This window comes from Aphis gossypii, chromosome 1 (assembly GCF_020184175.1).
Source record: "Aphis gossypii isolate Hap1 chromosome 1, ASM2018417v2, whole genome shotgun sequence".
Classification (NCBI taxonomy): domain Eukaryota; kingdom Metazoa; phylum Arthropoda; class Insecta; order Hemiptera; family Aphididae; genus Aphis; species Aphis gossypii.
This window is the reverse complement of record NC_065530.1, coordinates 1,976,722-2,120,900: the sequence shown is the minus strand read 5'-3', so window position 1 is coordinate 2,120,900 and position 144,179 is coordinate 1,976,722. Positions and strand designations below refer to the sequence as shown.

Genomic DNA, 144,179 nt, shown 5'->3' with positions numbered 1-144,179 from the left:
AATCTAAAAATTATAATACTAAAAAGTATACAAAAATATGAATTATGGTATCATAAATGACGCAAATACTATATCATACGGACACAAAACGCTTCATTTTAAATGACCATCAAGAGATTTCTAAATAGGGCTTGATTATCTAAATGAGGGCCAAATATTCGATTCGAGATGAAGCACTAGTTTATATTTAAACATTATTTTAGAATACGCTTCAAATAACGCTTTCTTGCTTTTTTTAAAATAATCATCAACTTGGTTCACAGAGTAACTTCAAATTACCTCGTACCTATACTGCTACTTACATAATATATATTTTTTTTTTTTGTTAGTTTTACTTAACGAAAATATTAATTCTTTATACAACTTTTAATAATAATACTTGTTTAATGTTTATGAAAAAAATTAAAAAATAATATAAGCAGAACAACATTATTTTTAATTTCGTCCTTTAAAACGCTTAATTTTTAATAAAACTTTCTAGATAGTAGAAGCATTAATAAATAGGAACATACGAATATGGTATTTTATTTCATATTATATGTTTCTTGCAGGCTCACGTGGTAAAATATCTTCAAATAACTTCATCAAAAGTTAATGATGAAGTACAGGCACGAATACAAGGGGGGGTTTGGGGGTTTAAACCACCCTCGAAAATTAATAGTTGTGTAGTTTATTTATATCATCATTCATCGATAAATATTAATTATTGTAAATTTTTTTATGACCCCCTCCCCCCCGGAAATTTATTTTTGTGTACGCACCTGATGAAGTAATATCGTATTCAATGAATGATAAAGACAATTCATTTAAACATTAGATATGTTTCATATACAAGATCTTAGTCGTGTTTTTATTATTTGAAGTACCAAAAAATATCTCTCACTAGAAAAATAAAATAAATACCTATATTATATACATATTCAAGTATATCTGAAGTATTTTTTCAATATTAAAAGTATTTGGCTTTTCAGTACAACCATTAAAGAAAGTAATTTAATACATGATTGCCAGAATTCTTAAAGTATATTGTTTATCCAGTAACTTTATATTATTCACCACTTGATCTCATATTATACTATAGCTAAACTAGATTTTACTTTAATGTGTTTCCATAAATTGTGTTTAATCGTTTGGATTTGCAAAATCTTTTGTGTGTATAAAATAATTTGGTAAGAAAAATCACGGCTTTAGAGTTATGTAAGGTGGTTCACTTGTCAGAATAAATATTAATTTCTGGTTCTATTTCTAAAATTATTATGAGTAATGATGTTTCTAGATCTCACTTATTAAAATTAAATTAAGTCGATTAACATTATAATTTAAATTTAAACTGCGATTGGCAGTATTTTTGGTATACCGGTAGTATTGATATTCCGTACAAACTTTTTTACATTTTTAAAAAACTCAGTATATTTTGTGGTCTTTTTTAAGCAATAATAAATAATTAATATAAACATAATTTTTGAAATTTCCTTAATATTAGAATCACTCCAAATTCACCGAAAATACTGAAAAAAAGATAATACTAATCCATTATTGATATCAGCAGTAAACAAATATCGTATATATTAGTATCACAATTTTGATTACCACTATCCTTAAGTCAAACAGTATGCATACCAAAAATCCATAATCTTAGAACACAATTTATACCCACTCGCTTTAATATTACAGAATTAAGTTTTATGAAAAATCATAAAAATTCTTCAACGAGTACCAAAAACATACTAACAAAGTGTGTAGAGTTAAAAGTATAGTAAATTATAAATAAAGGTATAAAATTAGTGTGTGTACTTAATATGGAAGAAAAAGTTGATACCTACAGTTATTAGTGTAGGTTGCACCAGACTTCGATAAATTGACGGTAGATAATATACGACACGTATGCCTTCTTACTGTTTACTGATATAGAATTTCTTCTCTAGACAGTTTTTCAATATTTAACAGTCAGTTACCGTTGTCACAGTTAAAACAACAGTTTTATCCAGCATAAACTTAAAAACATCGAAAAACACTGTATTATAAGCTTAAGAATATCGCTAGAAGAGATATGTGTTTTGTGTGGTTTTAAAATTTTGGTAAAAAAAAAAACTTTTAAAAATAAGCATAGTACCTATTTAAGTATTTTTAGTACCACTTTTAAAATAATCTGACCCCTACAGAATTCAAAATAACAATAATATATTTTAATATTACCACCGTATACGTTATTTTCAACTGTTGTTCCACCACCGCAATTTTCTCTCTCTTGTTTTCTCATTCACGAAGCGCTCGCAAATTATATTATATTCTACCGGATAAACTTCGAGTGCTGCTTTCGGGATGTGTAGAGGGTGATTACGGCTGTACTCACTTAGCTGGTTGGCTTCTTTTCCCGTTAATCATTGGCACCCGGGTGGATATTTTACCCCCTGTACACTCGTCATGTGTATAATATTATATACAGAATGATTCATCAAGTATTCTCATCACAATTTTAATGTTATGTAAACCTAACCATGTATTTATTCGGTTTTTGATTTTTTTTTTAATTTATAACCATATTTATAATAAAGTATTTAATATTTTGTATTAAGAAACGAATGCATTATTTGTTATAATATTACGTATAATTTAAAATAAACCTTTTTTTGTCCAAATAATAATATATATTATTATTATTATTATCATAGCTCTACTGAATAAAATATATTATTTTATTATCTTCACTGTGACTGAGTCATTCTAAAATATGTGGTGTAATGCAGTTTTGCCATTTTGTGATACTGGCGTATCATTAATATCAGGAGCTGATATTCTAAATTTGTAAAACGACGGGTAATCTGTTATTTAACTGGTATTGTCTATTATACTTATTATACTGATTGTCTCCATATAGATTTATATGGAAATAATATACCTAGTATAAACCTAGTGATAACGAAATTTTGAAGTTTTTGATAAATATGGAAATAAAAAAATACTATTTAATATAGAAGTAAAAATTACAAAAAAAAAAAATAAAAAAATGAAAAATGTAATGCATAATATATCATATTATTGAAAAAAAATATTGTAAAACTGTTGTATATTATTTTTAGAAAACGCACGTTAGGGATAACATTTATATTGAATTGTATTTGTTGTTAAGTAAACATAATAACAATGTTTATATAATCTATATAATATAATAATTTATAATTTCAGTGACGTTTATATTTCGAAACGAAAAACTAGTCCTACTAAAATAGATTTTTTCTTGCAATTTAAAACTTATTTATACCAATCATTTAATAATGGATGGTGATACCGGAGAACCAAGATTACTCGACGAGTTTTTCGAAGAGGTAAGGTTTTCCCTTAAGTTGGATGACATGACACCAGTGGATATGGACATTGATGAAGACGAACCCGAAAACGAAGATGAAGAAGTAGATGAAGACTTGTCGGTTGACGAATCAGTGGTAATTGCGTCTGGAGGAATGCTTGATCAGTTATTTGAACAGACACAATCGGAATTGGAGATGGATCGCTCGTGTACGTCTACTTCTTTAAGTGACGACGACGAAGACGAATGCAGATCCCTGCTTTCAGATATTCAGATCTATCCTGCTACTGAAATAGTAGCAGTAAGTACAAGGTATTTTAATGTGGATGAGACGTACCTGAACGTGGAAAATATAAGTACCATAACTGCAGTGATGGTAGACAACAATGAATCGATCGAAAATGTCGAATTATCACCGGAAATATCGTTCCTAGTAAAATCTGGGTTAACAGGATCGCTTACTTCCGATGAAGATCAAACATGTGTTCAATTTCAGAAAATGACGAGGTCATCGGACACAGAGGAGGAAACAACGGACGTGTTAACTGCAGGTAGCGACTCGATAAAGGCAGTTCCTAAGCCGATGCCAAAAAAACGAAAATCGTTGCTTTTGGCATTTAGAAGAATACTTCTAAATTTCGGAAGGAAGTATTGTTGCTGTAGCGGCGGTGATTGCCGCGAACGACGGGCTTCAAACATTCTGTCGGAATGAAACTTTTAAGAACGATCACCAACACCGTGAAAACTCGTCTTCAGACACGGTTCAATGGCATTTGCACGTACATTGACGATAATAAGATAAAGATGAGTATCTTGTTCACTTTTTGTATTGTTCATATGTCATAACTCGTAGAAATGGTATTCACTAAATATTGTACCAACATTTTGTCGGTGTGATTTTCGCTATCCGCGTGGAAACGGCCACGACGGTACACACATAATACTTACCTGGATCATATTATATATCTCATCAAAATCAATATTACTTATCACCATTGTCATCACGCGCCATTCGTTAATTCGTATTACAAAAAAGATGTTAAGGTAGTCAACTTTGAAAAATGAATATTATGTAGGTATTTATGTTGTTTTTTGTATCTGCAAAGATACTACTACTTTTTTGATTTATCGTTTATATAATAATTTTAACAAAAAAATTGCTTATTTGTTTTGAATTAAAATTGATCTGTTTAGTGTAAATTAAATTTTTAAATTGTTTTAAATTATAACAAAATATAAATGTTTTTGAAACTGTTTTGTTGTCAATGGCGTTTAAATATTATTTAAATATATGTTTAAATTTGTATAATTTTTTTTTTTTTTATTTTAAATGTAATAAATTATGATACGTACCATATGTTATTATTAGTCTGTTGAATTTTCCAAAATTATACAAAATATATTTTTATACATTTTTAAATAATTAATATATAGTTTACATTTCTGTGAGTCATCAAAAACATTTTCATAAATCACATTGGCTTTGTTGATGAAAATATACGAGGAGGTAAGCAAAAATTATAAAATGTCGGTCATGAAAATTAAACATAACAATTTTCTTAGTACTACTATTCTAATAAAGTCCGAAGTATAAATATTAGCTTAGCTATACTATTAAAGCAAACGTGGAAAATGAACGCATCATTAAATTCTTTAGGAAATATATTATTAGATTATTTTTTTATTTTTATAAATAATCATAATATTTCATGAAGTGGGTGCAATGATAAACGAGTACGCGCCAAAATATTACGGACAACTTAAGTTCATTTACTACACGCATTTCAATATTCAGTTTTATTAGTTTGTCAATCAGATAGTAAATTACCTAACCAACAATGAAAATATAATTTTTAAATGGAAAATTTACTATTATGTTCGTTTTACGTCTAAGCTAATTTAAGAACTTATTTCAAAATTTGCTAAATAATTTATTAATTTTTATGTATTTATATGCAAGTAGTAATTTAGTAATATTGTTGTTTTTTTTTTATTATTTAAGTATCTTTATTGAAATTCAAAAACAAATAGTTTTAACCTAAAACTTTATGTAATCTATGGATGATAATTAATTTTAAAAATGTTTGATGTTGAGAGAGTGACTACCTGAGTAGAATTTTAGTATTAAGTATTAAATCTTTTTTTTTTAATTTGTGTGAAATAATTATTAAGGACTATTCGTTAAAATGTTGATTTTGATATATTCATTAACATTTAAAAAAAAAAACTATGAGATTTATGTATATTAATCAGAATTTAAAAATAATAATAATAATACATAATAATTTTTACTGAAAAATAATAATTCGTATTTTCACAACATTTACGTATGTATTTGGAGATATAGGCATTAAGTATAATTGCAAATTAACGAATACATTTTAAAGGGATAAAAATAAATGGTCGTGATCATGTTCGATGAATCTTTTTTTATAATACTATTATGTAAATCACATTTTATAAGTACCTCTACGCCTTCGCGTTCGTTGTCTCACACGTCATTTTATTAAACATAATAATATTATAATATAACACTTATTTATAAATTATAATATCATTATCGTGAGTATTGGGAAACTTAATTAAGCAGAATAGTTGTATTTATATTTAATAGTATAATATAATGTTTTAATATTTAATGAGCACACGCAAGATATATTTCGCGTTTATTTTTATTACCTTATTGATATTGTAAAAAGTACATAATTATCATAAGTCGTTTAAGTTATAATTTAATTTTGAAACAGTGTTAATAACAACAATAATATTAATCTGTATGTATTTGTAAGAGAAGAATATAACATTTCGAGAATAATATTTGTATCCACTAATCCATGTTTGTATATCAACTGTGTTTTAGTTGACTGTCGTCCGTCACAGGTAATGTCAATATAGACGAGTGCGTATAATATCCCAGGACGTCATTGACATATTCGTCGCACAATATCAATGCATGAGAATCCTTCCATAACACCATAACAAATATAATAGCTATTTTGAGTCTCCGCATCCTAATATATACAAATTTATCAAAGTTTTAAAATTAATTCAGACTGAGACTGTAATTTTATTACAAAGTTCTAATAAGCCTAAACTACATGGACGATTACAAATTAGAAACAAAATAATTTTCATTGATACCCAAATAAAAAAAAAGTGAAAAAATATCAAATTTTGAGTATCTAGGTACAAATATAGGCTAAAATATACAAGTCTAAGCAATGTCATAAAAATTTTTTTACCATTATATGCATATTATATTATATTATTATTACCTTAAATTTATTTTATTGATTAATAATAGCAATAATATGTACTACTTTCTATTTTGTTAGACTTATTGATTTATTATTTTTATAGTTGTGTAATTTTTTTTTATTAATGTCGTATCCCAGACAGCAAATGTTTGTGTATAAAATATAAATACTTTTATAACATTCAATAATACTACTATCATACTTAGACTGATGTTTTTTATCTGTAATCTACATATATTTTTTAAAAGCAGTATAATTTTTTTTATTATTATTGTTTTTAACCAAGTCTGATATTTGTAATAATGAATAAACATTATCTATTTATGGAGAACTGTTTAGTGAAGTTTATAAACCATTACTTAAATTCTATATGGGAGGCAACTCATATATAATTATGAACTACCTAGTAGTCGGGGGCCACTAGTGTAAATTAACCTTTTTATTTACAATAAGGACGGGAGGCAATTCGTATATTTTGGGAGGCAACTAGTATGCGCCTGAAAAACTTATATCATTGAACATAATATAATGTTGTGAAATGTAGCCGTATTTCAGTCTATTTGTATTTAAATTTAAAATCTCATATCAAAATTAATATATATTATTGTTAATTGACAACAGTCGTTTTATATATAATGAATTATAAATATATAATGCAATTTAAAATCAAATTTATATTAATTCATGTAGTTAGGTTAGAAATTGCATGTCAAAAATCATAATACACAAAATTTAATAAAATTAAGTAAAAAGGTCTCAACAATTTATTGACGGTAAGAAATTTGCACAATCATATTCCTACTTCAAAAACCGAATGAAAGACGCTACTTTTATAAGAGTTAAGTAATTATAAAAACGTATAATAATTATGATAAACATATTTTATCAAATAATATGCGATATCCAACAATATTTATTTATTTTAATACAATTATACTGAGTTACGTAATATTTTGTATTATTGAGAATAAATTAAAATTAAATGTGACATTATTTACCATTTTTCATAAACTTCAATAAAGGCTCTATATTAGTTACATTTGATCTCAAATAATATTTTTCTACTTTTTATTTTCTTTCTTGTATCATTAGTTGAAATAGTAAAAACAATATGTCAATATATAAATCAAGTAGACTATACGTATAATGATAATTATTTTACTAGTCTGTTTTCATATTTTTAGTTCATTTATTAATTTATAGTTTTTATTTTAATTGTTTTATTAAAGCAACAACAGGAGTGATAATATATATGTTACATAAGTCTGAAATAGTGATATGATTGTCCTAGGAAGAATGTTAGATTTAATTGCATTAAGTTTGGTGTGAAGTGTTGATCGCGAGAAGTAACATTTGTTTAAAATGCGATTGTTGATAAAATGTTTTGAGTGTATGTAATGAAGTGATTTAAATGAGATTATAGTCTGTTTAGCATAAATTTCTACTAATTATTTTTTTGCAGGATGCTCATATCTCTTGATATCTAAATCATGATGACGATCTGTGCATTGGTTTTAAGGGAAAAATAATCTGGTTCTAAATTTTTGAGATATGATAGTAGTTTTTGATGCTTATTTATTTATGCTAAGGGAGTCACTGGCTATACCTAATGGAATTGTTTATTACGTTTTGTTATATAGCGTGTGAATGTATGGGTGACTGCAAGAGCTTTGGTAATGTAGATTTAACAAAAAGTAAAGAAGTTTAAGCACATACATTAGTTTGATTGTATTTTATATACCACTGTTTCTTTTACACCGGCTACCATTTTAGATTCATCGGTGAAAAGTATGGTGTAGTCTTGAATCTTAAAAGACTTCGAAACTTGATTATAATTCACTTTTATAAACATTATCAGCTTCGACGATAGCTATAGGTTATTATCAAATTAAATGGATATAAAAAGCCATAAGCGTAATTATTAAAAATAATTATGAAACATCGCAATCATAACGGGCAAACTATAAGATTTACGATTAGTACTGTACATAATGAATTAATAAGCGAGTAAACTAATTATTTTTTAATAATTATTAAAGAAGTTATAGTATCTGAAAAACAAAATTAATGATTTTTAATAATTATAAATATTTTTTTCAGAGTCAATGTGACAACATTTATTGTCGATGTTCTTAGACAACATGTTCAAATAAAATATAAATTATACAATTATTTTATTCTGCAATTAATAAATATTATATATTTGTACATTGTGTATTTTTGTATTATACATTTATTATGGCCTAATCTCAGATAGAATTTTCCAGGTGTAATCTGAAATTACCTTATTAAATATTTTATATATTGACCAGTGGAAACCCATTTAAAATATTAGAACAGTTTAGTATTTACAATCAAAAATAATAATGTATAGAAACAAACGTCATATATAAATTATATGGATACAGGATAAAATAATAAATAAAACAGATCAGAAATACGAGTATGATGTCACAAACGTATTAAATTGAAGTAGGTGAAGGTGTCTCAATAATAATTGGCCTGTCTCATATAACGAGTGATTTTTTAAATAATCAGTGGTGCATAACGGAACAGTGAATGGATCAATGTTACGGGTATATCGGTATATCGTGAAAGAACTCTGAAGCTAATGTGTTGAAGTAGTGAGGGGGAATTGATTTTACCACAGATGATATTCTGAAGAAAGGTTAGGTTACGGGCATTACGGCGATCGGCTAGTAAGTTCATGTTTTGGAGTAATGGGGTATAGTCATGAGAAAGATGGACAATACTTAAATTGTAACCTGTGAAGCTGAGAAACTTGCGCTAAACACGCTCAATTTGCTAGCTATGTATCAACAAGCAAGGGTTCCACACAACGGAACCATACTCAAGAATCGGTCTGACTAAAGCACAATTAGCTAACCAGCCTTTTGGGATCTAGAAAATTTAAGTTCCTTTGCTACTCTCTTTATGAAGCCTAATACTTAATTTGCTTCGCACGTAATATGGTCAATGTGGGCTCTAGAGCACAGTGAAGGAACAAAGATTAAGCCAAGATCAGTAACTTCATTATCAACGGCGGTAAGAATGATTCCATTAATTGAATAGGAAAAGACATAAGAAAAGTGAAGTCTGGTGAATGACATAGATTTACATTTGTATATATTAACAATTAACCCAATAACTTCAGTCCACTTAACAAATCTGTCTAAAGTCCTCTTGCAAGCTTAAACAAATCCCCACAACACCGATTTCGAGAAAAATTTTTATATCATCAGCAAAACACAGAAGTTTGCAATGGGGGGGATACTTGAGACACTATTAACGAATAACGAGAATATAGGATATCCCTGAAGGACACCAGACGTGGCCATAAATATGCAAGATGTTGATCCTAAAACCTTCACCCATTGAAGTCTACACAGTAGATAGGATCGAATCCACTTTAGCAGAGGGTAGCCGAACCCAAGGGCCTTTAGTACAGATACAGGTTCTTCATGGTTGACGGAGTCAAACGCTTTAGCAAAATCTGTATAAATTACGTCAAGTTGGGAACCACATTTGAGAGCATCATAAATATATTTACTAAAAGTAACGTTGTAAGTTTCAGTTGAACGCCCTGGTCAAAAACCGTGTTGCTCATCTATCAGGACTGGATTTAGAAAAGGCATAATACTATCCAACTTTAAAGACTCAAAACATTTTGATAAATGAGAAAGAATGAATATTGGTCGGTAATTCTTTATGTCTGATGCGATGTCAGATTTAAAAATAGAAGTGACGTAGCTGATTTTCCAAATTCCAGAAAAAACACCTTCATCAAGCGATCGCCGAAAAAGCAACCATATTGGAAAGGAGATGACATGCCTAAGGTGATAGAAATAATCTCCCGGAATATCGTCAGGGCCAACTGAAGACACTCCGCGTAGGGAGCATAACTTCATCATCAATGGAGAAGTAAATATTGTTAGGTAGATCAAAGAAAAGAATACTAAGGGACTCAGTGTCCTGGATACTGTGAGCAGATGTGTAAACAGAGCTGAAATGAGAAGCAAAAAAATCAACAGTTTCCCGTACATTAGTACTAGTGAGGTTATTAAGAGAAACGGTTTTAGGAATTGTACTTTGCTTTGTGGTTTTCACGGATAAAGTCCCAGAACTTATTAGGGCAGCAAACAAAAGAGGATTCTGTTCGTTCAATAAAAAGTCTAAAGCATTTCCTAGATTCACGTTTACATTTTGCCCGAAGAAGGGAGAAAGACTGGTAGTCATGTGGATCAAATGTGCACTTAAAAACTGCATGTGCTTTATTTTTAAGTCGAACAAGTTGTTGTTTTTTTTTTTTTTTTTACCTCTTTAGAGGCTCAACCAGAAAACCTTGAACCAGTAAAATTAACTTTTGGGACAAATTGGAGAATTGAAGAGTGAATAGCGTCCATGAAAATATTTGTAACGGAGTTAACATCATATTCGGAGAAAGTTAATTCCCAATCGTAGACAGACATAAATTGAATAATATTGGGATAGTTAGCTTTGTGATAATTATAAAAAGAATGTATATTATTAAAGAGCGGTTGATTGTTTTTTCCAGGGCATTTAATAAGTAGAGGGGGTGGTAGAGATCAGGTGGAATAAGAGGATCAGAGGATGCTTCAACATATATAAGGTCGGAATTGCAGAATATGAGGTCTAGAAGAGATCCATAGCTGTTTAATATACAATTTTTTTGGAAGAATCCAAAATAGGCGAAAGATTCAGGGGCACAAGGCCTACGAAGGATAGTATTAGATGCGTAAGAGACGCCACTATTGCCATTAGACCAGATAATATTTGGTAGGTTGAAGTGACCAGCAAAAATATAAGAATGATTAGGATAACGCTGGGGGAAAGAGTCAACTGAAGACATATATCGTTAATAAGAATCTTGTGGATAGTTTGGAAGGAAATAGACGCTACCGATTAGGTATTTAGAAGAATGTACAATTAATTCAACAAAAATATGTTCTACATTTATACATGAGACAGAAAGTAACGAAGAAGTTATACCTTTTTTGACACCAATCAAAACACTACCAGCTCTATTACAAACACTTGTACTTAAACATCTATCGAACCTAAATATATTATAATTAAAAAGACCAAGCTCATTGTCATGAATATTTTCATGAAACCAAGACTTGGTTAAAATAATAAAAGTATAATCTAAGTTATAAACATTACAGTTCAAGGTGAAAAGTTTGGTCCTTAACCCACGACCATTTTGATAGTATCCCGTTATTGGTTTATCACCCGCTGGGATGGAGGTTGATATGGATGATGATGCTGACGATAGTCGTTGTTTTTTGATTGGACAGAGGTAACCTTGGAGATACCATTGACGAATCGTATACATAGGTCCTTTTCACTATTTTTATTCCTACGGTCGAGTTCTCGGTGACAAGACCTAAGCAGCTGATGCTGTAAGGGGGTTTTGACCATACGAAACCTATTAGGGAAAGTGGCATCATCCCGTTTTAGGTTATTATAACTGCTAAGTATACCAGAAGTCTCTTTCTTACTACTGAAGATAATTTTCATTGAACGAGGGGTTGTCGGTCTTTGGTTTTCCTTGCCTGACATATTTCAAAAACGCTGGAAGTGGAGTACCTAAAAGTTTAAATAATTTTACAAATGATGATTTGTCGTCGGCACTACACTGACTGGTAGAAGTTGTCAAAGATTCAGGCAAACCGTAAACCAAGACGTTTAAACGACACTTATCCCGCTCAAATGTTTTCTGTTGAATTTGAGAAACAAGTTCTGGAGGAGAAGACAGTGGTTGAGTGGATTCAATTTTTGAAACTTTAAGCTTGAGGTTGTCAACCTCACTGCGTAATTTGGAGTTTTCTATCTTCAGTTCAGCAATATGCGATACCAAACGTTTAAGTTCACCTTTTATATCGTTGAACTGAGATGATGAATTAATAAATTAGGCCTTGCTAGATTTATGCGTGTAAAGCATTAAGCGTAGCCATAATATCGGCGTTAGTAGACGTATTAGTTCCCTGGTTAGGGCTCAAGTTTGCATTAGACGTAAGCTTAGTGGAATTTGAGCGAGTGACGGCGCGAGAAGATGAGGCACTTGTATTTACAGCTTTCATGGTAAAGGTCGTGCAACTCAACTAAGAAGCGTAAAAGCAGAAAAAGGAAAGCAAAAAAACGAGTTAAAGTGTAGGCAACTCAAATTACAGAAGAAGACAAGCACAGTCGACAGAATTCGTATAATCTTGAGTGCGTCTCAAATAAGGTATCACCCAAAAACTTCCAAAAAAAAGGGATTATATTTTGACGTAATCCGAATCGATCCCATATAATTTAGAGTTAACGAGGGTGGACCATGAAGAGGTGATCTGGCTTAAGCCTTAAAAATATTAGGCTATTAATTATAATTATGTATTTAATTATCTTGGCTTATAACCATTTTTTAAATGTTGGGTGAGCGTATTAATAATTTAATAATGTTTATAATTAAATATTTTTATTTTTATAAGGAATTATTATTTACTTTCATAATATCATAATTTTTCCATAATCGAAACTATTTTAGATACCTATATTTATATGACTATAAGTTTAAATTATTTTTTTGTATTTATTTTAATTTTTTAATATTTTTAAGAAGCTAATATTATTTACAAATAGTAAGTGCAATGTACATGCATAAGACGTGTAAGGTATAGTAGACATACAAACTAATTATATAAAGTAATATTATATAGGTGCCATTTTAGTGCACGTATTATCAGCGATAAAATTATGGACGCACTTGAGGTATACCTACTAAAATTACTAGCGATATTATGGTGGACATACTTGAACTATTAAAAGAGTACGATATAGATGACAAAACGCACTCGGGCGACGCCCATCTCAGAGTACACTTTAAAAATATATATTACATTTTTGGCCTAATATCCTGGTAATAAAATGTAAACAAATACTATATACAAAGGAGGTAGATAAAATGTGGCCCAATTACCAACCATCCATTATTTTTATGTTATTAAATACTACATATTATATATTGCATATATGCATTATTGACGCTATACACATGAGACTAAGAGATTTCGTTGTAGATTAAAAAGCGGCTGTGTATGTATGAGTTATTTCCCAGGTACCTATTTAAATACAATGATACCGTTGAATTGATTCCCTGGTCATTAAAAGGTATTCATGAGGCATGAGTTGATTCCCTCTAATTGTTGTTCTATTAGTATATTCGAAACTAAACAGTTGTTTTTACAGTGGGTGCCCAAATATTTATCTATTTATAGATTAGCTATTAGAAAGTTAGAAACATATATTAAATGCAACAAACAATAGGACTAGAAAATCCAAAAAAAACCGAGAAAAAAATTTTTTATGATGACTAAGTATACTGATAATCTCATTAACAGATGACAGTTTTTAAAAATAATGTGTTTTACATTTTTACCTAACTACTACATTTCTTTAATAAATAATAAATTATAGTTCTGTCTGGTGAAGAAATAAAAAAATATAATAAAAATATAAAAAATATAATATAATAAATAATTAATAAATAAAAATTGAATGGTTTTTTTTTTTAAAATATGGAAAAACAAAAAAACAGAACATTTTTGAGAGACTTATCGCCAACTTCTTCGTAGTATCTCTTGAGTTACGTTAATTGGATACATATTTTATAATAATATATTATTATATTATATATTTAGTACGTCAACAATAATCAACTATTACATATATCTTAATAGCATGGGAATCAACTCATCAACAACGTGAAAAGTAAAACGACTGCTTATAGATAAATTCGTAATGTTGGTAAACAAATAATCGTCAAAATATATGTCAAAAATATTTTAAATAAAAGCAAGCAAATATAATACTTTCTATTAAAATAATATTACATAGCCATAATTTCTTAATTTACCACTCTATTCTTTACAGCGTAAAGAAATGTCCAAATTTAAGTACGTTGTTTCAATTGATTACACAAACAATGATCATATTTCTATTAGAAATATAAGTTAGAAGAATCGTTACTATTGCTGAGCAATAAAATAACCATATGAAAACATAATATGAAGTGCTGTAAGTTTAAGAAAAGTTATATTAGATGGAAATCAAGTCCTCAGCTACCAGAACCATTGAAAATTCTTCTTATAAGCACTCTTGTCGATTTATAATTTTTTTTTTTCGATAATTAATGGAATTATAATAGTCCAAATTTTAATTTAGATCATTTATAGTACAATGAACGTTTTATGCCTACATTAAAAATTCGAGGTTAGCTCTATGGTGCATTAGTTCAATATTACCAAACACTAACAACAATACATCTTTTTTGCGTTTAAATCAAAAACATGTTCATACTTGAAAGTACCTAAATCATAAGATTAATCATTTTTATGCTTTCATAAGGATTTGTATTATATATTCAAATGAAGTAAAACGAAAAATGATAAATAGATATATTAATTTTAATCCAAATAGATTTGGGTTAACGCAGTTAGAAAAAACATTATAATTATTGAAATTAAACGCACGTGTGATATTATAGATAAAGCAAATTATGAATAATTTAAATATATTAGTAATATTATACATGACTTATACGAGTAGATTAATTTTAATCTACCCACCGAATTAAAAACAAGTGTCGTTTTCTCCTAAACCACTTTCGAGCTGCCGAGGCACTTTCCTCTCTTTTTCAACACAATGTAAAAATATCTCGTAGAAAATATAAGGATAATAACAATAATAATAATAATAATAAAACGTAGGTATATATATTGTTATGTACAATGTAAAATGATTAATGACCGGAACTTTCTTTTTTTCTCGACTGTGGCGTAGTAAAAAAGACCCTGCAGGATACGAAACAAATGGACATCGTCGTCGTCGCCACTCGGTTGTTGAATCGTCTGAATCATACGACGCCAGCCTTTTTATTATTTATTTACTTTTTTTTTTTTTAATACTGTTCGATCATATTTTATTCCATCCACCGCTGCGAACGTTTCGCACATGGCACGTCAGAAACGAACGGCTCAGAGAAAAAGAAAGAGATAGTGAGAGAGTACAAAAAAAAAAACTCTAAGTTTTGCTAAAATTGGTTTCAAATTTTCATAATACATATTTTTATATTCGATAATATAAAATATTCAATATTTAACCACTATACATTTAATACTTAATAAAAAAAAATTGTAATTGGTATGTACTTTTATATTTAATATATATGATATACATCATCAAAATCACTGAAGTTTTATTGTCATAATAATTATACTTCGGGTAAATAATATTTTAATGACTTATTTATAAATTATAAATTATAAAAAACAATTTTCAAATTACTCATTCATTCAAAAAGTATTAAAAATATTGTCATATTCAAAGTGAGTCGGCTAGCAACTTCAACGATATAAATATAATAGTTAACAATTATTATTATTTCCAAACATTTTATCGATATATTTATGAATTTATTACTTTACCTATATTATTTCTGGTTGATTGTTATACCTATAAGTCACGCAAACGATTTAAAATAGGAAAATGTATAAACATATTATAAGGTCGCGTTGACAGACACTGGGTAAACTATTTTAATATTAATATACACTGTATAATCATTACAACGAAAACCGGTAAATCTGACAAGTGACAGCATTTACATTAATAGCGTTTATAAGCATATTATATCGTTTTAATTATGTATTAATCCTTTTCAGAAATTACCCTTATCCATTATGTGAGTTTAACCATTATAAGTACCATATAGATACTTACACGGACAACCCATCAAGGTGCAAAAGAGCTGGATATTTGGGATGAGAGAGACTTTTGGCAACGGTAGAGCGGGTAAGAATATGAAGGGATGCTTTTGGTATTCGTCAAAAATCTTCGAAATAGGGATTAAGGATTGAAACGAGTGACCATATTGTATCCCTGAACCTTATGCAGATTAATAATATTTAAATATTACAATAAACACTATGGGGATTATGGTAGGGGCAATATGAGATGAAGCTCAATCAAAACGTTGATTATTTAAAAATTCACCAGAATGTACCTATCATAAATTTGTATGATTTTTAACAGAAAAAAGTCATATTTTTGTCAATAACAGGTTTTTTTTAATTTTATTTAATTAAGCAAAACAGTTTTTTTGAAAATGAAATGAATATAAATCATTTCAATTTTTTAAATTATAATTTTTAGATTCTGAACGGAGTGATGAATTTATTTCTTCTACAATGATGTGTGTTTTATGTCTGTGTACAGCATAACTAGTAGAAATAATGCTTCGATTTCAAACTTCGGTGGTGGTTTCCAATGACAAAGTGAATATCTTTGGTGCATTATAGAGGTAAGAGTTGAACATTTAATACAATGGAAAATCAAATAAATAAATAAATCAATGAATATGGAGTATATGAATATACATATCACCACCAATAAAATGGTCCTATATAGTTACGACATCGGTCAACAATATCTATAACGTGATTGATCATATTATATTTTAAATTTAAATTTAAAAAAAAAAACAAAACAAAACTTCAAACATTAGTAAAGCAAATATTATATCATAATATTAAACGCATGTGTTTGGTTTGTGCTGATCTAAATTATTGTGACCAAAATAGGTCCTGTTTTTAAAAGTTAATGCGCATATACGTGTGTTTGCCTCACCCAAACGACGCCACCGTATTTGAACTCCGGCAGTTGTACGTAATTTAACAAAATATTTTGACAATCGAATAATTATTACTATACAAAAACGGGCTTAGCGATTTCTCGAATACCATTCCTCGCATGCGAACTTGGAAAACGTTCGCTTTGGAGAGTTTCCAACGGTATGTATATTTTTTTGGTGAGGCGGTAAGGGCGAATGATAATTAGAAAGGTTTCGAATGGAGAGGAAAAATGAACAACAGTAAAAGGCGGTCCCGACGCGACGTTCCCGAAGCAGTCATTTTGTTATATAGGGTGTATCTTATGTTTTCTTGTCGTTATTCACGTGGTTTTAGATCATTATGTAAAATAAACTATTATTTCTTTATTATAATGGTCAATTTGTTATGCCAATTTTATTATTTATATACATGCAATAATACAAACCAAATATCAACTTTATTTTTGAATATTAATGGTTAGATATTCAATTTATTATACTTCATGACTTATTAAATACACTATATTTATTTTAGCACACATGCACATTAATTATCAACAGTTTTTAATAAAATGGTTAAAATTATAAATGCATTTTAATTTATTAACTTATTAATAACCATTATTAGTTTTATTATAATATCATCAATATTTTATGGTTGAATTTAAAATATGTTTTCTCTACAAATTTATTTATTTTAAAAATGACTAGGTTTTTTTTTTTACTTATTAACAATTATATTCAACTAATTAATAAAACTAGCCAGTTTTAAATCAAACTTTTAAGTAAATTTTAATAGTTTTCCCTTATTAAAATTTTAAAAATTGTTAATTATTATTTTTAATTCATATATATATCACACTACCACATTAATCATATACATCATATTAATTTTAATATTTTGTTTTACTAATAATATACGTCATGTTCATATTATACTCGTAATGCACCTTAACTACTATCCAAAAACCAAATCACTGTCAATTATAATATTGCACGTATATAATATATAATATATATATTTACTTTAAGTTTAAATAAATATAGGTTATTATAAAATATATTTTTAATTAAACTCTAATATTCAAGTTATTTCACGATGAATGTAGATTAATATAACCTAAAAATATTTTATTATATTTATCTACATTAAATATTGATAAATATTTAATTAATTGCGATAGTGTATGAATTATATCGTTCATTAACTCACGCCCATTTTAACGCTAGTGTTTATGGCTTGCAGACAATTAACTATTATTTACGTATATGATGAAAATTTTATTGCATCTAAAGTATGTATTTATGGATGCAAGTAACGGAATTATATGTATTATCTATCCTAGATATAGCATTGTGGTTTGGTCACTGTACTTAAGTTATCAAATTCAATATTTAGATAGGTAATGTTTGAAATCTTTTTCTTCGATTTATGATAATCAAATATAACTTAACTTATGGGTTACATTCTCATTATAAAACATTATTAAATTTAATGAATTAATTAGTTATGATCTCACTGCTTTTATTTTTTAAGCTTAAAATAAAAATAATTAACTATGTTTGACAATTATTTCAAAAGTATCTATTTATTTAAAAAATAAATGATATAACTTTTATACATATATTTCATTAAATTTTAGATTTAGGAAAGTTCATAAAAATAAATGAAAAAGTATTAAAATATAATTTTAAAAATAAAATTATAAATCTCGAATGAAGGATGTATTTTAATTTTATTTCTTTAATTAAAACTGTTGATGAACTGACTAAATTTTTAAAGGACGTAGTTTGTAAAGTATTGAACCAAAGTCGATGGTTTGCCAATCAACATTTTCAGGAAAAAAAACTCTAACAGAATTCATTATAAAAATTATTGTATGGTAATATGATAAACAATTACGTTGTTTTTTTTTTTAGTCTAACAGCGTGCTTTAACATTTTTAAACTATCATACATTTTCCATTAAAAATAATGAAACTCGTATTTTTTAATTTTTTTTTTAATTACATATTATTCAATTATTGATTGTGTAGTTGATATATTTACAATTCAACATGTTAATATTATTATTTAAAACCACTTGTTAAATCATATTAAATATCTTGTATAATAAAATTAAATATATTATGTGTTTCAATGAAAATTGCTGCTTTTTAATTAATTGAAAAAATGAGTATCATTTAATTATTATACCTGCCGTATCTACAACTGTGCATAAATCCTGTTATTCAGAATACTTATGTGATTATTTTTCACAAGCTTTTAAATAAATATTCAATCTATATATTGTAGTAATCCGTAATATTTTTAAACAGCAAATCGACGAAATAATCAGGAAATATTATAGTAAAATCTTCACAGATTTTGTGTAATAAGTTAGTACAGCAAAAATTCAATTAACTGTCACCAACGAAATTGGGGATGTATGCAACAAACGTACATAATAATATGTATAAACAGATTAAGAATTTGCATTTTCATTTTATTATTAATAACAATAAACAATCAAATAAGAATCACTAATAAATTCATAATCATCAGAGTTTCCCGTTCGGATAAAATTATTGTAATCCATAAAAAATAATTAGTCTATCCTAACGTTTATTTTTGCATAATAGGTAGTTTGTAATAAGCAACGCTTCCTACTTAAATATTTTAATACACATGTTTTCTTTTAATTTTCCAATTACCAGCAATAGTTATCTTATATTGCCAGTTGGATTTACACATTTACAATATTTATATATATTTTGTGTGTACCATACAATAACAGCATCAAATAAAATTTACAAAACATTTTTGCGAGTCGTAATAAATCTGAAAAACAAAATACAAAAACAAAAATCATTAAATACTATTATATTTTATATCGTATTATTTGTTCAAATAACGGGGACACAATATAAATATTCACTGAAACAAATAAGTCAACAATTTTACAAAAACTACAATAACAGAAACTTCCTGAATTAAACATGTTGGAATAACTTTATAGGTATTGAAAAAAATACTGTAAACATCTTACCAAGTATAATATAATATGCTGAAACCACTAATTGAACCTGGAAAAAAAAAAGAAAACTTAAGAGAATTAAAACGAAATACTATATTTTGGATAAATGAAAATAAATAAACTACCTATGAATCAGCTATTATGCTCGACAAACCAATGGATACTTAACGGGTAACAATGAACCGACAAACTGTCATATCGTTTGGAGTCGGATCAACTGTAATACATATTACAATAGTATAGTGACCGAATGCTTGACTTCCAAAGAAGATAGAAAAGAATGCAATATAATACCGATCCATAATTTATTTGAAACAATTGGCACCGATTCAACTTTTCATTATAATATTATCTCCTTGTTCATTTCACAAGGCTGATTGACTGCACCAACGAAGTAAAACGATTAAAACAGAAATCAAAACAAAACCATCGTATCAATGTCAATATTAAATATTTATATACGTATTACTATGATTTAACTAGGTATAATATATAATATCGTTATAAATACTAGTATTTAAAATCAATTATAGTATTTAAGCATACATATATAATTGAAAAACTAAAACTGCACTAGTCACCGTATTCCTAGAATTAGCTAGTGAACAAATAAAGTACGATATTTTTATAGTATTATGTAACTTAATCTATCACAGAAATGTAAGCAATAGAATTGTTCATATTTGGAAACGAACATGTATACTTATATAAATATAAACAACAAGAATGATGAGAAATTACTACATTTTTTTTTTTTTTTTTGTTTCCTATTTATTAAATTATATTATGTACAATAAAATAAAACGCAAAGATAATTATTTTTAATAAATAACACGCATTAGTATTTTTTTCATGTGAATAATTACAAACAAAATAAAAACATTGAATGATTTTTAAATTAGCTGTATGTCTTTTTAAAATGTCAGACATAACTTATCATCTCGGCTGATATTAATTTTTATGAGTACAAATCTCCACATCGTTGAAATAAAGTAGTACAATAAATGCATAAACATTATAAGGTAAAAATGTGAGCTACTGTCTCATAAAAAATTTCATTACATGTTATGATTATGATGGATTTATTAAAATCATTATTACCTACTCTTAATTTAGTTTTTTTTTTTTTTTTGTAAAAGTCAAAACTATTTCATATTTTAAGTGAAAAATAAATTTATTTGAATATAGCGATATTAAAAAATTATTAAGTTTATTGATAAACGGAATACCATATTATAGTGCTCCAAAATGACAATTTCCCATCGTGACATTAATAGTATTAAGCAATATTAAGGTTATAATACGTACATATAGTTAAGTTCGTAGGATTATAAGATTTTAAAGGATATCGTAAGTTCCTACACGACAGAAGACAGGTAGCTATGTTAGTTCCTACACAGTAAAAAAGGTAGACGTGTAAGTTCCTACAATACGTATATTATAAGTTATCAATCTAATATTAGTTATATAATATTATAATACTGTCATACATTTTAACTCTTTATTTTATATAATATATAATTTATAAGCTATCTATCTAATTTAATTTAATAATTTTAAAAATAATAATTTATAATTGTAAAAAAAATATAAGTAATTCATTCTATATAATATTTAATAATTTACCTAATAATATTATCAATTTAATAATTTCAATAATAATAATTCATAAATGTAAAAAATATATATAAATAATGCATTCTATATAATATTTAACTATGAATTATGAATTATTATTATACTACAGTTATTATTTTTAGGATTATTAAATTAAATTAGATAGATAGCTTACAAATTATATATTATATGGAATAAAGACTTAAAATGTATGAAAATATTATAATATGATATAACTGATATAAGATTTATAACTTAAAATATATTTAGATTTAAAGATTTGGGTAATTAATTTGTTCATTGTATATACTGTAAATAAGTACATCAAAATATTCCTAAAATCATTACCTATACAGTAAAAAATAAACACAGTGCATTTAAGTGTTATATGAAAATTTGTTAAAATCCAAACAGTAGAATACAAAATATTATATGAACCAAAAATTGCCCTGTTTAAAAATATATAATTTATTACGTTTCATATTGTTATTTTAATCGTAATATAATTTATATGCAAATAGGTACCTACTACCTACAAAATAACTATAATTTACTTACTTACTGAAAATAATAATATACAAAATACTAATATCATTAGAAATAAAGATTTTCACAACACTGAACAACAAAACAAATTGACGCATTGAGTAGCGTATAATTGTATAGTCACGTGATTAAATACGATTTGTATAATCATTTGTGTTATGTACTGTTTATATGTGTTTGATAACATAATGTATACATTTCAAGTTAAGTATCGATGTAAATATTATATTAAATATACATATAATATATTGATTTAAATTTGAAGTCCTAAACTACTCGACAGTTTACACACTTCAGGACTTGGTTGTTTATAACGTCTTGTCTACATACATTGTATTGATACATAGTTGAGTTTTTTTTTTTAACTTGAACTGTCCCTGGAGAATTCCAGTTTACTGCTGACTGCAGTCTATGGGTGTTTTTATCTACACTTACATATATATTGACTATAGGTATCCTTGTTATCGTATTTCCGGATTATCACAATAATTATTAGATTATATACTTTTGAAGTAGGTGTGAAAAACTTAACAATTCTTATTGTTTCTTCGATGTTGAATGTAAATTTAAAATTGCGAAATCTATAGGTAAATGTACAAATGAATTATTTTTTTGTATTATTTAACCAATATAATTAGTAGACATTTTACATTATGACATATAGTGCTTAAAAATATATTATTAAAAAAATAACAAATCTTAAAATTGTGTCTTTACAAATATATTGCGCGTAAATAAATACAATTCAATATTACATTAAAGTATTTTGAGACGAATGCGAGTAGGTGCTGAGATACATGTTACAAGAAGTAAACAGGGAAAGTCTTGCGGGGAATGCCGCAGGTGGTAGATGTTGTTGTTGATGGCAATAGTTCATGGAGGTGGGATAATAGTTTAAGAATGATATAGAAAAAACCGTATTGATGACAATGTAAAGATAATTCTTAATTCTAGAAGCATCCTGCTAAATAATGTGTTTACAACATTAATAGCAAAACTGTTTTTGAATTTGATTTCTCTAACACTTTGACAATCTATTAACAATTAAATATTATTAAGTATTTTTTTATTTTTATTGCATATGGCAATATTAAGTTTTAAATCAATTATGTTTAAAAAAGTTACAAATTAGTTTCAAACGTTAGAACGTTATTTGATCATTGAATGGTTAATAAAATTGCATAGAATTTATTATTATTGTTAATTGATTAGTTTTTTTATTTTTAGTTATTCTCAGCACTAGTGACCATCATTGGGAGTGATTCATGAATATATATATACATATATATAATTTTATATATGTATGGCTTATAATGTACACTATAAATGTTCTTTTGAGAAGCAAATTAAAAATATATAGACGATATTCAGAAAGTAGTTTAAAAAGAGAAGATTGAAAAAAAAATATTATATTTCGGAGTGATGAAGTATAAGTACATTATAAGCACATATTATAAGTACATTTTAAATAATCATTTTGTATAATAAATACTCTGGCTTAAAATATAAAATAAATAAATAAATAAATAAAACGTTTATAGTAAAAATACGTATTAACGGTGGTTGTTGATATGCCAACATTTTTAAAGGCGTAAATAAACACCATTTCTTGTCAAAAGATTAAGATACAAACTATTATTGAAAATATTAGTATGTACTATAGGTACTTTATATTTTCATGTACATTTTAAGAGATAAAGAGTTTTATATGAACATACCCATACGTGTGTAGATGTAACTCTATATCTTACCTAATTCAACAATAATTCTAAAGGTATCAAAGTTCTATAAAGCTGTATATTATTTTATTTTTATATGATACTAGACTATTTGTTTATGCAAATTTAAAAGGAAAAAAAATCAAGTTTTTGTTTTATGTTAATATATTCTTTGGGTTGATTTTGGTTGTGTTATATTTTTAACATAAAAATATATGTTATAAATTTTTTAATAATTCAGTGTAAAAAAAAGAAAAATATAACACCTAGTGGATTAGTTTAGGTCAACGATAGCTATTATTAAGTTTTTAATACATTCTTTTTCGATACAGATACACACAAATCGTTTTAAACGTAATAAACGAAAAATAATTGTATACAACATTTTATGTGTATAATAATTATGGGCGTGACATAGTTATTTGTACAATAATGTCCGATGGATATTTCAATCAAAAAACAAATATTATTTGATATAATTTAGTTGCAGAATGACAAGTATTATAAGCCATTATTTAAATAGCATAACAATTTGTATTTATTGACATGCATTAGGTACTGCTAATATTAATCAAAGAAGTAAAAATTGAGTTTTAACTTTTTTGGAGGTTAATTTTAGACTCATAATATAGCACTAATTACTTCGTTTAGATACAACAGTATTACTTTCTTATCGAATTTGTATAAGCTATTAAACTATTTTCAATTATTTAATTTGGAAATAATAACTTTGTAAAAAAAAATAAACTGATAAGTATTCTTAGGTTTAACTTTTATGTTCGTATAATATAACATTATTATGTATTATGTATGTAGTGTGTTTCATTAGATATTGATACTCTAGCCTCGCCTCCAATAATGTTTTTATTTCGAGTTCAGTTGAATCGGAATCAATAAATATTAATTAATATTTAATGGTTTACCGTAGATTAGAGATCTATCCATCTATCATGATGAATTTTCTAAGTTAGATGTTTGAAAATATTGACTGTAACTATCCCGCACTAAATAATATTATTCTATTACATCATATAATACAAAGTATAGTACATAATTTGTCGATAAAACAGTAAAAACGTAATGTTTTTTCTATTCTAATAAATGGCGGGAACGTGAAAAAAATCTGCATAATTATTATAGTTATAACGATCAAACATTTTTAACTTTGTTCGAAGATTAAATCATTATTCGGTTAATGATTATGGGCTTCAGTAAATTTTCTCTGTAGGCCGTGGTCGTTATTATACATTTCGTTTATAAAATAATATATACGGTTTTATCGACGGCGTGATTTATTTATCTAACCGATCCTCCGGGAATCTAAACTATAACGAGTAAATGTAATATAATATTGATTTATTCAAATTGAAATCCATAAAATATTGATTGTAACTTGTAGTGGTTCGATGTAAATACATTTTTAACTTTATAATATATGATAGACAAATTAATTTAATTCCATACATGATCTGGTATTGGTAATAAGGAACAAACATAGTTCTTTAAATTTTTTGAATTTTATTACAATTAATCATACGTAATGAAATGTTTCAATTTATTTGGAAAGTTGAGACTTTACCTGTTAAAATAATAAATATTATTCAATTTTAAAAGATTTTTTTTGAAAAGATGTGTAATTTATATGTGATCATTAATCAATAGTTGAATTTTTTTTTAAATTGTATTAGTATTTTATTGCTATAAGATAGGTAAAAAATATATAACTACTTTTGACTTGTTCAAATCGTTAATAATTATTATACTATAATACATAATATTATATTATATATATATATTCCAATAAGAAATATCAGGAATCAAGTTTTTTCTGTAAAGTGTGTTATCTTTAAAACTGTATAAATTCAAAAACTTGCAAAATAATATAAGTTGGTATACCATCATATTTTACATATCCGAAGTACTTAATATATTTTTAATTGTTTTAGATTAATGATTATAATTCTAATTTAATGCTTAAAGTTTTTTTATTTTTTTTTCGAATCGTAAACATATTATGACGTTGTTATTTTACATTTAAGATAAGTTTCAAACTTATTGTTGGTACTCATTGTACCTATTTATATCTTGATAAAAATTCAAAAATACATTAAAATTATATTTATCTCAAAAGTTTTTTGAATTTTAAGTTTTAATAGATATGCCGTTACGTAACTGCGGTCTATTTAAGTTGAATTTGAAATTAACTTAAATTTTATGGGTAATAAGTGAGAAAAAAATGTTATTTTATTTGATATTTTATTACAATTGATCATGAATTGTCACAATAATATGGTATAAGGAAAACAATAGGTGTTTATTTTATACCTACTATAGAATATTCTAATTATAATCATTTACAATTTAAATTTATGAGTATAATTTATTTAAAGAAATTCCTATATTAAAATTATTTTAATAACTATTATAATATAGTATAAACAATTTTCATTCTAGCACCAATATATTTCGTGACTACTTTATTATTATTGTTATTGTTGTTGTTGATTCGACGTGTTTGTTGTACTTATTAGAATTTAAAATTAACAACTGATATTAATTACGTTTTTACTCGTGAAAACTTTAACGAGTTGAGTATAATGCAAAACATTTCCTATATATTATAATATAAAACTTTGTCTATTTAAAATTAAAATAACAACAAAACTTCAAAAATTGTTGATAGAAAGTTATAAGAGCCAAAGTTTAATTACTGTTATTTTTTGTTATTATTTATAAATTATAACCAATTGATTTATGTGCGTAAAACTGAATTAAACGAGGATTAAATAAGGTCCTTGTAGAAAGTCTGAAAGCAAATCATATTAAATGCATATAAGTATATAATTTATACGTATACTTACAGAATTTTGAAATTTTGATTCGTTATCAATATTTAATTGAATAGAGTAATATTGGTTTGTTGAATTGTTTAGTGTTACGTACATAAGTAATATGATTTCAAAAAAAGTTCTGTACTTATATACAACGATAAAATTATGTCCGTTCATCATACTACCTGCCTATTATGATATTATAATATTACATAGCTATAATAGGTTATATATATATATATAATAGAGTAGATGTTTATATTCAAACGAGGCAAACTATTATATCAGCTATCGTGAGACCTTGCTTCCGCGAAGCACTGTGCTGCAGGGTATAGCGTGAGAAGTTTACTGTCGGACTTCATGATGGATACATCGTAATCGGTTAGGTTTCGTACACGTCCGCAGTAACCCTTTTCTCGGGTTTCAAATAATAATTTATTAGATAAACGCGACAAAAATACATAACAACTTAACGTGTCGCTGCGTTTTGAAATACTAATAACAACGTAATAATGTAATAGAATATTTCTTTAAACATATTTTTTTTTATAATAGAGTAATGTTTTTCAATTAAAAGACTTCGCGAAACAGTAAAGTTTATGAACTTATATTTTTGATATATTTTAATAAATAGCGCAGAGTAAAATTTTATTTTAAAATTTTAAGTTGTAAGTTTTAGAATCAAATTAATTTTGTAACTTTATCATAATAATTGTTTAATTGTTCAAAATTGTATAACAAGATTATTATCTTACAGTGACACTATTGGTGGTTAAGATGGTATAAATATATTTTAAGTTTTTACTAAGAATTTCCAATTTGAAAAGTTTTTAGAATATCAACAGCGTATGTAGTGTGGTCCATTCCGTATTCTATAGTTTACTACTTTACTTATGGTTGGAAATGGATCACACGTATCTCGTTTATAAATTTACACCATGCCTATTATTTATTTAAATGCATTACCTTCATCGTGGTGGAATTTGACAGAATGAAAAATACTAGCTTAATATAAAGAGAAATGTATTAAAGTGGAAATGGACCATTTTAAAAAATAAAATATCGTTTGAAAGAAGACGTTTTCAAAATTAATAATTAATGATTAATATTTGTTTCGTTCATCTATATAACTATTATATTTTAAACATTTTTGGTCTATACATGTCTTTAACTAGAAAAAATTATTCAATGGATTAATTTAAACACAACAGAAACATTTAAAATAAATTATAATTGTTTACATACAATTTTGTAAGACTTAAAGCATATTTTAGAAAATTAAAGTGCATTTGTAGCTGAAGTGTTTTGACTTACCTTTATCTAAATACAATATATTTCAAATTTGTCAAACTAATTTATTTGAAAAACAAAATATTTTTTTCTTATCAATATTTTTTTTTTTTTTTACTTTTTTCGCTACACAAAGTATGTTTCTTGTTTTTAGATTAGGTGAAGTTAAAAATGTATTTACACTATACAAATATACGTTTTAAAATACAATTTCACATTTTCTATACAATTTGTAATATTATATAAACATATTATTTGTTGTATAATCAACTGGAATATTATTTTTTTATATGCCGTTGAATTGGAAAAAAAGCTTATTAAGTTTGAATTAATTAACGTAAACCGTCAGTTGTAAAAAACCCATTATACAATAATTAAACTCGTCAACTTTTGACACGACCTCTCGAGCCGAGTACGATAATATCACGTTCATAATTATTAACGCGTTGAACACTTTACCAATATCCATAAGTACTCTCAATGATATAACAATTATTAGCATCAAGAAAATCGTTTTCTTTTTACTCTCAAAAAAAGCACTTTACAATATAACGATTGAGTATAAGTGCTAAAACCATCGAACACTTATTGCTGTTAAAGCACAGACAATGTCAAACGGTGTGCCAAAACGGCCTAAAATATATGTGACATTAGTTCATGTGATTTATAAATTAACTTTCGTTAACCTTGGTTCTTGTATTAACATAAAATGTGTAAATATATTATAAACCAACATAGCTACAAAAATCGATTTTATTTTTTACAGATTGCGTTTGTGTAAACTTCAATGATTTATCGTGTATAGTGTATACGTAATACGCGTTTGGGCAAATGACTTTAAAATATTACCTATGTTGCATAGGGTGACCTTTTTTTTTAATATGGCGTAATGCGTTTGACCAAATTGTTCTAACGTATTTTTCTCTCTAACGGACTATTATGTAGTATTTCAGTATATGCCATGGGTTTGAAAAATGTATTATTTTTCTGTTAAAAACAGCGAATAGGTAATTAAAGATAGTTAATAGGTACCTAAAGTGCATTTTGTTTATTTAGGAGTATCTATTTTTTTCTAAAGCAACATGTATTAAATTAATGTAATACGTCGATCATTAGTTATATTAATTTGTTCATTGATAAATAGATACATAACTATACAATTTAATTATTTTTCCTAGCCCATTGAACTTTTTATTTGACATTTATATGGTTTTTAATGCTAATGATAAAATTACGCCTTGTAATTAATATACCTACAAACTTTTTTTGTGAGTAAGCTACATTTTATTTATACATTTGTTGTTACTATCTGTCTATTAATTGATCACTATAATATATCACACGAGTGATTTGTTGTCCAAATTGTCTAATCAACCTAAATCGCACTGCATTGTATTTAATGAAAACATACAAAGTATATACAGAGTGATTCTTTTATCAAACAACACTCATTATTTCAGAAAGGTATAGATTTTTTTTCTATTTTTTTTTTTTTTTTTTTGAATTTCTAGATACACGTTTTTTTACAACTGTATAAAATTTAAATTTTTTCCACTCTTATATATAATAGTAAAAAAACTATCAACTTTTGATTTTCAAATGGCATCCTATGTTGATAATTGCATAAACTAATAAAGTCATTTTTTCATGAATTTTCAAATTAAAAATTTTAACTTTCATTGGTCCGGTGGTTACTCTTTACGTTCGCTACTCAAGTTGGTTGGTTTTAGAAGATTTTTAGGTACTACATCGGTACAAATTAGCAACATCAGATCTGAGATTTTTTTTTTTGTAAAATCCAGTAGCTATTGTCGTATACGCCGATTACTCGGACGTATACCAAAATAAAGTTAAACACAAAATAACGCTAAATACTTTATTTGAAGTTTGAACACGACGTCCGGTGGTGATCGAGTCACACGATCACCACCACTGACTACCTTTGCTGTCTTAGCCATCTCACTTATATATTACACTTACAATCGAATTACTATCGATTGTTCTACATTTTTCTATTACTACGTTAAATTTACAATTATAGATACTATGATTATTGTGTAATTGTTATTTTAACCCGATTAGTAAATTATTAAACAAATTTATTTACATTTCTTATTATTATATCTTGCTTACTATGCTAACTGTAATATAAAGTTTACTGGCACCGAATTGCACAATTGTTATTTTAACCTATTTCTGTGAATAATTAACTATTGCTTAACTTATTGAATTTTACTGTTTTACTTATTATCTATAGTTTTTCTTAACTTATTTCTTACGTACTAACATCTCTTATAAAATATTCATACATATAATACAACACTATAATAGTAATGAATTTAATATCGTCGACCTCGTGGTGTAGCGGAGAATTATGATAATATTTGTACCTATCTATTACTACCTGTCATATAGCTTATTATTAATTGTCATATAATTATATTTAATTGGACTAATATTATTACGTATCACTAATTATCTATTGATTATATAAAATAACATTTTCGGAATACGTAGTTAATAATTTTTGAAATTAAACATACAATGTAATACTATTACAAAATATCTTATAAGTATGTATACTAGCATATGAATTATAAATCAAAAACTAACAGTTATAATTACAATTGTTTATGAAATTCCTATTTGAATAATTTTTATGGATCTAAATTTAAAACTGTTAATTAGTTTTGACTTTGAATAAAACTAAAAAAAATATATTTAATATATAAAGTAGAAAAGAAATCCATGCTATTTATATTTTAAAATAAAAGTGACACGAATTATTCAAATTTCAAAAGACAAAAAATTTCGCAATTCATGTGCATTGGTGTCGTATTCATTTTTATAAACAAATACTTGCTAAAAGACATATTAATTGTTTCAATTCAGTGTATTCGAGAACTAAATCATTTGAAAATCATAAATTGTCTATCAAAAACCCGTTTATAATATTTGAATCAAATATTTACTTCAAATCTCTTCCGTATATAAAACATATATTATATCCTTGTAAAGTATAAACTTTATAAATTTTTTTCACACAACTCACAACGGCAATGAATTCCTTCGAGTCCCGGGTAATTTCAAAATCGCTATTGGTAACGAGATATTTTACCCCCTGGAAACCAATATATGATATAAAAATAGTATACACAAGATTTGTAATCGAAACGCCTACTTTTAAAATAGCCAATTTTTCAACAGAAATCATATTTTAAATATAAGCGACTTGGACGTGTCACTTTACAACCAAATTCAACATTTCGGTTTTCCACCATTGTTGTCTATCACTGATATATATTAATATTTTCCATCATAATAAGTAAATTATACATTTTAAATTTTGGTTACCCCTTAGAATAAAAATATAACAAGTTATTGTTAAATACCAATAATTTCAACTTTAGCTAAAATAGTTAAATATAATCGATTACTAATTAAAATATTAAATAATATAATACATTAAATTAATACTTATAAATTAAATTTAGCGTATTATTATTAAAAAACTCTAAAAACTTAAATTAAAAAAAAAAAAAAAATACCTGAATTCGAACACAAAATATTATATATTTTACCAAAGCCTGTGTTGATTGCCTTAAATAAATATTTAAGCTATATTCTCTGTTCTACGATAGCAAGAGGTTAGAAATAATATTTTGTGATTTTATGATCATACCAGTGTAAAGAAAATCTTCATCTTTGTTGCATGTTTCTCCCCGTTATAATATTGTTTTCAATTCACAATTCATTGGGGACTAAGACAGTATCAAAAAGTAATAGTTTTTGAATTAGAAAATATTCTGTAACTTACAATTAGTATCAAGAACTAACATGTTGAGAGCACATTAAAAAATTATTTCTTGAATCAGACTTATTTGTAATTCTGATATTGTAATAAATCAAAAATGGATAAAAGTTCAGTTCAATGAAGTATTAATTAAACTTATTTTTATTAACATTGAGTAAAAATTCGTGTATACTGTCGATTTTAAACTGTAGTCTATAATTAATAATATGTCATTAAATAAGAATAACAAAAAACATAGAATATGTTCCTACTAAAAAATATATAAGTACTCTTAAAATAAAATATCCAGTTGACTGTAATTGAATATTTTTATTATTACCAGTTTTATAATCACTTGGATATAATATTGCCCGTTGTGCTTCGCACTCGACTAAAATTGAATCCTTTTATTGTACAATATGATGCTGAGTCGTAACGTTTCCCACTGCATTGTCTGTCCACAATTTGTCATATGACCACAATCACCGTATTCAGAACACCAATTATTCTTCACGATGAGTACCCCGCGAGTACTTATGCACCCCACATCCTAAACTCCAAGAAATAATTTTCTCCGTGGCGTCTATTCTTTGTTTTATCTGATTATTTCTTTGTTCCTTTTTTTAAATGTTAAATTATTATTATATTCAGCTGTTCTGTAACTAATATTTTATTTCCTTGTTTTTATTTTATCATTTATGTATAGATATATATAGAGCTGACCCTGTGCACTTCGTTGCCGTTAAAAACGCCAATCCTATAATATGATTCACTAAGACATTTTCATTGACCATTTTGATTCTCAAAACACTTGTTCAAGCACAACTTTAAAATGCAAATTTTGTAAAAATTTTTCTTATTGCACACTAAATTTGTGGTACGATTTTACGAATGTACCGTGTAAATTGCAAGCATCAATCTATCATTGTTTAGACCCTACGTTTATCAGTCAGTGAGTTAGTCAAGTAATATTATAGTCATTCTGCTTGGCGTTGCCGGTGGGACTCTTATGATTATGCAAGCAGTATATTATCATATAGCAATCCACCCGTGGTGGATTGCAGATATTGTAAACGTAACCTAACCTAACGCAAGTTTATATTATCTAACTCTTAAGTTTCAAAGTTATATCAATTTTTTTTTCAGTACAGTGGATAAAATACAATAATGTGCTATCTCATGGTTTTCATATTGTTATGTTAATCTATTTCTGTGATTTTTAGATTTACTGTGGACATTAACTTATTTCACTAATTCTTATTTTTGTTATTTTGGTTTTGAGTTTTTGACAAAATATAACAACAGGTCTACAACTATTATATTTAATCATAACTTACTACTAACAAATAACAATCTTAATATAGTTTATTTTATTGCTGTACATTGACGTCATTACATTACGTATCATAACATTTACATAAGCATCTTCTTCTGCGACCAATAGGAGCGAATCATCAGTGAAAAATGTTACAAAAACGAAGAAAATAAATAATAATAATAATAGTCTATGTAACCGGCCATTATTTATAGTAATTGATAACTCTTTTGTTTATTAAATTAAAGAATCAATCAAATGCCATAAACCTTCTCCACAATGAGTTCTTCAGTTAAAAAAAAAAAAATCATAACCATCGGTTCAGTAGTTTCTGAGATCATAATAAGCTTCAAAGGTTTACATTGGTTTTCATTTTCAAATTTATATAATAAATGTATAATGTATATATATTTATATCTCCATAACAGGCTATTTTAACTATTACAATATCATACTTGTCACTCAAATAAAAGTAATTATTATTAAAATTAAATTGGATGAAAAATACGTGATAATCTATAAACTATATAATATCTTCTAGCGATGTATTTAGAATGAATTTCGAGTCCAAAAGCACAATTTTACATAATATACCTTTATTAAAGCTGATCAACCAATTGTCCGCATCAATCTATTAAATTTTAGTGTTTGAAGTTCATAATATTATATATTCAAATCAATCATCAAATTCAATGCTAAAGTATTAACTGAATATATTACTATTAAAAAACATTACAATTTTTGAATACGAGTATATCGTTTTATTTCAACCACCATCAAATAAATAATATTTTTTTTTTTTTTTTTTTGAACCCGAGTATAATTTAAATTATAAAATAGCCGCGATGCAGCACCCTTACCTGTCCAATAGTTATTTCTCCATCGAATGAAATATAAATAGTAGCCTATTTAAAAATATCTAGTGAAAACAACATCATTATCGATACGAATGAATGAATCTTCGTTTAGAGAATTTCAAAAACACTTCAATAATAAATAATAATAACAGTAAAAACACTAACATCTCTATTTTGGAATTAAAAAAAAATCCTTAGCGAAACGCGTAAAGCAATAATAATATTATATATGTAGTGATATCGGTGGCGGCATCGTTGGCGGCATGGCGGCAGACAAATTCTTTACGACGAGGCAATAACGATTGAAGCGATAAGAATTGTTTCCTTTATAATATAAAAGAGGCTATTTTAGAACGATCAGCTGTATCATAGTTCATGTATATATTTTCAAAAACAACTATACCGGTATTGTACTGTAGACAAAGTTTTTAAATACTTATTGGTGAGTTAAGGAAATAATTATAAAACTTTGTTGACAAATTTAAATTATGAGTAGATACGTAGTATAATGTGTGAAATATTAACAAATTCGTGTCTTTATAATTAAGTTGATAAAATGTGCACCGTGCATAGCTGGTATATCCATAACCTAATTTATATTCGAATTTGTCTCAATAAAAAACAATTTAATACTATGCTATTATTGCATATTGTTTTTGTGCTAATTTATTCAGATGATAGGGTTAAATTTAAGCCATGCAAGTGAATTAATTTATTTCATCAGCAGCATTAATTGCAAATAGTACTATATTCTCTGAAATTTTACCCAATATTATCATGATTTTATTCGTTGATTAAGTTTGTAACTAGAAAAATAAATATACAATATATATACATATACATTGTTAAGGTGAAGACCTTGCTTAAAATAATCACGATAAGCATACATGTTACATTTACTTATATATCTAATAAATGTAATACGATTTATTGAAATAATTATTTTATGTTAGTAACAATATATATTTATAATTTATATATTATTTTTTATTTAACTTAATTAGATAGTATTGTAAAAAGAACACAAACGATGAGATCATAAACAATAAGGCTACAAAAACATAATTAAACAATTTTTGAAAGAAACCAAAAACTATACAGGATTTCAAGTAGCAGTCAAAAATATATTATACTTATTATAATTAACAGTTAATTATTAAAAGTAAGTAGGTAATAAACTATAAATATTTTAATGAACTACCAGAAATTAGTTTGTTCAAAAGTTTTTAAAACTATAATACTAATCACCTCGCATAGGTACAATATTATAATCATGTATTATATTTTACTGTCATTCACACCAATAAACATAAATTAAGTAGAATAAAAACATTATAGTAAACTTTTTATAAATCCAGACCTGTGTGAGTTTGGTTTTCTTCTTTAGCTTAGATCTAAAATTTAAAACAAGTAATTCTGATAATACTAGTTATATTTTTGCCAGTAAAATTTTCTACTAGCACACATTTTAAAAAAATCTTCAAATAAAATGAATTATTGTTAGGATCTTCATCGACGTAAATATATCAGTCGTCTCGTTCACTAAAATTGAAAATGATTTTTCCCTGTTGATTTTATTTACTAAACGATCTTGTATTAGTTTTTCGATAACATTGATTAAATCATTTTATATGGTAGGACTTATATACGTAACTTTAATTGTGTGTTTTCAATACGATCCATCATCATTTTATCACTGCAATTCATTCGCATTCTCATAAGAGTTCTAAAAATACCATCATTGTGAATTGGTTCATCTTGTGTGAGTGGCCCAGTGTCAGATACTCAGATGTACCATGAAGGTCCAATTTTTTGATGGCCACATAATATAATAGTTTGAATAACCGGTATTCATTTTTTTTTTTTTTTTTGCAATTTGATTAGCACGTACAGAATCGATATCTAACTCTTGGTTGCAATAAATAAAGGGAAATATAATATTCTACGATAAAAACATTATTTTTATGATACTTTGTGTTGTTATGTGTGTTAAAATTTTATATTGCATTTTTCCATTTATTTAAAGGTTTAGTAACCAATAGTTCTGGTTTCTGATATTCACCTTTACCAATAAAATTATCATAAAATATAATATACCTAATATTTAAACACCGCTCTAGAACCTTGCATTTTAGTGTAACATAACCACGGAAATCTTTTAATCAAATATAATTGAAATTTTAAATTTTAATTCCCCGATATAGGAAACATAAACTTTTCATCAGGTACCCAAAAAATAGTAATCAACTTATATTTTAATTCATCACTAAACTTTTGATCTAAATAGCAGCCAATATCAGTAATATCATTTGATTTATTCGTAGATTCCATTGTAGTTTGTATATGTGTAATTATTGCGGCGGTCGATGTAGAACTTGTTCCAGTTTCGTTCTCAGTTGTTTTTATTTTGTTACAAAAAAAAAAAAGTACTTAATGGAATTTTTGAGCTTTCGAGTTGACATTTTATTGAAAAAATTGTAAAGAAATATTATAAGGTTACATAGTGCACATAAAACTACGATACTAATATGTTTAAAAATAATTGTACTGGTGTATTTATTTAATATTATGAACTTTTATCCGATCAGCATTATTATGCATTGGAATATATATATAAAATACATACTTTTCCAAGAACTTTGTTTATTTTGTATTATTTATTGATAAGTTTAATCTAAATTAATAAATCGGAATTTTTTTTTTATTAAATAATACATATATTATTGATACAAAATTTAATTTTATTTCAGTGGAAATAAGTTGCATTAGTATAATTAATAAAAATAACAGTTGTCTATATGATTAAACAGCTCGATTTGATGCAAATTCATATTGTTTGCTACTGACACTTAAATAATTATAAATATATTATACTAAAATGGAATAAAATATAGATATGTCTATAATATAATTATATTATAATTTAATATTTAAATAAACTAAACAATCAATTGTGTAAGTAAAAATATTTATTTTATAAATATAAAAAATCAATATTATAAATAATTTGATGTTTATCATAATTTTTATTCGTTTTTTCGGAAATTAATTTTTTTTTCTTTCAAACTGTAAATGCAGTAAGTTAAAAGTATTAACTTTTAAGTATAATGACCATAACTAGAATGAATGAACAAAATGCAAATTGTTATTTTTGGTTAGTTTTTAAGTTAATATAGAATAGAATAGAATATTAGTGTGTCGTATCAAGTTTAAATACTTCTACATTTCTAAAATTTGTTTATAAAAAAGTTAACAATTAGGCTAAGTTAAGTATTTATTTACTATTTTCTATGAGTAGGTTATGAGTTAGTCTAAATATTTTTTTAACCTAAAATGGTAAATTTAGCATTTTCTTTTTAATATGAAATTTTCATGCAACTTTAAAAGAATTTTATGTCATAGAGTAACAAATTAATAATTTATTTATTTTAAAAATAAATTATGTTTCAAAAAGTTTCACAATAATAATAATATAATAAACTTATACATCCGTAGTACTAAAAATATATTTTAATCTAGAGTAGTTAACATATGGTATGTTTTAATTTATCTAAGGGTTGTGAACATATGAAGTGTTAATATTTTTTATTAGTGTTATTACCTTACCCAAATCCTACGAAATTTTACACTATTTAAATTTGTTTATACTCTAGTCAAATTATTGAAAACTAGAGCTAGAATTTATATGCAACAGTTTGTTTGTTTTGCAACTTTTAGATTATCAACGAAGTGATGAATACATTGATTTTACAATGATGTGAGTGCAGCATAACTTGTCGAAATAATGCTTCAATTCAAAACTTCAGTTGTGGTTTTGGATGGCAAAGTGAAGATCCTTAGTGCATTATAGAGGTCAAAAGTTAAAAAGTTTTTCGTCATATTGTGACGTCAAATGTAGTTAAATATAAGAACATAATATAGAAGATCTTATAACAATTTTCAATATTAGTCTGATATATAGGTTATTTATCTGTCACTTTGAGAGCTGTCCCAATTTTTTTTTCTCGTCATTCACTTGAGTAATCAAAATAACTTACCTATTCTACAGTTTTTTTTTACTATACATTAATTGATTGATTGATTATTTATTTTTAATGAAAAGAAAACCTTAAATAGAAGGGATACCGTAAAACCATAAAACTAAAAAAAAGAAGAAATGTGCGAATAGACCGTTAACTACTTGAATCTCAATTGAAATAAAATTTTGTTTTTATTTCTGGTTTTTACTGTTGGGTTTGATAAATTACCTTGCAGCAGTAAATTGAACAAATGTTTAAACGTTACCTAATAAGTCGCAAACAGATTACTCAAATGAAATACTGTTAACATAACATTTTTTTTAAATATATTATAGATTTTCGCTATCCAAAATAGATTTTGCCATTTGAAAATAAAAACTTGACAGTGTTTTATCAAATAAAGGAGGTAATTAAAATTATCAAAATTACAACAAAGCGTAAAACAGTAAAACGTAGAAAGTTTAAAAATAGATTATTTTAAAATTTCTAATACTGAGATATTGACTGATTTATGATAAAAAAAAAAATCATTCTGTATTGTAATGATAAAATACATAAAAATAATAATAATAGTAAACTATCTTTAATAAACCAACCAATAACAATAAAACGATTTTTTTGTAGATATTTCGTTAACAACTGTGAAGCGTTTATGTACATAATATATAATATAATGTTTTCGAGGAAACATCTCAGATATGGATATAATATAATTTGTGTAAACTTTATGAAATTACTTATTTAATTACGGCAATTTTGATAGCTACACACCGCCACCGCTTCTGCGTTTTCATAAATGTTTATAATAATAATACCGCAGTGTATTTAATTAGGTAGGGCAACTCAATTTCTTCGAGAACCGTCATGCCGATATAAACATTTTAAATGTATCCGAACACTCTGTTGATAAAGTCTTCAACATAATAATTATAACTTAAATTTCAAAATATAATATAACTTTGTATGCGTATGTGTTGTGTGTCTAGCAACTGATATTTAATCTGCAGCCTTTGACCTGTATTTTTATTTATTTTTTATCGTCAATCGTACAAAAAATAAAACACTTACCGAGTGTTATAATATAATTTATCAACGAGTGTTCTGCAGAAATGAAACAAATCGCTAAAACTAAATGTAGGTATATATATTATACTTTTAAATATCATTATTATAAATTAAATACATACACGAGTGGCGTTCGATTTGAAAAAAAATATACTCTTTTATTTATAGCAGAAATGGCATTTATCTACAAAAATATAATCGTTTTGAATATTTTAAAATGGTCCGGTAATGTTCCGGTTACCACGTCAGACGCCGACAGAACATCCATTTATCATTATCGTTTTTATTATTATTCGTGGGTTTGGGAACAAATAAAGGTCCTTTCGCCAAAATTAATAAACATTTTTTTTTTTTTTTAGCAATTGACGATATCTATGTAAGAATTTTACTACTAAGTTGCTTATACAAAATAATTATACTTTTTAATTGTTTACTGGTATTATCATTATGTGTTAGAAACAACAAATTTTGAAAAATAGATATTATTTTCATGTTTACATTACATGTTCATATTTTGTCAAGTATTCGGTTGTATTTATTTAAAATATTTTATTGTACCAAACAAAGAATATCGTAACATATTAACGAATTAAAAAAAAAAAAAAACAATATTGTTCTCATACATATTTAAATTTACTCCGTGAACTGAATTTACATCTATATATATATATTATAAAATAACATATTATATATAGGTCTATTACACTCCGTAAATATGGTATATTTATTTAAACAAAAGTAGATTATGGATATTTCAGTAAACTGAATTTTGAATATAATGTTTTAGTTTAGTTGATTAAATAACATAAAATATTAAGATATTAAAATTATATTATTTAATGTAGGTATTTAAAATGTTATAGTGAAAATATAAAAATAATAAATATATATATATCCATAAATACAGATTATAAAAGTGATATATTTAGAAGATATATACAAATAAAAAAAAAAATTAAAAAAATCATATTATATAATATAAAACAGAATTTAACATGTATATTGTATAGTGTATATACATTTTATTCATAAAATTTATTAAAATTTAAAGGTCTCAAATTCTAAGGGATTCAATCTAAAAAAAATAGATACACAATATCATATTTTTTAGAGACTTAAATTTTTATTTAATATTTTCATCATAAAGAATATAATTACTTTTATTTTTAAATCACTAAATACGTATACAGTATTTAAATCATTATAATTGTTTGAAAATATTAATATTTATTTAATAAAGTTTACGTAGCATTTTAATACAATAATTTAACAATACTATAAAATAAACATGATAAAATGTGACAGTACAATTATTATTATGGTAAAAATTCATAAAATACATGAACAACATTTTTTCTCCATTTTATATTATAATATTGAACAATTTACATACCTACCATGGTAATGGTAATTATGTTGTATTCTCCATCTTCATGATGATGGATGATATTTGCATGAGATATTGATCACCTTAAAAGACCATCCTCCAAAAACATATTTTTACTGAAATTAGATAATACTGATAATAGGGTTTGTTGGACTGATCATTAAGCTTAGAATTTCAATAAAAGCAACTAGCATGAAAAGAACTTAAAAATCATAAGTATTGTACACTAAACCTTTAAGAAATTCACCGTTAAAATCTTTTTTCAATTTCTAAATGTGGATAGAATAAGTGCGTTAATAACTGGTTGATAATCATATGGCTTATAAATCGTACCTATAATTCGGAAATCCTATTAAGAAATCTATTTTTTACACGTTTAAGTTTGAATATAAGGTGTAACAAGACTATTTAACAAACTTCCATTAAAAATGTTACTACATTTATTAAATAGTCCTAGTTCTTGGTACACTTTGTAATCTGTATATTACAAACGACGGACTTGTATTCAAATACAATTGAATGAACTAGGGAAACTTTCCAATATGGCGGATCTAGAATTTTGTTTAATAAAACCTAAAATCTATAATGCTTTACCTACTACACAATTAATAGTGGACTTGAACGATAAAATATACTTTTTAAACCTTCTTAGATTGCTTGTTTTACCATTAATCGTGTGGATTGTCGTAGGCAATTAACGCCTGGGATTTAAACTGCATTGATGCCTGCAAATAGATCCAACCTGTCAGCTTTGATTTGGGTACGGTTGCATGTTGTCTCTATATAGTCTAACGTCTCCTGTAAATAATTAACAATAATATAATGCAACAAAATACACAATATAATATCATATAACCCGATAAAATTCTTATTTAATTAAATATATTTATTGATTCTAATTAGTATATGAAACAATTTTTTTGTAAATATTTATAATGTGATCAAAGCCGTTTCGTTTAAACTGATTAAAAAATAACAATAAATGAATAATTTAAATATACAAGCTTACAAAAAAATCTTAATGTAATAGACTTGGATATTAAAGAGCTGTATTAATAAGGTAAATAGCTAATTAAAAAAATGTGTTAACGGATAAAAATAATTAATAAATATTTATACACTGGTAATAGACGTTCAAAAGCGTTAATCAACTCACTAAAAATACGAAACACATTATTTTTGTAATTTTTAAAAAAATTATATAAATATATAATAGATACGTATTTGAATTGTAAATTCGATAAAATATTTTAAAACGTCTTAAGTATAATTTCTATAAGCTGTGCATCAATCGTGGGTAGTATCTAACTCGTAGACAGCTGAATAATTGATAAACCAATTATTAATGATATATTTTTTAGGACCTATACTTTAGTATAGGTACTGAAATCTATTATTTAAAACTCCATTGCCAAGATAAGCTACGTGCCACGTCATCTAGAGAATATATATATATTTTTTTTAGAGAGTTAGGCCGATTATTTTCGGTTATAAAAAACAATATTATTCTATATTTCTACTACGTTTTTTTTAAAAATAAGCAATGTTTTTTCTACGATCGAAGAAGTTGATTGATAGCGACAGAACCACTATATTATAAAGTTTTTGAACAAAGGCTTTCGTCTAAAATGTTTCTCTATTGAATATTATTAGTTCATTCATATTTACACTCTCACACTATTTAATAGACTGAGTAATAGCAACAATAATAAAATAATGTTCAACCAGTGTTTCAGAATAAAAAATGAATCGATTACGGTTGGAAACGATTATACAAACGAATGATAATACATAATGTTGCCTGTGCCTACTCATAAACTTATTATAGAATGCCAATATGTTCTCAGAAGTGAATATTTCCAAATGGCTTAGCAATTTGAGCGGAGTTATTATTAAAATATTGATTTAAAACGCATTATTTTCAAATTTTTGCATACATTATTATTAGATATTTGTTATGGTCAGATAAGTGCATCAGACACAAGAACACAAGATACGATCTAAACAAAATTTGCTTCTGGAAAATCGTCAGTAAATAGTAATGTACGAATGAACAACATAAATAATACTAAAACACAATGAATTATGATTAGATTTATTTTATAATTTGCAGTAAGAAAATTTTTAAATTTCAAGACTATGACACGATGTGCTTGATAGATCTGAATTCATTTGCAATATTAATATTATGATTACGAAAATAGTATCCGCAGTTGTTATATTATAATATTATACCTTAATAATTCACCCGCAACTAGTATGTATCAACTAGCAATATAATGCACTTTGCTCATAATAGTCAATTCTTCCGTTATCGTCATTATTGTTATTATTATTTAATAGCAATCGACATTGGTATATTAACTACTTTATTCAGTATTTTTTTTTAAAAAGTTTTTAACGATAATGTATACACCATTATAATACTACTATTACTATACTGTCTGCATTGTATTGTGTTAGCGTTGAAATTGAGACGCAATTTATACATTTTATCTCTCTACAACGGTTTATTATATCGATCGCTGTGTGTTTATATTTGCCGAGAATTCGTAACAATGTACGCGCGCGTGTTTATAAATATTTTCACTCGAGCTCAGCTAGATATAGCTGCAGCAGGGGTTTCTGTGGAATGACGTCTTTTGTCGAATATACTAAGTATAATATAATATTATAGATTATCACCGTCGTCATTATTATGATTATATAGGACGCGGCGCGTGAATTTTCACATTTCGAAAGATAATATTATTGTTATTTTCCTTCCAATAAGTCCTTGACACGTCCTCGATACATCCTTATTGACTAACGTGCAAGGCATAGATAGCTGGTTTAATATATCATCAATTACAACGACCTTGTATAGTTGTATAATATGTGAAAAGTTTTCGGTTTTACGAGGGATTTTACGTGAGATGTAAGATGACAATATATTATGTTTCGTCGTTTTACCGTCCGATCCTGAATATAATTGAGATATTATATAGGTAGTTATATACTCACACCATAAGTACATATTTTGTATCTCGATAGACGGTTTATCGTTTTGGCTCATTTTTTAAATAGAGGAGCTTCGGTAAAAAATATGTACTTTGGTAGTAAATGTAGCGTGTTACTTGATATTTTTGCTTTATAAAAAAAAATTCAATCATAAAATCATGGTTAAAAAAATGTATAAACGAAGTTGCTATGGTAACGTAATTGCATTTTGTATTGGTTGCTAGGTATAACGTTACGAAAAATCTGATTACGAAAAAAAAAGTTGTACTCAAATTTTGCAGATCTGTTTTATTTTGCTTTGGTAATGTAATGGTTATTAATCGGTTACCAAGGACAACCTATAGACGCTATAATTCAAAATTATAACAATTGCATCAATATAAAACAAAATCAATGATGATTATGAAAAAAAAATATGTCTTTAATAATATAATATACATATTATTACATATTATGTAATAAAATAGAAAAAAAATTAACGTTAACAATAATCTATTAATTACTAAAGGAGTTTTATTATAACTATTTCCGTATGCCAAGAAAATAAACGATCTGAAAACATCTCTAGCAAATACATTATAATAAAATGTCAAAATTACCATGTAATTACTTATATGTAATATAACTAATTTAGGTAGGTACATGGCAGAGTGATATATATATATATATATACCTACCTACCGTACATAGTTTACCACATTTTTTAATCGAATCTATTTTGCAGTTGAATTACTTTATTTTCTCAATAATAATAAATGGTCATAACACGATGAACATAGATCGCCTCTGCTGACTAACATACACAATATTATTTGGACAGACATAAACGATTGAAATTTTTAGATTATATTTCTATTTATTTTTTATTATTCAAAATTCGATTTCATTAGCATATAAGACCAATTCATGTTAGAGCATTATTTCACAGAGAAATATAGGCCCTAAAAAATTCTATAAATATGAACCTCAATACGATGAGTAGGTTGTAGATACTAGGTAGTGAGGTACAGTGTATTAATATATATATTTATGATGATGAATAGTTCAATATCAGCTATATTATAGAGTTGATTTCGGGTAAACCTCGCAAATATAATCTTTCTGACAGATTCTCTTCTTTTTCCCCGTCAATTCACTCATATATACTATGGCTGGAATGGCCAATATCTATGGCTAGAATAAAAAAAACCTCCTAGCACCTTAAAGCTTCTGACAAGAAATAAAATCTAGGAATTGGATGACTTTGACTGATCAATAAAAATGTTTAGGATTCATATTTTTATATCAAGTTAATCAGTAATATCAAACTGGAATCGTAATCCTACTACAGTTTCTTCAAATGAATTAAAGACCGGGCAACGGTAACCAGTTATAGTGCCTTTATTTAAAATGTGTTCACCATACTTCAGCAGTAATTAATTTTTACTTAATGATTTCAACAACAAAATAGAATAGTTCGTATTATATTTATTTAATAAAACATTAAGTTCTAAGTGATTATAAATATGCTTATAATATTATTGTGTTTGTCCAAATATTCGTTTTTATACTAATTGTTTTTTTATTAACAAAAATCCAGTGTTTGGCAGTAACGTAACGTATATGAAGACTTTATCACATATGCCTACCTCAATTTAATGTACTGAGTATAATTATTAAATATTCAACAAGTACTAATAATATAATATACTATTCTAAATAATAAATATGTAATATCCTGAATCGTTAAAATCTTGCATAGTTGGATATTAGATTATTATAACATAAATCATTTTTATCAATTACTCAAATGCATTTTATTTAATATTTCCATTTCACATAGGACTATTTTTTGATATCAAGATATTTACAGTTCGATACAAAATTGGTTGATTAACGTGGTTATATAATCCCATTATATTAAAGAATATTATATTTCTGTGTTTTAACGGTCCAATGATAGTTCAGTTAAGGTATGTTCGATAATGTAAGATATAAGTAATCAATATATTATTAAAAAATTAAAAATAATGAACTACCTATTAACAATCAACCAACTGCCAATAAACTTAAGATTTTCCTTAAAATCATTAAATTATTCCTTCCAAGTACATACTATTAATACAAATAAAGACATGATAGTCTCCATAAAAATAAGAAAGATTTTTAAATTAGTTCATATCATTAATTTGAATAATATTAAATAATATTTGAGATAATTGTATGTCTTAAGGACCCTGCATTTTATTGTTAGCCTATCAATAATAACAATATTAATGCTCATCAATTTTTTTCGGGTACTGAGGCAGGACACAAAAAAAAAATGGATCAGAAACCAATACAATATGATTAACCACGACAATTGTTTTAGGCGTTTTAGCTAGATTTAAATTAATTGCAGTTCAACTTTTTTCTTCTTCAAATACGTACTTTACATTAAATACAGCTTGATCAATATTTTTACTCGGTATACAATCAATAAATTGATTTAAAACAATTTAATTTAATATATTATGCTTGATTCTAACTAATCTATAGAAATCTAAATTTTATTAAATTTTTGAATATTTTTCCTATAATTAATATTTATAAATCAGTAAAAAATCATTGAAAGACAGAAAAGACATTTTTTATACATAAGAGTTATTATAACAGATTGAAAAGTATGCAAAGTATCAGGTAGATATTTCATTATGCGATAGATATACGTAAGTTAAAAATGTCTATTAAATGTAAAATTAAAAATAAAGAATTAGGTTTTGTTTTTTAAAAGTTGGATATAATTTTGCCAAATTCAGGAAAATAGCTGATTTTGAATCTGGATATAACTTTCAAAATATTGTAATTTTGCTTATCAAAATTAGGTATTTTATTATTATCAACATTTTATATACTATTTTGAGTGAGGGATTTTGTGGTGTAACGGTCACAAAGCTGGCCATGACGTGCGCACTTCATAGTCATCGGTTCGAACCTTTGTATAGTGCAAAAAATACTACTTCGTATTATTCCACAGTCGTTTCAATTTCTCTATCCTGCCCCACTGATCCCATTCCACTGAAAATGACGTCTACACACGTGAAAATTATCTTCTCCGAGAAGAGGGTAGTAGTGTACTAGACAAACTTTACCTCCTCCCAAGTGATAATAAATCGACAAAGACTTAAAGTCGTTTCAATAAAAATAAAATAATAATAATAATGAAAAAAAAACATTATTTGAGAAAAATGATACAGCACTAACTAACGGAAGTAGAGGGGAAATAACAATTTTTACACTCCCTTTAGTTGTTTCAACTAAATTAGTTGACACATTTTACATTTATAATATAATTATTGAATTGAAAAGTTACTTCTTCTTTATGCAGATAATCTACTATTTCATCTTTAATAAAATGTGACCAACTTTTAAGAAGATTACTTAAAACTTAAGAGTGATTTTCTTCCTCCCCAACCCCCCCAAAAAAAATAATAATATATATATATCCATGATAATAAGCTGCTATTGATTTTCTTCGGTTATTTTATTATATATTGTAAAAATAATAGCATACATATTATTATTGTGAATATTTAGTAGAGGTGTTTAGTTATTATTCTACGTATAACTGTCAATCGATTTCATAAAATTAATTGATTTTAATATGTTATATATATATTATGGGAGTGTGTTGTGAATTATGTATTTTTATGACATTGCTGACAATTAAGATTGATGGGCTTTTTAAGTAATTTACAAATTCACTTGAATCTTTTTTAAAAGTAGTGAATTAAGAAAAATTAAAAATCCAGATATAAATAAAAATGTATCTAAATATATATTTAATTAATTTAAAAATATTAGAGTAATATATATTTTTATATAACATCGTGAAAGCGTTATACTATTTGTATGTATTATTATATAATTATTTACAAATTATGTTTAAATTTTTATTTAAACGTATTTTATACAAATAAAAATAATAAAATAGCTATATTCGTTTTTTTTTCAATAGTCCATAATATATAGCTACGGAAATTTTTTTGAAAAAGTATTTTGTTTTAGATTTCAATATATTAAAACATACATTTGTCATCAAAAAGTTACAATTTGATAATGGTTTCACAAAACTAACGTACTATATTAAATAAATACAATAAACATTTTTTGAAAAGTTGAAAAGAATAAATTTAATATTAATTTTTACAATAATTAATAAAGCATACCTGAATACTTCACTATTGCCTGTGTTTTCCATTTGTACGGACTATTTTCAATAAAAGATATTTTTTTAAATAAAATAAAATTCAAATATTAATTAACTAATTTGTAAGATGAACATTATTTGAGATAAAATGTATATTGATAATCAAACATTTAAATTGATTTCAAGTAGAAATTAACTTGTACAGTACTACAGCGAAAAACAAAGTCAGTACTTCTATTATATAATTTATATTTTAAAATTAGTATTGCAAATAAATTATGAAATATAATCGAAACCGTATAGATTTACGAGTAGTAAATACGCATATAGTATTCACGCATTAAAAAAAAAAAATATGATGAAAACTTATGAAATACCTTGTACCTATAAGTATTTAAACCTTAGATATAAAAAATAAAAAAATACCTAATTATTAAATGCAAAATAGTTTTTGTCATGAAGAATTGAAAACTAAATAATTGATACATGATAATGGTGTAACAAAATAGTCTATTCAGGACGCCGGGTGATCAAATTATTATTTATTTGTAATCATTTTGATATTTTACTGGTATTTTAAACGAGTGTTATTATTTTATTTTGTTACAATGACATGACTCAAAAGCATCAAAACTGGGCTCCTGGTATAGATGAACATTATATTAATAACACATATTTAAGTTGTCATAGAATACAATAAAATATACAGCGTTTAAAGGCGGTAAATTTAAATTATTATTTCGAAACTATTTGCTGTTCGTTTGGACACAAAAACTTGAAAACCACGTGATAAACACGAATGATATTGCACGTTTTTATAATATTCTTCAAGCACCCGGAACAATCATAATAAACACCTACACACGTTAATTGTACATAATATTAAAATCTACACGTCATTGCAAAATTTAGGCAACTATGCGTATAATCGGATTGGATCGGATTTTAATCGTTGATATTATATTATAATAATAATATGCAAAATTCATGAAATCCCGAGCTCCGATCATTAGTCATACTGCGCTTCGTTTGTGTATGGCTTTGTGCTTTAAAAGCCAAAAACGCGGACACAATAATGCGCGACGTGGTGAGTCCGATATACGTATAATAATACACAATATATACACTTATTATTGCTACCGAGCGCAAACCATTTCGCCGGTTTCCGACAAGTCGTGTGTATGTGTGTGTACCTATATATATTATTACATTTTGTTATCATATACACTATTTATGTATTATATTTATATGTGATACCTATGTTATACAGAGTGATCCATTTGACTGACTAAAATTATACAATACTAATAAGTAAAATGTTGAATTAATGAAAATAATATAGTATATCTAATAGATTACTGACTCGTTGTTTAAGCTATTCCTCAACTGGATAGGATTTGGTAGAAAAATATACAGACGCTTTAATTGAAATAATGAAGAAGTCTATTTATTGGTCGAATACTTCCATTGTAAGAACCGGTCCTGTAAACTAGAACATAATATTAATATATTATAATAATTAATGTTTTCTTAAATTATATTATACTAGTTCCAAAAACTCATGCTCAAACTAACATAATTTAGTAACGTACATATTATTATGTTTGAACACTATTATAGTCTAGGTAACCATGTTGTTGAGTGTTGTATCAACTAATAATAAGCAGTAAAATTCATATTAGCAGTATAGCAAGAGTCAAACAGTTAAATGTATCAATATATACAATATATATTTTATAATAGTTTTTATAATATATACAATGGAAACATGTATTATAATTTGTTTATAAGATAGATTATTACATCTATAGTGAATCGATTAAAATTATAATAATATATCAACACTGTAGAGTTGACTGTTGTTAATCTGTACTTAGCAATCCAAACTAGAGACTAAGTACTGTCCATGTAAATTTTATAATATTTTAATATACTTTTGTATTCAACTTCCCTGTAGTTTGTTAATATAAAAAAAAATGTATATGTCATGCAATATTTGATTTGTACGTTGTATTGTTTAGATGTTTCATAATTATTATCTATCGTAGGTGCAATAGATAATATTGTTTTACGACGTTTTTACAATTAAAAACTTAAAAAGAAAATACAAGTTTTAGAAAAAATATTTAATGTTATTTAAATTTGACACTAAAATTGGTTTGAAAAATTAGTGTTCATTTTGCATACAGTTAAATTTATCACTCCGTATACTTACGAGTTTAAGGTGTGGTATAAAATACACCCGATATACCTATATTGTGGTTGCCTTTTTACGATATAATATATTATTTTTTATTTTTTTCCAATTTTCCTGCAGTATTATTACTGTTATTATAGTAGGTACCTCTGATATCTATTATATTATTATATTATATCATATAATATGCATACAACACTGACATAGCGTGTGTTGTGCAAAAGACATCGAACACGTGCTTATAATATAGTCATGGTCTGAATATAATCCAATAAATAAATACCTGCATAATTTTTAACAATTATTTTGTATTTTTAAAATTTAGTAATATAATATTATTATTTAATATTAATGCATTGATATTTTATCCAATGTAATTTTATAAAATACATTTATAGTATCGATGGTTGACGTTGGATCGATGAGGTCGACAATCTAAGCTATATACAATAACAGACAAAGCTTAAATTAATATATTAATTATAACAACCCGTCCTATTTATATTGACACTCGAGTGACGTTACAACTCACAGGTAATGTGTTGCAACCATTATTATACTAAAGAATCAGTTCTAAATAAAAGTAGATAGATTTACAGCCCTGGCCCAAAATAGGACCAAGTTGTTGCTGTATTTGTTCTAAAAATGTGAAATTTCACACCTTTTTTCTATCTCTTGTTATTTATGGGAAGTTATGGACAAAGTTGTATGCTGTTTACTACTTTCTTTACTATCAGTCCATATCTTATATGTCTATATACATATAAACGTACCTATATTTATTATATATAAGCCCAAAAAACCATTTGAAAATTAGGGCAGACATCATCGCAATTTTTATTCAAAAACAAAGGTAAAATATTTAGCTATCAAATGATATATAATGATCGATCACTATTTTAAGTAAATAATATGATTTTATATTTGTATTTGGTTTTATTCATCAGAATTAAGTATCTGCCTATCTACATACTATAGATATAATAGTTGGTATTAAATTACCAATTTATGATGATGTATTTTTTAATAAAATATAGTTTTCAGATCTTTGTTTTTTTTTTTTTTTTTTAATCATAACGATCATTAGTAAAGCCAAGATAACTCGACAGCGCCAAAATAAAGTAGGTTATATTTAATGAAAAATACAATCTTCAACTATATAAAAAAGCGCGGTCACGTAATAATATTATCCTAATATCTACTATAAAAATAATATAATTGAGAGTTGTAATAATATTATTTTCACACGTTCGATCGAATATTTTTTTGCACGATGTGCTGTATATATTATACCGTTAGTGCTCTACTAAATCTTAACCGATTGTGTAAATTGATAACACGACAATTTGTCTGAAAAATTGTCAATATTCATATTGTGAACGATGTCTGATAAACCTCAAACCCAGTATTAGGGAAGTTACTTTTATTTTATTAATTAAACCACATTGAGAATAACATTTACAAATTGAAATTAAATTTTTATGTTACTTTTTTTATTTCATTACACGTTACAATTGAGCAAATTTTTATTTTTTATTTTCAAAAATATCATTGGAGCTCAATGATTATAATGTTTTTTATTAAAAGAAAAAATATATACAATTTGTATTATACTATACAATAAGTAATATGGTTAATAATTTACAAAACTTGACTGCTTATTTTATATTATGATTATAATTTTATCAATACATTAACAAGATTTAGAAAATATCGGTCCAATATACCTAAGATCTGATTTTTTTAGTCAATTGATCAGTCATGTCTGATATATATTTTTGTAATGAAGTCAATTATGTATTTTTATTTTTTTAATATTCAATGTTCTTTTATATATTATTTTATAAGTCCATGTAAGTGGAAAATTCAACAATACATTCATACAAGTTGAAAATAAAGATTTCTTGCAAAAATTCTCTAATGGTATATTAATGGTAAAAACATTAGCTTAAATTAATTATTTCTTATAATTGGCTGATTATAATTTAAATACTATTCTATTTAAACAAGGTTCGACAACTGATGCAATAAAAATTGTCCAAAATATAAAAAACAACATTGTATATTGAGCTAATTAAATTAAGTTCTAAACGTGTATTTATTTGCTGACTCAAAATCGTATACTGAAAATTAAGGATTTAATGTCAAGTTATATTTTTGCAGAGTTTTTAAATTTTGAATAAATATGTACTATACTTAGATAGATTTTATGTTCAGTCAATGTAAAATGCATATAAACTAGAGGAAATACATTATTTATGTAAATTCTGTGTATAGTATATAACTACGTGAACTGTCTTGATACGGTTTTAAAAGTCTCACTGGAGAAAATAATATTACTTTCAACCAATAATCGAATGTTTTCTACTGTTGAAAATATTATTAATCTGTCGGGGTCATTATTCTTACAACCATATAATATAAGAAATGGTTCATCGCGTGTCTTCAAGTTGTAACTTTTGTAGTATAGTAGATTTCATACTATATTGTTGTAAGTTAATCATTTGTTTCATTACATTTTTATCTGGTAATTTAACAAGAACTTCTTCGTTATCAACATTTTTTATACCTTGTAACTTTTCTCTTGGTCTAGAATTAAGTGTTTCTTTATAGCTACTGTTTTGATACGTTGGACAATTATTTCTTTTGCTTAAACGTATGCTCCATCTGGTGAGTGTAAATGTATCCATTAATTATCCTTAAAAATAACTACATTTTCCAAATCACTGTTTCTTATACACCTTACATTACAAAATGATCGGTTTTAATATCAAACAAATATTAAATAATTCTTGGGGGATTTTTAGTTTTTATGTCCTATCAAAAAAAAATAATTATATTTTAAAATCAAAGTAATTTAAATTTGACCAAATAATGAATATTTTTAATTAAATATTTTGAACTGTATAAATTAGACAAAAAATGTATTGAACTAAAACATATTCTGCCATTAAAAAAATAGATCAAACTAAAATGGCATAGGAGTAACATTTTTTAACTAAACAGTACACGAACCATATGAATTGGACCAAAATTCTGTTAACCTTAATCAGATATAATGAAAGCCATCATTATGATATTGTGTAAATTATTTATGAAATAAATATTTCAAATAACTATTTGTTAATATATATATATATACCATGCCAAATACTTATTACAATAATGTTACTGTCAGAAATAATATATATTATAAATATTAGTTCTAAAGATAGGAAAAAAAATTAAGCAACGAGTAATTTAATAATTACATTACAAAAATGTAACTTAAATTGCGTATAAATTACTTACAGTAAAATGTAATTAAATTACCATCAAATTAATTAAAAAGTAATTTCGTTACAGTAACTTGTAACTATTAAGTTAAGTTACTAAGTTACTCGTATATGTACACTTTAGCATGAGGAACATAATATTAATATTATAACTATTCGATGTACATCAAAATATTATTAGAATTTCCGAGAATGAGATGGAAAAATAAATTATGTTTTAGACACTCAAAACAGTTTTAGAACGAACGAAAAAAAAATTGTATTTAGTAAACAATAATAGTATTATTATGAAGGGCGTTCGCCGGTGGAAAAAAAAGCGACGGCGGCAGCGTTGAGAACGCGCGTTGGCTATTGTTTTCGTCTGTCCATTGATCGTTTTGCCATTGAAGACAAAACCGCTTCGGACGAAAGCCGGGTCGAATCCGGGCGGCGACGATGGTGGGTGGTGACAAGGGTGAGCTCGGCGCCTGGGTGTACCTCTCGCGGGTCCGTCGTCGTCGCCGATGCCGCCGCCACCCGAAACTCGTTCCGTATAGACTGGACCCGCGTGACGTGGAAATGCGAAATTTTCAGTTTCGTTCACCACACATCGTCTTCTCTTCTCACCGTACATTATTCTATGTCATATAATACGACAAAATAAATAACTGTTTGAAATATTACGTGAACAACAGTTCTCGTACATACTGCTTTCTAGTATGACTAAAAATCACATACTGTTGGAAAAATAAGTATATCGATTTATTTGTTTTTCACCTTGAAACAATCATTTCAACTCTCTTTTTTTCACACGAGTTATTAGACACGGACATCCTTCATCTTTTAAAAATATATTTTTTCTATTTTATTATTTTTACATTTTGAGGAAATACCTATACTGTATTTTATTCTAGTATTTGACCGTGTGAAGGTATTACAAGAAAAATAAACTTTGTAAAGTGCAGCATCTCCATAAAAACGTGCTGTATATACAGGACGAGTAGTACATACTACAAAACCGTTTTAGCTAAGATTACTAGGTAAATATGCATTGGGAAAAAAGTTTACTAAGAAAATATATCCATTGTGAATACTGCTTTATTCGCTAGGACATGCTATACACTACGTTTCTCTTGTATTAGACAATCTTTTGATCGATACGATTTTTTATGAATCTTTTGAAACTTAACAGTATATACATTTGAGGATGAACGTAGAATTATCCAATCACCAAGAATATGAAATAACCTCGATTTTTAAAATTTGAAGTTTACTACTTATTTTACCAATACATACACATCATTGTTAGAAAAATAATTATATCACCGATTTTTATATTTTATTTATTGATTAACTATTTGAGGAAAATAATTTAAAATACACTAAATATGTAGGTAATAACTAATAACTAACTATGAAACGTGATTATTTTCGAACAGAATTAAGAAAATTTGAATTCAATAAAATTTTGTATATTTAAATAAAAATCCACTCTCTAATAAAAATGTAAGTACTATAATCTCACCAAACATACGTTACATCGTTCAAAACTACATGCACATATTATAATGTATGGAGTGGTATGTATGTTCAACCCCTCCCCTATGTAAAAATGAAAAGGGAAATATACGTACTTGGCCATCTTATTGAGAAAAGCGGTAACTAACTCACCTAGTATATTTGTCAGTGGGATTATACATCTCAAGTTCAATCGAGAAACAATTATTAAGCACACTTTAATAAAATACGTCTTTCAAACGGAAATAAATTCAGTGAAATAAGAACAGATTCAGCTACAGCTACAGCGTTTCTCTTTAACAAAATTACTGCATCACAGTTTTTATCCAAAGAACCGTGATGTTTGTTAAATAGAAAATTAAGTGGATATAACTTCGAAAGACAGTTTGAGTTATATCGAGACTCAGCTGCACTACTCACGTAATAATAATATATACTATTATATGTCTTCGTCGTGATCGTATATTATATTTACATAAATAGTATACATAATATTATGCCGTTTGATCGTCAAACCATCTATAAAACGTGTTTCAATTTTAGGGTGTTCATTTTATCATATATTATACTATATATCATAGACATGTTAATGTATTTATTCAGTTTTGTGAAGGGGTACTTATGACATTTACGTTTAGAGATTTCGGTCAATGGAGAATAATCATAATATTTTATTGGACGATTACAACAATAATATATATTATAATCTCACCGACAACACATTCCCCTAATCCAAAATACATATACATATACACACACAGTACACACATATTATATATTTATTTATTATATGTATATAATATGTATATACAATTGAGTCTAGACCCTTCGAGTTTCAAGGGGGATAAAAATAAATCCGACTTTTGTGTTATATTTCTCAAATATAATATATTATACTATTACAAAACTTCAAGTGACAGTTCGGGTTATAGAGATATTTGACTGTATATCATGTGTCTTATAATTTACAATAATGCGTGGTTTTCATTATTATTTACATGATTAGTGTAAATTCATTTTTTATCGAGTCATCATTGAACGGTGGTCAATTTTGAGTTGGAAATTTTATTAAATATACTTATATATCATACAACACAGAGTAATTTACCAATATTTTTAATTTAATAACTATTAATTTTCTCAGGTTTTGGTTAATAGGTGTTGTAGCATTTTACTAGTATTTGATTATTTTTTATTTGAAACCCTTTATCTTATCCTTTAATCGCTTGGTCGTGGGTCAGAGCCCCATGTTGGCGCCACTTTGTCGTATACGCTGATCACTTCGACGCACACGAATAAAAACGAAACACACACAATTTCAAATATAAGCCACTTCATTAAACCATGGTGTTATTTACAACGACCGCGTTGAGCGGTCACCGCTGAAGAACCCCTTTTCGTCTCCTCTTATTTCATATATACCTATTATCATAGTTTAAACTAGTATTTTATGTTTATATAGTTAAATTTTATTGATCGATTTATTAATCATCACATAATTATTTTATTGATTTAGTTCTTTATATGTATCAATTCAATGGTATATTTATGAAATAATTTACAAATATTTACAAATATTTAGATTTTTCACACCATTTAAGAAATGCTTAGTATACAACTACAAACTCTTTTTTTCAAACCAGGATAGATAATAGGTTCACGATAATATTATTTAGGAGAGATGAGGGGTATGAAGATTTAAAAATAATGGTTATTAATACTAATAAAGTAATATCCATAGTAAGAATAAACAATAAATATTATACATATTTTAAAGTATTGTAAATCCATGTTTAAGGACTTTTTCCATAATTTATACAATAACTCAGAAACTACTCATTCAAATTTTACTCGAGATGAAACTGTAATTTTTCAAAAATATCATCTGGTTTGTAGTTCAAAAAGAAAGTTGCAAAAAGAAGCTAGTATCACCACTGAGAGACACTCCTTAAACGGCGTGAACATACAATGATAATGATATGGTGGCCCTTAACAAGTGCGCTTAAACATTTTTAAATCAGAATTTGAATGAATTCCTCTAACAGTGGAAAAATAGGGGAGGGAGTACGTTCGCAGGTGAATCACTCCTGTATTATGTCATATTTCTTGGGTTTCGAGGGTTGAGGGGTGGTACTTGTGTCGTTTACGTTTAGAGATTTCGGTCGACGGAGACGCGCCGGAGAGCGTGTGTGTGCAGTGTTCGCGGGCCGAGAGAAGTTTAACGACAACGCGCGGGTGGCGACGGGAGAGGTCGGCCCGTTGAATCAATACGGCGGCGGCGTGCCCGGCGCGCCGAACGGTGGCCGCCGCCGCCGCCGCGCTTGTGCCGTACACATATTCCGCGGCGGTGCGCGCCGGGCGGCACCCCTGTGGCGGGGCGGGCGTCGTCGTACACCGCCGCCGCCAAGCAGCTGCTTGCGGGTAAGCACTGCTCGAAAGCCCGGAGATCTCCGGGAACGTTCGCACCGGAGACAACGCACGGCGGACCACGACCGCGCACACCACCGCTGTTGTTATTGTAGCTGCAGTTGTTGTCGTTGTCGTTGTTGTTAAAGTCGTTTCCGCCGCCGCCGTCACGCGTATAATTTACTTTCGGATCGGTTTAGATATTTTTTTTAAGATCTTTTTTCGTCCAAATCCTCTAGCCGGTTCCGAAACACGCTCGCAAGACGTGAGGTGGACGCCTTCATTGTCGTTCGACTTTTGTTTTCAGAGTGATTTTCCCTACTCGTTTTCCGTTCCGACCATTATGTAATCCACCCACACTCGCAACACTGACGAAATCCTTTTAGGAGTCCTCCTTTTCACGGCACATCGGCGGGCGCTGCTGCTGACCACACGACGAGGACGAGGAAGACGACGCCGAAGACGGTAACGGAACCACAGGCGGCGGCGGCGGCGATGGTGACTGCGTGCTGCTGCTGCTACGACGATAACACCGCCACGCCCGAGTCGCGATGACCGGCCGCACCGCGCACACGGTGACCGCGACGGCATGGCTCGTGGCCTGCGTCGCCTTTATGGCGCCGATGGCGCCGCCGGACGTGCACGCCGCGTGAGTACACGTCTCTCGTTTTATTATGTTTTTGTTGTTGTTTTGTCGTTACGCGATCACTTGACGAGGTGGGAGGGTGGCATTACCGGTGTGCGGTCTGCTGAGGACCTTAAAACGACACCTAACTGACGTGTACGCCGTTAAACGTATTCTAATTTGCAGCGTTGTAATCGCGGTATCATTCATTAACCACTATCTACCGGGAAACGTTCTGCTCAATGACAGACGTCAGTAGCAGTGAACCCGGTGCTTATTAATATTCATATGGGTACGATGACATCGTAATACATCCCAACAGCGGTATTGTGGTATTTTTTGGGTCGTTCTGCAGGAGACACGTTTGAAATCTATAAAACCACTAGACTAACCCCGCCCAGTCTTCAGTTCGGACTGGCGCGGACCGGTCAACATAATATTATTGCATAATTATTACACTACACCGAGTTAATTTACAATTATAAATAGTTGATTATTGTTATAAAGCGTTAATCAAACAAGTATGCATGTGTGAAAATCAATTATTTCTATGGGGAGATTGTGCAAATTATTCATAATGCAAATAAAAATAAAAAATGTACAGAAATTTAAAAATATTAAAAATACAAGTGTTTTACCGGTTAAAATGTTCTATCTTCTTCACTTGAAACTGTTTTTCGTATTTTTCAATTAATTTAATTTAAACCAATTGTTATACAGCAAAAGCAAACTAAACTAACTATTTTTTTTTAAATATAGTTAGATTTAATCCATAAAGCACTTTAAAGAAAATAAATATTTTTTTCTTGTATTCATCTATATTACCAAGAAAATATTTTACTATTGTTAATTTAAATATATATATAGGAGGGAGCTTAAGTGACACTCTAGTGGATTCAAGCCTTTATCTAACCTTACTTCCTCACTTTCCAAATGTTTATCAATGAAAATAGTATGCATTTGAAATTAAATCGTTTTTCTTATCATTCGCATATACCTAAGTATTAATTTATTATACATACAACACACAAATTTTCGAATTTGAAAACCGATATAAATCCTAACGGACCAATGAATGTTAGTACTAAATAGTCATGTGTGACTGCAGTGTATGTGTATATTATTATTATCTTCATACAGAGGCATGTTGGTTGGAAAACCTATGCTTTTATTTAACGCCCACCGAGTGTAGCAGTAGTTCTATACCCATCGAAGAACAATAAAAACGGCGGAAATATGGGTTTTTCCATCCCTGTTCCGACTTCGCTTCGTTGTTGTATTATATATATTATAACTATTATTGTTGTATGCAAGCATTATATACCTAAATAATATAGTGCATTTAAAGTGTGTGTGCTCGCGATAAATACTATTGCGAGTGTAACGGATGTTGGTTTTTTCCCCGTTTATTTTTTCACCGTTCCGAATCGTTGTGTGAGAACCACACATGCACGACCCTCCACTCGGGTGGTTTAAAGAGGTTTTTTAATATTTAAAAACATTTATTCTGTCGTTTTCCATTGTAACAATAATATATTTTCACACACGCTTACCTACCTACTATATATAATACGTTCTCCTGGGGACGTCTTGTCTACGACTACGTTCAGCATTTCGTATTATATATTATATTTATAATATAATTATGTTTATACGACACACAGACACACACACACGTTATACTTGGGAAGTCAGTGGTGTATTATAAAGGGCATTTTTTTAACGACAAATTTATACGGCTACTCTGATAACTACATGCACAGTATATTTTAAATATAATATAATATTCTGATTCGTAATAGAAAATGTATAATATAAATGGTCTATTGCACAATATCAATAAATCTAACAAAATTTTGTTGCCATAAAAATTAAATTAAAAATTTTGTAGACATAGATTTGATTTTGTCACGAAAAAAAATGTTTACTTTAATACTAGTCTATACCAAATATACAATAAAAACATAGAATAAAATAATATCATAATATATTTGTGTTCACAGGTGAAATTAGACACCTACAACGTTGAACGACTTACCAACATATAATATTAGGTTGCCGTAGTTGTACATATATTATAAGTTTAATATTATAGTGTCATATATAAAAGTAAAGCCTAATATATCTAAATGTATAATAATGCTTTCTCATATTATATAAATCCATATAAGACTTGCATCTCATAATTCCGAACGAATCACAACAGATGTAGGTATATACATATAATATACTTATTAGTACACTTATTTAGGTACAAATTAAGGTACATAAATTTTCCACTTTTTCTTTGATATCACTATTTATTTAAAATAACCTGTTTTTTCGTTCATAATGATTATCATTTTTTGATATTTAATACTATTTAAACGACAATTATTCAGTGTTGAAACTATAAAATCAAATCAATGAGTACATTTTTTGCTTGCTAAATTTTAAATCAGGACGATTTAGTGTATTCCTCTCCAAACATTATATGGTAACACAAGTGACTATCGTAAAATATATTCTTATATAACCTAACCTAACCTAGCAATTTATCTATAAATTATATGTATCTTAAAGAATGTTATCTATAAGTAGATACAATACATAAATAATATATCTTGAAGTTTGAAATATTTTAAATAATAGAGCATTTTAAGTACATTTTTTTTTTTTTTTGGGGGGGGGGGATTTCTGTAGCAATTATATTGATAAAATATGCAATATAATATTGTGTATATTATTTTACATAATATACTGCAATATTTATCTATAAAAAAACAAGTGTCGTAATAATATAAAACATACAACTACGATGCTGAATCTTTTTTTTCTTTTAATACTATGATATACATAATATGTAGGTATTATTACGCAATAATTGAAATTAAAACTCCCAACAAAAATAATCATTTATACGTACATCCATCAATGTATCTGTATAATATAATCCATGTCTAGTTTTCTTATAAAAATTATCTTGCATTAAATTTGTATTGTATATAATATATATACAGCGAGTCACAAATCTCCCTTGTGGCAGATTTAAGAAAAGGGATTATGACACAGCTATTGCCTCCTGGCCTCAAAATTTCGCTGATTTCAATTTTTACACCTGTTTATTGATTGAACATTTTGGTAAATTTCATATTTCTTATAATATATTGCAGTAACTTTTAGTTATTTTGTTGATCACTTTTATTGTAGCTACTTTATAGAGTATACGTATGCAATGAATTCAGAGTGATCAACAGATAGGACGACATCATAATATTATTTTAAGTAACGTTTATTATTTTGAACGTTAAAAGAGAAGAACAACAACTGATAACTTCAATTTTTTATTCATTTTTTTATTTTTGTAGTATCAATTTTGTGATTGTTTAAAAACCTACCTCCCAAGTTAATATCTATATTTTTTTAACCGAACATGCATTTGATGTAAATTCAGGTAAATTCAAGTAATTCAGCGATTTTCCAAACACATCTGTCTCTTTTGTAGTTTGCTTGGTCGGTATCAACTTTGCATTACAAAATACGCTCTACATAATATTGTACATTATTAATCTATTAAAAAACATAAATTTTATTTATTATTATAACAATGTAATATAATTTGTGTCTCTTACCATAACTTATAAAAATAATAAGACATGTAAAAATAGCTTCAATATAATATTATACGACTTTAATATTCTAAGGGATTAAGTGGCGTATCGGTAAATGCGACGATCCTCACCACCCAACTCACCAATCTTCGCACGAAATCCCGCAACACCCTTCACGTGGCGCCAACGACACGTCTTGCACGTTATACGATCGTAATTCACACAACACGCGCGACACCGATCCGTCGCCGTTTTCGACCGCATAATAATAATAAAAATATCGTTACGCTACTTAAATCGTTTTTATTTATGTATTGTATTATTGGTGTATATTTCTTATTAGGATATCAGAATATGCTTATAGCATATATTATTATGATAGCATTATTAATTTGTATGTCACGTGTTAGGGATTTTGTGCCATAATATATAATAAATATAATCGCTAAGGGCGGGTGCTTGCTTTTTAGTCATATAAGATAACGTCAAGCAACGATCGTAAATGTGTACGTATGTGTTATACGTATACGTTATGTGTATTGTATAAAAATCTGATTTAATATTATAGTAATATATATTGTATATCGTTATTTTATAATAATGTACGTGCATACTAACTTGTTCTGAGCGATTGCATACTATACTAAAGTACAAAGATTACGCGTGTTATTATTATCGTATACATTATTAAATGGCCAATATTTTACAACGGAATATCATTATGTTTATTATCTCGTGTCAGGGCTACAGTGGGAAGGGTGACATTTGGGAACCACCGGCGAAACGTTGTAGTATTACGTCACCGCCACCGGTTGCAGCGGTGTGTAATAAGCAGCGTTGGCCGCACGGGAGGAAGGAAAAAACGTCGTGTAACGATGTTATTAAAAAAAAAAATAACACCCTGAAAATAAAACGCATTTTGTCTCATTAAACACCCAAGGTCGTCCGCCTGCACACTCGTCCTTGGTCCGTCCCCTACAGCTAAAACGCGACGTACTTTGCTTTTCAACTTTCCGTGTATAACTACGTATACTCTATATATGTATATGTATTAAGTCGTACTAGGCGTTCAATTACCGTTGATTTTATTTATACGTTTATTTTGTTTTATTTCGAACGAATGCAATAAAACATTGTATAGGTGCATGGCTGTCTGAAATCGTTTTTGTGTCGTAAACATTTTTATAGATTCCGAACAAAATGAGGAATGTATTAATATATAGTTTAACAACAACGATGTGTTTTTATTTATATTTAATGTGTCTTTTTGTCGCCTATTTTTTGGAAAAGGAACTAAGAATCAACCTAATCCATCTCACGCTATCTCCGTTACTGCTGGTAAATTTGACGTAATGGCAGTGTTTTAAAGCTATCGTATATTTGATTTTTTCACGTTTTCGAATAACATGTAAGGAAATACGCACCAAAGAAAATTATTATTATTATTATATCACCAAAGCTTAAATCATAAAATTTAAATGGTTTTAATGTCATAATTAAAAAATTAACAACGCTATAGAAAATAAATTTTCTAACCGATTTGTTCGAAATTGTATTAAAAAAATTGAGTATTTTTGAGTTCTATAACGGCTACATTCAAAACATTTTCATTAATTGATTTTTTAAAAGATTATAACTTATTTATTTTTATAAGTTTAAACTAATATTATTATTTTCTTTATTTTAAAACCATAATCAGATCTGATGTAAATATAAAATATTGAAGTAGATAACTAAATGTACGTTTTTAAGTATTCATAAATTATTAGTGTCTGTCCAATTAATTTATTAACATTTTATAATTCGTAAAAATGACCTGAATATAAATATAAATATTAAACAAAATAGTCCTTTGTTTATATGCTATAAGTTACCATAGTTAAAAACTATTATTCTTCGTGCCTAAATACACTTAAATGACTCAGTAACTATTCGTTTGAATTTCAATGTTTAAAAGGGTGGTTTAAAATTGAAAAAAAAAATTCTGTTTCAAAATGTCTTTAAATACCTACATAAAAATATAAAATCTATAAATTTGAAAATAATGATCAATTAAATATTGTTTAAATATAAAAGGGGAGAGTGAGCTTATCATAATAAATCTACTTATATATTTTTTATCGAACCATATTTAGTTTGATCTCACGCTTTATAAAAGCCGTTTTAATAATTTAATAAAACTACACACTGCGCTGTCAATCATATCAACCAAGTATATAAGTATTATCAGTAATTGACGCTTATGTAAACGCGGCTGTAAATAATACAATATGGTGACAGTTTACTTTTTATAATCACAACATACATTTTTAATTTCATTTTCTAATCAGAATAATATTTGAAATATTTCGATCTATAAACATAAAATTCCGGGAAATTAATTGATTATTTATAGGTAGGTATTTAAAGTTCTAGTAGTAATGGTAGGAATGCACCAAAATTGTATATACATAAACTATTCGTCCAAAGTTCAATTTTCGTACATCGAAGTGGAACTTCAATAAGTTGAAATAAATATTGTTCCCTTGCGAAGTTCTCGATTTCTCGAAAGAAAAACTATAGATAACTAAAACATTTTATGTTTCAAGTATAGACAAATAATTTTATAATCATTTATCTAATCGGTTTGTGCATTCCGATAATTAAGCTTCATTGCGTTTGTTGTGTTTATTATTGTATTTTTCATTCAATTTATTATAACCTCGATTCAGTATTGCCAGTTACGATCGATCTGTTACACGTGTACATCTCAAATGTTAAACTTGTTAATTATTTAATGACATTTTTTATCAAAGCTTTTATCAATTATTTTAAAATAATAATAATAACAATGAACACGTATTTATATAAAAACTATATAAATATATAATAATTAAAAACTATAATACGTACATAAGCTTGAAACAACCTTTCAGTAAACTTTTTTTCCTAAAATCTTAATAGCTTGAAAACCTCAATAAGTTGAAAAAATTGCACTACCCTTAAACTTCGATGGTTTCATGTCCTTCAAGAAAATATTCTGCTTTGGAACGAAGAATTTAAAATTTAAGTCGTTAATAGAAAAATTAATAATGATAAAAAATAGGTAAAATATATCATTTTGAAAAATTTAAATAATTTTTTGAAATAATGATAGTAGTATAATACGTTAAATCAGCCGGTGTAATGTATCATTTATAGTATAATAAATTGATAAATAATTATTTTTCCTTAACGTGCATTTTACGTTGTTGTTGTTGTTGTTATTGTTTGTTGTTCTTTAGTTGTACTTATTATAGTCATCATCGTTGTTGGCAGTTCTGAACAGTATATTAAGTTTTGTCGGGAAGTAGAACGAAGTAAAGAAAAATAATATCTTTGAGAGATGATAAGAATAATTTATATCGAGCTGCAGCAGACCGTAATATTATATTATATATATATATATACGTATATTATTGTGTCGCGGCCTTGTTTATTTTACTGGTGACCTTTTTGCTGAGGGTATTTTGGCTGTGTGGAAATTTACATAATCGCACACCGTTCAAAACTGCTCGAAATCATTTATATATATATACATATATAATTTATAATGTGTGTATGTGTGTATACACCGAACGAACTTCTTTCGTGTAACAATTTTTTTACCGCTTCGAAAAGTTTTCGTCTACAGAGACGACATCGGGGATGAAGTCGCATGCAAACTGAAACTTTATATGTATATAATTTTTTTTTGTCGTATTCTCTCGTTTTCTGTGCTTCTGTGCACCGCGAATTGGCGACGAGTTCGTCTTCGTCGTATACACATAATATAAATAATATATACGCGTGTACGAGGTTGTTATATTATACACAACAATGTGTACGTTTCTCTCCGCTGCAGCATTTTTGTCAACTCTGTCGTATAACATACAGAGTAATCCACATAACGTTAGATGCTCATTATTAAAAAAAAAAAAAAAAAAAAAAAAAAAAAAAAACTAAGGTTTTAGAAAATAAGTTTAAGTCGTTAAAGAAAAACGTTTTAACAAATAATAATAATACTCTTTTTAATGACAACATAATACATTTTTGATTTTTTTTTTTTTTAGAGATAAAGAAGATGCTACACTGCACAATTATTATCCATCTTATAAATGGATAATATAGCAAATTTACGACGTTTTTTGTTTTATTACTATTTTTTTTTTAATGTTAGAGTGAATTGGCTAATAATAAAATGTTAATACAAGAACATTATATGTGTTATCTTATCAAGAAAATTTATGTAGCAAATTAAAAATGAGAAATGTAGATTTTTTAATTGGAATATTTTATGTATTTATGAGTTATATAACTCACTTTATAGTTAAAATATCGTAAAAGCTGATTAAAGAATAAGCAGATACTTTTATAATATGCGTTATTACTTATTATACTTTTAAATTTGATAATATGTAGCTAGAGGATGGGTTCTATAATAATAATAAATAGGTATCTTGTACATATGTATAATATATATATTTGTTTTATGCTTTATTATTATAATCATTATTGATTATTACGCTTTAACTTTAATGACAATGATCATAATTTTTATTAGCTTTAAATATTTCCACATATTATTTAAATTTGTTTTTATTCATTTAATATTTTATAATATTTAGTATTTACAAATAAAGCTATAGCACGGATCTGTTAATTTCCGAAAATTGTATTATATTACGTACCGCTTAATTATGTGGACTCAGAATTTTGCTCAATTTGTTAGGTGTTTTGTTATTTTTTTCTTTTTGTCTCATATAGATGACACTCAAATAATATAATAATATGCTTCATTGCGAATTTAAGTTCGCAGGTTGATGATTTTATACTTTTGTACTATTGGTAAACTTGATTATTACAAATAAAATGTATTTTTTGAGGTATAAGTTCTCAAATTCGGCTAAATGGGTTGTTGCGTGCCAGTATCAGATTTGAATCCAAATAGTTAATTTGAATGAAAGTTAAACTTAATAACGTAATATGTTTTATTGCATACAAACAAAATACATGTAACAAATTAAATAAGTGGCTGAGTGACGTGAAAGTGCTCTGTTGTTGATAGCTTTGGTACATCTGCCGTTGCTGGTCTTCGGGCTCCCTTATATATTGTGGTGCGTCTCTTGTTTACGACGTGTTGTCGTCTTCTGGGCGAAACCAGGTGTCCTTGTTGTTGTTGTTGCAAATTCGGACACGAATTTGAGAATGTGCAATAACATCTCAAATGCATCATTATAAATGTAATTATTGGTGCGCTTACTATCCCGACACGTGTCATGGTCATAGTAGCATCCGCATTACCCTTGACATGAGGCATGGTCATACTAACTTAGCCTTGTAGTCTCGTAGATATCTTATAGATATCTCGTAGCCCATAACACCTCCCCACAAAAAAAAAGGTTTATGTCTGCAAGACAGAAATCTTTACAATTTTCTTAAATGCACTCAGTTACACTTACAAATTCAGTTTACATTGGTAACTTAATAATAATATTAGTTTTATCAAATTTTAAATAAATCAAGAATACAATATAAAGTATGTTAGTACAGTATATATTATTAATATATATATTTAAATATTTGAATCTCCTTCACCTTGAATAATACAATTAAAATAATAAATAAATTTGTGAATAATTAATTAACATTACACACGAACGTTACGTTCTACCCATATACCAAATTAAATAACTGAATAACTGAATCTACACATAGGTATAAAATTAATATTAATATTTTAAAATGCTTTATTAAGTTTTCATATCGTTTTTTTTTTATGATAATATGATTAAATATATTATATTTATTGATTATTATTATATACTTATTTTTATATTATTTGTTATTATTTATTATTATTATTTTTTTTTTTTTTACGAATAATAATGAATTATTAATATTAATATTTTAAAATTAACGTGGTGATGATGGTGCGCTAAATGGTACTTCATCATATATTTCTGAAGCAAAATTTCCCCTTCTTACATTCGTATTTGTGATCTATAGTTAGCCAATCTTCTTGGTATATCAATTACTTGGCGATTGCTAACGTATCTACATTTTAATAGTATGTATATGGCTATTATTAATATAATAGATAGTATAGCCAAAATTATTGTAACATACAAAAGATTTGAATGTATGAACTGGTGTTTTTGACTTTGTTCTCTAATAACTTCTTCGTCTATCATTTGCTGAATCTCATCAAGTGATTTTGACACACTGTGCAGATCTGTTAATTGTATTTTTGATGTATTATTCCATACATCGCTCAATTTATATTTATGTATATGTTCAGGTATTTTATTAAATATTTTTGTATTTTAGTATTAGGTACAAAATCTTATAATTTGTACTCGAAATATCCTCTATAGGAGTCAACACTGCGTCACGTGTGAATACTTGACAATTTATGTCTAATATAGTTATTGCACCTGAAACCTCAACTTCTTGAACAAAAGATTCGGGTAAATCTGTGCAACTTATTGTCAAAGTATCATCTCCAGCATGTATCCATGTGTTTTTATTAAGAATTCTGTGGTAAATGTTTCTAAGTAATGAAATTTGTTGATAGTACATCCCGTTTGAGATGCATCCGGTGCTTTAAATATTTGCATTTCACATGGTGTATTATCATTGTTATCTAACATTGGCTGTGTAGCCTTGCATATTCTGTATATTGTTGTTTCAATGCAATCTTTCATCTCTTTTTCCGTGTAGGTAGTAAATTGTTTTCTATCCTTAGTTATTGCAACGTAAGTATATGTATTTGTGGACATATACCATGAGTCAACTCCATATTCAACAGATTTTATTGGTAAAGGTATTATATTATATAATGAAAGTTCTATGTCGACAACCAATGGTATTCTTGTAATAAATACCAATTGTTCATTTTCATAGTATACGCTTATTTTGTTATTTTTAAAAATTCACTTAATTCTGACGCTTCTGTTCCCATAGGTATGGCATATTGTTTTTTAATTGTTCGTTCTGCTGTTTTCAATGTTGATGCAAGTTCTTGTGGTGTCATAAGACTTGGATGTATTAACCCCTCTCTTGCAGCTGTTATTATCTGTTCCAACGTTGAGGTTTCATACGCATACTGATTAGTTATTATAGTGTATAGATTATGGACTTCGTCAGCCATTAATAAATCTAATACGTCATCAGTTACATTCTGTAATTGCATCATTCGCTCATGTAATTTTTGTTCTTTAGTTGATATTTCTTTATATAGTGCCTCTGTTTGATTTAGTGAACTAGCAATCTTTTTAACTGCTGTTTTCACTACCGTTGTTTGCGATTTCACTATATGTAAAATATTAGCTCCTGTTTCTTCTGTTTGTTTGATTGCTTCTCTAGTTTTCTTTGCACATTTATCATCACATACACCAAATAATACATTGCGTTACCCACAAAGTTTATTAATCCCCTTTTGTTTCGTTTATTTTCTTGATATACATCGGTTTGATTAACTCTACCTCCTAATGACATATACAATCGTTCTTTTTGATTAGTTATTTCATCATATAAATCAGTTATTACTATTTGATATTTCCCACACAATCTATATGACGTTTGTCAGTGCATATATTTGTTATATTTTTCATTTTCAAACCTAATAAGTCGTACTTTGTATTATATTCCTTAAGTGAAAAATACGTAACCAGTTTATACTCTGCTCCTATCACCTTAGTGGGGCCTAAATTTTCATAATAAAAAACCTTGGATTGTTCATAGGGTACATATGTATAATATTCCGATGAATTTATTTCATTAGCACTGTTAAGTCCAACCATCATCACCAATCTAAAAGTAAAATTATATCTTCATTATAGTACTACTTAATAACATTAGTTATATGGTTTGTTAGTTTATATCATTAATTATTATTTTTTTTTTTTTTACAAACTCCCTTAATCTATTCATTTATACTATATATTTTAATTAATCATTTGCTTTATCATTATAATACCGTTTTACATTATTTTTATGTACGGTAATGCCTCGTCGGCCACGTTGTATAACTATATTTTCATCTCCTATTACTTCAATTACTTCATATGGTCCTAACCATAGTGAATTAAGTTTGTTTTTATGTGCGTTATCTTTTAAAAGTACTAAATCTTTCACGTGTATATTTACAGGATTCTCATTTTTGTCATATCGGTCCTTACTTTTTACTTTGTGTTCTATTAACTTCTCTCTCGCTAATTTATGCGACACTTGCATACTCTGTTTCAAATCATATAAATAATCATCATAATTATATTGTGGCTCTGGCTCGGATTTTAATTTAATTGGTATTTCTAACGTACGCCCATACACTAACGCGTATGGTTGAAAATTAGTTGATGTATGTACCGTTGAATTATATACAAAAAATGCATATGGTAACAAATGATCCCAATTATTTAAATTCTTATCCACATAATGTCTTAAGTACTCGGCCAAAGTTCTATGTGATCTTTCGAGACCTCCATTTGTCTGTGGTCTAAAAGGACTAGTATTAACTTTATTTATTTTTAACAGTTTGCAAACTTCCGTAAATGTTTTGCTAAGGAAATCCGTTCCCTGATCTGTCAATATCGTTCCGGTATTCCATGTACACACACGAAATGTATAACAAAAGCTTCCGCGACCGTGTTTGCCTGATGATTAGGTATTGGTACTCCTAGCGTGTATTTAGATAAGTCATCTTGCATTGTTAAAATATAATTATTACTAGACAAGGTCGTTGGTAATGGACCTACAATATCTAAAAATATTTTTTTCAAATGGTTTTGAACTTGTTGATGTAATAGCCATTGGTTGCTTTACATGCCGATTTGAAATTTTATTTACTTGACACGATGTACAATTTTTTACGTACTTTTTAACATCATCTTTCATACCCTTCCATCTAAATTGCTTCTGTATGCGTTTAATAGTTTTATTAACACCTAAATGACCTCCTAGTTAGAATCGTGAAACTGCTTTAATATAGTTACTTTCTCTTCTTCCGTATATTCTACGTTCGCACATACCATAATTTCGATCTTAGTATTACGAAATATGTATCTTAACATTGACCTTACTTTTTCCCACTGTAGATCATCATTCATACCTAGTTTATTCATTGCTATTTTATCTAAATTATTTTCCTCACAAAACTGTTTCAAGTTCACTAACGCTATATACATATTCTCGTACGTTGACCTCTGACGATCTTTATTTTTCGTTACTAGAAATATTATATACCGGTCATTCTGTACTACATACGGCGTATCGCCTATCACTTTACTAACTGGTAAAAATGAAGTAATTCCAAACTTACGTTTTATTTCGTAATTTATTCCTGATGTTAAATTATATTGTTTCGCTATTTCTGTCACTATATGATACTCTACTGGCGACTCCAAAAGTGTACCTATAGCTTCTTTTACATTGCTATTAGTAATTAACTGTGTTTCCATTTTCCCAAGAAATTCCTCGTACGACTCGTTTTTAATTTCTTGTATCGAATACATACGACTTAACGCATCTACGTTAGAATTTTGCACCCCAGGTTTATATCGTATCTCATAATCATATTCTTCAAGTTGTATTCGCCAACGTGCTAACTTCGATAATGGATTTTTTAAGTTGAAAAGCCACGTCAAAGGGCGATGATCACTAAGTATTATAAATTTCCTTCCATATAAATATGGTCTAAACTGTTTTACCCCAAAAATTATAGCTAGACATTCTAACTCGGTTGTGGAATAATTATTTTCACTTTTATTCAACGTCCGTGACGCATAAGAGATTGGTAAGTCTTGACCTATTTCTCCCTGAGATAATATTGCCCCTAGTGCTTTATTACTCGCGTCCGTAGTTAATATGAAAGTCTTAGTGAAGTCTGGATATTTAAGTATTGGTTCAGAACATAAAGCTGATTTCAATTTATCGAATGATTTTTGACATTCATCACTCCATAAAAATCTAATGTCTTTCTTTAAAAGATTTGTTAAAGGTTTCGCAATTGCACTATATGAATTTATAAATTTCCTATAATACCCACTTAAGCCTAAAAATGATTTTATATCTTTTACATTAGTTGGTTTTGGAAATTCTAACACAGATTTCACTTTTTTTCATCAGGTTTAATTCCATTTTCTGATATTACGTGTCCCAAATATACACATTCACGTTTTAAAAATTCACATTTATCTGGTTGTAACTTCAAATTGTTAATTTGTAATCGCTCAAATACTTCTACTAACTCTCATTATGATCATACAAATTTTTCCGTAAACAATTATGTCGTCTAAATAAACTAAACATTTTATTCCTATTAAACCAGCTAAAGCTGAGTTCATAACTCTTTGAAAAGTTCCAGGACTAGTTTTCATGCCTTGAATCATGCGTTTAAAATGCCAATGACCTTGATTGGTTGAAAAGGCTGTTAATTCTCGTGATTCTTTTTCTAATTTGATTTGATAAAACCCACTAGAAAGATCGAGAACAGAAAATAATTGACATTGTCCTAACTGGTCCAATATTTCTGTAATATTAGGCAGAGGATGGAATTCATTTATGGTGACTTCATTTAATGCTCTAAAGTCTACCACTATTCTAAACTTTTGTTTACCTGAATTGTCAATTTTCTTTCGCACTAGTAAAAGAGGAGAGTTCCAAGGACTCCTTGAACTTTCAATAATATCGTTATCCTCAAGTTTCTTTTTGCGTATTTATCTCATCTTGTTGTGCATGAGGAAGTCTATAAGGTCTTCGGTATATAGGCGGTTGGTCGTTTTTTAATCTTATTATATGAGTTCCCGCGTTGGTGAAGGTTAGCATGTCCCCTTCCATATGAAATATGTTATTATACTTCTCGCATATTTTATAAATAGATTTTTTCTCATTCTCATCCATATGATCAGTTCTTATTATTTGTCTCAAACGCGTTATACGTTCATTATAACTATTTTTTGTTTCTACCGTATATATCTCATATTCACTATCATAATTTATCTTATTTATATCGGTTACGTCTATGTCTTTTATCTCCTCAGATATATTCAACATACTAACTATTGCTTTCCTTTATTCACAGTAGACACCGTACTACTGCAATATACGTCATTTGTAATTTGTTGTTTGTGTATGTATATACTTTTACTTTCCACGACTGGATCAGCTATTGCTATTTCTACGACGGTTTCCGTACGTGGTTGCAATTTAAAAACAATAGAACCGCAATGTTCTTCGTGCAAGGTTGCTTCATCATCTTGAATAATTAACCTATTTTTGGCTACGTCCACCATTACTTTGTTTTTTAGTAAAAATTCATGTCCTAATATACCGTCCTTGGGTATAGGAAATAACATTCCCACTACATAAAATTCTATGTCTATATTCTTGTTATTTATTATAACTGGTATTTTTATCTTGCCTATTGTTTGTATTAACTCCTTATGAATGCCTCTTAAATTAATTTTTTGTGTTTCATCTATATTTAATTGTCCTTGTAAACAATTTATTTTAAGTATATTCACCTGACTACCTGTATCTATTAATAAATTTAACTCGTTTGTTTTGCTCGCAGGTGATATACATGTTATGTGATTGTTTTCTAAAGCAGCGACGATGTGGTAACATTGTGCATTTCCTCCGCGATTATTTGGTTTATCGAACGAGTACCACGGTCCTCGCCCGACACGTTCACGTTTCCCGAATTGTGGTTCCTACTTTCATTATTACGTTTTTTATAACATGCACTTATATCATGGCCACTTCGTTTACAATATGCACATGTGGTTGCGCGTGCGTTATAATTTGTTGGTGGTTGAGTAAAACTATTCCGATTAGATGGACGATTATTATTACTTGCAGGTTTATTTCTACATTGAGCTGCATAGTGATTACCATTACAGTTATAGCATTTAATAGGTGGTCTATTAAAATTATTTTGCTGAGTGTAATTATTTGTCCGTCCTTGATAACTCGGTTTACTAAAGTTATTTGGTTGGAAATTCCTATTACGACTATTCGTATTATTATTTCTTGTATTATTCTCACGTTGGAAATTATTATTATTTTGTCGTGAAGCATTATAATTGCCTTTATTAAAATCGTTCCTGTATCCGTTATTTTCTCTTTCTGAATTATATTCTACTTCTTCTGCTTTTGCCAATTGCTTAGCTACCTCTAATGTTTTAGGATTTCGTGCCTTTACAATTGTTCTTATAGGACTTATTAATCCTTTTATAAAAATATTCAGTGTTTGTTCTTTTAAAGTTTCGTGAATTACTTTTGCTTCTGATTCTTCTTTATTAAGTGTACACGCATTACATAATTTATAATACAATTTTTCTACTCTATGACAATAATCATTGACGTCTTCACCATGACGCATCTTAATGGAATTTAATTGTATCTGCAAACTTGAAGCAGTTGTCGTATCTTCAAAAGCATCCGATAAATAACTCTTAATGTATACCCATTTAGCAACATTTTTATATTTTATCATTTCTAATGCTCTACCGATAACCTAGTTGTTATATATTTAACTAAAGTCGGTGCGCATTTTTCTTCAACTAAATTTACTGCCATATCACATGCATTCATGAACGGATAGATATCGTCTTCTCCCGTACACATAGGTATAAGCTTAAATGCTTCCTCTAATTTTATGGTAACCATTTTCTTTACACGCGGTTTTCTCCCGAACGTTAACTCAATATGTTCAAAATCGTCCGTAACCTTGCTACGTGTAACCTTTTTATTGTCTAAACTTAAACTTCTCTCTAAGCTGTGTTTTATTTTCGCGCTCTGGCGTCGTTCACTTTGGTTTCTAAATAAACTAGGGCGTTCTTTCGGGCTTTCACTAGGGCTAGGGCTTCTACTAGGGCTTCCCAAATCAATCAACTGTTGGGTTTTATTTAATACTTCTAAACTCAAATCTGGAGTTTCTAAAGACGTCTTATTCGATGGATTAGCTACTTCCAAGGAGATGTACCTGTGTTCTCATAAATTGCTTTCACACTCATTTGATACGTTTTACAAACAACTATATAATATAACTCAATAATAAATCTCAATAATATATGCCCTTTAATAATTCTCAATAATTCAACAATATGCCCTCAATAATAATTCTCAATAATAATCTCAATAATTCAACAATATGCCCTCAAAATAATATAATAATTCAATAATAACTCAAATAACTCAATATGCCCTCAATAATAATATAATAACTCAATATTTCTCAATAATAATTCAAATAAATCAATTGCCCTTTAATAATCAAAAAAAAAAATTCCTAAATAGTTTTTTTACGACCTACTTAAATATATTCAGTTACTTAAATGATATTTCTTAGGTTTTATATTTTTGAACATATATCCGTGTAATAATTTAATTAACTATTCACTCACAATAATGCGACGTTCGTTGATGTTGTCATCCTGTCTGATACTTTCTGCAACGTTGAATTGAATGGTCTTCTCTTCTGAAGTTATCAACGAGGTAGACTGCGCAATCTTCCTTGTTGATGGTAGCCTTTGACGGTTTGCCTCCTTGAAAAGTGAATCCTACCGACTGCGCCAAATTGTTGCGTGCCAGTATCAGATTTGAATCCAAATAGTTAATTTGAATGAAAGTTAAACTTAATAACGTAATATGTTTTATTGCATACAAACAAAATACATGTAACAAATTAAATAAGTGGCTGAGTGACGTGAAAGTGCTCTGTTGTTGATAGCTTTGGTACATCTGCCGTTGCTGGTCTTCGGGCTCCCTTATATATTGTGGTGCGTCTCTTGTTTACGACGTGTTGTCGTCTTCTGGGCGAAACCAGTGTCCTTGTTGTTGTTGTTGCAAATTCGGACACGAATTTGAGAATGTGCAATAACATCTCAAATGCATCATTATAAATGTAATTATTGGTGCGCTTACTATCCCGACACGTGTCATGGTCATAGTAGCATCCGCATTACCCTTGACATGAGGCATGGTCATACTAACTTAGCCTTGTAGTCTCGTAGATATCTTATAGATATCTCGTAGCCCATAACAGGGTAAACAGGGCGTCTAGATGATCGACACTTTCTCATTTCAACATTCAGAAATTTATTATTCGAGCACCTCAAAGCATCATTATACGCAGTTACATAACGTTTACCGATCTGTTGTTTTTTTTCAGGTCTCAGGGCGGCGGTATGTTCGGTGACGTAAACATATCGGCAATACTCGATTCGTTTAGTTTGAGCTATGACAAAAGAGTAAGACCAAACTACGGAGGTGAGTGTTACCATTGTTTTGACATATTATTATCGTTACCCTAACCAATATAAACATATAAATCTCATGAATTATGTTTATTGTTTAATTGATATTAACAATATTATTTATAAAACTACACAACATTTATACGTGTTAAATAGTATTAAATTGTTCAGGCACAATCTTCCAAATCGCTTGGATATATTATCATAATAATTATATATCTATATAATATATAATTATGTTATATATATATTATATAAGCTATAACATACGGAATAATAGCATTGAGCATACTAACTGTCCACAAGACTTATAATGCACTTTGGTCATTATCACGGTAACAGAAAATCGATATCACGATTTTGGTTTATAAGAAAACTTGGAGAATAATCCGTGCAACACATTTCATACACTTATGTATATTATTATATATGATTATTCGATCGGTCTTCACTATATAACCGCGATTACCTACGCTAAGAGTTTATTAATATAATATTATATATAGTACATAAAAAATATAAAATAATATACACTTCATTTAATATTTTATACAGCATACATTTCAACATTTGTATACGTTGTAATGTCTCTTGGATGCGATCATCCAAACTCGATGGCTTTAGGTGGATGCGATATCGTAGATACTGCCATAGTGCCATAAAATACTTAACTGTAATAATACGTATATTAGATTAAATATTATACTGCAGCAGTATAGTTTGAAAATGTATATGATTATTATTTGTCAGGAAAATCTATTGCGTTTGACGCTAACGATCGTCGTAAATTTGTATATTATATTGACGAAGGTGGGCATATTAGTTTATTAAATTAAATAAATAATTAACTCCAGTAAAGCGAACATAAAACCTTTTGATGAGAATATAGTTAGTACTTACTAAAAAACTAATACATTTAAAACTTTAAGTTTAAAGTTGATGCAGGAAATTATTAACTTAATTCAGTTTAAAATATATAATCTACTTTTTCAATTAGTACGTTGATCCCAAAAAAGAGTATTTTGTGATTATAAATGATATTGTTTTATTAAAAATATAGAAATGATTTTATAGTATTAATTCTATTGCTGAATTAATTTTTATTTGGAATCGCATATAAAGTAATATAATGTATGAACAAAATCATTAAAACCGATAATTTCAAAAACATTTTTAGTTTTAACTCGATATATTAATTTAATGGTTACAAAATAACCTAAATTATTTCAACATCCAAGTATCCAACTAGTTAATCTCTTAAGTTAATTAGAAAATTAACTAATTATAGTTAAGTTAATGCGCCCACCTTCTATAAATTTATGACGTGTAATAAATATATATCTAATATAATATTTTAAATATATATGTCGTTCAATACGGTCCCAAATCCTATATAAACAATCAATTGTCTTACATAGGGGCGATGAGAGCCAACTAATCATCGTCACTTGGCGAACTCGTCGAAATTATGCAATAGTATATCCTGAAAGGGTAATACCTATATAATTGTATTGTCATAGAAATTTCCACAATGAAATTTGAAATAAAATCGCATTCGAATTCACTACTTAAACAGGACTGTCCTCAAAAGTAAATGAAATATAACCTCCATAAAAATTGTTCGTTAATTACCTGTAATTGATCGAACTCAGTATAAAATATTCTTCTTGAAAAGGATACTGCAAAAATCTATAGACCAAAAATTTTAATTTTTATAAAGTTTGATTTAATATTAAAAATAGGTGGATCGCAAAATCTTTCACTTTAATAACGTATTGAATGTAATTTGGTAATACATTTTAAGTATTTTAAAATGAACAGAAATATATTCTAGAGAAGTCATAAATTATTTTGATATAAAAACATCACACGATATTTTTGATTAAAACAATTAATATTTGAGTTGGGTAAAAACCGTTAAGTTCATTCTAGATATTTTGCTTGTTATTTGATAGACCATTTTCGCATACATAAAAAAGGACATGCCACGTTGCTGTGCATTTTAATAATTTAAACTAAAAATTGATAGTCCTTCTATTTTCGTGTATCGTAAAAAATAATAAACCATTTATTAAGGTACAGTAAAAATAATATCAATAAAGATCGGTTTTAAACATAAACCTTAATTTTTAATTTTAGTTATTCACGATATTCATATCTTATGATTTCGAATAATATTTTAATTTCAAACCCAATATAATTCTGTTTTCTCGTATTTATTATTTCAATAGTATGACATAACATTAAATGAAAAAAAAATTATCCAAATTGTGTACTACAATAATAATATGTAGAACACGAATAATTATTTTAACATAATATAATTTTTTAATATTTAAACTTGCACATTCGTAACATTGTAATATTATTTATAATTGTTATCAAATCAATTATAGCCGTAGAGCAAAGCGGTCAGAGGACAGAGCCCACCAGTTATTATTAAAATATTATTTTTCGTACGCACCAACGTGCATGATCCTTTTCGAGTCGTTTTGCACAAACCGTTCGTCAAATTGCATTAGATATTACCAAGAAGTTTTCAAACCCCGGTCATCAATGTAAATTTCTTAGTGCTTTCCAAAATATGTATGATTATATTTCTTCCGTGGCCTATACAATAATATTATCGTGAACATTTAACCGACTGCGGTCATGACCCGTTTTTTTATTGCACAATATTATAATTGTTATTATCGCGGTGAAAATACGTTTCATACAAACGATTTCTAATTTTCTATTGTATTTGTGGGATAAAATTATAATATAGACGTTGTCGCCGTACAGTAAAATATATACATGCAAACTCAACCACGGTGAGAGTTATGTGTTTTTAGCGGCGGTGGTCGAGCCGAGCGTGCACCCCGCGCGAGGGCGTATATAACCTCGCGGTGGTCCCACATCATCTTTGTGCCGCCGAAATCGATTTGACCTGTAGCGCCCGCCGACATCCCTTTCGGCCGTCGCCGCCGCCACCGCCGACATCGTCGACGCGTATATATTATATTATTATTGTGTACGTGTACGACTTTAGATTTCAGCCACCGTCGCCGTTCGTTTTTTCACTCCTACTTTTTTCCGCCCTTTTTTACCGATCGAAAAGTGCTACAGCTTAGAAGAACATAACGCGCCCAAATGTTGCATAATAATATTATATTGATAAAACTATACACGTAGTTTTTCGCCGAACATTACAATGGTATAATTAACTATAACTAAACCTATATAATAAAATTCGGATTAAAACACAGGTCGCATCATGATAATTTGAATATCTTAATAATTATATTAAATAATAATCTTCCTTATAGATTATAGGTATTAATCATAAATTAAACCACTTTACCGGTCAAAAGCGTGATCTACAAATACTTAAATGTAGTTTAGTGATCCTTTGATTTTTTTCACTGAATTCAATACAAAATAAATCGTAATTTAGGTACTAATAAATTATGATATTTATCTAAGATGCTCCCCCACCCCCTTTTTTCTCTAATTTTATTTTAGTTTTTTAGTTATTCAAAATTAAATTTTCGAATTTTTATATCATAGGTACTTAAATACCATATTTTTGTATCGTTTAAAAAGTGTAAAAATACAAACATTTTTTTTTCCAAATGAGATAAACTCTTGAGAAGATCCCGATTTATTAAACATTTTACTATACTAAAAATATTGTATAATATTATTTTATATTTTTAGTGGAGTATATGGCTCATACTAATTTTTATACCTGCTTATAGATGCATAAAAAATTAAAAAAAATTTTAAATTTGTAATTTTAATATTTGTCTAGTATTGTTCTTAATAGGTACTTATTACTCAGGTAATTATTATAGATTATAAAATACTAATAACTTAGTATAGTTTACCTACTATAATTGTTAAATCAAACCTATGCTTCCTTATTTTACTTAATCAGTGAAATTACTTATCTAATATTTTCTTTAGATGCAAGCAAATACATATTTCAAAATAATATATTTATCGATATTTTATTTTTTTTCTGTATATTCATATTATTATTTATTATTATTAATGTTCAATAACTTAGAAACTACTTGTTCGCATTTTTATTCAAGCATGTACATTTTCAAAAAAAAAAAATATATATATATATATATTGCTTATTGTTTTACAATTAAAAAAGATAGTTCTCATTTCAAATACAGAAATTTGGAATCTCGACAAGACATTCTTTAAATATAATAAAAATCTCAAGTATTCAAAAATTTGGACTTTAAAACATGTTCAAAAATTCCAAAAAATCAGATTTTGAATAACTGCATTATTATAGAAAAAATGAAGCGAGTATACTCGTTTAATTGTTCTGTTAAATATTTTTTTATAAAATTGTCAACAATGTGGCATTTACGAATGACTTTAATCATACATCTACTCTATGTCTTTAACTGCAGTGGAACTCGGGTAATTGGTAAGGCGTGCTATTTTTTTTTACTTTTTAATTTTCTATCAGCCACATCAACCAACTTCCACGAGGATGTGTTCATTGTAAAACGATTTTAATTGCGTTAAATTACTCACGATACTGATGATCAAAGGCGTTTCTGGAATGGACATCGGTGAAGAGGGATAATCGAAAAAAACCTTATACCATAATATTATTATACGGTTTAATTCCTAGATAAAAGTCAATTTATATACCTTTATAGTGACCTACAAATAATGAAAACTTGTTTTCGATATCGAAGGAATGCACTATCGATTTAATTAATCTACTGCAGAAAAAAGATTTTATATGAATAACAAATTTGTTATTTCGCAAGACATAAATAGTAAAAATATAAAATCCGGATTTTTAAAAATAATTGAATAAAAAGTGATAAAATCGTTTGACGTCAATCCATTGAGTATTTGAAATTATAAATATACGGAAATATACGGAAATCAATATATAGACACACAACATAGCCATAGTTTTAAAACTTTGAGGAATTCTAAATAAAATAAATATTTTATAATACTTTAATATACTAGCATATTTGTTGGAATCGTAATATTAGTTTATAAAGTTCAATATTAACGGTAACACTTAAAAGTGCCTTTTAAGATTTTGATTCACCAGTTTTTGGGTTGTAGGAAAAACAACTAAAGCCATACAATTTTGACTTATTTTTTGAAATATTCATACTGATTTTGCAAACTTACTGAATATTTGATTAGGTATTACAAAGTGTTGGGATTCGTAGGCGTTGGTGCATAAACAATATTGTATGTCCATTTTTCGGTGGATCACGCATTTGACCAGTATAAATGGTTATATAGATCTAACCCAACAACTACCTATTACATATAATATTGTATTAAAATTGTATACTACAATGATACTTAAGTTTCTGTGATACACATTAGGTACTGATATTATATTTTTATCGAATATGTTTACTATTCAGTATACAATGAAATTAAATATTATTATTATACACAAATAATCAAAATCAGTTGCACAATAAAATGTTTCAATAACCACTATTGTAATACTAAACTTTCGATCACCATACGCTACGGTATACCTACGTATTAAAAAACAACAATACTAAATAAAAATCTAAAATTATTTCGATTATAATATAAATATTATTTATCCCACACCTGATCGATGTTATTAAAAACGAGCCAGCTATCTTTATTACAATTTAAAGTTCATGTTGCGTCATGTTCTTTTTACGTGGAGATGATATATGTTTTTATCACTATTCATTTTATAACAGTACGATGCAGTATATAATGTGTCTCAGATGACATAGTGGCTTTTAGTCTAAAAAACGTTGACATCACGTGACACATTAAGTGTACAGACTTAGCGCCAGTTTTTCTGTAAACCAGAAAACTGTCTGAACGAAGAAAGCGTTTATTATATATTATAAAAACGGATTTTTTTTTTCATATCCTATTTTACACATCTACCATAGATAGAATATTAAACCAGCCAGAATATCATGTACGTGGTTGATTTATTTTTTATAAGATATTCAACTACATAGAGGTACTTATATTATATTATTATGTAGGTATTAAAATATTATATGTATGTCTCATAAATTTAAAAATAAAATAATCTCCTCCACTTTTATAAGAGGGAAAATGTCCTGAGGAAATAGGACTTATTTTAATTGTATTCATAAAAATAGAATATAACAATAAATTAATCGGCTATTGGAAAATACATTTTATTCAAGTGTAAATGATAATTGATATAGAACTACTATATGAATATAATGTAATTGCCCTAAATTTAATCTTTTAAATGATTACCTATAAAACCTTTAATAATTCATATGAAAAAGTTTATTGAAAAGTCCAATTGAATATAAAAATAAATTATGCATAATATTATGCATAGAATATGTAAAAAATGAACCTATTAAAGTCAAAATAACTAAAAATTAACATTTAGATTATTTAACACACAAATTTAAATTTAACACAATACATAAAATTATAAATGAAATTTTTATTCTTAATTATCTTTTCAAATTAAATCATAACTATTATTTTATTTAATACCCATTTGACGTATCATATATATTACTGTACAAGGTATTTTTAAAAATACGAAAATGTATTTATTTCCATAAAATGTTATATAACAAAAATAAACATAAATTAAATAATTTAATTACTAAAAAATGCAATAAAAAAAATATAAAATTATAATAATATTTATATCAATTAAATATTGTTTACCATTTAAAGTTATTTCGTCATACAAAAATTAAGTTATAAAAAAGGAAAAAAAATAATTTCACTACCAATGCATTGCCATAAGTAAATATCAGTTTTGAATTAATATTTGTTTTAATTATATACATGTACATAATATGTATTTATATATTATATAGACAGTTTAATAGTTAATATATTTATTAAGATATCAATATATGATAAATCACGGTTATTCATGTATTTGAATTTAAATCTAATATTCTGAAACTATACATAGGATGGAAAATTATCGTTGCATATGCAATAATGATAATACACTACAGTTTAATATTAATGACGGTTTCGTTTTCACAAATTAAATTTATGGCTTGGTGATCAAGTTATTAAGAGGAGAAAAATTGTTAACCTTTAACATCCAATTGTTATTCGTTTATCACTCATAATATAAAAGTTAAAAATATGCAACCACAAAACGGTAAAGTCAGTGTGTTTCATGCCTTTCTTGAATTATTATAAAATTGATATTAAATCACAATACGAAAATGATGCACTACTATATAAGATGGGTGATTGTAAACTCTGCCAAAATATCGGTTGGATAAAAAGGTCTAACGTAAACTTCACTAGATTTATTTTCTTACCTGTAATAGGTACATGAAAACTCCGCTAATTTTAAGTCCAACAAAATTAGTTGTTGATTATAAATTAACAATTTATAATGCATGTAAAAACATATGGAAAAATGTTAGTTTAGTAGAATGTATATTTTATCAATGTCAATCATGGTGAAGGCCAATTCAAAACAGCGATTCAAGAGTAATTAAGTTTTCAGATTACCTTATAGACAATTATATCAGTAATAACGTAGCTTCCCCCCTCAAATTTTGGCTGATCAAAATAAAAATTTAAACCAAACAACATATGTTTCTGAATCTTTTCATAGTCATCTAAAAATGAATTTTATAAAATTCACCCAAATATCCATATTTTTAGTAAAGTTGTTATTGAATTTTAAACTCAAATGTATACAAAAGTAATAGTATATCTCAACCAAATAAACTCAAAAATTCAAAATCAACAAAAAAAAAAATGATAGGCTTAAAGAACTATAAATAGTTAACGCTATAAATAGTTATAATAATGGATATTATATTATATTAGACTTAGAATTTAGAATATCTGCAAATTGTATCACATTATTTTAGTTCATAGTTCAAAATATAATTACATAACATACCTACATTATATTATTTTATGATAATTACGATTATTAATTTATTATGATATTATTTGACGTAATACACATTAAAATTTGTATTTTGTATCATTGATTTGTTCAGATAATTATTATTTGTTTTTTTTTTTTTTTTTTTTATGAAAATAATATATTATAGGTATTATTGTTATACTGTTAGCTGAATTTTTTTTCTAGCAGAGTTTACATGAACTCAATTTTATCTGTTTTCCCCCTTGTGGAGTAAAAACTAAAAAAGATACTTGTGGCGGAGTTTACTTGCGCCCATATAAGATATTTCTAAGTAAAACACAGTGTATTTACTATTTGGTATACATACATACAAGACCGTACACGGAGCAACGGATTAAAGGTTCACAGGGTCCCTGTACATACAAATTGTTTTTATCGAATTATGGAAAATTAGAATTTTTGCGTAACAGAACTTAGGTTTCCTTTACCTCTCAATAAATAATTATGTAATAATGTTACCATAGCAACCTCATTAATAATAATATAATTGTCTTAAATAAATTCAAATTTGGCACTCACTGTACTTTTTATACTAGATTTGGGTTATTGGTTGGTGATATGGTGATATTGTCGTTAGTTTTAAAATATGTTGGGGGTGTGGATATAACATTTTTAAAAAATAATATTTCATATCCCCCCAAAAAAGTGTTTCAAGTACGGTCTTGCGTCCGTTAATACATATTGAGGACAAGTACGATTATCAACATACATATTTCAACTATACCTAGTTCCTTTAGAAAAATTTAAAAATAAACATATCAAACTATATCTTTGTACTTGTTTTAATGTACCGAATTTCAGGTACGCCCATTGAAGTCGGTGTCACCATGTACGTGTTGAGCATCAGCTCTTTGTCAGAAGTCAAAATGGTACACACAAAATATTTACACAACACAAAACAATCATTATTTTTTTTTCATTTTTTTCATTTTTTTTTTTTTTTTTTTTTTTTTGGCCTATATGTAATAATATAGTGTATTAAAACAAACATTTTTTTACGCGTCATTCTGTATTATTAAAAATATAAGTAGTGTCTATAAATATTTCTTAAATAAGAGTTGCGTGGTGTTTTATACAATACAATATTTAATATAATAAAATGATATTATTATATATATATTATTTTATTTAAAGAAAAAAGTCTTTTTTTGCGATCTTCTTTCCGCTTTGTATTACTTACGTATTATTCTCCGCTAGAAAGAACGCTATAGAAGCACGCTGTAGAATCGTCAAGCATTTGATTTAGGCGTATATTAAAACGTAAAACCATTCATATTAATTAAGTACAATAAATCATACACCGGTTAAAACATAATATTATACGTACCTGTACATAGATTTCAAATAAAATCTATAAATTATTTAAATCAAAAGTATACGTTACTTTCGACTATCACAACCATTATAATGTTTGCTTTTTAAAATGTATTGAATCATTAGTTTTATTACAATTATTGAGCTCATAAATGAGTAAAATTTGCTTATTGATAGATAATACAAGTTATGAACGTGTAAATAGCAAACTATATATTTCTGACATGTGAAGAGTTAGGTATATTAGAAGCTGGCAATTATACGATTATCGTTTTAAAAAAATGCATAGCAACATAATTTATTATAATGACGATATTAGTTGTAGGCAACGTAGTGCATTGACCAAGTAGAAATATTTATCTATGTATCTTATCTAGGTAAAATAGTTTAAAGTATTATTTTTCTATTTAAATAAAATATAGTTATCTGTTATAAATGAATTAAATAATTAAATAGATTTTTTTTCGCAAGCGGGAGCACAAATGCACAACACATATTGACACACTGCATTATTTCAAAAGAAATCATCAATACATTAATAAAACTCAAACGACCGGCGCTGATATAATATCTTTTCAAAAGAAAAAAACATTATTATTTATTTATGATATTGTTTGTTGTTATATAGTTTAATTACTGTTCAATTTTTGATTTGTATGCATAACATGTACCTACCTGTATAACTGACTAGAAGAACATAATTTTTACGCATTTCAAAACACACTTTGGGACTTGGGTATAATATTCAGGCGCAACATAATTATTTTTATTTTTTATTTTTTAAAAGATATAAATAATAATAACATATTTTCCAACAAAATACATACAAACACACACGCGTACACGCATATAATATTACACATACATTTATTACATCTACTACGAATAAACACATTTAACATGATAAAGAAAAAGAAAAGCTACACGTATAAAATTGTGTCACGTGATCGCGTGCAAATAAATTTTCCTGGTGAGGCCGAGTGGATATTTTAAGCGCACAAATAAAAATGCCAAGGTATTTAATTCTTCCTTCACCCTATACCTATACAATAATATTATGTATATAAGTACATAATACATAATATGTATAATATTTATTATGTTTATGTACACACACCGATGTCTTCGCACACGCTATATACCTCGACGCCCCCGAAAACATTACAGGTGTCAGGTCAACGACTATGAACGTGAAAAAAAAACTTTAGCAACAATCCCCCTATATTATGAACATGCAATTTGTACGTTTATCATAAAAGCGATCGCAAACTTTAAATTTTTTTTTTATCGTTATTACTCTTTCCGCGTGATATACAAAATTATTATTATCACTTTCGACTGCGATCATTCAAGTTCACATATTATTATTATTATTATTAGGTATATACATTATATTATACTTACCCGCGTATAATGTACCCACTATTATTATTACGACGTATATAGGCAGTAACATTATGTACCGTATATATTACCGTAATAAAAAACCATACACACACGCCACGACACGATAAAAACTTGATTTTTTTTTAACAGTAGGTAATTCACCTTCCGAAAACAATATTTATCGTTATTATTTCCCGTACATGTAGGTACAATTTAAATTTATAGTGATTCACTATTTTGTCGGTCTCCGTTTTTGAATTCGTACAAATACTTAGATAAACTTTACTATATAAAAAATGTTTTTATAGTAAGTGTATGATATTGTTTATCAAAACATTAATATATCAGATGGCATTACCTAAATGTATCTCTTCAAAGACCAAATAAATATAACACAAAATTATGAACTATCAAACATATATTTTACTAGAAATAGTCAAATGTTTTTTAATTCATTATTTGGTTATATATTTGTTAGTAGTCTATATTATAAAACTATTGACCTATTTCATTATTTTATCCACTTGAAAAACATATTGTGTCTTAAAATTAAAATTAAATTTATTGATTTCACGTAAGAAATTACGTGATTACGTTAGGTTAATAGTTAAATGACAGAAACGCAAAAGTAACGATTTAAGTTTTAATAGATTCAACTTTTTAATTCGTTATTTTGCAGCTATTCTGTTTAATAATATAATTAATAAAATATTATCATAAAATAATAATAATTTAAAATATACTAGAGCGAAAAATTATAAATATTTGCACAAACCCCGCGTCAACAATAACGTCAAACTAAAATATAAGTTTGTGCATGTTATATAATATTATTATTTACAACTGCTTCGGTAAATCAACTTTGACTTAACAGTATTATAGGTGTAAAGTTTTTTTTTTTTTTTTGAATACGATAAGATGAGAATAATAATTTAAATGTTAGAATTATATGATATTAACAAAAACTAGAAAATACAACTCTAATATTTTCTTACTGAAAAATTGAATGTTTTAATAAAATAAATAATTATCTATAAAAACGATAGTGTACTTTGGTTATTACAATGACTCATATCACAGTCAGTTACAATAAAATTAATACCTATAACGATTCCAAAATACTTCCATCCACAGTCGAGTAACGTACGAATATTAAGTGAAGAAATGTATTATTCAAACGGTAGAAAAGCTTTGTTGTTAGTGTAGTAGGGTTGTTGAGCACGCAATATATTGCATAGTTGTTTCGCGAGTCGTTATTATCATTGTTTTTATTTTATTTTTTATTGTTATTTATCTTTTCAATTGTCCTCTCTGTAACAAAACGCGTACAGTATTTGATAATAGCATACGTAGGTACATAATAAATTATAATAGGTAGCGAAGGCTGCAGTGAACAATAAAACGCATATCATATTATAATAAACATAGGTTAACGTAGTAATAGTTAGCTTTTATATTATATATTATAAATTATTATATTATTTAATAAGTTTAAGTATGTGCATTAAAGAGAAAAGAAAAAAAAGAAAACCAAAAAGAGATGGTTTAGTTATACTACTGAGGATGATATAAGGGCTGTCAGTGTGGGATGTGGAAAATCGAGAAAATTGGAGGTTTAGAACAAAAGTGGACGAACACAAATAGTTGGGAAGAATAGGTGAAGGCGGAGAAGAAGAAAAATTATATTCATAAGATTATAGAGAGTGATTCACTGGTAACATTTTCCACTAATTATTCATCAATAATACAGTTGTTTAAAATTCAATTTTTTAAATTTATTTAAAAATTTCAAAAATACATTTTTTGATCACCATATTCCCTTATTCCGACAAAAGTTGTTTAAGCAGGATATTGTTTGTTCCATCCTATTTTAACACCACTATCATAACATACGTATTATAAGTATGTGCTCTTATATTATATGTCCAGCCTCAAGTTGTAACTTAACTAATTATATTTTGAGCCAAAGTTAATTATCTCTTACCATACATTTTTATAGAGTTAAGTAAAATCTTTATATGCGATGACAATACTGTTTTTTCTTCAACTTTATACTCTGCTCTATCTAAACGCGAAACTGCTAAGAGTTTTAGAAATAAATTTATAAGGTACACTCCATTCTACCCGAATCAAAATTCCTGAATGGTATTTTGCCAAAAAGTCTGAAAGTCAGGAACTTTTTTTCCCGATTGCTATTTTCTCGATGGTTATTGTCCAGAAATAAAAAAAATTTGTTATTACGAGGAACAATAAAGTGGTGTATTTTTTTATACATTATATTTTATGACTATAACTAAAATACAATTATAATTGTTATACATTCTTACCTATCAATAATCATTTATTCGGTGCGATAAAGATAGTATTTACGAAAAAGCACAGGTATCTTGCCTTTATCGCACTTTACTGTCGTTATAACGACATGTTTTTTTTAAATATTTAATTATTACACTATCTATTTTTTTTATAGATAATTTATTAAGTTATTGTTAATTATATTAATTCATTTTTATATTTCATACTTATCATAATATTTATCAAATTTAAATCGATTCGAGTAAAAAATATTCGGAAAAAACCGTTATGGATTTAGGATTTATGGACTTTTTAGTAAAATACCATTCGGGAAAAAGTTCATTCGGGAGATTTGATTCAGGAAAAATGCTAATATTATAGTATATATAAAGCATACTGAGAAATCGCTACAATGTTCATATCGACAATAATTATATTATTATCCATATTACCAATGTATTGTTTATAGATACTTATAATGATGGTGTCGCGGTGTTTTAAAAAAGTTACGGATGACACTTTGTTATTGAGTTATTATCGGGATAAGTTACGGACTACGGTACCTACACACGTTATCATGTAATAATAATAATAAACCTAATTATTATACTGTGTATACTTTCTACGGTTGAGATACAAACTCAAGCATAGCCGTTAATTGCGTTCATAAAATAGGTAAACGAAATTGTTTCCTTATTTTAATGGTCTATTCGTGTCGACTAATCTATTTGAAATATAATTATGAAATTTGTATAATATTAATAATATTATAATGTTGATTAAAATAATTAATCCAACAATTTTTAATAATATAATATCATTATTTATTGTATTACATGTAAAATCAGTCGCATATAGGAATATAGGATAAAATAATAATAAAAAAATACATTAATTCATTTTCAGTGTTATTAAAAACTAATATAATAAGTATTAAATAATAAATTATTAATATGCTTGATCAAGATCTTTATTTATTTTAAAATGTATGTATGAAATAATTACTAGGTACTGTTTGATAATTTTTTTTTAAAATTATTTATTTACCAATAAATTGTTGTGAATGGCGCGTATTAATATACTCCAAATACGTACTCATAAACATATTATTTTGTATAGAGCATAAATGCGACGAATCTCGAGTTCAACCGCGTTTTTCTTTCAGCGACGCATTCGTATAAAAATCCGATTTCGATTCTACAATTTTTTTTGCGCACCCCCTCGAGAACCGTCGAAATCGAAGACCAACGTGACCCGTATATATTATAATATATTGGTACAGCGACACGAGCGGTTTTTATTATTATTACTATTTGTCATGTACACGAATAGTACGGTGATCCGAAATACGCGTGCGATCGACGACCCTCACGGGAAACACGAGCGTGACGTTTACAATACACGGCGATATAATAATAACAGCCGACAATTTTTTTCCACAGACGAGTTGAATAATTGATTAACTGGATATAATAAGCTATATATGTTATCTCACCAGGGCTTTAAATCGAAATAATATTTTTTGATTTTAATTTTAAATTAAACTATATCTCTAATTTTTTTTCTGATTTAATATTTTAAGCTATACATTGATTATAATATTATAATTATGCATTTTTCTTTGTATAAATATTGCTGTAAACTGTTAGATTATAAACTTCTTACCGATTTTTTTTTCAATTTCAAAATAAATTTGGAATATCAGAAAAAAATTCACATAATGTATCCATTTAGAATAAGTGTTTTAAATTTGGTGACCTTATTATATTATAATCAAAATAAAAATAAAAATTAGTACTATTAGTCAATGAGCTATTAAGCATTGTGTTCTAAGAATAATAAGTTCACGATAATGTGTTTCAAAGACAAAACAACTTATTCATATTTTTAAATTAAGTAAATTTAAATTTAAAAAAAAAAAAATTCACTAAATAATTTGCTAAATATAAAAGTAATCATTATATAAAAATAGGAAATATATGTAAAAAATTAAAAATATATGGTTTTAAGTTCTTGAGCATTAATTTTTTATCATGAAAAAATTGATTAAACAATTTATTTATCAAAAAAAAATTAACTGTTTTTTTTTTTTTTTGAGTTATACTTAAAATATTTAAGAAAAAATACAAAACTTCATTTCCCCAAATATTTGATTTTTGTAGTTGCTACTTTTGCCAGTAACAAGGCAGTAACATACATATTACATTTTATGAATTCGTGCGATTTTTATTTGCCCCTTTGGATTACTATAATATATAACATCCACCTCCGGCGAGTGCGCATATATATATATAGTTATGTTTTAGTCCCATGAGGACATACTAAACCAACCGTGTCCGGACTCTATGCAGAATGATAAAAAAACGGCATTGCGCCTCGATGAGTGTAATAATATTATAATATAGAGAACACCCTCCCTATTCCACTACCTTTTAGACTATACTTGGTTAATTATTTCTAATATTTAAATTATTAAAAAAAAAAACAACTTACAGCAGTAAGCTATTACCAGTAAATATAACAAATGTTTTGAAACACAGCACCTATAAAAAACACGAGTACTCTTGGACAATCATGAAAACCATTTTTTTTCGAGCTATATTTTGTTATGGAGAGGTTCTTTTGTTTTATCATTTGCTATTATTATTTTCGTTAGGTGAGCGGTAGCTCATACTGAGCATCTGTAAATAATTAAGAAAACAATTTTTGTAGACAGCATTTATCTGTGTGGTAGAAATGTGGTTTTATAGATAGTATAAGATTTCGATCCTTTCAAAATACTCAACAAAATTACTAAAAAAAAATATTTTGTTTACATATTATAATTTTATTATTATAGTTCTTTTCTTTGGACGTATTGGATATAACGAACAATTATCCTACTATTATTTTTAATTTGTTTTCCAAAGGGGGAAGCTTAAAGACTGAAAGACTTTTCAGTGGGCTAAACTCTCATAAGCTCTAAACCGATTTTTCATCTATAGGGTTATCGTATAAATCGTTACTGCGTCAGTCAAAAGCGGATGTTTTCTATTTATATTTTATAATATTTATAGATATACGAATATGTGTGTGTTTATAAATCAAACGACGGCTATTAACACCGCAGGTACAATAATTTATTATATAGTACGTGGATAGGGAAGAGAGAGGACGAACCACGCGCGTTGGCGCTTCGATGAAAATTGGGTCACGGAAAGGCGCGCACGCGACGGCACGGCGGATTTGCCTTTGTGCCGACCGTGATTATAATATTATTATGTCCCGCTCGCTGCAATAATTACGTTTTTCAATTAAACCACGCACGCACCCGATATAGAATAATAATAATATAATTCATAATTTAATATAATGTTGTTCCTTTTATACCTATTTCGATTATAATTTATTATAAATTATAATATACAATAATGTAATATCACGAGTTTTTATGTCATCTTTAATTATCGTATCTGAAATATTATTATTCAAAAAATCACGCGTTAATTTATTTTCATCGTCTATATAGTATGGAAATATATCTCTTGAAATCGTTCACTCATAGTTTGTGGGTCTGAGGGTGTGGACTGGAAAAGAAAGTGACTATTTTAAATTTAGCATTGTGATGGGCCTATATTTGTCTTACATTTTTTACAAATTATTAAATATTAATAATAATTTATTATAGGTAGGTAGTTTAAAATTTGAAAGGACTATATTTTAAAGTAATACATATTTACAAACAACTTTAGAGATTATAGATGTATTTCTTGTTGTCATATTGAATTTCTGTTTAAATTGTGATTGGATAAACAGTGAGAGTTTCAAATTCGTCAATGAACATTCCGAATATCATGGTCAAACTGTATATTAATTTCTCTTGCATTCATTTAATTCCTGCGTTGTTCATGGGTTTTCACTGCATGTCTGTAAAATCATACTCACACCGTTACCGCCGCCGCCGTCGCCGGTCACACGTTGCACCACCAAAAATCATATCAGTAAAATTCCGACCGGTTAACGTTATCAGCTGTGAGTCAGTTAGAATATAAAATAAAAGAAAACACAAATGACGCAGACATTACGAAAAACAGGCATTTTCAGAGCCGAAAAAAAATTTAATTTATTCGCCCGCGTTTCGTGTAAAGGGTTAACATTTTAAAAACTATACTCATCCGTCAGTTTGGAGACAAGGATAACGCTTCGCGGCGTACCTACAGATTATAATTCCGTAATCCATCTCTAGCAGTGCCGCCATTCGTTCTCGGGCACGTCAAACATATTACATTATTTTATTTTGTTTTATTTGGATCGGCCTAAACGGCTAAAAGTCTATAACTAATATAGCATATTATATTATAATATGTATTTTATTAAAATAAAGTATCTAATCATTAGATTCAAATGCATAACAATTTCGCGAAAAAAAGACATTGATTCCGAAAAAGTTTTTTATTACTAGAAGTGTTTATTATTATTATTATTATTATTATTATTTATTTTTTTTTTTTTTTCAATGGGTACTAATACTACCAATTTTTATCCGTAATAATTTTAACTTACGGCAGGCAATATACACTATAAAAATACATAACTAAACCTATGAAAAAAACTGTTGCAATTACTACTACGGTTTTAAATAGTAATGAAAGAGGATAACCAAAAGGTAATCTTGAGAAATAAATTTCACCTGACTTCTTGTAGAAGGTGAAAAAATGGTTTAATCAGTGGTAATTTTAGATCATAATATAAGCGACCACAGTCACAAGATAATCTGCACATGTGTGAGTATTCACATTGGTAACATTTTTATAATAGCTCTTTGAACAATTATACTAAATTAAATTGTAGCTATTTCAATAAGATGTATGATAATTTACTAAAAGGGCTCATTAAATAACACTTGAAAGCTACGATGTAATTCAAATATACTTTTAAACACATGAACAAATTTGAGAAAATAAATTGTATAACAATAGGTATATACTTATACACAAAATAATAAGTACTTAAGAAATCAAAAAAACTTGCATCATACTATACCATTTTGATTTAAAAAAAAAAATGTAGAGTTTTATATACGCACATTAAAATAACGCATGTTAATAAGACCTTTAAACCTATATAACTGGCCGAGGTGTCACCTATCTGATAACTTAGGATAACTTAGGATTTAATATTAATACTAATAATTTATGATACACCATCGAGTTAATTCATGTGGCATGCTCACTACCATTCATTTCACGTTCTGATTTTTGGTATTTTATAATTATATCTTTAAAACATATTAAATGTATCATGAATCTATGAACTTTTTAAGTAAATAAAATTAAATAACTCAAAAATCACTCATTAAAATTGTAATTTAGATACATAAATATTTTCAAAAAACTCTTTTGGTTTACTATTTATTGAATAAAACAAGGGTGATTATCATTTGAAGAAAAGAAGTTGATATCAATACGAAACACATCTTGAATGGTATGAAAAATTAAATCGTTTAAAATTAAAGTCCTGAAGTGCACACGCAAATTTAAAAAATCAGAAATTTGAATAAATTCATTATTATAGGAAAAAAGTGGGGGTAAGTACGATAAACGAATCACACCCTGTATAATACGTTATATGAACACGTGAAACACGCGCGTAGGTAGCCAGGTATAGGTGTATATATTTCGCGAGCTGGTCTAATGTAATACGCGATGCACCAGTAAACCTTAATGGTTTTGCATTATTGAATGCGTGTACATCGTGTTTGGTATTCATGGGGTTTCCGGACGAGGCCGAAGAAGTGACTGGTGCCTCCGCCGACGCCGTAAACGCGCGTGCGAATCCACGAGCATGCAAAATGTATAAAACCTTACGTTCTTTGAATACGTTATCAAGGGACGTTCATAATTTTAATCCAATTCAGCGATGGAGAGGAACTGAACGCGCATGTATATCATAGTATAAAATGTATATATAATAATAATATGTAAGAACCAAAAGGTACATAATATACAGCTATGTATATAGATAATCGTGTGTCAGCTCTCACAGAGCACATATACAGGGTGATTCACTTAGCAGTTAGAACGTTTATCCTCACTCCTAATTTCCTCTCTCATATATTTATTTAAATTATGATTTTATGGTATTTTTAAAGATCATATTTTCAAATTCTTGATATTTGTTGTACTATTAAAGCCTTAAGGAATGTTATTTAACTATACAAACTTTAATTTTTCAAGTGAAAACCTCTTTATTACTGTAAATTATTTAAGTTTATAACTTTTTAAAAATTTTGATGTACTTATCTTATTAAAAATTCAAACGAATAGCTTGGCAACTATTAAAATATTGACACTGAGGATTTAAGACAGCAAAAATATTTTTCGCAGATATGAAATATGTCATGTAATATTTAGTATTTATCATGTAAGGTACCTACAGTCCTACATGGACCGTTTTTAAAAATAACAAATGTTGATAGTTTAATATTTAATTTAAATAATTTACACAATTTCCAAATCCCCATAGCTTCAATATCCCCCAATCTCATTATCATTTATCTATATTATTACCCTTAATACTTAAAATTAAATTACTTAAAAACTATACTCTTTTTGAAATTTTTATTTGGATATATTGAAATTTCTTAAAGAGGCCATCAGATTAATAATTAAAAAAAAAAGACAAATTATTCTTATTTAAATAATAAGACTTAGCGTTGCCACAAAAAATTACTTAATTGATCTAAAAACAAGAACTCAATACTAGAAATACGGTTTTTGAATTTATTTCAAAATTTGAAATATTAGAATTTTAATGACTGTATTATTAAAGAAAAAGAGTTAATCATACTTGATAGTATCTTGTTTATTATCATATGATCTATAATATATGAATTGCAACTTTGTGCTTCTCAGTCCGGTCACACCCCCGTTGTTCGTTTTTCCTCACACACCGCCACTTCGGTTTTCAGCCAACCAATTCTGTGCTGGTATTTTGGTGTTACACGATCCATAGCGGACAAGCCGTGCACTCTTTTTGCAGGCTCTGATCCAACAAACAATTATTATTATTAGGTCGTGGATTTTAATGAACTAAAAAACAAGAAAATTCCTTTAAACAAATCCACTCAATACACGAGTAATATAAGAAAACTTTAAAAAATGCTTTTAAAAATATTTTAAACATAAATTAATATATAAAAAAAAAAAAAAAATGATTAAACGAAAATCAATTAGTACTATTTAAATATTTACATAATTCAACGTAATCACGATTAACAAAAGAAGAACAGAATAAATAAAATTCAGTTTTTATTTTTTTTTTTACTAGTGTAGTTCTTGTAAATTCTCATTAAATGTAACCATAAAATATACGAATATGTACTTGAACCTAAAAAAAAAACACTCTATACCCTCTAAAAAAAATTTAAAATTTCATTCTCTAGAAACTTTGTACTTGGAAGCATTTTTTTTTGACAAAAAAAAAACTTTTTACATTTAAATACGTGTCCTAATCATTATATTATAAAAAATGTATTATAATGGGATATCCAAATATATAATATCATGCTTGACACGCGGCGCACATACCTGTTATTTTTGTTGTAGCTGCTCGATTTTCAATGACGGTGTGATCTTATCAATAATATTATAAATACGATTGTGAAATAATATTTTGTTAACAATAACATTACACCAAATTAAACTTTATAATATGATGTATTATATCTATATAATTACATCGTTTAAATATTTAACAATACAAATCACAGACGTAGTGGTTAGGTCCTATATTATTATATTGTTGGTGAAACGTTCGATTACATTTTCAACAATTCTATTCGTAATAACATGATGTATTGTTATATACGAACGACCATTAAATATTTCTAATATGTCAGTCTGCATAGCATGCTCAAGAATGTCAAATGATTGCAGTGTAAAGTGATATAATTAATATATCTAATATTTAAATCAATCTACCATACTGATCTGATTTTTGCATTTCCTTGATCTTTTTTGGATTCAATTAGAAAAATTTAAATTATAATTATAATAAATAAATGGTTATAGTTATAGTATACGAACCAAGATAATTATAGAAAATTTAAAAAAAAACTAATTCATTGATAACCATTTTCACATTTCTCTTATAGATTCTATTCTGATATCACTCAGCTAATAAGCTTAAAATAAAAAAATCTAAAACTTGTGCTTTGGATTTTAAGTTTATATTATTTTTTTTAATTCTAAAACACTCAAAAATTCCCATATTTCCTTATCCATAATTTAACCGATCAATGCAGTAAATTAATATCACAAAACCTAAGTATTTTGATGATACTACTATTTAAGCATTTAAAATGTTTTACGTTTCTGTCCATGCGATTTTCACTGCTATGGTTACCAATTGTCGTATCCTTATATATGTGAATTTGTTATAACACGCATATAATGTAAGTCATTCGTGTTATATACACCGATCGAAATGTTGTACCTATCAATACAGAGTTATGCGTGCACGCGAATAATTATAAAACATTAATCAATGTTTTCACAAGAGTTTCTCACAAGTCACAACAAATAGGAAGCTGTTAGTTACTGTCGGCACCGAACACTACGACTATTATATTATATATGCGTGTACGATTAATATAATATTATATTATACAATATTTACTGCAGAAAATAATTCTTCGGCTCATTTAATATAGTATAATAATATGATAATGTATTACTATAAATATTTAACACCACTACATTGTTTTAAAGCTTATTAATATATTTGAATCAAATTCAAATTTTGTCAAAATCATTGGGTTAGATACAAGGATTAGTAAATTTAAATATTTTAATTCGATAAATACAATACTTTAATTTAAGAATAAAATAAACTTGAAATAAACTTGAAGAACTATATATACAGGTAGGTACCAAAATTATAACATACCAACTATATCAATATAAAATAATTGTATAAATTAAGCTTTTATTAAGTTCGTGACAAAATACTGAATTTTTAATTTTTATCACTATACAAGTATATATAGTGTCAAAAAAAAACTCGAACAACACTCAAACATATATATTATTATACATTATACATATATGTTTAAAAATACGTCGACAACCATCATCATATAGTATCTTAAGTAATATATTTTGGTGACTGCGTTTCTTTATAACCGGATCGGTTAGAAAGAAATTTCGTGATAAAATTTCAATAATTAGGTTTTAGGATTGGTATAATATCAATCTGTACTTTTAGACTAGAATAGAAAATATACACTGACAAGTATTTATTGACGCATATTTACCACTATAAGTCTAAAAATGCAAAATAAAAAACGTTATATTTAATTTCATTATGGTTTTTAGAAAATAATTTACCAAAAATCACTTCTCCTAACGCGTTTTACACACACTGGGAGTATATATGATAGAGGTATCCGTATATCGGTCACAGCAATCGTGCAATCGTTCTAGTGATTTGTATAGGTGGTATATAAAATTAATTTAAAATTCACGGATCACATATTTTTACAGAATAATCCCATTTATCGTAGAACATTTATCATTTTTAAAAACTCTAACGTGGTATTTTATTTACATAGTTGTAAGTATTAACAAAACAACATTTTTTGAAAAAAAAAATTATTTTTACTAATTTAAACATAGATTTTTAATTTTATATTTTAAAACAGTTTAAGTATACATGTTTTCATTAAAAAAAAAAATTATAACGTGAAAAAAAATAGTAAAAACCTAAATTGTTTAGAAAAATGTTGTTTATTAACGACTTGAAATTATGTCATAAAAATATTTTTAAAACATTAATATGTTTTTAAATAATGAGTGTCTTACGTTAAATGGATCACTCGGTACTTTTATGTTATAGTTGTGGCCCGGAAAATGTCGTAGAACGCGTAATTTATACGCCACACACACGATTTATAACCCAACGTGTACACGTTACGAGTTATACATCGAAGCGAACCAGCTCAGCTTGCTAGGAGTATATCATAACATTTACGTGTGTGTTTGTGTGTTATACTGTATTATATCCATCGAATTCGTGTGTATAAGGGGCGCCGTCGCGACGGGGTTAGAAAAACATGACCTACATATAATATACTATTTATATAAACTTGTACATATATATATAACCACAGAAACATGAGTACCACGCGACTATTTACAACCCTCTACGAAGAAATTCCCGCCGTACTACTATCCACTTCTATTACACACACACACAACCATAAACATGTACACTGCTCCAACTGAGTCCGTTTTCGGGGCCAACAATCAATTATACATTACATAATATATATTGTACGCGTTATTTCGACCACACTTTCCGGGACGGAAGACATTCCGCAGAGATCATATTATTATTATTATGTGTGGGAATTCGTATAATATAGTATATATATTTATTATATCGCACAGAACCAATGACTCTCGGTGTGCTGCTGTGGCCCGGAACGGGATTCTATTAATTGTATAACGTGTATATAGACATATATATTATGTATAAAGTGAAGGATCGTTTAGGTAGAGAAGTGGTGATGGCATGGCAGGCAGGCAGGATATTAATAATATTTAGTCCTTCAACCCACCGCACCATGTTATTAAAATTCCCCACCGTCCACTACACAATATGTGTATGTGTGTGTGTGTGGATGGGTGGTTTATAGTGTAGTGTACATACGCACGCGGAGACTTCAGTTCGGTCGGAGGACGCGGAGGTAATTTTATCTGCACAACGGTCTCGGCGAACGTGCGCCGTTTATTAATAACACAAATTAATTCATCCGTATACGACCACTATACGACCAAATTGCCTATACCTATATAACTCGCGGCTACCATCAGCCATAACGCGTAAATCGATTTAATATTACAATATCCAACAGTGTGTATCATTTCCGTTGATTAAACTCAGTGTTTTCGATACCCGTATAATAATAATATTATAATACGATATAATTATTATTTTAGCGTACTACATTAATTATAAGTCAGGAGTTCAGGACTATAATTCGTGTAACGTTAAAAATAAATACTGAATTAAATTGCTGTATACCCTCAAAAAGATAATAATAATTATATAATATATTATTATTATTATTATATAATAATAATAATAGAACAACTCTAATATCCTAATTTGCAGTCTAATAATAATTGTACTCATGTTATAGAAGTAAGCGTAATATTTTGTTGCTATAATATTATATTTTAAGAATTATACCTACGAATAAACACCTACACATATATGTACCGAAATTGCCTATACACAGTGCCGGCTTATGTAAATACAGTAACATAATAAAAATTAATAGTAGATTCATTTATTATTAATACTACCTATAATAGGTAATAAAAATAATTTATAACACTGTTATTTTCTTAGTACGTTTAGTCACCATAATATTAAAGTCACACATTACTGTCTGATTCCCATAGTACAATTTAATTCTTAAACGTTCTATATTTGTGTATTATGAAAAATGCTCTAATATGATTTGAATGATTTTAAAAAATAGGTTTTAGACGAGACAGTAAAATATATTACCCCGGTTAACAGTTATTCATTCAAAATTGTAAACGAGTCATTAAGTATTTTTGCATCTCGCTCTGCATAATATGATCCATTACATATTGCAGTTAACGCCGATAAAACCGCAGTTTTCTACCAATATAAAAATATATAAAAGTGACGTGGTAAGCTCGATGCATATGCTGGTGACAAAGAAAAAAATCGCATTTTTTCGTATAATATAGGCATTTGCAGTTTGCGTGTCGAGACCTATCAAATTCGTTCCGCTCCGCGCGTGTCGCAACAACAGTAATAATATTACAAAAAATACGATAGATCCAAAAGAAAAAGTGGTACCAACTCGACATGTACGTGTATTATTATGGTAGTACCTACTACCTAGGTATGCAACCATAATAGAATAGGCGTGTTTGCAAAATATAATACGTAAAACGGTTCACATAAAAATGATTTAACATCGTTAGCTGAATTCCAATTGCACGCAAATAAAGTGGTGGTAGGTAGGTATACAGCACTGTCACGATGATTGTTTTTAAGTCGAATTCGGCACGTTTTTCGAAATCTTTGTACTACATTATGAAATTCTTAATTCATCATACGACGTTAGGTAATATATATATATATATGATGTATGCATATACCAGTATAAAATACTACGGGCTTTAATGATTTGTTTCTTATATAATATAATTATTTACTTGTGATTATTTTTGTTTCAATTATTTTTTCGGCGTTCTTTCTGTTTTTTTAAATATAATGTTTTTAAACATGTAAACTTAATAAGTACCTATTTATAAATAAAACTGTTTCATCTTAATATCGTTACGTTATTGACAGTACCTCGTATCAATAAATTTTAACGAGATGACATTTTTGCATCAAAAATTATATATTCTCTCCACACTTGTGTATACGTATACATCTTAAAGATTTTAAAGTAAAAACAGGCAATGTGTAGTTACATTTTTAGGTTAACCAACACAATTTAATAAAAAACAATTATTATTACATAATACTTAATTAAATAATATAATATATTGTATAATAATTTGAAAATACGTGATAATATTATATTATGTTATATATATACATATGGCACTGACGTTTTAACATATCGTTGCAGGGCCCCCAGTAGAGGTCGGAGTCACCATGTATGTTCTCAGTATAAGCTCCGTGTCCGAAGTACTAATGGTACAAATATGACGATAATAATATAATAATAATTATATATATACTGTTACTTTTTTTAAATGTTTCATGTTTTTTTGATAGTAATATTGACAATAATATTGTACGAACGACACAATATTATTATGATTTAATATGCATTATATTATGATGTTTTTGATGAGTGTTTTCTACATATTGTATAATTATTATGCGCATACATTATAATATTTAATACCTATAATATTATATTATATTTCGATGTATTTCGGTTTTGAACTACAATATGACACACCGATTTCATCCGTTATCATACATAACTATAATAATATAATATTATATCGGTATGATGATATTATATATTGATGCTTTTTTTCGCTTCATCGTTTGAAAATCCTAAACGAAAACGACTTTTTTCCATATTATATCTACTCACAAACAACGCGAATACTTTCGTTAATGGTATACTCACTGTTATTTTAATGTTTCGTACTGTTGCTAAGTGTTCGTGTTGTATTATACATCGAAAAAACGATCACACGATAATTAATAACAATAATAAATTTTGATAACAATAAGCGATGCGTTTTAGAATGGGACTAAATGACGTTCCCTGCATGCAAGTCCGTTGCTTTGCCAACCGGGTGCCACTCCCTATTACACATAACATATTAACGACGTTTTCGTTATATATCGCTTATGAAATTATTATTATTATACATTGTTTTGTTACGATAAAAATATATATTTATTATTATAGCCACGCATGACCGGAAGAGCTCGAAAACCGCAGTCCATCGGACACGGCCATGCAGCAGCTAAAATAATAATATAATAATATTATACGACGGCGTGGTATATCGCGAATTTGAACAGTTTACATAAACACAGAATGTTATGTAATATAGAATTCTTTCTACATGAGTCCAGTATAATATTCAATTCATGCCCTGTATATAATATCATATTATGAACACTGGCGATACTGTGCCTTGTGGGCAGATGGGCAGAATATTATATTATATAGGGCGCTTAACATTTTTCTTCTATGTAACTAACCTATGTAATGCGATTGGGAACATTTTTTTAGTTTTTACTACCCGCATTCTCCTCCAACTGACCTTGCTGCGTTTTATTTGCTTTTTTTGTTGTGTTGTTATTATTTCTATGTACCTACCTGAGCTTACATCATATTTTATGAGTTAAAACGTGCGAAAGTACTACATGATTTTAGTTTCACTTTCGTAAGGGCTATCGTATCGTGTAGGTATTATAATATTGTTTGTCGTGTTGAGAATTTCAACAATCGTCCAAATGACTTGATTTTTAATAATATATTCTATAGAACATTGTTTCTTAAACTGTGTTCCGTGATCTCAAAAAGCATAATATACACTGTTTTAGAGAAAGGAAGTACCTGTGAGATTTTTTAGTTAGTTTCTCAACTTGTTACATAATTTATTTAAGTTCTTCAAGTCATTTGTTTTATACAAGAATAATATAATAGATGGAATGTTGTTATACAGGGCGATAGTTATTCACCAATTAATGTGCTCATCTCCTCCCATTTTTAAATTAAATGATGATTTTTCAATAAACTTTTGATATTTCTAAACTAAAATTCAAACGAGAAGTTTTTTTTAATTATTTAACTTTAACTAAGTAAGGATAATTATAGCTCCATTAACGGGAGCTTAAAAGGTATGGGAGTTATGAATATTTAAAAATGAACATAAGTAACATTAATCTATTAACATTTTATATTTTATAAATATTTTCTAATATTATAATAAATATAATATACTACGCCCCATATTACCATCATTTATTTTATTTTAAGAATCAATACTCTTTTTGTATACATTACATTAAATTAAACATCTCAAGTTTAAATATTTATTTAGGTACAGCATTTTTTAAAAATCAACTACTTAATAATATGCACTAAAAACAGTGTTTCTCGTTAAAAAAAAAATATTTAGTATGTAGCTTAATGTCATGGGACACTTTTCAAATAGTATACAAGTCTAAATAATTATTTTGATATAATATTATGGTCCTCGAGTATACTTGAAAGTTCTAAAAACCATAATTTGAATAAATTTACTGTTAAAGGAAAAATGGGGGCGAATGTGATTCACCAATCACGCTATAGCGATTTAGAGTGAACGTCAGAGTTTAATTAAATAATTTCTCCCGGAAGTGTCCACGATCCGTCGTAGTTCAAAATCTGCAAATGAGTGTGTAAAAATCAACATAATTTAGCTACGTACACATAGTGAAGCGGGCGAAAAATTGTTTGCCTTTTTTTATTTTATTTGCTTTTTTCACCCCTACCCACCTCCATACAGTCTAATTTTTTTTTCGAGTAGCTTGTATACACGGAAACCGTACTGTAAAATGTTCGCAATCGCGTTTTTCCCGTCAAATGCAAGATGCGCGTTCAATGTTTACAAAACGAGTAAAATATATTATATTATTGTGTACAATATTTATAACGACACGTGTGTAATATCCTATACTTCATGTTTCTAGTGACTTGCTGTAGACGACGCGAAATTAGATATGTTATTTACACGTTTATATATAAATACAGTTACTATTTCGCAGGTAGGTATATGACATGGTGTATATAACTTCAATAATGTATATGTTATATTATATAAATAGCATATTGTATATTGTGTGTACGATATATTATTGTTATAAAATAAGTGACTATTCGCTTCGTGAGTTTTGAATTGAATTCGAATATCGTTTCCCATTACTATAATATTATTTATATTATGTATTGCAGTATAGAAAATATATTTTTTTTTTAACAGTACTGAGCAATATCTTATCCACATATTGTATATTTTATTATGATCCCTTCCCCAGATACCCGTCATGCATATATAATTGTCAAACATCATACGTCAATCGAATACATTATATAATAAATATCACCAGGAAACCACACCCTGTATAATATACATAATTTAATGTATATAGTGTACTATATAATATATATATACATATATATAATATATGTGTGTATGTAAATGTTACCGTTAAAATATTTAAGTATGAATTGTTTTTTTATACATGGCCCTAAATGAAGAATATTAATTTTAAAGTACAAACATCATTAACTAATTGAAGTAGAGTAGATATAGAATTTAAAACATGAAGTAGTGTGATACTTTCCTACTATTTGTTATACTAAAAGATTGATTTTAGTAAATTTACACTATCCTTAATTAATACAAAAGTATTGAGGACGTGAATAGAAGCAAGATTTTCATACATCATACTTTAGTTATAAATTAGTAGTTACGTATCAATGCGTACTTCCAAGTGTAAGAGTAATATCTGGATATGTGTGTTAATAACTTATGTTATTATCAAATAAAATTCTATATTCGATGGTGGAGCCTGTTATCGACAACTTAAACGATACCAACTATTTTTCATATCACAAACATTAAATTGTAGTCTAATTGCTTCTAATATACGCAGTATAATACTATAAAATTATAATATAGTTTATCGTCTTTGTTTGGTTAGTAAATAAAATACTTAGATATTTCATGAAAATAACACCATTTTTTACTTCAACTCTTACATACTATATTATATAAATATATAATATATATATATATATATATATACATACGCAGCTAGTTCGTAGTAGGTGGTTTTTGTATGCTACGTACGAACCAATAAATATAATATAACTAGATACAGATAAGCTATGTCAACACAGTTTGTAGAAAGACTTTTGGAAACGGAAGAAAAACATATTATATTGCATCCCGAATGACGGCAATAATCGTATTCTTACGTTTAAATTCGATTCCCTGTAGATACTTAAGTAGTAACGAATACATCAGTTTAAAAATTTATGCTACGGCATTTCACGTTATTGAAGTGTTGTTCAACTTCACCGCTGCAGGTAATGCACATCACACATCGTACGTATATTTTGAACATCACTATAGGATTTCGTGATTTACGGCAATCGATCTTTTATTTTATTGTTTCCAAACAAACTTACATGACAACTTGAACAGTTTTATTCACCACCATTACGCATTTTCCACTTTGAATTTACAATATTGTATTCAGTCTACAATTTTTACATCATGGTTAAAGTTAGACTTATTTATGTATGATATTATCTTAATTTCAAAAATATTACAATAAAACCAGTAATGATTATTCTAAAAACTATGAACGCCTCAAGCCATATTTGTTCTATAAATATCATATTTAAATAACAATTACCTTTAAAAAAAATAAATAATAATAATAACTGTATTTAGTAAAAGATAAAGTATTTACATTATGTGAAATCTGTTTCTCAATGACAACTATTAAATAAAAGAAACTCTAATAAAAATAGTAATTTTCTTAATCAATATTTCAATATTTTTTAAATATAAAAGTTAGTAGTGAGAACTAGGAACAAACAGGACCTAACACTCAGAACATGAATATTATGCATATTATAATATATTATGACACACCAAAATGTTATCATAAACAGTTTCGATGATTTATTATAATATTATCTATCATACATGCATTTGTAACTGTTATCAGATTATTGGAGAAACAAGCGTTTTATAATATTCAAAAAATAACATCACTAAAGGGTTCAATATTATTAAATATTTTATATAGGTACTTTCATTTCAATGCCCGAGAAAATAAATCGGATCAATAATGGTCTTACAATGAACTCAGATTTATAATATACAATAGTAAAAAATATATAATATTATTTTTTATTTTTTATGTGTAAAATACGTTTCAAAAGATTCTAAATAAAATGAGCCATTTTTTTTTTAGTGCAATATGTTACATAATATTTATAATTTTTTTTATTTTAACATACCTATCACTAATATTAGTGGTTATTATTCATATAGTTTAATCTGAGTTCGTATATAAAATAATTATAAAAATAAAACTATTGACTCAGTATTTTGTATTTTTAAAATGAATAAACGACTCGAAATATTTCTATAAGGTTTATCCTCCTACTTATTTTATCCTTTTTATTTCTTAGTATGCAATTTTTTAAAACGTCATGTATCACATTTTAGAATATTTTACTACGATTGAATATAAATCAAAACTACTATCGAACAACTTTATTAACATTCTTTACTACGCTACAACTAACTTACAGTTGACATTTTATTTTATCTATATGTATAATATATTATATATTATGAGTAAAAAATATGGGTGGTGATATTAATAAGAAATGTCTGCCTTTTTAAAATGTTATTTTAGACATTTTCGAAAATATTATGTGTTTTATAAATATTATTATCAACACACAGTGCATGTCATTAATTATACAAGATATATATTTCAAAATTCAGAGAATAATATTTTTTTATCAAAAGTGCACATGGTGCTTAGGTTCTAATTTAAAATTAAAAAAATTTTAAAACTTAATATCATAATAAGTATAGATACGGTTACCGCAGTCGTTTTAATATAAGTACAATAAATATAATCATATTCATATTCATCGCGTTTGTGTTAATAGGAGTGTCCTGGTTGGTCTGGCGTTCATTTGCATTTTGAGCATATACCCTTAAATGTGTTATTTCCTACATATTATCATTTCAGATGTTACCGCGAGCGTGTGTTACCCTGCCTATAATAATATTATTGATACACCTAATGTTATAGGTACCTATTATAATATTATATATTATATTACTATGCCGTTGTGTTTTCGCGGCCAAAGGTTATTCGAAATTCGGAGTTTCAATGTAATAATAATATATATACAGGATCTGATAAATTTTATTTGACAAAAATGGTGGAGATCGCATAAAAACACTCATAATCTCCATTATATTTTTGTTTATAATTCGGTAGATCCCGTATATGTGTAGTATAATAACTGATAATTTCTGGCAATGTGAATGTTATAAAATACGTTAGTGGAAAATCATAAAATTAATTGGAATATTTTATTGAAATCGATAAATACCAAGTAATAAAACCGATAGTAATCGTTTCTTTATACTTGACAGTTTTTTTTTCAATAAAATTTATATACGCACATAATAATATGATTTTCTCAATGAATTACTAGAATTCTTATAACAAATTTAAAGATGTTAATAATACATTGTAAAAGTATATATTTTAATTATTTTTCAAAGTGATCGTCGAATTTCGAATACTCCTTTATATAATATGTCACATGCGCTGAAAACGAACGGTAACAGACCGTTTAAACTTAAAAGGAATAAAATGTGTTCAATATTATACTTTTGTGAAGTAGTGAAACAATATACATGAATATATTAAGAAATTATTGTTTTTGGTGTTTTCGATGTTGGTTTTTATTTTATTATATTATATTATTTATATATATATTGTATTTTGATTTGGTTTTTTCTATGCCCCCTTAAATCCTTATTATAATATATTATATATATATTATATTATATTGGTGCAATACTGGTCTTTCAAAAATTGAATGTCCGTTAGTAGTAAAATGTGTGTACATATATAAATTATAATATGTATCTAGAGTATACACGTAACAAAATGGCAACACACATAAATAAAACAGAAAAACAAAAAGTCCGAATGCATAATTAATGACTAGGATTATACATCAACATATACATACTACATAATATATACATATGTACAGGGTAATCTGTTTAACTGGTTACATTGATTTCCTAAGTCGTGTTTTAAATATATTTTTTAGCTTGAAAATTATTTTATAACTCTGTATACTATTAATAAACTACAAAAATATTCAATTTTTATTTTAAAACAAATAAATACAATAAATATCTATTTTTTAAACAACCCATATAAGTGTATTTTAATTTCATAATCGGAAGCGCAATACTTTTCCAAAAATTTAAAATATTAAGTTATATATATTTAACATTTTTTTTTCTTTTCAATGATTATTAGCGTTTGTAGTTAAAAAAAAATACTGTAAAACCATTTATAATACACAGAAACCATATATCCCGTTTAAAACGGATTCGTCCCTTATTTGAGTATCATTATTCTGTCCTTTCATGACATGTTTGTCATGAACGGGATAATTTTTAGTAGATAGTTCTGTTTCAATCACGTTGTCTCCACATAATTAAACATTATATAGATATGCGAGTAAAATATTAAAACTAAATTTTATAATTGAAAGTTATATTAAACCATTTTAGTAATGTAACAGACGTAACATCATTTCGAAAATAGTATTCAAAATAGTACAAAAATCAGTATGAAATGTTTAGAGGTTTTTTTTTAGAATATGGTTAAAACTACTATAATGTAAGGTTAACTTTACGTAAAAATACCATGTTTTTTTCAAAAATACAAATTGTTAACTTGAAAATTTAGTACCTCCGGTTAAATAGTTTACCCCACAGTGTATAATGTACATATTATATAAATGTTTTTTGTGTGTATGTATGTGTGGTGTATAATTTCGATTAGCCGCGCGCAAAGGCTGTGTAATAATACTATACGGCCGATTAAGTTTGAATACAAAATATCCGACGGCGGTGCTGTCGCGTGGGAGGCGTTTTGCATGTTTTGCTCGGCTAGACGCGGGTGGCATCGGAAGGGTTGACCGGTAAATGAGCTCGATTTATATTTTGATTTATTTATTTATCGTTATTTTTTCAGTAACTTTTTTTTCTCTAGCCCCTCCCTAGTATACTCGGACCACCCGGCGTCGTTTCCGGGCGCCACAGATAAGTCTCACCGCTTTAACCCAGGCACATAATATAATTGGTCATCCCCCGGAAATAACAGTGTATAATATATTATAATATACCTACACCATGCTGCGCTACATAATTACTATACTCGAACATACATAATATATATGTTATTATTTTAAACAAAGTTTACGCTCAACGACCTTTATTGTCGTCCGCCGCATTGCGTTATCACGGGAGCGGGCCAATAAAGTATACCGCAAAATGTAAAGAGAGGTGGAGAAAAAGGCAAACGTTATAATTTTTTTTTTCTGAAAACCTTCCAAAAACTGTTTCCTTTTTTTCGGCAAAGGTCACGTCCGTTTCAGCGTTTGAATTTCAATGAGTTCATTCGGCTTGCGCACCGGTGGATGATCCCATCTACAACACACGAAATTCTGCAGAATTATATCATATTATGTTTTAGCCTGTTCTATAAAAATTATAATAGTATAATATAAACATCGAACTATAAAAATATTATTGTCTGTGACTAGCAATAAAAAGGTCAATCGATGTCATGACATCATATTTACAGTGTATCTAAATAGCAGTAGATATAAACTAATAATTACTTATTGAATAACAAGACATTGTTATGTTTCACGGTTAAAGACGAGAATACATTTTTTAGAAGTATCGTACCTACGTTTATATTAAATGATAATATTTATGTATATAATTATAGTTTATAGTGCTTTTATCTCATAAAAAGTTAAAAAAATATTTAGTTTTACCATTAAAAGACATAATAATATTATATCATACATTAGAAGCAGATGCGTAGCCAGAATTTATATGTGGGAGGGGTTTTACAATTTTTTTCCTTTTTGCTCCTACGTAAATAGCATGCACATAATATATTTTTAATAGATCACTATATAAAAATCAATCTCAAAATCGTTAAAAATATTTATTTAAATCAGGTGATACTTTTTTAGCTGTTGAAAATATAACGTTAACATTTATGGTATTTTAGTAAAAACCAGTAAAATCTATTTTAGTAATTTTAATTTTCATAATCTATTAATTTTAGAGACTCAAATTGTTGACAAATATTCAACATCAATTTTTTTTATTTTTATTTTACTTAATACTTGAAAATTAATAAACAAATATTTTAAACTTTATAACTATTTATTACAACGATTCCCAACCCATGAGCCGCGAGCAGCATAATACTGGGCCGTGAACCATATAATATTAAATATTGTATATTACGAATATATGCATAATATGAATAGGTGTGCTATTGGACATTGGTGGGCCTCAAAGATTATTTTTTTTACAATATTGCTGGTCCGTAAAACTAAAAAGGTTGGGACCGCTGACTTAGAAAATCGATTATAATTCAAACACTCAAACTCGTTATAAAAATAAAATAAAATATAATAATGATTTAACCACAAACTATATTAGAGTAGTTATACATTTATTTAGAACTTGATCAAAATGATGTATAATGGTTTATATTGTATAAGAATGGAATGTTTTGATTACTGTAATACCGCCGTGTCTAACTGAACTATAGTGATATAAAATTAAAATAAAACCGTATTATGGTGAGATCCATTTCCTTGCAGGCATTCCCTGTAAATATAACATAACATTATAGGTAACATTTCATTTAGGCATAACCCGAAAAAGTTTAACAAAAGCGTGATTAGAGTTAAAATAGAAACCGTAAGGTTTAAAACGCCCATGAACCCTTTCAATAACCCCTCCCTTCTGGCTACGTGAATGCGTATTAGAATTATAGACTGGTGAAAATGCAGATACTAATTATAGCAATCAACGCCGAAATACTTATGTTTCCCTCTGTATACATACTTTATTAAACGTTTTCACACCATTTAGCTTTCATTATAATAATATATTGTATTATGGATGTTCCGTGCTAGCCGACAATGGTGCATGGTCAATTAAAATTGCATGTTCAACGCATGTTAGATAGATTGCATGACACGCAACGTTTGAATATCACTGTACTTAATGAAAGAAACAAATGGACATTTTACCAAACGTACTTACGCAAGTCCTTGGCGTGCAATTTTTGATTTAGGCTTGCTAACTGCATGTATAGACATTTTCATTTTATATATTTAAGAACAATAATAATATACGCAGTCTAAGTTTAAATTCATCTTTTAATTAACAAGTGAAAATTATTAAAATATAGCGTAGTACACTTCGAGTAAATCATTATAATTTCATTCTAAAATCAAAACTATTTTCATCATCAAAATGCAATAAAAACATAATAGTAATACTAACATTAATACGTCGAGTATTTGAAACCAACATAACCTACTATTAGCTATTTTATGATAATATTTTTAAGGACGATAATATAATCGTTTATAATAATATTATATTATTACAATACAAAAGTTTGATTTGTCAAATACGTCTTAATATTATATTATTATCGTTTTGCCAATTACTTTACTTGCAAAACCAGGGGCGGATTTAGATTTGATAAAGTGGCCCCCAATAATTAATAAACAAAAGAATACAGCATGTTTTTATTATTAAATTAAATATTTATAACTTGTCACTTGTTTAATTAACTTAGCAAATAATAAATTATAAAAACGTTCAAATTGGATAGTTAAATCATATAATAAAATTACTTTATTTAAATGTATATTCTTATTGTTTATCACACTACAGTATCTTAAATATTAGTAATAGAAAATAGAAAAATATAATCATATAAATTTAAATTAAATACATAATCTTTATTTTCCGTTAAACTATAACACAACTAAAAATATCCCGGTTAGGATAACTCGGTTCTCTCTCCCCTAAATCCGGCCCTGTAGAGTAAAACGTCCCACGAAAGGTTTGAAATACTCGACTTATTATTGTATTTTGTTTACCAGTACAATGAGACTAATCGTTTTTGTTGTTTTTTTCCTACGTAAAAAATATAGGACTTCACATTAGATTTCTACTTCAGACAATTCTGGACTGATCCCCGGTTGGCGTTCACCAAGCGGCCGGGTGTCGAGACCCTGTCCGTGGGATCGGAGTTCATAAAGAACATCTGGGTACCCGACACGTTCTTCGTCAACGAGAAACAGTCATATTTTCACATAGCGACTACCAGTAACGAATTCATCCGGATACACCATTCAGGGAGCATAACGCGGAGCATTCGGTAAATTTTATGACATGACTACTTATTAGATTATTATTATCATTTTATTAATGTAAAACGTATCATGATGTAAGCGGGTATAAACAGAAAGTACATAAAAAATTATGAGGGATAGAAATGTTGTTGAGTCAATTTTACTAGTTTGAAAGTCATACATAAATCCAAAATTTGTCGCTTGTCTGCTATCAGCAAAACTTGAGGAGTTTGAAAAATGTTGTGCGGGAATGTAGTCACGTGTAGGGCAAATGATATCCAATCTATTGATGCAATCACACCTAGGAATCACCTTTGAACTCTTATTATGATAAATATACCTTGCCTACATCATAATATTGTGATTTAAAATTTCTCTATTGCAAAAATAGAGTATTATTGTGTACAAAGTTATATAAATTATGATTTTCACGCCGTAATAAATAATAATGTATATTATAGCCTGGTACTTAAAAAGTTATTATCTATATCATATTATTGATATACATTACATTCTTCAGTACCTATATATTATATTTATTGGGGTAGTCCTCATTGTACGTAGGTAGGTAACTTTTTTGTTTATGTTATTTCGATATCATGTTTTCTTTAATGTTTGGAGTGATAATATTATATATTTTGAATGAAATATATATGTTATAACACCGCATGGAACGGTAGATGCAGCGCTGCCAATGAATATCCGTTTGGAGTCTAAAATATTTTGTTTTTCGGTGAAATTACAAAATATCTTCTTTTTCTTTTTTAATCAATTAGATTTTTAAATATTAGTAAGGATAGCGTTGTATTATAAATTGATTATATAATATAGATAATAAGTAATAACTATACAACTAAATATATATCATCTTTTAAAATAAGGTAATATTTGTTTAAAAAATTTTAAAAACAACATCTTGATTAAAATCTTTCGAAAATGGATTTTAATCTATATAATATAATATATTCACTTATATCTATGTACAATATTGACATATATTATTAACATAACATATAATTTAAAATTTATTTTGAGGTTGTGAAAGAATTAATATCTCTCATTATCCTTCGCCGTATAAATACACATTTCTGTGGAACTAAGCGAGTATAAGTTGCCTAGGCCTAAAGTAAATACATTATATAGATGTTGTACTCGTATTTCGATAATAAACGATTTTATAAAATTTAAAATAATTGTATCGCATAATATATAATTTTTTACTTGCTGTTCGTAAAATAACTTTCATTGCTGTGCATCGTCTGCAGAAACGTTTAAGTCATACACGTAAAATATAATATTATTACATGTATTGAACGAAACGGTTTCGTATTCATTGGCAAGACGATGATCGAATTATAAATACGTATATACTCGGACAGAGCATTTATAATATATAACACCAACCCGATAGCTATAGTGTTGTACATATTTTATAATATATTACTACAACATACGGTCCCAGATGAGCGCGAAAATACGATATGTCATGGATATGTGACGTAACTAATGTATTTTAACAGTAATTTAATACTATAATTGTCGCGATGTGAGTATGAGTACTCCTATACCTATATAGTATAATGATTATAATGATATGTATGACGTTTTCCATGTTGTGTACAGTTTGACGATCACCGCGTCGTGTCCCATGAACCTGCAGTACTTCCCAATGGACCGACAGCTGTGTCACATCGAAATCGAGAGCTGTAAGTGTCTATCAACGTAATATATGATGCATATTTTATTATTTTATATATTATTGGTTGATCGTTATCGTACAATAATGACTGCAAAAAAAAATCTATCTGTACATTTTTTTTTTTTTTGTTAATTTCGGTGTCCTTCTACCCAGCAGACAGCACTGAGCCACGTGCCCGAGGAGAGAAGGACCAGGCACTTTGCACCTATAACTGCATACCTAAAATATATAATACGAAAAAAAATAATAAAATTACGCTACATAACAATATATTATTATTATCAACCAATTTTTGCCAACTAACCATCACGCGAATATGATTTTATTACATTTTTCTCCGACGTTTGATAATAATATACAACGCGCACGCATCACAGTTTTTATTTTTTTACTAAATAATCTACTAACCTACAGGAAGATCAATTAAATGCAAAACACTCATTATTATTGAAAATATTTACATAATTCTAAGTCATTAAAAATAATATTTTGAAAAAAAATTATATATTTTATTGTTTGTCATACTACATTTATTTTTTTAATATCAACATTAATTTATAGTTCCATGATTTCAAGAAGAATACTATTTAAAGTATTTTAATTTATAAAAATCAAATTTCAGGCAAGTAGTTCATTAATAAATTATTATAAGTATTTGAAGTTTAGACGAGCCGAGTATTGAATCAATATTTTATGGTAAAGCGTATTATACTACTTTATATAATATACTCCTCTACTCTAAACTATAAATGCTTAAAACATATCTCTTAAGCTGATCGTCCAAAATTCTATTTTTATACATCGAAATATTTCAAAAAATAAATTGCTTTAAAATAAGGAATTAAAAATGCATATTGTCATTAAAAAAAAAATAATAATAATAAACAATTTAAAAATATAACAAATGATAAAAAATATAATTAGTATATATTTTATATTTTTTTTTTTCGTATCGGTTCCTTGAAACGACCTTATCAGTGTTTATCAATGTTTTTTCACTTGGAGAGGGTAGAGTATATCTAGCACACAGCTATTTTTGAAACGTTGTTCTTAACGACCGAAATATATGCAAAAATAATATTTCCAAATAACTACATTAATAGTTTTTAAAATAATGAGTGTTTTACGTTGAACAGATCAACCAGTATAATATAACTTTTATTAAATCCGCGCACTTAAAAAATATACTACACACACACATAAGAAAATGCTTATATTACGCATAATACATATTTTATATTATAATAAAAGTTATAACAACAACAATATAATTGTATATTTTATTATGTATAGACTTATCTTAAAATTTCGCACGCGTCACATAATCATCATATTTTGTATTGCAACGGCTTGTGAGTGACGCGTGGCGTTCGCGCGTACTGATGGTTTTTTTTTTCATTTTTTGTCACGTTGATTCGCAGTCGGTTACACAATGCGTGATATCCGGTACAAGTGGAAAAGTGGTTTTAAATCGGTCGGGATTAGCAACCAGGTGCAGTTGCCGCAGTTCCGAATTCTCGGGCACAGGCAGAGGGCCACCGAAATTAACTTATCTACAGGTAGATTATTGACACGCGACCTAACCATCACGCACACGCGACTTATAATCACGCGATTACGCATAATAACAATAAATAACTTAAACAATATTGTATAAAATTTTACTATGTGTGAATCGACGTACGATTTACGATATTTAATGGACACACGTATCAATATTGTACACTATATTAATTATTGATAGTACGATTAATGTCATATTAATTATAATAATATGATGTATAAAATAATATATTAACATGTAATATATAAATATCTCGTTCGATATTCTGTCGAGCGTGTACCCGACACGTGATGGGTGGGTCTCCGGCTCTGAAGACAGGTCTAAACGTTAGAGGTGTGTATTTGTGATTTCCCCAGTTGGTTATACGATGAGAGACATCCGGTATAAGTGGAATGAGGGACCGAACTCGGTGGGCGTATCCAACGAAGTGTCCTTGCCTCAGTTTAAAGTGCTGGGACATCGGCAGAGAGCTATGGAAATTAGCTTGACAACAGGTAATGTTTCAGATGAAAAAACATTTCCAACGCAAGTATAATAATAATATTATATTAAAAAATGTATAACAACGTAATAGACAATAGTGTTGTTTTTGATTTTTTAACCTCAGTGTATATGATTATACAATTATTCAATTATAATACTCAGTTGTATAGTAACGTGTACCTATAAAACTATGATTGTACATTATAGCAATCATTATTTTTTTAGCAACTTTACTGGATAAGAAACTGCCATATAATCATGTCCTCAATAACAGTAGTAATTAAGTATTCTACCCCTTCTAAACAAACACAGTAAACGCAAAATTAAGAAAGAAAAAAAATTAAGAAAATTTTATGTTTTTTTGGCTAAAATGGTTAACATAATTAACCTATCATGATAAAACGCAGTTTGTGTCCTAAAAAATAAAGACCCTTTTGTAAAATAAACTTTTTTTAAATAAATTCTCTACATTGTGTACTAAACTTTAACTTATATAGTGATTACATTTGCAACAAAACTATTTGACAGTATTCTTACGTAAAAATAATCAAAACATTTACATGCATATCTGATCAGGTATAATTATTAATTATTAAATAAATATATTAAATCATCAATAGGTTATCTATACTTACCTGTATATCAGTAAATGGTAAATTAATTTTATTGTTATGGAGCTACTGCAACGAGGTATTTGGTTAATATATATTATAATAGAATATTAAGAAAGTAAAAATGACTGAAAATCTTAATTAGAAATAAAAAAATATATTATGTATCGAAGCCACTTATATTAAAAACTCTCACATTATGATTTGCAAAAAACATCGAGGATATAGATTTTAAATAGGAAAATGCAAATATCGTTTAATATTGTTTTCCTACAAAATTTATTTGTGGAGATGTACTACGCTCTATTTAGATGGGCCGTGGTCAATGTATATAACCGATAAACTTAGTAGGGTTTACGTTCATTGCCATCATATTTTATATAATAGATATATAGCCACAAAAAATAGTCGTAGTCAGGACTTGAAACCACTTATTCGAAAATCTCATAAAACTGTTTTTTTATTTGCCGTCACTGTAATCGCAACAAAAACCAAACATTTTTAAACCATAATTAAACCATTATTTAAACCTAAAAAATAAAAAACTGTTTATATAACTTAAGAATTAAAAAATATCACACTCATTAAACCAAATACATTATAATTTAAACTCTCACTCCCATTGTTTTATTTCAATTTTTTAAAATTAATTATAAATTAATACTACTTTTACGATTCTAGTTAAAATAAGTTATTTTATAAGTAGAAAATATTAGCTATATTTGAATTTCTCAATAGAAATCATTATGATATTACAAAAAAACCAACACTAAAACATTGCGAAATCGATTCTTGAAACAAAAACTAAAAACTATGAAACACTAAACTTAACACTTAAAATAAAATATAAAAATTTCAAAACTCTTTCTTTTAAAACTGATAAATTTTGATATAGTTTCGAGCCCAAATCGCAATACAATTTAAACCACATCCGAACCCGATTTCTATGTGCATCATACTAATTATACGCTACACAGGTAATTATTCGAGACTGGCATGCGAAATCCAATTCGTACGATCCATGGGCTACTATCTGATCCAGATTTATATACCCAGCGGACTGATCGTCATCATATCCTGGGTAAGTTTTTGGCTGAACCGGAACGCCACGCCGGCCAGAGTGGCGTTGGGCGTCACCACCGTGTTGACCATGACCACGCTCATGTCGTCCACAAACGCGGCGCTACCGAAGATATCGTACGTGAAATCTATCGACGTGTACTTGGGCACATGTTTCGTTATGGTGTTCGCTTCGCTGTTGGGTTAGTAAACAAAACAACCGTCAATTATTGTGTTAAGCGTTAACGGATTTTAACAACTGTAGCTCTTTTCTTCTAAAAATGAGATATGGTAGTCCTCCATTACTTTTGTTTGCTGTTTGCTTACCACTATTTTCTAAATAAAAAATTATCACTATTTTATTTATTTGAATAGATGCTTAAAATTGAATTCAATTTATTTTTATAAAATAGTAAAAATATTAAATAAGTAAATTAAAATTAAAAACCATTGTGATAAAATTGAATAAGATATTAGTTTTTATAATAATTTAGAACTACTATAATATAATAACTTCAGCTATGTCAGCTATAAATGATTTGCGACTATATTATTATGATACCGCATACCATATATCACCTAATTTAGTAAATCTTTATTCGTATTGAACAGAATATGCCACTGTCGGATATATGGCAAAGAGGATACAAATGAGGAAAAATCGTTTCCTAGCCATACAAAAGATGGCTGAACAGAAAAAGAGTGGCCATGACACGCTCAGCCATGCGCACTCACATCAACAATCGCGCTCCAGCCATGGTAACATGTCCGGCCACAATACGCTCACCGGCCACAATACGCTATCACACGGCTTGTCTAGTCACGGCTTGCCACCTTCCCACATTTCGAGCTATGGTGGACACGACAGCCACCCTCGACATAGTCATAGTGGCCATAGTAGTCATGGTGGCCAAATTCTTGACATGGACCACCTACCAAGACAAGCTGTGAGTTTTTTTGTAATAAGTGATTTGTTGACCAAAAAAAAAAACTAGGTTCTATTATATACCAGATACCTGCTAGCAGCTAGCATATTGTATCAGAGTCAAATATACTCCAGACGATATTAATTTTACGGTTAAAATTCTAAACGGTTTAATTTAGCGAGAAAACAAATAACATACTAATTACTAATACAAACATATAAATACACGTCATGAAAAACCTAGTTATACTATTATTAAATATACACTTTAACGCAATGCGTATAGCATGGTTTATTACAAGTTCAACAATTCTATTATACAATTATAAATTTTATTATTTTTTTTTTTTAATGAAACTTATTGATAAACACTATAATATGTTTTGGTATATCATATTTAGGTAATACAATTCTTATTAAGCAATAGGTCTTTCTGATTGTAGCTTATTCTACTTTGGTTAATAACGCTCCAAAATATAAATTTAAGAAAGTATATTGTAGTGTTTTATAGTTAGTTGTATCATTATTTCATTAGTCATATATTTTCCACAAGGTTATGTATAAAGAAAATAAATGGGTGATGAATTTCCATTGTTTTTTGCATCTCATATATTGACTGAAAATTGAGAACATATGAATAATGCACTATGCATTTACTTATAATTGTGTACACTTCCTCTCCTCACCAGAAGCACACAGTGAAGTATTCGTTTTAATATTTGAAATCATTGGTGTAACAACATCATTGTATACATAGATTTTACACTTAATTTACTACTATATTATCTATTACATATTTCATATTAATTTATTTCTGTTAACATGATATTTTAAAACAAAAAACCTACTTTATTTCTATATTGTATCTAGATTCTAATTATTTATCCATACCAAATTGTATACTATTAAACTGTTATCTTTTATATTAAGAACTGCTCCCCACCACAAGCTTGACAACCCGTGGGGCTGCAATATTAAATCCATATAAAATATGTAAAATTATTGATATTTTGACTTGATCACATTTAATAAATTCAATACAATATTATTTTCGTGATCCATTTTTCGTGTACAGTTATAATTAACAATAGAAAAAACATAAAATCAATGTTTTCATCAATCTTGTTTTGCAAATTTCAAAAACTAATGAGTGAACAAAATATTAAATAACAAATGCCTTTTTTCTATGTGATATAAAAAATTAGCCTAAAATCACTTTAGTTTAACGCAATTATTCTACTTTAAAACCATTAGTAACCGTTTAAAACATAAGTCGCAGTGCGCCTTGTAAGGATTCTCGTTTGTTCCAGAATGTGCGCTTCAAGGGTCACGATTCAAAGACCTATCTCAAGGGTGGATCGCTGGAAAACACCATCAACGGCCGGGGGGACGACGACTGCAACATCACTCCGTTGCCGCAGCCGCAGCACGTCATGCATCCTAACAAGGACATCAATAAGTTATACGGAATAACGCCCAGCGACATCGATAAGTACTCGAGAATCGTGTTCCCGGTGTGCTTCGTGTGTTTCAATCTCATGTATTGGATCATCTACTTACACATCAGTGACGTGGTGGCCGATGACCTCGTGCTACTCGAGGCGGACAAGTAGACTTATTTGCAGATTTGTGCCACAACGACGACAATGACAGCAATGACTCTATAATATATTAAAATAATACTATTATAAAATATAACATTTTTATCTAGGTTTAGTATAAGAGCTCAACTACAAAAAATACTGGATTCCGAGTATATTAAATTATTATTATTATAGTAATTATACGGTTATAACATAATTATTAAGTGATTAATAGGGCCGAGAATTATATGCCCTAAAAACCAACTAAACAATATTCATGATGATATGCCCTAAAAATTAACAAATCATGCACACAAATAATATGCTCTAAGCAAAAAGTAAATTCTAATGTAGTTATATAAAAATATTTTAATGCCAAAGTGGCAAAGTTAAATATTAAAATAATTACTTTTTAAATACCTTGGTTTTTACCTAAGATATCTACTAATAAAAATGTGATTTTTAAAATAAAAATTATAAATTTTTAACGTTTAATACTAAAAAAAATTCACTACCTATTTAATCATCTTTCTTTAAAAACAACTTTTAGTTTTATTTTTTTTTGAGCCTGAAAATCAAACACAATGTTTGTTATTTTCTGAAATATTAAAAATTTGAAAATGTTAGTAGATACTTTATTTTAGAAAAATCTAAATTATACATTAAAATTTAAAAGTAGATGGAATCCTATAATACGCCTCATATAATATTACCGTGCAATATCGTTAAGCCAGAAACACATTTTGGTATACAACTATACACCAGCTATTTTTTCGACCAACAAAAAAAAATTCAAAATCATATAAATATGTACCTTATTTATAATAACATCATACATAGGTATAAACAGGATTTTCTTCTTTATTATATCTGCGGGGTTTTTTGCGTGATCAGCTTTCTATTTTATCGCTCCAACTAAAAAAAAAAGCACCTGAAATCAACCTAAAAAAAAACCGCTCTGTAATATTCTATAAACAAAATCAATGTCCAAACAAAAATACCGTCTCAAAAGATATTTTGAAATCCTTTTTCCGAAAACATTCCGTCTATAAAATAAAAATATGTATAGCAATGTAAAATAGCAAAATGTCTACCTAAGTCCTAAATTATTGTTATAGAACTAAATAATTTATTTTAACCTTACCTAACCATTCAACCGTTGTGATAATAATTATATCACAATATTTTACAATGGCCAATCGACATTTCGTTTTTAAGTGGCATTTATCGTGTGAATCAAATGGACTATGATTACTTTCTGTTTCAGAATAAAATATTTTAGAAATAAAATTTAAAATAATAGGTACCTATATTAGTATCATTATTATAATTAAATATCCTTGGGGTAACGGTTGTCACTTCAAGTTTTCGAATTTCGATATGTTTTGACGTTATATTAATATTTATTTTCTTAGGGACATGATTTAAGATACTACACATTGCAGTGCTCAACCATCTTTTCGATGTTCGATATTAAATCGTCATATTTAGGCCTAATTACGATTACAATAATTGTTATCATATAACTGTTAATATTTCTAATCCATTCTCGAAAACGGTTATAAATTTATATGTTTACCTGCACGTTTATTCGGCAACGTATAACAAGGTTTTATATTATGATAGAGATGATTTTCTCATCTCCGCCCTTCCTGCCAAATTAACCTTCAATTTGTTTTCGATTCCAGCTGAATTTCATTATATTTGCTAAACATTTTTAAGACCTAAAAATTATATGCTTCCATTGCTTGGTGTAAATTTGAAAAAACATTAAAAATGCCTAAAATTTTTATTTATGAAAATAAGAATGTTTTATTACTATAAATTCATATTTAAAATATATAATTTGTACAGATTCGAAGTAATAATATTATTATAAATAACCAAATTTTGATTAGAGCTTGAAAATAATTGTATTTTTTTTTATAACGCCCTCTAATATAGTTTCGAATAAGTTATAACTCTGCGCTACTAGCTGTAAATAACATAGGTATATTACCCAGATAATATTATTATTATATCTATTATTTATACAGCAACCAAGAAAAATCGACGCATCGACACGAAACACGATTGTTGTCTTAAATCTCCAATATATTATTATTATTTTATTTTATTATGTAAAGTCTCCTATTGCACGAAAAAAGCGCACACAAAATAAGTTCTGCGATGATAAGTTTATAGGTATTATAGTGATATGACTTTTCGACGCTTTTTAAATTTCGGTTCCTTTATTATTATTGTTGTAAAGTGTAAACATTATAATGAAAATGACGATTATTATTATCATTTAATATTAAATATTATGAAAATGAATAAAAATACAAAGTTTTGTAGCGTTTAATATACTGGAAACAAAAATAAATAAATAAATAATTGAAAATAATTACTATTAAAAAATTAATTTAATGCCACTTTAATGATATAATGTGTAAATATAATATTACATATTCCGAAATTATATAATATAATAATATAAACATGATGGTATTATGCATAAAAAATTATGTATAAAATAATATAGTGTACGTATTTCGGAGTCGATTGTATCGTCGACGAATGTAATATCGCTCATTCGATTTTATTATACTATACAATAATACGTATGTATATAGTAATATTATTGAGAAGATGAGAACAAAATTAAACAAAGTTTTAACAGTTAATAAAATTCAATTATTATTATTAATGTATTATTATTATCATTTCGTGTTATTATGATTTTCCTTTCCTGCTGTTAAAGCAAAAACGGTTTTGATTTCTTGAAATTATTTTTATAAACGACAAAACTATATATATATATTATTATATATATAGTATATTATTATATAATACGATTAATTAATAAATAATGAATGCGCGTGTATATAAAAAAAAATAAAACAAAAAAAAAATGATTATAAAAATTACAAAATAATAACGATATGATTATAATATTGTTATTCAAATGATCAATATTATATTCTAATACGATTAAATTAAAAAATGCAAATTGACATATTTATTTTACGTGAATATGATGTATAATTTTAGGACAAAATATTTTTTTTTTACATTTTCAGTGATATCGTCGCGTGCCCAATGATTCACGAACTCCATTCGAGAAGTCTAGACAATATCTCAATAATATTATGTTCAGTGACTTAGCCAAGATTTTTTTTTGGGGGGGGGAGGAGTCCTCTAACTACCCTTTATATGATTGGTATGCTGATGCCTTAGATATTTAACATTTTGTAGCAACTTTCATATAAATTACAATTTAAATATTACATCATACGTAATAAGTTCACAGAACACTCAGCATTTTAACATTTTCCTGAAATTTCCAGGATGGCTGCAGCCACCTCAACCCTCTCCCATTGGCTACGCCATCGCCACGAACTATGCGTGATATTGACTCCCTACCATGCGATATTTTGTTATGTACGATACGCATTTTTGTGATAACATCATTGAGATCAATCGATATTCGTCCAGAGTGTCGCCGTCACGATGATGTATCGTAGCAGCTGCACGCCCGTTCTCTAGCAAAAAAAAATATGTAAAATTAAAACCAAACAAATAATAACGGGAATAATACGAAAACGATTTGTGTATTTATAATAATCAATAGTAAAAGAGAAAACAGTGGCGAATTAGTATACCCATTATATATAATATAATTATATTATGTATACGCAATAATTTAAGTAGGTATATAATATTCTAACTCCGTAGACGACATCACTGTAATATTATTATTATTATTATTATTATTATTATTATTATTATTATTATTATAACCGTTATAGGCCTATGCGATTTGATTTATTTTACGTACACTTTTTAAAAGCACTTTCAACTAATTGTGATTCGCACATTTTAACGATATTAAATATTTAAAAAAAATATCAAATCAATGCTACATATACTAGAATGTGTAATAAGCATAATTTATACGTTTGTACGTACGTCGTATATAATATAATATTTATACATTGACGTAAAAAAAAAATTTGACTTCCTTAGAATTAATAACGTATTAAAATAATAATAATAATATAATATAAATTAATTAAACGATAAACGGTAGTTGTTTTAAAATGTACAAATAACTACCATCGGATATTCTAAATCTTGTGTTAGGTTAATGTGAATCTATGAGAAAAAATATTGTTATAATTTTAAGTTTTTATGTGTAGTTTATTGTCACAAGTTGTTTTTATTTCGTTCTGATAATAATAATTACTGTTTATTATATTATATTATTATAATTTATATAGCTATTATTACCTTATATTCACTTGTTTACCACCTGTTTGTATTTTCTGTTAGACGAGACGTAATATTATATTATTATGTTTTACCTTCGTGAAAAAAAAGTTGTGTCAACGATAAAAAAAACACTATAAGGTTCTAATTATTATTATTATTATTATTATTATTATATTATCTATTTGGGTGCTTCCGTTCTTTGTGTTAGCAAACAAAATACATATATATATATATATATAATATAATATAAATTATATATTATGTAAAACGACATAAATGTACTTATGCGCTTACACATATTTATTGAACGCATATTATTCTATGCGTGTGTATATGTGTACACGTATATAGTATTATATTATGTATATTATTATTATTGTTTATATTGTTTACGTGTCGGTAATATTATTTTAAGTTATACATAATATCAAATATAAATGTATAATAATATAATATATACGTTTAAGTACTATATAATTACATATAATAACATGTATATCTGCAGTGTACGATAATTATAGTCTACTAAATCTCACTGAGCTCAATAAATAAAGTGAAGCGAACAAAAACGCCGCCAAGAGCGAGCAAGTGTTTTTCTTTGCGTCGTCGTTGCTTTTCCTGCTTCTAGTTTCTACCCTGAAATAATTTTCTCATTCCATGTAAACAAATCACAGGTATAATTCAACATTAATATACTTTATGGAATAGGTTAAACCTATAAATAAACTACATTAGGTATAAAGGTATAATACACTATTTTAAAATTTAATAAATATAATACCTAAACCTAAGTTTAGTGATTTGGACGGCCCTCTATTCGGCAAAATATACCATTCCCTTTTCGGCCAACACTTAGAGTTCCTTTTTCCGCCATCCCAGTCTTCCTTAAAATTTAAAATTATAACAACTTCAATGAACTAAATATGATTTTATCCAAAAATCTGGTTTTAAAAAAAATATATTACCTAATACTTTGTTAAAATATAATAAAATAAAATAATATCGGTAGTACAATAAAATGTTATAACATAATACATTAGTAGAATAAAAATTAATATACTCTTATAATACCTATGATATATAAATAGGCAATTATAATGATAAAATATGCATTCATGAATATTATATCAAAAATTAAGATTTAATTTAACTTTTTATAATTGTATGATACTTTTTTGACAAATTTGCTGTGCCACATATTTTGTATCATGAAGTGTTTTTAAAATGTTGATACTTTTAATTTTTATGTATATACGATAAACATATCTGTTTGAGCTTCAATAATAAGTACAGCTAACCAGTTCATTATGGATGGAGTAGGTTGAGTATGTTTATAAAAGTATCGATTAAAAAAAAAATAGAACGACTCGCAAGCACTAGTAGTTTTAAATTGTATTATGTCAGACAAGAAACAAAGCTGGTTTAGATTTACATCTAAAAAACAGACTATGAACGAAATTAAACTTACATTGAAGAGAGAGGACTAAAAAAATAGTAAAATTTATCAAAAAAAAAAAATTAATTTTTGATTTAACAAATGTAATATTATGATTATTGGTTAAAATTATAAATTTTAAAGAAAACTGTGCTGACCGAAAAGGAACAGTGACTGAAAAATAAGTGACAAGTTTTGACCAAAAAGGGGACTTTAAGTGTTGGCTGACAAGTGACAATGGTCGAAAAGAAAAGGGTACATTTTGGCCGAAAACAGTGACGTCCAATAATATTAATACCAAGTAAGAAGTTCATATCAGGTAAAGGCGGGACTCCATTATAAACACAAACGTGTATACGTGCATACAATAATATTCTCAGTTTTTAAAATAATAAGCTCTTCCGGGTCATCATTATGTTTAGGTACCTAAAGTAAATGAGTCAAAACTATGACTACCTGAAGGAAATATTTAAACACTAAACACTCTAGCAAATACACGGTAATAACCACACACTTGGTATAAATAACTTGGTTACATTAAATTACATTTGTACAACCTCATACATGGTATCAACCACATACTTGGTATGAATGATGGTTATAACCTCATACATTGTATCAACCACATACTTGGTATGAATGATGGTTATAACCTCATACATGGTATCAACCACATACTTGGTATAAATAATATGGTTATAACCACTTACCAATTTATAACCACATTCATGGTATCAACCTTTTACTTGGTATAAATAACTTAGTACATAAATTAATGTAATTTGTATAACTTCAACCATACTTGCTATAAATAACTTGGTTAAAACCACGCCCTATCATTTAACCCCTTTCCAGGTTATAACCAATAGAACCACTCACGTGGTATTAGCCACATACAAAAAAAAGTTAGGTTAGATTACCTAGATTACGTAAAAAACGAATTTTTCATGCCATTTAAATGGTTGATACCGGGTATATATTTGTAACCTGATGTTTAGTTGTATTAATATATGTGGTTTATACCTACTATGTGATTGTAACCAGTTTAGAGATTTATTTAGTTAAGCCGGATTCACATTATCCCATGTCGTGTCCTGTCCTGAAATGTTGCCATTCTCTAATTGGTCCAACCGTGAGGAACGATGTGTTTTTTTTTTAATGGTTTACAGGCGTCAACTGCTAAAGTTATTGGCCAACATTTTTTTTTTAAAACTAAATACAAAAAAATATATATAAAAAAAAAAATAAATATATATTTTATTTACAAAGAATAATTGATTAACGAAATACGTATTTACAGTTAATTTAAGGTGTGTTTACAATATAGTTTGACTAAATTAGAATTTGTTGATGAGGTTGCGGTGATGAATTTGATGATGCTTGAGATTTGTCCTTCGCCTAGAATTTCTCTGATGTAGCTTGTGTGGTAGGTTGAGAGACGTGCGTGTTGGTTCGTAGATGGGGCATTATTCGAGTATGTGTTTTATAGTGACGTGAGTTTGACGTATATTGCATATAGATGAATGGTTTTTGCTGATTAGGAAAGAGTGTGTAGCTAAAGTGTGGTCAATTCTTATTCGGGAGATATCTTAACGTTGGCTAAGATCTGGAGGTGTATGCCACTGTTCTACTGAGCTTATTATGGACTTTAGTTTGTTAGTAGGTGGGATGGAATCTCAGTGGTGCTGCCACGACAAGAAAATTTTGTTTTTGATAGATAAGAAGATGTCATTGGATGATATTTTATCAATGGTATTGTTGGTTAAGTATTTAGTGGCTAGGAAAGCTGCCTCACCTGCTTTTTTATTCCAATTTATTCCTACATATGTACATATGCATATGCATATACATATGTACCCACATAAATTCAATGATCTTCTAAGAGTTTATTAGTTCAGATTGGCATTATTGGGAAATCTTGTTTTTGGGCCACAAATTTTTAAGTGCAGTGAAGACGCTGAGGGAATCATTGATTATCAAAATTTGTTTGGAGTGAGTTTTCTAGTTTTATTGCTTGGAGTACCTATTGCATAGTTTTCAGCGGTGAATATATTTGTTATTGCCGGGAGTTTGTGTTGGATGGTCATCTGATTGTGAATGACTGAGAAACCCACTCCGTGCTCAGACTTACGAGTCATCTGTGTACATTTGGGTGTGATTAGGGAAGTAAAATTGAATAATTTCGTAAAAATGTGATATAATTATCTTGTGGTTTTTTCGTGTTTGGAGAGTGTGAGTAATTCTGTTGAGAGTTTTAAGTTCCATAGCCATGGTGATGTTTTTGAAAGATCATTTTTTCTTCGACAGAGGTATATATAATATATTCATATTTTTGCATAAATAGGAGTAGATGTTCTGTATTGTTCTAAGTTTTTTGTTTTTTAGAGTTTTTGTTTTTGAAAAGTGCTAAATGGCCTACGTGGTTAGGAATAGTTTTTCTTTTTATACAATGTAGAAGAGTATTCCTATTTCTTATGAGTTGGAGGGATATTTATTTTGCATAGCATAAGATTCTTTCTGTAGGGCTTGTTCTAAAAGCATCAATAGAGACAAATCCCTCGTGGTGAATAGGGTTCAACGTTTTAAGATGTCTAGTTTTAACTGTGTTGTAGATTAGGGATCCGTAGTTGATTTGTGATAGAAATAAGGTTTTATATATTATGGTTAACAAAGAATTTTTATCTCCACCCATGTGAGGTGAGCGAGAGTTTTAAAAATGTTCAATTTAACCGTGCACGTCACTTTTAGTTGTTTAAAGTGAGTGGTCCACTTTAATTTACTATCAAAAATAAATCCAAGATTTCAAAGTAAGTTTTAGAAAGGTATCTAATTGTTTTTTAGGAGGATTTTTTGGATGGTGTCTGAATTGTGGTTAAAGTTTATGCTTTGGCTTTTTAAAGGAGAGAAAATAAACGATATGGTTTATACCACCATTTTTACGGATTCAACTATGATTACTATGAGGTGATCCCGTATACCGTGAAGGTGAATTTCTCTAAGTTTTAAACGTGTATTTACTGCTTTTAATAATGATAATAAATTATAAAATATTATTATGTGACTAAGTTTTGATAGCAATTTAAAACAGATTTCATTCGTGGTACATAATATATAGCTAGTGGCAGTCCACTATTTTCCAACACTTAGTTTGGATATTTTATTTCCATTGGTTTATATTTGTGAACGTGATCCAAACTACTCTAAACTTTCCTAATATCTTTTAAAACTAATTGAAATTTTTGTTGAAATTGAACGAGTTTATAAGCTGTATAATGTGTATATCAAAAACTTAATAAAATATTATTCTTTTATTTAAAAAAATTACAGCAATGCATGGTACTGTTAGTTTATATATTTTTATTATTATTATTATTACTTCTATAACCAGTAACTACATTAATTACATAAATAAAACATTATTCATTTTTCAAAAATATTGTTAATGTTTTATAACAATTAAAAATTATATAGATCAAAAACAAAAATTTTAACTTTTTAAAATAATGACGGTGAATGGATCATCTGGTATAAATAAAAGGAAATGTATAAGATTGTGGTTTATACTGTTTGTAGACTCATTAACACAACCAAATAGTATTATAATTTCAAAGACTATAGTTATTAAGATACTAAAAAAAAATTAAAGAGTTCTTTAAAGATTTGTTTGGTGATATAAAAAAAAATATATTGATTAGGTAATTAAAGTTCATATGTCTATAAGCTATTATTGAGCATAAATGCTTTTTGATATAGCTGTAGCTGTTTGTAGGTTTTTCAACAGTAAGTTAGATAATTTTGTAAGTAACATAATAAAAACGACAAAAATAAACTATATAAAGAAATTGAAACCAGTTTATAAAAAATGAATTTATTTGTTTAATATCACTTTGCGGTCTAAAGATAATTATAATTATGTCAGGTTTAACAACACTGTTAAAATAATTAAATAAAATACATCATAATATTATTTTGAAGATTTTTTGAACTATTGAAAGTTAATAATAATAATAATAATAATAATAATAATAACAATATATAAGTAAACATATTAATAAATGATTGCAATGAAAAATAACTGATAATTAATACATTACACAGATGAATATAATAATATTAAACATAGATCTACATCGGGCAACATGTTTTAATTGTATAAAATCAAGTAAATTTGTAATGGTTAGTTTTACAATAAACAAACAATTTTTTTTTTTTTTTTTTGAATCATTCGAAACTTTAACAGGTATACTATATATATTATATATCTATATAAAATAGTGAAACGATTAAAAATGTATTATACAAATGTGTCATATATCTCAGTCATTTATAAAAATGTAAGTGCATCATTTGCAGTTAAGTTAGTAGAAAAACATAATAATAATAATAATAATAATAATAATAATGATAAAATTAAATAAACAAACAAACGAACGATAAGTGAAAAACCAATGGAGTGTGGTGGGGGGACACTTATTTTTGAAAGCAACTTAATAGGTATTTATAAAAAGTGCTTTAATAAATGTTAACATTAATTGTATCACTATAAAATAAAATATAAAATAGTTTGAAAACACAAAATAATAATAATAATATTACAAGTATTGCATTTAAGACTTAAGTTGTTCTGAAACAATCAAAACAAACAAAATAAATACAATTAATCTATACAATAACACGTGTGTATATATAATATTATTTGTGTAAAATGGAAATTGAGCAAACGTGTAGATAAAAAACAAAAATAAACCCAAAAACCCACCATCTCCAGAGAACATTTTTGTCTTAAATATCTAATACAAATATATATATATATTGTATATAATATATAGAATATGATGATAAATAATAATATTATAAATATAGTAGTACATAAATGTACGAGAAAATAGTTGTCATAACCAAGATAAATAATTTATTTACATATTCAAAACATTAAATTATATATATATATAAAAAAAAAAACAGTGATCAAAACCATATAACATTGGAATTCAAATTGCCACATTACCCATTCATAGAGAAATATGTATTTCGCTACCTAACAAATCAAATTTCATAATTTAAAACACTTTAAATATGTTTAGATTTTTAAAAGGTTACATGGTGATATGACAACTATTTTTATTAACTATAATTAATTAAAATTAAACGTATTTATATAAAATATGATAAATAAAAACCACCTTAGTAAGTAATAATAATAATTATGATGAAAAAAAAAACAAAACATAACTATGTTACAATAATCAAAGTATACAATCAATATAGAATATAATAACAATATTATAATAGACAATTGATCTGACTTAAATATTGTTAAAAACATTATTTAATTTACCACACTTGAAGACTGAAACAATAAAAAGCTAAATATCACGTATCTTGTATCTTTCAAACTTAAAATAATATTATGTTATCAATGATTAAATAAAACATGTCAAAATCAAAGCTATTAGTACCCGACCATTACATTTTTACAATTTACAATTTTTGGTATTAAACAAATCATTAAAAAGTCATATGTACCTAATTATGACAATTTATTATTGTTAATTAAATAAAACTTTGAAACCTGAACAAAGTTGTAGAATTTAAAAAATAAAACAAGTTTAAGACGAAATATAATAAAATACCAAGAATTTTTTTATTTTTTTTACAGACTAAAAGTCCACCCTGTATAATATTATATAATAACAATAAGATAAATCAATATGTAGTAATTATTATTTTAGGAAAAGTTTGTATTGGTAAACAAAAAATCAATTTGGTAAATAACGTCAATGATTGTTAACACACAATAACTAAGTTTTATTACATTTTTTTTTTAACTTAAATTATTATTTTACAGCCTTTGTTTGACTTTTGGTCCGAATAGGCTACACTGTAGATAACAAAATATGAAAATAAACAAAAAGATGTTAAAATTATGTATAAAATGTACGGTGGCCCGGCCCACTGTGTTTCCTAATTTTTCATTTAACTAACAGGAAAATGGAAAATCATGTTGGACCACTCTGTATACATAAAATAATAGTAATAACAAAATAAATATTAGCAAGTCAATATAGCCAGCCAATAAATAAAACTAAATGCAATATAGCATGTCCGTAATTTGAAACTATTAAGGAAACAATATTAATAGTTTAACTGATTTTTTTTTTTTTTAGAATAACAATCGACTGCCAGACAATATTGATTTATAAGGTTCTATGTATTTATAAAACGCTTTATAATGAAACATAATTAAAATGCTGCCAAGCCGATAGTCAAAATTTGTGTAAGCTGTTTATACAACTAAAATCAAATGATAAAAAAAACCCAACATTAAACCACATCACATCCAAACAAAATTATCAGTCACAGTATTTCCGTGGGTTGCCATATGCTGATTGAGTAAATTGCTATCGAAGAAGGCCTGGCCACAAGACACACATTCATATGGGGCAGGTACCATGCGCTCTTCACTATGCAAATTTTTTTCATGCCTCTCAAGATGAGCTTGTCTAGAAAACGTTTTCCCACATGTGTGACATTCCCATTTAGTATCCTCTATAGAATTTCCATTTTCATCGCCAGATTTGTTTACTCGTCTTCTAGTCAACACCGGTTCTACTTTATGTATGCGCTTCAGATGACGCAATAAATGACTACGGCGAGAGAAAGTTTTTTTGCAAATGGTACAAAGAGTGCTTGGTTTTGGTCTAGCTTGTTCAGGTTGTTGTTCATTCAGTTCAAGCACACTTACTGGAGGAAGAACTTCAGGTTCACCTTCGGAATCGGATAAATTTTCTGTTTTGATATCTGTAGAAGTTTGTTCGGGTTTTATTTCCGAAAGAGTTACTTCAGGAAGTATTTCTGATGAAGATGAAGGAATAATACCATTATGGATATCCAAATGTTTGCGAAGATGTTCATAGCGAGTAAAACATTTTCCACACTGCCAACATACAAACGGTTTTTCTTCTAATTGATTATCCAATATTAATGCATGTTCGTGGGCTCGTTTTCTATGTCTGAACAAATGTTCCTTACGTACAAATCTCTGTTTGCAAATGTCACAACAAAAAGGTCTTGGCATGTCAGACGAATTAGAACAACTCGGTATACACAAAAGATGTCTAGCTAAATGCTCTTTGCGAATAAACCGTTTACCACACCGCTCACACGGAAATGGTCTAACAGTGCTATGCGACAACATATGGCGCATCAAATGTTCTTTGCGATTGAAACCACTAGTGCAAATACGACATACATATGGTTTCACGTCTTCATGAGTCATTTGATGACGTTTCCATGAACTACGGCGAGGGAAAGATTTCCCACAAGTAGGACAAATGAATAAACGTTGTTGAATATCAACTTCAACCGGTGGCTGAGGTTCTTCTTCATCACGACAAACACCCTGATCAAACTCATAACATTCTCCACACAACGAACATGGAAATGCGCCTTTGTTGATAATATAACGCCGATGAGTAACTACTGTTGAACATGACTCTCCTAAAATAAAAGCAAAAATACAAATATTTTACAAACTTAATTTAAAAACTGTAATACATGGGTACTAAACAATAATTAAAAATATAAATCTATAAATATTTTGATCTGGGATAAATAGCATGACAAATAAGATCTTATTTGTCACGATAAATAGTATTTATTCTAATACAGCTGACAATTTTATTGTTAATATTTTTTTTGTTCAATTATTAAAATACTTGTAGTTTGGGGATTTAAGTACTTATTTTAATTGTATTTAAGTTTAAAATAAATAAACAGAAACAATAATATATTTATGCTTTATAATAAAAATTAATAAGATCAATTAAATATAATTTAAGTCAAAACAATAAAGATAAATATTTGATAAAAAATTTTTAACATAAAACTAGATAACATCACAAATTGAAATTAACATGAAAAAAAATAAAATTTTAAAGAAATTTATTATTTGAAAAACAATAATATTATAGTTGGCAGTTGATCAGGCAATAAGTATAATATAACGAATATAATTATTTATAATTTGTTTTTACCTGATTTAAGCTTTTCAATTGTCTTTTCGAATACGTCCCACATGGATGGTAAAACTTCTCTTCGAATGCGTAAATTATCAACAATGTCTTTATCAGCATTACTCAATTCTGTTGGTAACTTTTTGGAATTATTATACTCTATTAAATAGTCACCCAAAACACCTGTTGGTCCATTCTTTCTACAAATCCATATAATTATATTAATATAAATTTATAACAAATCAAATTTAATAATTTATATTGAATCTATATAAATACTCACACTGGTTCTAAATTGAAAGTTTCTTCTTTCATCAATACATAATCTTCAGGCGATGGTTCCCCGAGGAATGATCTTTTAGGTGCTCCCGACTTACTTTTATCTTTACCTATTACATTAACACAATTATGCTAATTAATAATATAAAAATATTATTTAATGTAATATGTATACTAATCAAACATAATTCTTAAGCTAATAAGACTAAACAACATTTTGACGAGAAATAATAAAAATACTATATATTTTTAAAATCTCAACAATAGAAATCCTAAATAAATGTACCAGAATCTCACTTAAATTATTCTTCATTATTTACCAATCATCACAGTTTTTTTAAATTTTTAATACAATCAGGATACTTTAAACCATAAAGTAAGTATATAGGTATGAGGTTCTTTTATTTATCAAAGCAATATTATTATGATAATTTATACATAGGATTTGGAAATATGTTATGCAAGTACAGTTCTACAGTAAAAACAGATCAAAATAGAAATTACATTTGATTAAATCAAATAATGTGTTTTTAGAATATAAAGTATGGAACTACAAAGCTAAGGAAAATATCCGTAAAATTATAAAATACAAGCAATTTAAATCCCTCTTTGTTAATGAAAAATAAATACTTCATTAATGAGTATTTAAAAATTGTTTCAATACAGTAATTACTTACAAATAATTTATTTTGTTTCAACATAAATATTAAACAATATATTATCCTGCAGTAATGTTAATATATTTTTTATCATATATTATATATACATAGTAATAATGGCATGCCCCTTGGGGTCACAGCTAAGTTTAGTAGTCAAACTACTTAATCTTATCATTTTATTTCTTTTAGGGTTTACATTGAATAGACCATAAATTCGGAACTTGTTACAACTATAATTAGTTTCTAATTTTTTTATCATATAATTTATAACATTTAATACAGGGTTTTATTAGAACATACATAGTTATATAGTACCTATAACTTTTGTTTCTTTTATAAAAATCTAAATCAATACGTTTGCAATATTTAAAAGCCTGAATTTTTGTCTACATACTTGTATAACTTTGTTCATCATCTTCATCAGTTATGTCTATTACTAAATTGTTCGCCAATTCATCACCATCATCATTCTATAAAAGTAATAATTATAAATTAATATAAATATTGCATAAAAAAATGCATATTTATGGATAACATTAAACAATTTTATTATATTATCACACAGTACCTGGCAATTTAAAAATAAAAATAAAACATTTATACCTAAATTCAAATTTTAAATTATTGATGGTAACAATTATGAAGATTGACTGTCATTATAGAATTTATGACTTTTGAAGTTGTACTTCTTAAAATTTTAGTATTTTAATAAACATCAAAACAATCTGTTGTTCATAAAATTAAGTTGGCTGTTTTCCAGATATTTGTTTTCTCTCTCAGATCCATTAGCAACATAGATAAAACATTCATATAAAATTATTTTTTATGATTTTTAAGTAAACTTAGAGTAAAATCCCTTAAAATTATCTATTTGTAAAAATTATAGAAAATAATATTTTTAAGAACTTGACATCAATTTTATATTTTATTATTATTTTACTTTAAATAAAAAAAATTACCTAAAACATTTTTATTAATTTAAATGGATATTATAATGTTTGACACAATATTTACATCAAATCAATGTCACAACTTAAAAAATATTATTCTCTATAATTTTTGCAAATAGTTGATTTTACTCTAAGGACTAAGATTATTCAAAAACATAAAAAAAAATTATGTTGTGTGAATACGTTTTTATTATGTTACATGTATGCCGAAAAGAGAAAACAAACTATATACTGACATTTTATTAAATAAATAAGAAAATATGATTATTTGTCTACTTAAATAATTATTTTTTAAGGGGTCACATAATATCTATGTGTTTTTTATGACATTTATTTCAAAACGATAGAATATACTATCCAAAAATGAAATTGTCAATATAAATTACTATAAGTTCTTCCCCCCATTCTGCCTATTTGTATCTTTGAAAAATAGGAGAGTATTTATTTTGAATTAAATATTGTAGTTGGTATTGGCTTATAAAATTTAAAGTCAAATTAAATAATAAATTGAAGGTTACTTAAATAATAATTACAAATAAAATATAGTTTTTAATCATCATAACTGGCATGATTTATCAAAATTAAAAAAAAATATTAAGTTTGATCTTTAATCTAATGACAAAATATGAACCGGAATATGAACACAAAATAGCTTTTGCAATATCTTTGCAGAAACACAATTAGAAAAATGAATAATTGTGAATGTGTTAGACAGCGGTAAACAATTTTTGAAATTATTTTGTAATACAAAAATAATCCACAAATATGTCATTTATATTATCTTATGTGTATAATATTTATATGTAGAGTTATCATACATTTATTTACCATTTCAATTTGGTTGGATACATATACAGAACCATTAAGTTCAACTTTAATTTATATACACAGCCAATATTTACATATAATTATGAAGGTATTAGCTTTTGATAACCGAATGAAAATTAATAACTAATAATATGATATGATGGTACATGAGTATTCACTAAATTTCAATTTCCATGTATTGGCTAATGAATACAGCAATTAAAAAACATAAAATAGTACTGTTAATTATACTAATTTTGAGTTTATCATAAATGATTTATTATGAATAATAAAATAAATTAATTTGATAACTAAAACTAGTCTACGTCCATGCTGTATGATTGTGCAACAATAAAATAAATATGCCATAAAGCCATGTGGTGATTATCAGAATCTAGTATAGCTATAATATATATATAGGTCGTCATTTGAATTTACCCAGCGTTTTTTTTTTTAATTGACATTGATAATTCTAGTATGTGCACTACTTTTTTGTTTCCTTCAATGTATGTTTTTTTAAAAAAAAAAACAATAACAATATGATAACAGTCAATGTAACAGATGAATGGTTTTATAAGTACAAGAATCTCAAATTAAATGTCAAACACATTTAACAAAATAAAATAAATATTTAAATTTTAAAATTTCCTATTATAGAGCATAACCCGAAAACAATTATCATATTTATAGAAATATGAAGGTAACTGGGTAAATACTAATCCGATAAGCTAGGTAAGCAAAATGTATAATATTATGAAACTATTTTTCAAATAAGTATTGACATTTTTGTAAAAAAAATATCGATTTTGAAATAAATTTTTTTAAGTAGGTACTTACAATGCATTTTCTACCTATTAATTATTATAATAGAGAACTAAAACTATAACAACAATATCACTAGTCATTCTTTAATAAATGTATAATAGGTACCTACATAATAATACTGTACCTATAATTTGGTTCTAATATTGTTATATCAATTAATTATTACACTTATAATAATAATGTAGGTACTATAATGGTACCTATGCTTAAATACCTAATAGGTGGATATATTTACATAAAATATACTAAGTAGTAATAATTGTATAATGTGAATTTAATATACTTTATCAACTCCATCAGATGGTTGTTTCAAGGGTATGTTGTTATTTCTTGAGCACATCTCAGAAAAGTGATCCCACTCATTTAACAATGTCGAGCATCCAGTACATATATATTTGGACAAACCATCATTCTCTGAAACCTAAATAAAATAAGACATTTATAATTTATTTAAAAAGTAATTACCTAAATACATACAATAAGTAGTACTTTTAATTTTCTATACTTTATATTCAAATTATTCATTGGGTAGTAAAACAGTATTAATTTTTACATTTTTTGTTACTTATCAGCACAATAAGAACATAGCTCGGAACATAGGTATCTATCTGGGACTGTTCAAGAATACCTACATCATTAATGTGTGTAAGTACATATTTTTTTTAAATACTTACACAGTAAAATATATTATTTTTTTTAGGTATTATTTAACTAATTGGTGAAGCTTTTACCTAATCAGAACAAATCTTAAATTGCCCATTTAATTGAATTAGACAATAATTAAAAAATAATTGCATTAAATATTATACATTAGTAATTCAACCACGATACGTGAAAATTATACTTTCAAATGCCAAGATTATTAGTATTAGTAATTCACATTATGTTATAGAATAAATTACAATTCAAGTTGGAAACCTACTAGTTTAATACGTTGTTTGTTTGAAGTATTTAAAACTGGTAATTATAAGAAGTAACAGAATTTATACTAAAAATTAAAGATATCCTTGCTAAAACTAATATATATTTAAGTATATAAAGAACAAGTATATAATTATAGTCTAGGCTACTAAATAACAACTAAATTAATTAAATTGCTTATAAATTCAAAGCCTAAGTACGCTTAGTACTACTTATCCCTAGTAATGGAATCAGCTAAGATCAAGTATTAACCGGGGTATTAACTAACTTTGTGAGCCAAATTAATTTTAATAATCACAAATTGATTTATCAGCAGAGTACTGAGAATAAGTAAATGACAACTAAATCAAACAAATATAAATACCAGGAATGTAATATTATGAGAGTGGAATGAACTATTAAAATTAAATTACATAATACTATGTTCTACGTATGGGTAACACTAAACTGTACTAAACTGACAATAGAGATTCAAAACTCGATAAAAGTCAAGTAATAAGTGCAGCGCTAAATTTAAATGTAATATAATAATATACAAGTGATAATAAATTAATGATTTATGCTTAACAAGCAATTATCAGACATTTTAGTGTTGGGGAAAATGAAACCAATTGAAGCAAAAGCAAAATGCAAAAACGATATCAAGTGGAAGATTATCTAAAGATCTCCTATTTAAACCATTTTAATCTTTATTAGGTACATAATGTGATGTGTGCTGACGATAACTCAGTCAAAGGCCAATAGAAAATTATATCGCCTTCGACGGTAGCATAAAGAAGACAAGAAACCGTAAAAGCCAGTGGGATAGTAAAAGAGGTGGCCGAGCATGTCGGATAAGAAAAATGCCGCCAACACGTCGGCCATGCAGGCGTGCAGCTGTTTAATCGCAAATGTCGTCGTTATCAGGTGTGACGCAATCGTCATTGATAGCGGAGCAATATTATTATTTCAAAAGGTCGGCGGCAGCGGAGACAGTGGCGGGTGGGGAGTACTATTATTATTATTACACACACGCGTCATTTGAGCGCGATAAAGGCCGAATGGCCAGGTCCGAGGAAAACGATGGAAAAAATATTGTAAATAACTAGGTAAGTAGAAAACTCGGGCGACAGACTTTGGCGGTGAGTATCCACTCGATATTTAATAACGATATTACAATATTATTACACCACCGCGTTTAGCTGTGTATAATGTGTATACACGCGGTCGCTCACCTGTATCCGCAGGTGCTTGACAATGGTGTCGCGCAAATCGTTGTCGCCGGGGCGTGTCCCGCCACAGCCGTCTGCGACCGGGACGATCGGATGCCGTTGATCTTCGGGTAACGAAGGCACGCAGCATAACCTACAGCTGGTCGCATTAGCCGTAGCAGTATCCGTTGTGGCGGCGACGGACGGATCGTCTTCGTCGTCGTGCGCCATCGATGTGCGGCTGCTGTCGTCCGGGTGAAACGTCGTAGTCGTCGTCGTGACTTATGGTTGTCGCGAGCACTCGACGACGGATACGGTCGCTGTTCGTCAACACCGCGGCACACTGTACGTCAAACGGACTTAATAATTAATATTGCGTATACTAATAAATTAGTCGACGCGATGACGAAAAAAGCGGAAGCCCCGCGCGAATGTCGTCGCAATATTTTGTGCTGCGCCAACCACGGACGTCAGCGGCGTACGCGAAAAACGGACGACCGTGTGCTACGGCGGCGGTAACGAGAGTTTCACGGATAATATTGCGGGCTGCGGAGCGGCCGGGGACGAGCGCAGCGGCGGCGGCGGCGGGCCACGTAGACGACGGGTGTGTGTGTGTGTGTGCGAGTGGATTACGATAAAAAAAAATGGTAAAGGAGTATACGAAAAGAAAAAAAAATGATGCGCTCCGGCGGCCCGCGGGCGACGACCGTGTTCAGTGCGCGGCGCATTAAAAATTGGTGGGGAGGCGAACGGGCGAACCGCCTCGTCGGCGCGGCGCGGGCACCCGAAACGGTTCGGCGTCGGCGGCGGTGGAAGCGCACAAGCCCCTACCCAAAAAATTTCCCCGAGAACAATAATTGATATATCGGTGGCGGGCGCCGCGGACGGGTCGTGTGCGTGTGCGAGAGCGAGCGTATTGTGGGGGGGGGGAGCCCGACTGTGGCGGCGGCGGCCGGTTCGCCTGCGAGTGAGAGGTCGTTCGGCGTTCCGCTCGCCGGGCGGCGTTTCGTCATCGGCAGCGGTGGCGGAAGGGGGATTCGGTATGGTCGGGGGGGGGAGCTAGCGTGAGGGGCCAGCCGGTGCGGGGAGGCGACGACGAAAAAAAAACTGTATAAAAATATATATATATTATTATAAAAACGTACACGAGCGCTCTGCCACACGAAAATAAAACCCGTCGGCGTTGCGGGGCTGTTGTTACATTGTACCTGCTATATAATGTGCGTTGTCGGGCTTCTATTTTTGTGTTTTCCGTGCGGTGGTTCGGTCGCTGCTACAATACTAATATCAATATCATCATCACCATTATGATATATCATTATCATTATCGCTTTCAACATTGATATTATTGTTATGATTATAATTAGGTGCTATTAAAATAATTGTATTACTATTCAATTATAATGATGATACGTTTTATGTACATCACAAAACTGATCGCTTGTGAGGGGGGAGGGGGTCGACGGTAGATTTTCGTAACTAACGCGCGTTGTTTAAAATAAAATGGGTATCCAACTGCTTTGCACCGTGATATGGTCTGTCAGAGTGTTAAACTCTGGTCGCGAAATGAAAAAATGTAATAGAAATTCCCGGGGCCGAGGACGACTACACCGACGAGGGCACCCGACCGGCGACCGGAGAACTCGGAGCGTACGTAATAATGTTATTATGCTTTATGTCTATACACGGCGGCGACCGTACACCGCTGTTCCCCCTGTTCTCCGCCTTAACTGGTGGCTTATAATTTATTACGTTTTTATCCGAATAAGTGTGACGCGCGCGCGCCCGAGGGGGGAACTGCCGCCGCCGTCGCCGCGTAGAGAGTTGTTGACCGTCGTCGTCGTCTCGCCGTTTTGACACGGCAGTACGGCACGAAAATATACCTACCTAAAAACGTAGTAAAATGTTAAAAAATAAAATAAAATTCCGATTATCCGCGGTGCCCCTCTTCCAACTCCTACTTTTCTCAGCAGCTACCTATCGTCGTTACAATAATAATATTATTATTTTGTTTTCATGTATCGAGGGAGACAGCTGTAGGTTACTCATCGGTACAGTTAGTTTATTATACTACGACCTTATTTATTAATTGTACATAGGTATACAATATGTTATAATATGATAATATGGAAAATGGAAATGAAAGTGAGTATCATGAGGTACATCATGTTCATGTTCTACTTATGATCCGGGCAGGATGTGAGGGATAGAGCTAAATGGGCTGCTAGAGTGCCTTCGCAGACAATTATTGTTTGACAATATTATATAGCCATATTGGTACCTATATTTTATTTGAATGTATACGTATTGAAATAAATGTATGTACATACATAATATGGAACTTGAATTATTGAAATAAGATTTTCATCAAAAAAATTTTAATGAAAAGATTTTGGTTTTTAAGTACCTATTGCTATATTTAACGTATGTAATATACGTTCAAATAAATGAGCATTGATCAGTGTTATAGAATATGGATTTGAAGAAAGGTTTTTGTGTTGTTCGCTAAGAAAAAAAAATGCCTGCATTTAATTTACATATCATTATGTACAACTTATTATTCGGGAAGAGGTAGCATTTATTTAACTACTAATAGACAATAGCTCTTACTATCAAACGCATGTATCAATAAGGCATAAGCACAATATCACTTGAAAATTTAAATTGAATTATATTTAATATTATTTATAAAATTACAATATTATGATGATACTATGTAAAAATTAAATACCTATACAACTAATTAGATATATATTATAATTTATTTATAACTGAACTGGCACATTTTTTTCAAATCAGTTTAGTAGATACATAATACACATATCATTTTACTTAAAGCATTAACCCCTAATACATATAATTTTGTGGATACACCTAAAAAAAATTATCACACAGTAGATCACCCTGCTTACCCTGTGATAATACTTAAACCGGATTCCCACTATATCATACTGTGTACTACGTAGGTTGGATACACCCGTATTCAACTTATATAAGTAACGTGTTACCGTCATGTTTTTACCTATATTAAATATTCAGAACACGGTGTAGTAGAAAACCCGACTTAGTGTTACACCAGGCACGACAAACACGCGGTCCTCGGCACTATTTTTTGAGGTCCACAGCATCTAGATTTATTTTAAAATTAAGCAAAATAATAAACGATTATTAATTTAATTTTAATTTTTAATTTATAATTTAAATAGTATCTAAATGATTAAAAATACTTATAAATAATTTAATAAGACTTAGTTGGTTATAATCATGCTGTATTACCTACATATATATTATATATATATATATATGCTATTTGGTAAACACAGTCTTATAAAGAATGTGTAGGTATTAATATTTTTTTTGTCGACAAGTTTTTTTTCTGCACGCAAATATTAGGAGTTTTATCTAATAAGTTTGGCTTAGTTGGTACTTTGAGTTTGATGTTCCTGTACTATTACTATACTGTGTCGTGTGAGTATATTATGTATATTTTAAACCCCCTCCATCAAATTTTCCATATTACACTCGATTAATATTAAGTTGTAGAACTCAATTTTGTATTAATTATATGTTGATTTTTGGAATTTTTAAAATATAATCGTCGATTTGAAGCTCAACAACCAAAATTAATTATGAGGGTTGAAGGTTGGAGCTATCAACAATTACGTGCCTTCAAATTGAGTTCTACAAATTATAGAGTTTGTCGGATGTAATTTTATGGTGGAGGGGTTTACTATTCTTACTTCACATATGTTTTCGATTTGAATTTATCATATTCAATACTTGGTAAAAAAAAAAAATGTCGGTATAAGTATAATAAGTATATGCTAAAAATATCCCTAACGGGAACTCTGCTTAAGATAGTATTTCAGACCTGTAAGTCGGCAAGATGCAACTCGGCCGTTTTGAGGTTTCTGAATTCTGAAATCGAATTTTGACGATGCTTGAGCGACCGCACGGAATCAATATAAACATGTCGACGACACAATGAAACACGAAAATCGCAGTAACAGTGAAGAAAGCAGGAACAACAAGCTTTTGGCTGCGACTGCGCAGTATAATTTGAGATCGATGTTTGAAGGTTGATAATCACGTTTACTTTACGTCATCTCCTATTTTTAATTTATATTGAATGTATTTAATACTGTATATTATAATGTATAGTGACAATGATTACATCGTCGTACTGTTTGAAATCGTTAGTATTACCTATGTGTATATTAGTATTTATTATATTATACAAATTCGGTTAGCCACATCTCGTATATCCATCGAGCAAACGTCTCGATGATTATAGAAGAAAACCGGTGACGACTAAATTTTCTTGTACTTATTTATCAAATTGCATGCTTATAGAGGAAATAAAAGGTCTTAACCTACCCCATCCCTTCTCATCAATCGTATCAATGTATATACCTAATCAATAAATCAAATACTCGAATAGGTAATTATTTAGACTATATTCTTTATAGTTGTTTATAATATATATACATTCTCTATAATATTTAGTATTTACAGTTATATTATAAGTGTAAGTAGTGTAATTGATAAAATAATAACACTAATTATAACATTATAACACAATAATCTACTACTCGATCTCCAACCTATTCCTATATAATATATTATCTTAAATCTCGTGTGTAATCAATTTTTTCCTGATTATAATAATGCA

At 27.7% G+C, this 144,179-nt stretch overlaps 2 protein-coding genes and 1 long non-coding RNA gene across 5 annotated transcripts; 1 reads left to right on the top strand and 2 right to left on the bottom strand.

The window, feature by feature from the left end:
* Positions 1 to 40,557: 40,557 nt before the first annotated feature.
* LOC126548956 (uncharacterized) lies at positions 40,558 to 49,557 on the bottom strand. Of its 2 annotated transcripts, none has more exons than XR_007603081.1 (4): positions 49,451 to 49,557; positions 49,222 to 49,347; positions 41,326 to 41,488; positions 40,558 to 40,806 (listed from the first exon to the last, which is right to left on the bottom strand). It is a non-coding gene; the product is annotated as an uncharacterized LOC126548956 (long non-coding RNA). The 2 variants fall into 2 exon arrangements; XR_007603080.1 differs by having other exon boundaries at positions 41,357 to 41,488.
* Positions 49,558 to 57,234: 7,677 nt separating this feature from the next.
* Positions 57,235 to 125,010, top strand: LOC114120866 (gamma-aminobutyric acid receptor subunit beta-like). 2 transcript variants are annotated; one of them, XM_027982934.2, is made up of 9 exons: positions 57,235 to 57,882; positions 75,622 to 75,719; positions 101,320 to 101,387; positions 112,048 to 112,274; positions 113,872 to 113,954; positions 115,868 to 116,005; positions 117,583 to 117,867; positions 118,277 to 118,611; positions 119,900 to 125,010. In XM_027982934.2, exons 1-9 carry the CDS (start codon positions 57,785 to 57,787, stop codon positions 120,200 to 120,202), a joined length of 1,635 nt encoding a protein of 544 aa, XP_027838735.2. In that variant the 5' UTR covers positions 57,235 to 57,784; the 3' UTR covers positions 120,203 to 125,010. The 2 variants fall into 2 exon arrangements, with proteins under 2 accessions (XP_027838735.2, XP_027838734.2); XM_027982933.2 differs by lacking the exon at positions 101,320 to 101,387 and adding an exon at positions 84,459 to 84,526.
* A 4,977-nt stretch (positions 125,011 to 129,987) lies between these two features.
* On the bottom strand, positions 129,988 to 143,781 carry LOC114120747 (zinc finger protein 184-like). Its single transcript, XM_027982761.2, has 7 exons — positions 143,379 to 143,781; positions 139,532 to 142,635; positions 137,680 to 137,817; positions 135,209 to 135,284; positions 134,160 to 134,265; positions 133,898 to 134,076; positions 129,988 to 133,361 (listed from the first exon to the last, which is right to left on the bottom strand). Exons 2-7 carry the CDS (start codon positions 139,736 to 139,738, stop codon positions 132,196 to 132,198), a joined length of 1,872 nt encoding a protein of 623 aa, XP_027838562.1. The 5' UTR covers positions 139,739 to 142,635; positions 143,379 to 143,781; the 3' UTR covers positions 129,988 to 132,195.
* Positions 143,782 to 144,179: the final 398 nt, after the last annotated feature.

Coding starts and splice junctions, on each gene's coding strand:
- LOC114120866 (XM_027982934.2), top strand. CDS start 57,785: ATGACCGGCCGCACCGCGCACACGGTGACCGCGACGGCATGGCTCGTG. Junction 75,720..101,319: donor AGTAAGACCAAACTACGGAG/GTGAGTGTTACC, acceptor ATATCGTTGCAG/GGCCCCCAGTAGAGGTCGGA. Junction 116,006..117,582: donor GGAAATTAGCTTGACAACAG/GTAATGTTTCAG, acceptor TACGCTACACAG/GTAATTATTCGAGACTGGCA.
- LOC114120747 (XM_027982761.2), bottom strand. CDS start 139,738: ATGGCGCACGACGACGAAGACGATCCGTCCGTCGCCGCCACAACGGAT. Junction 134,266..135,208: donor TGATGAACAAAGTTATACAA/GTATGTAGACAA, acceptor TTAATGTAATAG/GTAAAGATAAAAGTAAGTCG. Junction 134,077..134,159: donor ACTTTCAATTTAGAACCAGT/GTGAGTATTTAT, acceptor ATGGATTTGTAG/AAAGAATGGACCAACAGGTG.